The sequence below is a fragment of the Oncorhynchus tshawytscha genome, linkage group LG28, assembly GCF_018296145.1.
Source record: "Oncorhynchus tshawytscha isolate Ot180627B linkage group LG28, Otsh_v2.0, whole genome shotgun sequence".
In the NCBI taxonomy this organism is placed as follows: Eukaryota; Metazoa; Chordata; class Actinopteri; order Salmoniformes; family Salmonidae; genus Oncorhynchus; species Oncorhynchus tshawytscha.
In genome coordinates, this window is record NC_056456.1 from 18,922,179 (window position 1) to 19,055,879 (window position 133,701).

Consider the following 133,701-nt stretch of genomic DNA (forward strand, 5'->3'; position numbering starts at 1 on the left):
CCGATGAGCATCGGAGCCAGTGTAGTACGATTCAATCTTTGCCCTGTATTGATGCTTTGCCTGTTTGATGGTTCGTCGGAGGGCATAGTGGGATTTCTTATAAGCTTCCGGGTTAGAGTCCCGCTGCTTGAAAGCGGCAGCTCTACCATTTAGCTCGGTGCGGATGTTGCCTGTAATCTATGGCTTCTGGTTGGGATATGTACTTACAGTCACTGTGGGGACATCATAGATGCACTTATTGATGAAGCCAGTGACTGTGGTGTACTCCTCAATGCCATCTGAAGAATCTCAGAACATATTCCAGTCTGTTCTAGCAAAACGGCCCTGTAGCTTAGCATCTGCTTCATCTGACCACTTTCTTATTGACCGAGTCACTGGTGCTTCCTGCTTTAGTTTTTGTTTGTAAGCAAGAATCAGGAGGATAGAATTATGGTCAGATTTGCCAAATGGAGGGTGAGGGGGAGCTTTGTATGCATCTCTTTGTTTGGAGTAAAGGTGGTCTTGAGTTTTTTTTCCCCTCTGGTTGCACATTTAACATGCTGGTAGAAATGAGGTAAAACGGATGAGTTTTTCTGCATTAAAGTCCCCGGCCACTAAGAGCACAGCCTCTGGGTGAGCATTTTCCTGTTTACTTATGGCCGTATATAGCTCATTGAGTGTAGTCTTATAGCCAGCATCGGTTTGTGGTGGTATGCAGCTTATCATGAGATGCTCTACCTCAGGTGAGCAAAACATCGAGACTTCCTGAGATTTCGTGCACCAGCTGTTGTTTACAAATACACAGACCGCCACCCCTTGTCTTAGCAGATGCCGCTGTGCTATCCTGCTGAAAAAGCTTCAAACCTGCCAGCTGTATGTTATTCATGTCGTTGTTCAGCCACAACTCGGTGAAACGTAAGATATTACAGTTTGTAACGTCCCGTTGGTAGGATATACATGATCATAGTTTGTATATTTTGTTATCGATTGATTGTATGTTGGCTAATAGGACCGATGGTAAAGGTAGATCACCCTCTCGGCGACGGATCCTAACAAGGCACCCAAATCTTTGTCCACAATACCTCCGTCTCTTTCTCCTGCGAATTACGTGGATGAGGGCCTTGTCGGGCATCTGAAGTAAATCTTTCCCGTCCAACTCGTTGATGAAAAATTATTCCTCCAGTATGGGGTGAGTAATCTCTGTCCTGATATATAATAGAAGCACTTTTTGGTCATTAGACGGTGGCAGAAAAATTGTATACAAAATAATTTACAAACAACGTGAAAAAATACACAATGGCACAATTGTTATAGGATCGTAAAACGGCAGCAATCTCCTTCGGAACCATTGTATTTCTCAATTTATACATTTTCAAGTACATACAGTTGAAGTCGGAAGTTTACATACACCTAGGTTGGAGTCATTAAAACCTGTTTTTTTTTCCAACCACATTTCTTGTTGACATACTATAGTTTTGGCAGTCGGTTAGGACATCTACTTTGTGCATGAATCAAGTCATTTTTCCAACAATTGTTTACAGGCTGATAATTTCACTTATAATTAATTGATTCACAATTCCAGGGGGTCAGAAGTTTACATGCACTAAGTTGACTGTCTTTAAACAGCTTGGAAAATTCCAGAAAATGATGTCATGGCTTCAGAAGCTTCTGATAGGCTAATTGACATCATTTGAGTCAATTGGAGGTGTACCTGTGGATGTATTTCATGGCCTACCTTCAAACTCAGTGCCTCATTGCTTGACATCATGGGAAAAATCAAAAGAAATCCGCCAAGACCTCAGAAAAATAATTGTAGACCTCCACAAGTCTGGTTCATCCTTGGGAGCAATTTCCAAATGTCTGAAGGTACCACGTTCAGCTGTACAAACAATAGTATGAAAGTATAAACACCATGGGACCATGCAGTTGCCATACTGCTCAGGAAGGATATTTGTTCTGTCTCCTAGATATGAACGTACTTAGGTGCGAAAAGTGCAAATCAACCCCAGAACAACAGCAAAGGACCTGGTGAAGATGCTGGAGGAAACGGGTACAAAAGTATCTATATCCACAGTAAAACGAGTCCTATATCGACATAACCTGAGGCCGCTCAGCAAGGAAGAAGCCACTGCCATAAAAAAGCCAGACTACGGTTTGCAACTGCACATGGGGACAAAGATCATACTTTTTGGAGAAATGTCCTCTGGTCTGATGAAACTAAAATAGAACTGTTTGGCATTAATGACCATCGTTATGTTTGGAGGAAAAAGGGGGAGGCTTGCAAGCCAAAGAACACCATCCCAACCGTGAAGCACTGGGTGGCAGCATCATGTTGTGGGGGTGCTTTGCTGCAGGAGGGACTAGTGCACTTCATAAAAAAGATGGCATCATGAGGGAGGAAAATTTATGTGGATCTATTCAAGCAACATTGCAAGACATCAGTCAGGAAGTTGAAGCATGATTGCCAATGAGTCTTACAAATGGACAATGACCCCAAGCATACTTCCAAAATTGTGGCAATATGGCTTAAGGACAGCAAAGTCAAGGTATTGGAGTGGCCATCACAAAGCCCTGATCTCAATCCTATAGCAAATGTGTTGTCAGAACTGAAAAAGTGTGTGCGAGCAATGAGAACTACAAACCTGACTCAGTTACACCAGCTCTGTCAGGAGGAATGGGCCAAAATTCACCCAACTTATTGTGGGAACCTTGTGGAAGGCTACCCAAAACGTTTAACCCAAGTTCAACAATTTAAAGGCAATGCTACCAAATACTAATTGAGTGTATGAAAACTGCTGACCCACTGGGAATGGGATGAAAGAAATAAAAGATGAAAAAAAGCCTTCCCTCTGCTATTATTGACATTTCATTCTTAAAATAAGGTGGTGATCCTAACTGACCAAATACAGGGAATTTGTACTAGGATTAAATGTCAGGAATTGTGAAACTGATTTTTTTAAATGTATTTGGCTAAGGTGTATGTAAACTTCCGACTTCAACTGTACATGTTGAACTTCCATCCTCACAGGCCAGGGACACAATGTATGAATTTATGGTTGGATCAGAATCACCATTATAATCATTGGCCAGTACGGAAAATTAAATAAAACCACAAGTCTAAATCCATGGCTAATTTAGGAAAGGGACAATTTTAGTAAGCTAGCTACTCACTGGAGGACAACTACACAACAAGATGCAACAATTCAAGATCTGTCAATGTTTGGCTTCTAATGTGTTGTGATTGGTGTGAAGCCAAATCCAAACTGGCTTCCCTTGACACTTCTTGTGGTGCACCAGGACCATTCACAGCTGAGCTCACTCAGTTTAGTTCAATACTGATTGGCTATTATTAATTGTTTTATTTTGATCAACGGAGGCCAAATGTTTGCTGGCTTCCCTTGCATTCAATAATATGGTGGCAACAATGTCATACTGTATGTATGAAACACCGAGACAAAATAATGTAACTTTTGTATGTTTATTTTTTTCTTGGTTGTTTTTGGGGGGAATACAGCCACGAATACACATCACTGTAAACTGTGCAAGAGCTGCCAGGTGAGAGCGGAGAAGGGCACACAGCAATGCAGCCAGTTGTTACGCAGAGAAATGCACTAGAGACCTAGCTGACAGACCCACAGGATTTAGGAAAGAAATGGGACTACATAATTTTTTTTTTTAGGCAGGAAACGTGACTATTTATTTGTATTTTTGCAGAGACATCCAAGGACTGCCGCTGAGTTCCCTGGCGCGCAGAAATTCTAATCTTCAACCTGTGAGGACAGATAGGGACACAGGAATCATTCCAAGCAACTCAGGTGAGGTTAAAGCGGCAATCGGCAGTAGAAACAATATCCAAAAGTCAGCGCCGCCCCTGTTCCGGTAAAAATCTGAGGGATGGGGTTAGAGAGATGTAGCTACTGAAATTAAGACAGAGCTATGCGTGCAAGGACTTACTATCCGTGATTTCAAAATTATAGATTTAACCTATGATTTGAGGCTATATATTGTTTGTTTACATTTACTTTGTATGCAAACATTGGCGTAAAACAAGTTTATATGTTTGGTTCTGATGGGATACGACAGTTGAACTAAGTGCATGAGGCATTCATAAGTTATATTAGCCAAGAACCTACAGTGCCTTGCGAAAGTATTCATCCCCTTTGGCATTTTACCCATTTTGTTGCCTTACAACCTGGAATTAAAATATATATTTTTTGAGGGATTGTATCATTTGATTTACACAACATGCCTACCACTTTGAAGATGCAAAATATTGACTGTTTCACAATAAAACATATATTGTAGAGCCAACCTTTTGCAGCAATTACAGCTGCAAGTCTCTTGGAATATGTCTCTGTTTAGCACATCTAGCCAATGGGATTTTTTCCCATTCTTCAAGGCAAAACTTCTCCAGCTCCTTCACGTTGGATGGGTTCCGCTGGTGTACAGCAATCTAAGTCCTACCACAGATTCTCAATTGGATTGAGGTCTGGTCTTTGACTAGGCCATTCCAAAACTTTTAAATGTTTCCCCTTAAACCACTTGAATGTTGCTTTAGCAACAGACTGAAACAGGTTCCCATCAAGAATTTCCCTGTATTTAGCACCATCCATCATTCCTTCAATTCTGACCAGTTTCCCAGTCCCTGCCAATGAAATACATCCCCACAGCATGATGCTGCCACCACCATGCTTCACTGTGGGGATGGTGTTCTCAGGGTGATGCGAGGTGTTGGGTTTGTGCCACACACAGCCTTTTCCTTGATGGCCAAAAAGCTACATTTTAGTCTCATCTGACCAGAGTACCTTCTTCCATATGTTTGGAGAGTCTCCCACATGCCTTTTGGAAAACACCAAACATGTTTGCTTATTTTGTTCTTAATGCAATGTTTTTTTTTATGGCCACACTGTACTTTTGTTTATCCGATGTGTAACTTGTCTTTTTGTCACATTGCTTTGCTTTTATCTTGGCCAGGTCGCAGTTCTAAATGAGAACCTGTTCTCAACTGGCCTACCTGGTTAAATAAATAAAATAAAAAAGCCCAGCTCTGTGGAGTGTATTGCTTAAAGTGGTCCTATGAACAGATACTCCAATCTCTGCTGTGGAGCTTTGCAGCTCCTTCAGGGTTACATTTGGTCTCTTTGTTGCCTCTCTAATGCCCTCCTTGCCTGGTCTGTGAGTTTTGGTGGGTGGCCCTCTCATGGCAGGTTTGTGGTGCCATATTTTTTTCAATTTCTTAATAATGGATTTAATGGTGCTCTGTTGCAGACTCTGGGGCCTTTCAGAACAGGTGTGTGTGCATATACTGGGATCATGTGACACTTAGATTGCACACAGGTGGACTTTATTTAACTAATTATGTGACTTCTGAAGGTAATTGGTTGCCCCAGATCTTATTTAGGCTTCATAGCAAAGGGGGTGAATACATATGCATGCACCACTTTTCCATTACATTTTTTATTTAATTTTTTTACTCCTTTTTCTCCCCAATTTCGTGGTATCCAATTGTTTAGTAGCTACTATCTTGTCTCATCCCTACAACTCCCGTACGGACTCGGGAGAGACGAAGGTTGAAAGTCATGCGTCCTCCAATACACAACCCAGCACAATGAAATCCAAATAAAAATCCATTTAAATTACAGGTTGTAATGCAACAAAATAGGAAAAATGCCAAGGGGGTGAATATTTTTGCAAGGCACTGTACAGATCAATAATTTACAAGTCCAAAAATGGATGTAGCAACTGCTGATAGTCTATAATTTCCTTTAAAGGGGCTATATAACTAGTCCTATGCATGTGTTTGTTGAATCATATCACAGGGTCGTACCAAATTGTCTCCTTTCTATCTGTTATTTTATTATAAAAGCTTAGTCCTGCAACTTCAAAAATGGCACGGTGTGAAAAAGCATCAGTCTTTCTCACGCAAATTATGTAATTCCATAGAGCTGGTCCACATGCTGATTTGGGATTTGCGACATCTTTAAGGAAATATAGTTGGACTGAGGTCAGGGGGATGCGGAAACCACGATAGAGTATTAGAGATCTGTTGAGATTTATGGTGATTAATATACAACGCAGAGAATATTCCCTGTATAAAACGCCTGCTGGATATGTACTTCCCTACTTTTTACATAATATTTTTTTTTGTTTTGTTAATCTTCTCCCCAGCTCGAACAAATGGATTGGAGAGGTAAGTGAACACACCTCTCCTCAATATTTTGACCTCAGTTTTGCCGTCTTAGATTTCTCACCAGGGCTTTAAATATGCATCATCACCTCTGACTAAATGGCATGAACTGTAGTTGATCCCTGTCCTACCACTTCCCTGTTGTGATCTATAGTAAATTTTAAAAAGCACTAGCCTGAGATTAATTTGTTGATTTCCTATTATCATTTCATTTCAACAGCTTTTTTTTAACCAATGTCTGGAGCTGACATGGGTATTGAAAATAACCCACATGCATGAGCTCTTGTTTGCTTTATTTCAGTTCCATTTCTCTGTGCAGTAGCATGTCTTGTGTCACTGGTGTCACAGTCTTATGCCACAGGTGAGCTGTCCTCATACCGCTATGCATGTGTTCACATTGTGTTAACTTATTTAGACAGACTTTTTTTATTGGCATTGAAGTAGCTTTCCCTGACATAATAGCCTGACCAAATAGATTCAATCAGTGTAATATTATTATCAATCTCAGCGCCTGGCTGGAATGTTACTGTAATCTTCTCTACAGGAAGCCCATATAAGGGAGGCCATATTGAATAGCAATAAGTTTGAACCATCAGCCAGACAGTATGCTCTAGCTTGTCAACAATGAGGAAGAATACCGCTTGTCTGAATATTTACAAGGCCTCTGCTATAGGGCACCCAGAGATCTCACCATTTAGTTAAAATTATACAGTTGTATTGTTAATTGTGGTGTACATTTGTATTATACATGTAAAACAAAAACCTCACAATTGACACTTTTTTTGTCTCTTGTTGTAATGATCTGCCTGATGAGTCTAGGCCCAAGCCTCCAAATGCTCTGTTAAAGTAATCCCTCTTCCCCCAGGTGGTGTGAATAAATCTCTCTCTACAGCTCAGAGCAACTTGTCTCTGTGTTTCATCTGCATGACTGAGAGGTGTCAAGATGTGAAAAAGATTTTCAATTCTATGAGCGATGACAAACTTTGGATGCAAAGTACTGAAACGTCTGCCCTTCTTGGCTGTTCCCTGACCTCGTCTCCCTCTTCTGGGAAGTGTGTGCCATGTTTTGAGGACCGCAAGGTCTACATTGTGTGCCTTGACATGCCCAAGGATCTCAAACTGGACCTGGAGTGGGGCAGTGTTAGCATCTCCCTTTCCAGCACTGAAGCTAGTGAGTACAACTTTGAGATGGTTTAGGTTTGACATGGGGGGACAGAACCGTCACCATATTTTGGTGACACTGAATGTCTAACGCATGGTGCCGTTATAATTAAGGAAAGAGGGGGTGTGATATAGGGCCAATATACCATGGCTGGGGCATACCTAAGTGCTGTTCTTGCAGTGCCTTCGGAAAGTATTCAGGCCCCTTGACTTTTTCATATTTTATGTTACAGCCGCGTTCTAAAATTGACTAAATAGTCCCCCCCCCTCAATCTACACACACACTACCCAATAATGACAAAGCAAAAACAGGTTTCTAGAAATGTTTGCAAATGTATGGGGGGAAAAAAAGCTAATATGACATTTACATAAGTATTCAGATTCTTTACTCAGTACTTTGTTGAAGCACCTTTAGCAGCGACTACAGCAGGCCTGGGCAATTATTTTCCATGGAGGGCCACATTAGAATATATTTTTGCCATTGCGGGACAGAATCATATAACAGGATTATGCATCATGTGTATGACTGTTGACAGATATCTGGATGTGATATACAGTAGATATATGATACTTATTTTACTTTTTTAACATGCACAGAAATAAACCACATCCATGTTCTCCTTTTGGTAGGTATATTCCTTATTAAACATGCAATGAACTACAGTGGTAAAATTACACTACATTCAGCACCACGGACAGAACTCTTGTTAACGGGATGCACAAGAAAGAGTTCAACATTACATTTAAACTACTCAATCAGTGTGAGGAGTGAAGTCTGATGGGCATTGACTAGAGCAGTGAAGTCGGGTATAGTTTCTGACATCGCTATGCGCAGGATTGCTGAGAGTCAGAGATGATCGGTGCCTTGACTTGTTATATTTCATCACTGAATGTCTGTTCCCATACATAGTGCCTTGCGAAAGTATTCGGCCCCCTTGAACTTTGCGACCTTTTGCCACATTTCAGGCTTCAAACATAAAGATATAAAACTTTATTTTTTTGTGAAGAATCAACAAGTGGGACACAATCATGAAGTGGAACGACATTTATTGGATATTTCAAACCTTTTTAACAAATCAAAAACTGAAAAATTGGGGGTGCAAAATTATTCAGCCCCTTTACTTTCAGTGCAGCAAACTCTCTCCAGAAGTTCAGTGAGGATCTCTGAATGATCCAATGTTGACCTAAATGACTAATGATGATAAATACAATCCACCTGTGTGTAATCAAGTCTCCGTATAAATGCACCTGCACTGTGATAGTCTCAGAGGTCCGTTAAAAGTGCAGAGGGCATCATGAAGAACAAGGAACACACCAGTCAGGTCCGCGATACTGTTGTGAAGTTTAAAGCTGGATTTGGATACAAAAAGATTTCCCAAGCTTTAAACATCCCAAGGAGCACTGTGCAAGCGATAATATTGAAATGGAAGGAGTATCAGACCACTGCAAATCTACCAAGACCTGGCCGTCCCTCTAAACTTTCAGCTCATACAAGGAGAACACTGATCAGAGATGCAGCCAAGAGGCCCATGATCACTCTGGATGAACTGCAGAGATCTACAGCTGAGGTGGGAGACTCTGTCCATAGGGCAACAATCAGTCGTATATTGCACAAATCTGGCCTTTATGGAAGAGTGGCAAGAAGAAAGCCATTTCTTAAAGATATCCATAAAAAGTGTTTAAAGTTTGCCACAAGCCACCTGGGAGACACAACAAACATGTGGAAGAAGGTGCTCTGGTCAGATGAAACCAAAATTGAACTTTTTGGCAACAATGCAAAATGTTATGTTTGGTGTAAAAGCAACACAGCTCATCACCCTGAACACACCATCCCCACTATCAAACATGGTGGTGGCAGCATCATGGTTTGGGCCTGCTTTTCTTCAGCAGGGACAGGGAAGATGGTTAAAATTGATGGGAAGATGGATGGAGCCAAATACAGGACCATTCTGGAAGAGAACCTGATGGAGTCTGCAAAAGACCTGAGACTGGGACGGAGATTTGTCTTCCAACAAGACAATGATCCAAAACATAAAGCAAAATCTACAATGGAATGGTCCAAAAATAAACATATCCAGGTGTTAGAATGGCCAAGTCAAAGTCCAGACCTGAATCCAATCGAGAATCTGTGGAAAGAACTGAAAACTGCTGTTCAAATGCTCTCCATCCAACCTCACTGAGCTCGAGCTGTTTTGCAAGGAGGAATGGGAAAAAATGTCAGTCTCTCGATGTGCAAAACTGATAGAGACACACCCCAAGCGACTTACAGCTGTAATCGCAGCAAAAGGTGGCGCTACAAAGTATTAACTTAAGGGGGCTGAATAATTTTGCACGCCCAATTTCAGTTTTTGATTTGTTAAAAAGGTTTCAAATATCCAATATATGTCGTTCCACTTCATGATTGTGTCCCACTTGTTGTTGATCCTTCACAAAAAAATACAGTTTTACATCTTTATGTTTGAAGCCTGAAATGTGGCAAAAGGTCGCAAAGTTCAAGGGTGCCGAATACTTTCGCAAGGCACTGTAGGTTGACCCAAACAGTACAAACATCTTCTGAGCATGACATCTAGAGATGCATAGAACCTTGTCAGTGACATTGTTTTGAATAGTTCTCCAATCACTGCATCAGACTGAAGATCGATAAACTCAAGTTGCAGGTCAGTTGGAGCGTTATGCACATTGAAGGTGAAAGGAGAGGAAACCAACAGCATGTCATTTTCCAACACTTTGAAATCCTCTGATAACTCACCGTTCAAAGCACGAAGCAGCGATATTGACTTCTCCCGCTGGTCATCTGATAGGGAACAGACTAGTAGTGTCGGAAGGTGGGTGATTCTTGAGGGACATGAGGTCCATGGTGAAGGCAAAATCAGCCAACCATTCTTTATCTTGCAGTTGAGGGTAATCCACATATTTTCATTTCATTTACAAAAACCACACCTTCTCAACTCCGCTGTCTCACGTTTCTGTGGTAGGGGAGATCTGTATGACCCGACTCGGTCTCTTCCAACAGTGAGACAAACTGCCTGTGGTTTAAAGATTTTGCTCTTATGAAGTTTACCACTTTAGTGACTGTATCCACAACATGGCTCATTTTCAGAACACATTTACAGAGCACCTCCTGATGAATAATGCAATGCAGGAAAATAATTTTCTGGTCTGGGTTCAGCTCAGCTACTTGATCTTGTATCCTTTTGAAAAGGCCTATGTTCTTTTTCCTGTCTAGTTTGGGCATCCATCAGTGGTCAGACTGGATAACTTTTCAGAACTCAGTCCCAGCTTTGCCACACACTTATTAACCTTCAATAAATCTTTCCCTGTGGTTGTGCTCTTCATTGACTGAGCTGAAGCAAGCTCCTCTGTAATTTCAAAGTCTAGTTATGCCTCATAAGAATATCAACAACTGCGCCGTGTCACGTGCATCACTGCTCTCATCAAGGGCCAAGGAAAAATAGATAATCTTTTACCTTGCCTTTCAACCGTCCACATTCTCTGCGATGTTCTCAACAAGCCATGTCACTGTTCGTCTTGACAGGGAAACATTTTCAAACCGCTCTTTCTTGTCGGGGCAAAGTATTGCTGCAGAGTCAATTAAACATTATTTAATGACTTCGTCCTCATCGAATGGCTTGCTATGTTTAGTCATTTTGTGGGACAGTACATAACTAGCTCTCGCAATTCCGTCGTTTGCTGAATGCAGTTTTGTGAAAAATCCTTGCTGCTTTCGAAACTGAGAAAGCAACTCTTTCAATGCCTTTGCCCTCTGCTCAGAAGACATATTCCTATATTTCTCTGCATGCTTCGTTTGGAAGTATCAGGACAAGTTGTGGTCTTTGAAGACAGCGACGTTCTCTTTGCACACTAAGCACACAGCTTTCCCTGATACCTCAAAGACATATTTCGATGTCCACTCTTGTTGGAACACCCTACATTCATCGTCTCCTTTCCTTTTGAAATACTCATTTTTGTGCAATTTCTAGCTAGCTACTATTTGTAACTGATGTGTGTCAGCTTGTCAGTCACTCTGTCCTCGTGCAGTTATTTATACGTGCCTTCAAAATAAATGTCCCACAAGCAGTACGCGTTAAATCATTATACAAAGGCGAGTATTCATTGGGCTTTTAATTTGAAAAATAAATATATTTTTCAAAACTTCACTATCACAAATTCTTTGATCTGAGCATGATTCTGCGGGTCGTATTGAATCAGGTCGCAGGCCGGCCTTTGCCCAGGACTGGATTACATCGTGACATCTTCTTGGATATGACGCTACAAGCTTGGCACACCTGTATTTGGGTACAGCTATTTTCAGGTCCAAATCTGGGCTCTGGCTGGGCCACTCAAGGACATTGAGACTTGTCCTGAGGCTACTCCTGCGTTGTCTTGGCTGTGTACTTAGGGTTGTTGTGCTGTTGGAAGGTGAACCTTCGCCCCAGTCTGAGGTCCTGAGCGCGCTGGAGCAGGTTTTTATCATGGATATCTCTGTACTTTGCTCCATTCATCTTTGCCTTGATCCTGACTAGTCTCCCAGTCCCTGCAGCTGAAAAACATTCCCACAGCATGATGCTGCCACCACCATGCTTCAGCATAGGGATGATGCCAAGTTCAATCTTTCATTTTATCAGACCAGAGAATGTTTCTCATGGTCTGAGACTCTTTAGGTGCCTTTTGGCAAACACCAAGCAGACTGTCATCATGTGCCTTTTTAGTAAGGAGTTGCTACCATCTGGCCACTCTACCATAAAGGCCTGGTTGGTGAATTGCTGCAAAGATGGTTGTCCTTCTGGAAGGTTTTTCCATCTCCACAGAGGAACTCCAGAGCTCTGTCAGTGACCATCGGGTTCTTGGTCACCTCCATGAACAAGTCCCTTCTCCCCCGATTGCTCAGTTTGGCCGGGCTTTGCTCTAGGAAGAGACTTTGTGTTTCCAAACTTCTTCTACCTGACCTCAGCACCCATTCTTCACTAATCCACAGCTCTCCACCCCTATCAGTGACCGCAACCATGGGATTGCCTTTTCCCTTACTAAGTAACTTTCCAAGCCCCTGGCTCATATCCAACCTTTATTGACCCCACCATATACATTCCCCCTTTGAAATTATAACCCAACAACTGAAACCAGACTGTGGCCCTTCTCCTTTCCATAGGATACCTGATGTCTAACAAGAACACGTTCTGACAGAACGTAAATGTTCTGCATTCCCCTCTCTCACTCAGTAACATGAATAAGTATATTTCAAGTTTAGAACCCATCAAAATGTAAGAATGGAGGCCACTGTCTTCTTGGTGACCTTCAATGCTGCAGACATTTTTTTTTGGTACCGATCCCCAGATCTGTGCCTCGACACAATCCTGTCTCGGAGCGCTACGGACAATTCCTTCAACATCATGGCTTGGTTTTTGCTCTGACATGCACTGTCAACTGTGGGACCTTTTTATATAGACAGGTGCTTGCCTTTCCAAATCATGTCCAATCAATGGAATTTACCACAGGTGAACTCCAAGTTGTAGAAACATCAAGGTTGATCAATGGAAACAGGATGCACCTGAGCTCATAGCAAAGAATCTGAATACTTATGAAAATAAGGCATTGTTTTTTTAATCAATTTTAAAATAAGGCTGTAACTTAACAAAATGTGCAAAAAGTCGAGGGGTCTGAATACTCTCTGAAGGAACTGTATATAAAACCCTTAGCCGTGGTATATTGGCCATATCACAAACCCTTGATGTCATACTGTTATTATAAACTTGTTACCAACGTAATTAGAGCAGTAAAAATAAATGTTGTCATACCCGCGGTATACAGTCTGATATACCAGTGCTGTCAGCCAATCAGCATCCAGGGCTCAAACCACCCAGTTCATAATAAGCATGTATGACCCCCTAATGTCTTTGTTCATTTGTACCATCTGCACAACAGGTCACTCACTCTAAGCTTTCTTTACTCTCAGCATGCCCTAGACTGAAGGAAGCTGGACCTGTTGGTCAAGCTGGACACAACAGTAAGTTTAGTGTTTGAGTTTCCTAGATTTGTTTTCTTACTATGTAGTGCACTTTACATTAGTGTACTTGTTAGTTGAATTATTACTTTAATCGTATTGTAATTAACAATTGGTACACTGTACTTATATTGTGCTAAGGTTAGCGCATGGTGTAACCATTTTTATAGCAGTGACTCCAACCAGTCACTCCTGAGCTTTTCCTAGGTGATCTGTTGTATAGTGCCTCACCTATATACACACCGAAAAAGGTTAATGTGTTTATATATTTTTTGCAAATGTAAAAACAAATGACATACAAAAACTTATCATGGCTCCGGAGAAGACCCAGATGCAGACAGTTCAGTTAGCACGGCTCAGGAGAAGACGCAGACAGTTCAGTTAGCACGGCTCAGGAGAAGACGCAGACAGTTCAGTTAGCACGGCTCAGGAGAAGACGCAGACAGTTCAGTTAGCACGGCTCAGGAGAAGACCCAGACGCAGACAGTTCAGTTAGCACGGCTCCGGAGAAGACCCAGACAGTTCAGTTAGCACGGCTCAGGAGAAGACCCAGACGCAGACAGTTCAGTTAGCACGGCTCAGGAGAAGACCCAGACGCAGACAGTTCAGTTAGCACGGCTCAGGAGAAGACCCAGACGCAGACAGTTCAGTTAGCACGGCTCAGAAGACCCAGACGCAGACAGTTAGCACGGCTCAGGAGAAGACCCAGACGCAGACAGTTCAGTTAGCACGGCTCAGGAGAAGACCCAGACGCAGACAGTTCAGTTAGCACGGCTCAGGAGAAGACCCAGACGCAGACAGTTCAGTTAGCACGGCTCAGGAGAAGACCCAGACGCAGACAGTTCAGTTAGCACGGCTCAGGAGAAGACGCAGACAGTTCAGTTAGCACGGCTCAGGAGAAGACGCAGACAGTTCAGTTAGCACGGCTCAGGAGCAGACGCAGACAGTTCAGTTAGCACGGCTCAGGAGCAGACGCAGACAGTTCAGTTAGCACGGCTCAGGAGCAGACGCAGACAGTTCAGTTAGCACGGCTCAGGAGCAGACGCAGACAGTTCAGTTAGCACGGCTCAGGAGCAGACGCAGACAGTTCAGTTAGCACGGCTCAGGAGCAGACGCAGACAGTTCAGTTAGCACGGCTCAGGAGCAGACGCAGACAGTTCAGTTAGCACGGCTCAGGAGCAGACGCAGACAGTTCAGTTAGCACGGCTCAGGAGCAGACGCAGACAGTTCAGTTAGCACGGCTCAGGAGCAGACGCAGACAGTTCAGTTAGCACGGCTCAGGAGCAGACGCAGACAGTTCAGTTAGCACGGCTCAGGAGCAGACGCAGACAGTTCAGTTAGCACGGCTCAGGAGCAGACGCAGACAGTTCAGTTAGCACGGCTCAGGAGCAGACGCAGACAGTTCAGTTAGCACGGCTCAGGAGCAGACGCAGACAGTTCAGTTAGCACGGCTCAGGAGCAGACGCAGACAGTTCAGTTAGCACGGCTCAGGAGCAGACGCAGACAGTTCAGTTAGCACGGCTCAGGAGCAGACGCAGACAGTTCAGTTAGCACGGCTCAGGAGCAGACGCAGACAGTTCAGTTAGCACGGCTCAGGAGCAGACGCAGACAGTTCAGTTAGCACGGCTCAGGAGCAGACGCAGACAGTTCAGTTAGCACGGCTCAGGAGCAGACGCAGACAGTTCAGTTAGCACGGCTCAGGAGCAGACGCAGACAGTTCAGTTAGCACGGCTCAGGAGCAGACGCAGACAGCTCAGTTAGCACGGCTCAGGAGCAGACGCAGACAGCTCAGTTAGCACGGCTCCGGAGCAGACCCAGACGCAGACAGCTCAGTTAGCACGGCTCAGGAGCAGACGCAGACAGTTCAGTTAGCACGGCTCAGGAGCAGACGCAGACAGTTCAGTTAGCACGGCTCAGGAGCAGACGCAGACAGCTCAGTTAGCACGGCTCAGGAGCAGACGCAGACAGCTCAGTTAGCACGGCTCAGGAGCAGACGCAGACAGCTCAGTTAGCACGGCTCAGGAGCAGACGCAGACAGCTCAGTTAGCACGGCTCAGGAGCAGACGCAGACAGCTCAGTTAGCACGGCTCAGGAGCAGACGCAGACAGTTCAGTTAGCACGGCTCAGGAGCAGACGCAGACAGTTCAGTTAGCACGGCTCAGGAGCAGACGCAGACAGCTCAGTTAGCACGGCTCAGGAGCAGACGCAGACAGCTCAGTTAGCACGGCTCCGGAGAAGACCCAGACGCAGACAGTTCAGTTAGCACGGCTCAGGAGCAGACGCAGACGCAGACAGCTCAGTTAGCACGGCTCAGGAGCAGACGCAGACAGCTCAGTTAGCACGGCTCAGGAGCAGACGCAGACAGTTCAGTTAGCACGGCTCAGGAGCAGACGCAGACAGCTCAGTTAGCACGGCCCGGAGAAGACCCAGACGCAGACAGTTCAGTTAGCACGGCTCAGGAGCAGACAGTTCAGTTAGCACGGCTCAGGAGCAGACGCAGACAGCTCAGTTAGCACGGCTCAGGAGCAGACGCAGACAGTTCAGTTAGCACGGCTCAGGAGCAGACGCAGACAGTTCAGTTAGCACGGCTCAGGAGCAGACCCAGACAGTTCAGTTAGCACGGCTCAGGAGCAGACGCAGACAGTTCAGTTAGCACGGCTCAGGAGCAGACGCAGACAGTTCAGTTAGCACGGCTCAGGAGCAGACGCAGACAGTTCAGTTAGCACGGCTCCGGAGAAGACCCAGACGCAGACAGTTCAGTTAGCACGGCTCAGGAGCAGACGCAGACGCAGACAGTTCAGTTAGCACGGCTCAGGAGCAGACGCAGACAGCTCAGTTAGCACGGCTCAGGAGCAGACGCAGACAGTTCAGTTAGCACGGCTCAGGAGCAGACGCAGACAGCTCAGTTAGCACGGCTCCGGAGAAGACCCAGACGCAGACAGTTCAGTTAGCACGGCTCAGGAGCAGACGCAGACGCAGACAGTTCAGTTAGCACGGCTCAGGAGCAGACGCAGACAGCTCAGTTAGCACGGCTCAGGAGCAGACGCAGACAGTTCAGTTAGCACGGCTCAGGAGCAGACGCAGACAGTTCAGTTAGCACGGCTCAGGAGCAGACGCAGACAGCTCAGTTAGCACGGCTCCGGAGAAGACCCAGACGCAGACAGCTCAGTTAGCACGGCTCCGGAGAAGACCCAGACGCAGACAGTTCAGTTAGCACGGCTCAGGAGCAGACGCAGACAGTTCAGTTAGCACGGCCCGGAGAAGACCCAGACGCAGACAGTTCAGTTAGCACGGCTCCGGAGAAGACCCAGACGCAGACAGTTCAGTTAGCACGGCTCAGGAGCAGACGCAGACAGTTCAGTTAGCACGGCTCAGGAGCAGACCCAGACGCAGACAGTTCAGTTAGCACGGCTCAGGAGCAGACGCAGACAGTTCAGTTAGCACGGCTCCGGAGAAGACCCAGACGCAGACAGTTCTGTTAGCATGGCTCAGGAGCAGACGCAGACGCAGACAGTTTAGTTAGCACGGCTCAGGAGCAGACCCAGACAGTTAGCACGGCTCAGGAGCAGACGCAGACAGCTCAGTTAGCACGGCTCCGGAGAAGACGCAGACAGTTCAGTTAGCACGGCTCAGGAGAAGACCCAGACGCAGACAGTTCAGTTAGCACGGCTCAGGAGAAGACCCAGACGCAGACAGTTCAGTTAGCACGGCTCAGGAGACGACCCAGACGCAGACAGCTCAGTTAGCACGGCTCCGGAGAAGACGCAGACAGTTCAGTTAGCACGGCTCAGGAGAAGACCCAGACGCAGACAGTTCAGTTAGCACGGCTCAGGAGAAGACCCAGACGCAGACAGTTCAGTTAGCACGGCTCAGGAGACGACCCAGACGCAGACAGTTCAGTTAGCACGGCTCAGGAGACGACCCAGACGCAGACAGTTCAGTTAGCACGGCTCCGGAGAAGACCCAGACGCAGACAGTTCAGTTAGCACGGCCCGGAGAAGACCCAGACGCAGACAGTTCAGTTAGCACGGCTCCGGAGAAGACCCAGACGCAGACAGTTCAGTTAGCACGGCTCCGGAGAAGACCCAGATGCAGACAGTTCAGTTAGCACGGCTCAGGAGAAGACGCAGACAGTTCAGTTAGCACGGCTCAGGAGAAGACGCAGACAGTTCAGTTAGCACGGCTCAGGAGAAGACGCAGACAGTTCGAAGTAAATGTTTATTACAAAAACGGGGCAGGCAAACGACAGGTCAAGGGGCAGGCAGAGGTCAGTAATCCAGGGCAGTGTCACAAGGTACAAAATGACAGGAAAGCTCAGGGTCAGGGCAGGCAGAATGGTCATAACTGGGATAAAAGGGGACTAGAGAAACAGGAATATGGGAAAAACGCTGATAGGCTTGACAACACAAACTGGCAACAAACAGAAAGCATGGGTATAAATACACTGGGGATAAATGGGGAAGATGGGTGACACCTGGAGAGGGGTGGAGACGAGCACAAAGACCGGTGAAACAGATCAGGGTGTGACAAATTTACATAATTATTCACACCTGAGTCAATACATGTTCGAAGCGATTACAGCTTTGACTTTCTAGGTAAGTCTAAGAGTTTTGCACACCTGGATTGTACAATATTTACACTTTTTTTAAATTCTTCAACGTTTGTCAAGTTGGTTGTTGATTTCTCGACAGCTATTTTGAAGTCTTGCTATAGTTTTTCAAGGTGATTTAAGTCAATTATAACTAGGCGGCCTCCCAGGTGGCGCAGTGGTTAAGGGTGCTGTACTGCAGCACCAGCTGCGCCACCAGAGACCCTGGTGGCCCAGGCTCTGACGTAACCGGCTGCGACGGGGAGGTCCATGGGGCGATGCACCATTGGCCTAGCGTGGCCCGGGTTAGGGAGGGTTTGGCCGGTAGGGAAAATCCTTGTCTCATCGCGCACCAGCAACTCCTGTGGCGGGCTTGGCGCAGTGCGCGCTAACCAAGGTTGCCAGGTGGACGGTGTTTCCTCTGACACATGGGTGCGGCTGGCTTCCGGGTTGGATGGCGCTGTGTTAAGAAGCAGTGCGGCTTGGTTGGGTTGTGTATCGGAGGACTTTCAACCTTCGTCTCTCCCGAGCCCGTACGGGAGTTGTAGCGATGAGACAAGATACCACGAAATTGGGGAGAAAAGGGCAAGTAAAATTTTTAAAACAAATGTTTAAAAAAAACTAGGCCACAAAGGAACATTCAATGTCGTCTTGGTAAGCAACTTCAGTGTATATTTTGCCTTGTGTTTTAGGTTATTGTCCTGCTGAAAGTTATTTGTCTGGAAATCAGGTTTTCCTCTAGGATTTTGCCTTTGTCACACCTTGATCTGTGTCACCTGTCTTTGTGCTTGTCTCCACCCTCTTCAGGAGTCGCCCATCTTCCCCATTATTCCCAGTGTTTTTATACATGTGTTGTCTGTTGCCAGTTCATTTTGATCGTCAAGCCTATCAGCGTGTTCCCCCGTGCTCCTATCTGGTTCTAGTTTTCCCGGTTTTGACCATTCTGCCTGCCCTGACCCTGCCTGCCATTCTGTACCTTTTGGACTCTGATCTGGATTACTGACCTCTGCCTGTCCTTGCTTGACCTGTCGTTTTGCTTGCCCCCTGTTCTAGTAATAACTTTTGTTACATCGACACTGTCTGCATCTGAGTCTTCCCCAAAACGTGATACTGTGCTTAGCTCTATTCTGTTTGTTTTTTATTAAAGAAAAACTCCCCAGTCCATGCCATGATAAGTGTTAACATGACACAACGACTAGGTTCCAGTCTAACAACATTTACTTCACCGTATTTCCACAGTACACAGTTGCCATTGAAATCAGGCCAGGTCCTTCTCCTGTGAGACTACTGTGCAGGCGTACTAATAAGTGATAGCACTGTAATAACAGAAATATAGGGATACTTAACATGAACTTCACAATAAGCATGCCCATGACATGATGCAGCCACCATCATGTTTGAAAATATGAAGAGTGGTACTCGGTGATTAGTGTGTTGGATTTGCCACAAATACAACACTTTGTATTCAGAACATGACGTTTCCTGAATACTACACTTTGCCACATTTTCGCAGTTTTACTTTAGTACCTTTTTGCAAACAGGATGCATATTCTGTACAGGCTCCTTCTTTTAACTCTGTCATTTAGGTTAGTATTGTGGAGTAACGACAATTGTTAATCCATCCTCTGTTTTCTCCTATCTCAGCCATTGAGCTCTAACTGTTTAAGTCACCATTTGCCTCATGGTGAGGTTTCCTTCCTCTCCGGCAACTGAGTTGGGAAGGAAATTCACTGCTCGACTAATGGACCTTACAATTTTCTGTATTTGTTCGGTACAAAGATTAGGTAGTCTGTTTTTAAAAATCATGTTACACTCATTGCACACAGTCCATGCAACTTATGGGACTTGTTAAGCACATCTTTACTACTGAACTTATTTAGGCTTGCCATTACAAAGGGCTTGAATACTTAATGACTCAAGACAATTCAGCTTTATTTGTTATTGATTTGTAACCATTTCTAAAAACATACTTCCACTTTGACATGATGGGGTATTGTGTGTAGGCCAGTGAATGTAACATGACTAAATCTTGAAAAAGTCCAGGGGTGTGAATACTTTCTGAAGGTACTGTATGTAATCATTCCTGTACTGTCATTACAGATTGCTCCAGCAATGTTTTAATTTAATATTCAAACCGTATTTTAATGAAAACATGTCTCATGGTTATTTTCCGTGACATTAGCAAATTCTATAACACAGAGATCAGCAGTCTGGGTGTTCTCAGTGTGTTTGTCTTTTAACAGGTGGAGTCAGAGGTCTTGCTGGGCATCCTGGTGAGTAAAGAAAACCCACAGAACAGCAATGCTCAGCTCGAGCTTCAGCGTGTACACCGAGAATAAAGATACAAACTCTGAATACTTTGTGTGCAAGAGTCTTTGTTGTTCGTTGAGAATATTCTACAAATCAAATCTGAAGATAAGCAATGGGTAGTAGTGTATATCAGTGTTGGATGATTCATTTTCTTTGTGTTTAACTGCTCTCCCTGTCCTCTTCTCCACACAAATCCAAACCCACCACTTCAATCTCTGATGGCACTGGGAGCTTATACAAAGGAGCAATGATCGCTATTGGCATGTTAGCAGCTGCTGTCATTGTCGCTTAATACAGAAGCCAGACCAAATCAAGTGAGTAAGCAGGCATGGGTGATACAGGGTTTACTGGCTCAACAAATGTCCCTTTTATATTGGAGAATAAAGGATTAACACACATTTCTTGCTAACAAACTATAGTTTTGGCAAGTCGGTTAGGACATCTACTTTGTGCATAAGACAAGTAATTTTTTCAACAATTGTTTACAGATGAATTCACTATCACAATTCCAGTGGGTCAGAAATAAACATACACTAAGTTGACTGTGCCTTTTAAACAGCTTGGAAAATTCCAGAAAATGATGTCATGGCTTTAGAAACTTCTGATAGGCTAATTGACATCATTTGAGTCAATTGGAGGTGTACCTGTGGATGTATTTCAAGGCCTACCTTCAACCTCATTGCCTCTTTGCTTGACATCATAGGAAAATCAAAAGAAATCAGCCAAGACCACAGAAAAAAATATTTGTAGACCTCCAAGTCTAGTTCATCGTTGGGAGCAATTTCCAAATGCCTGTAGGTACCACGTTCATCTGTTCAAACAATAGTACGCAAGTATAAACACCATGGGATCACGCAGACGTCATTCCACTCAGGAAGGAGACGCGTTCTGTCTCCTAGAGATGAACGTACTTAGGTGCGAAAAGTGCTCATCAATCCCAGAACAACAGCAAAAGACCTTGTGAAGATGCTGGAGGAAACGGGTACAAAAGTATCTATATCCACAGTACAACGAGTCCTATATTGACATAACCTGAAAGGCAGCTCAGCAAGGAAGAAGACACTGCTCCAAAACCGCCATTAAAAAATGCCAGACTACGGTTTGCAACTGCACATGTGGACAAAGATTGTACTTTTTGGAGAAATGTCCTCTGGTCCGATGAAACAAAAATAGAACTGTTTGGCCATAATGACTATCGTTATGTTTGGAAGAAAAAGGGGGAGGCTTGCAAGCTGAAGAACACCATCCCAACCATGAAGCACGGGGGTGGCAGCAACATGTTGTGGGAGTGCTTTGCTGCAGAAGGGACTGATGTACTTCACAAAATAGATGGCATCATGAGGGTGGAAAATTGTGGATATATTGAGGCGACATCTCAAGACATCGGTCAGGAATTTAAAGCTTGGTCGCAAATGGGTCTTCCAAATGGACAATGACCCCAAGCATACTTCCAAAGTTGTGGCAAAATGGCTTAAGGACAACAAAGTCAAGGTACTGGAGTGGCAATCACAAAGCCCTGACCTCAATCCCATAGAAAATGTGTGGGCAGAACTGAAAAAGCGAGTGCGAGCAAGGAGGCCTACAAACCTGACTCAGTTACACCAGCTCTGTCAGGAGGAATGGGCCAAAATTCACCCAACTTATTGTGGGAAGCTTGTGGAAGGCTACCAAAAACGTTTGACCCAAGTTAAACAATTTAAAGGCAATGCTACCAAATACTAATTGAGTGTATGTAAACTTCTGACCCACTTGGAATGTGGTGAAATAAAAGCTGAAATAAATCACTCTACTATTATTCATTATACATTTCACATTCTTAAAATAAAAAGTGGTGACCCTGACCAAAGACTGACTTTTTACTGGGATTAAATGTCAGGAATTGTGAAACATTTAAACTCAGTTTATTTGGCTAAAGGTGTATGTAAACTTCCGGCAGATGTATTTGAGTGACATCTTTCATGTGGTTGTCTTTACAGGTATTGTCTAGTGTCCACTTCAGAAGTCCACTCAGGAACACCAGACCCAGTTAGTTGTTAAAGACTGTCACATCTGCTTCCGGCGCTAGTCGGAAACATATATATTATGAAGTTATTTGTGTTTTGACTATTGATAGTATTTGAATTACTGCAGTTAACGTTAATTGGCAATGCAAATGGTGGCCATCACAAAGCCCTGACCTCAATCCCATTGAACATTTGTGGGCAGAACTGAAAAAGCATGTTCGAGCAAGGAGGCCTACAAACCTGACTCGGTTACACCAGCTCTGTCAGGTGGAATGGGCCAAAATTCAACCAACTTATTTGTGGAAGGCTACCTGAAACGTTTGACCCAAGTTAAGCAATTTACCAAAAAATACTATGTACATTTCTGACCCACTGGGAATGTGATGAAAGAAAAAAGCTGAAATAAATCACTCTACTATTATTCTGGCATTTCACATTCTTAAAATGAAGTTGTGATCCTGACTGACCTAAGACAGGGTATTTTTATAGGGATTAAATGTCAGGAGTTGTGAAACTGCTTTTAAATGTATTCGGCTAAGGTGTATGTAATCTTCCAACTTCAACTGTATTAGGAAACAAATCCAGTGCCTTCAGTATTCACACCCCTTGACTTTTTCCACATTTTGTTGTGTTACAGCAGGAATTTAAAATGTATTGAATGAAAAGCTGAAATGTCTGTAGTTATGTATTCAACCCTTTTGTTATGGTAAAAGTCTAACTTCAGGAGTAAACATTTGCATAACTAGTCAGATAAGTTGCATTCACTTTGTGTGCAATAATGTTTAACATGATTGCTGAATTACTACCTCATCTCTGTACCCCAACACATACAATTATCTGTAAGGTACCTCAGTCGAGCAGTACATTTCAAGCCCAGATTCAAAGACAAAGCCCAGGGAGGTTTTCCAAAGCCTTGTAAAGAAGGGCACCTATTGCAGATGGGTTAAAAAAACAAAACAAGGAGACATTGAATATCCCTTTGAGCATGGTGAACATTGCTTAAAAATATAAAGTGGTACTCAGTGCTGTTGTTGGATTTGCTCCCAAACATAATGCTTTGTATTCAAGGACAAAACATGTGTTTTTTTTCAGTTTTATTTTAGTGCCTTCTTGCAAACAGGATGCATGTTTTGGAATATTTGTATTCTGTACAGGCTTCCTTCTCGTCACTCTGTCATTTTAGGTTAGTATTGGGGAGTAACTACAATGTTGATCCATCCTCAGTTCTCATCACAGCCATTAAACTCTAACAGGTTCAATATCACCATTGGCCTCATGGTGAAACCCCTGAGCGGTTTCCTTCCTCTCTGTCAACTAAGTTAGGTAATTAATTCACAGGTCCGTATATAAACCCATACGTCTCCTGCAATAGAGCCTTTGGCATTTATACAGTCCTGACCACACAAACACATCACTGAGTACCACTCTTTATGTATTGTCCTCACTGCATGTGTAAGTGCGGTTACACTTTACGTTAGTGCCCTTACTGTTTATTATAATCACAGTATAACAAGTGTAGTAAATTGTCACTGTACCCACATTGCACTTAGCGTTAAGGTTACTGCTGTAAGTACATCTTAACAATGAGTGAATACAATACTTACACTAATTGTAACATGCGAGATATGAACCCGGGTCTACCGTGGGAGAAACCATCATCTTGAACAAGAGAAAGTTCCCTACTGGCCCGAAGGGGCGCAGGCAGGGCTACCCATCACGTGACAATAAGCAACCATTACTGACTCATGTCTGCTACATGGGTACGTGAGTAGTAACACAGTATTAAGGGCACTGTAATGTAAAGTGTTGCTGTAGTATAAACTCCACTGTCCATTCATTCTTGTTTTGTTTTTCTCCATAGACCCAATTTGTCTTGACCATCTTTTTCTGCATCGGAGCTGGCTTCATCACAATGTAGAATTAAGTACCTTACGGTCATTGTTTTGAATTTAAAAAAGGTCAAGAAAGCTAAGACCAATTTCAAAGCAAGAATTTTGCTAGGACAAAAGAAAGGTTTGGAACGCTCTTATTGGTCTATTAACTAATTTACTGCCTGGTGGAAAACTCCATCCCACCAAAACGGGCAGAATTTTCAGGTGTTTTTTTCCCAAACCGCTCTTACACTAAAAGGGCATCATTTTCACAGTATTATTCCAATCTCATACTGTGGAAAAATATAAAACACTGTAAAATCTAGTTTGACTGCGTGATGTGGTGGGGTTGAACCCAGGTGCAGAGAATGGACCAGACGAGGAACTAATGATTTTAAGGATAAACAAACTTTACTGTGAAAAGATAACCGTAACACAGGAGAAAACAAACACTCGGACTAGAAACTCACTCAGGGGACAAACACACCAAAGTAAAGCTTCTGCGAAGAGAACAGAAAACACCACTTTTAAAGGGGGAAAATCATGAGGAAATGGGAAACACCCGAGTGTAATAAGTCTCTGATGCCAGGAGGGACCAGGACAGAGTGCAGTGGGCCTTTAAGTGTTACTGAGATTTTACTAAACTGTGTTTTTGTAGTCACAAAAGCATGACCACAACTTTTATGCAAGAAAACAAATAGATGATGTGTAAAAGCAGCCTTCTGTTTTGCTCGCTCTGTCGCTCTCTGATCATGCCTAGATTATAAATGCCTTAATGACAATGTTGCCTTGTATGTGAATTACATGTAATGAAATCCATTTGCCTTGGACAGACAATTCTCAGACCTTTCTTGATTGTTTATTCCTGTAACTATTTAATAGTCCTTCCGTATTGCTCAATCATTATTACGGAGTCAGATAAGTATTTTAATATACTTTGTTCATATTAATTGCATAGTCGTATCACAGGTCGCATGTGAGGTATAAATAATATTCATATGATAAATGACCTCACTCCACTTCTAAGGGTTATGTGTTTGAAAGATGTCTGTGGGGTAGGGAGCAAAAAAGGCACATTTCTGCTGGCCATCTGTAGAGACATGTGTGGGAAGCTTTGTGTGGTTAAGCACAAAGGTGACATGGTACAGATGGAATAACATGCCAGAAGACAGAATCGCCCAAAAACTTTTCAACTGGGACCAAATTTTATATTTTTGCTAAACTGATTTCCAGTGTATTTACAGGAACAAATGACCATGTACAGTGGCGTCAGGTCAGCTAAACCTACAGTATGTCAAACTGTGTGTGGGGTTTGAAGCCCATTTCTACAGAATTTAAAAACGCTATTTGGAGAACAGCAATAACAAAATAACAAAAAATCAGCCCAGACATGAATTATCAGGTCAATATTTAATGGTCTTTGGAACAGCGTGTACAATACTCAAACATCAAATTGATTGATTTACTTGTGGAATGGCCCATACAGTGCAACATGAAATGCGTAGTACACGCTAACAAGTCACAACAAGGCTGACTTGATGCCGAAATCAATGTGAAAAGTAAGCGGTCCATAAAACAGCTGACCGCTGAAATAAACTGAAACACTGAAACAATAGGCATAGGCCTACAGAGGAGTTAATTAAGCTTATAATCGACAAGGACGCATGAAGACAAACCAATTTAACCGAAGAATGACGAAAATCACAAAATACAAAAGGAAAATCCTTTTGCCTTTTTAAACCTATGGATTTCGAGTAGTCAAATTTTCTCTGATTGTGCCGCATTCAGAGATGTTCCTTATATGTGCGCCCAGCTCATTTTTGCATTTGCCTGTCTGCATTATTTGCCAGGGAAGGGAAACATTCTGCAAATATTGAAGCATTGTATCAAGAAGGTGGCTCTGAGAATATTGAAACATATCAAAAGAACAGTAGAAAAAGTAATAGACAAAGCAGCTCAGAGAATATTGATATTGCAACATACAGTGCATTCGGAAAGTTCAGACCACTTGACTTTTTCCACATTTTACTTTAAAATCCATGTTTGAATTTTGTAATCTACACACAATACCCCATAATGGCAAAGAAAAGTTTTGTTCCATTTTTCCCTCACTAAAAAACACCCCAGAAATGACATTTTACATAAGTATTTACTTTACTCAGTACTTTGTTTGGCGCAGCGATTACAGCCTCGAGTTAGTTAGCCCAACTAAGGGCTAACTCATTAATGACTTGCATTCTCAGCTGTCATTTCGTCACTGCACATTTGTTATAGCCTGCCATTATTTATGGTCTTTGAAGCCAAAAACATGTATTTTGGAGAAACGCTCTAAATAGCAAGTTGTTCAGTTGTGTTTCTTTTCATACTAATACATGAAACCAAAATTGCACTAGCCAACTAGTTGAGTGAATGAAAATATCAATTAGTCCTACAGCTATCACAATCTGTTTTAATCAGTGGTTGGAACCCATATTGGAAATTAAATATTTTGTTCTATACATGTTTTTTTGTTCCGTTCCAATGGTCCAACCAGCAAAATAAAATTCTGAACTGGTTTGAACCCAAAAAAGTACTGTTTTATATTGTTCCTTTTTAAACCTCAAACAGCCGCTTGCTGTGGAGCGGGTAAGCAATTTAATCTGTATAGGAAAGTCCTTAAGTTACATTTTTATTTTGCTGTAATAGCAAAATACATTTTGTGGGTAAGAGAAGATGGAGGAACATAGCCACAGGAAGTAGGGGTGCTGAAACTATTCAGACCCCTTGACTTTTTCCACATTTTGTTATGTTACAGCCTTGTTCTTAAATTGATGAACTTCTTTTGTTATCCATCTACACACAAAACCCCATAATGATGAAGCAAAAACAAGTTTAGAAATTTCTGCAAATTTATTACAAATAAAAAATATTGAATTTACACAAGTATTCAGACCGTTTACTCAGTACTTTGTTGAAGCACCTTTGGCAGAGATTACAGCCTAGAATCTTCTTTGCTATGACGCTACAAACTTGGCACACCTGTATTTAGGTAGTTTCTCCCATTTGTCTCTGCAGATCATCTCAAGCTCTGTCAGGTTGGATGGGGAGCGTTGCTGCACAGTTATTTTCAGGTCTCTCCAGAGATGTTCGATCGGATTCAAGTCCGGGCTCTGGCTGGGCCACTTAAGGACATTCTGAGACTTGTCCCGAACCCACTCCTGCATTGTTTTGGCTATGTGCTTAGGGTCATTGTCCTGTTGGAAGATGAACCTTCACCCCAGTCTGAGGTCCTGAGCGTTCTGGAGCACATTTTCATCAAGGATCTCTCTGTGCTTTGCTCCGTTCTTCTTTCCCTCGATACTGACTAGTGCCAGGTTTCAGTGCCTGCCACTAAAAGAAATACCCACATCACGATGCTGCCACCACCATACATCACCGTAGGGACGGTGCCATCCAAACGTGATGCTTGGTATTCAGGCCAAAGAGTTCATGCTTGGTTTCATCAGACCAGAGAATCTTGTTTCTAACTTGTCTGAAGGTCTTTAGGTGCCTTTTGGAAAACTCCAATCATGCTGTCATGTGCCTCTTACTGAGGAGTGGCTTCCGTTTGGCCACTCTACCTATAAGGCCTGGTTGGTGGAGTCCTGCAGAGTTGGTTGTCCATCTGGAAGGATCTCCCATTTCCAAAGAACAACTCTGGAGCTCTGTCAGAGTGACCATAGGGTCCTTGGTCTCCTCCCTGACCAAGGCCTTTCCCCCCCTATTCCTCAGTTTGGCCAGGTGGCCAGCTCTAGGAAGAGTCTTGGTGTCACACCCTGGCCATAGTTTTACTTTGTATATTTCTATGTTTTGGTTGGTCAGGGTGTGAGCTGAGTGGGCATTCTATGTTTCATGTCTAGTTTGTCTATTTCTATGTCTGGCCTGATATGGTTCTCAATCAGAGGCAGGTGTTAGTCATTGTCTCTGATTGGGAACCATATTTAGGTAGCCTGGCTTTCACTGTGTTTGTGGGTGATTGTTCCTGTCTCTGTGTTTTCACCAGATAGGGCTGTTTCGGTTTTCGTTACGTTTCCACGTTTGTTGTTTTTTGTAGTTTTTGTATTGATTCGTGTTTTACATTTGTTGATTTAAACATGGATCGCAATCTACACGCCGCATTTTGGTCCGACTCTCCTTCACCAAAAGAGAACCGTTACACTTGGTGGTTCCAAACTTCATACATTTAAGAATGATGGAGGCCACTGTGTTCTAGGACATTCAATGCTGCAGAATTTTTTTGGGTATCCTTCCTTAGATCTGTGCGTCGACACAATCCTGTCTCTGAGCTCTACGGACAATTCCTTCGACCTCATGGATTGATTTTTGCTCTCTGTGTGCGTCTTTCAAAATCATGTCCAATCAATTGAATTTACCACAGGAGAACTCCAATCAAGTTGTAGAAACATCAAGGATGACCAATGGAAACAGAATGCACCAGAGCTCAATTTTAAGTCTCATAGCAAGGGGTCTGAATATTTATGTAAATAAGGTATTTCTGTTTTTATTTTTAATAGATTTGCAAAAAATTCATTTTTTTTGTTTGTTATGTGGATATATTGAAGCAACATCTCAATACATCAGTCAGGAAGTTAAAGCTTGGTAGCAAATGGGTCTTCCAAATGGACAATGACCCCAAGCATACTTCCAAAGTTGTGGCAAAATGGCTTAAGGACAACAAAGTCAAGGTATTGGAATGGCCATCACAAAGCCCTGACCTCAATCCTATCGAACATTTGCAAAAACATTTGCAAAACGTGTGAGCAAGTAAGGAGGCCTACAAACCTGACTCAGTTACACCAGCTCTGTATGTAAATATATGTATGGGCTGCTTAGATACAACGGATTTGACTCATCAACTGAATATTAAATGGTCTTCAATCTAGACCATGATTAGTATGAAGCATAAAGCTGCTGAAACAAAAGTGCCCTGCTATAGATAATCAATACGTGCTAAAGATAAGGAGGGTTAGGAGTGTCAGACTAGTTGTAATAAAATAATTCACCTCCAGGGGATGAATAAGCAGCTTTGCAACTGAACTGGTTCCTCCAGTGTAACACAGCAGCAGCTTACAGTATAGAAACATGCCTGCATGGTGTGAATTCGGCTGGTTACCATGGACACAGAGGGCAGAGTCGAGGGGAAATGCTCAGACACACTAACTGGACATTCTCAGCAGTCACGCGCCACTCTCAGCCCTTCCTCAACATGAGCTACTATAAATAGAAGGGAGACGAGAACAGGGTGTAAAGAGGAAGGGGGGGGGGGCATACCTGAAACTATCTGCAATTACTCCACTTGTTTATAAAGCTATTAAACAGAAACCGCACTTAATTGCACCCATATGAAATGTCTCTTACAAAACACAAATTCTGTTGGATCCGATTATTGCCAGTCAGGCTGTCAGACACCACAGCACATGAGGTGCATCTGAGAAAAATAATGAGTAGGAGTACTGGCAACACCCATGTAGATACACTGATCAAGAATATAAAAATCTGTCAATTTTTCTACATTTATTAGGCACTAATCTACAGATTTCGAACGACTGGGAATACGCATATGTATTTGTTGGTCACAGATACCTTGAAAAAAAGGTACGGGTGTGGATCAGAAAACCAGTCAGTATCTGGTGTGACCACCATTTGTCTCATGCAGCACGACACATCTCCTTCACATAGAGTTGATCAGGCTGTTGATTGTGGCCTGTGGAATGTTGTCCGACTCCTCTTCAATGGCTGTGTGAAGTTGCTGGACATTGGTGGGAACTGGAACACGCTGTCGTACATGTCGATCCAGAGCATCCAAACACGCTCAATGAGTGACATGTCTGGTGAGTATGCAGGCCATGGAAGAACTGAATTTTCAGCATCCAGGAATTGTGTACAAATCCGTGCAACATGGGGCCGTGCATTATCATGCTGAAACATGAGGTGATGGTGGCGGATGAATGGCACGACAATGGGCCTCAGGATCTCATCATGATCTCTTTGCATTCAAATGGCCATCGATAAAATACAATTGTGTTCATTGTCTGTAGCTTATGCCTGCCCATACCATAACTCCCCCACAACCATGGGGCACTCTATTCACAACGTTGACATTAGTAAACCGCTCGCCCACACAAACACCATACCGGGATTCAACCATGAAGAGCACACTTCTCCAGTGGCCATCAAAGGTGAGCGTTTGCCCACTTAAGTTGTTTACGACGCCAAACTGCAGTCAGGTCAAGACCCTGGTTAGGACGACGGGCATGCAGATTAGCTTCACTGAGACGGTTTCTGACGATTTGTGCAGACATTATTCAGTTGTGCAAACCCACATTTTCATCAGCAGTCCAGGTGGCTGGTCTCAGACGATCCCGCAGGTGAAGAAGCCGGATGTGGAGGTCCTGGACTGGCGTGGTTACACGTGGTCGGTGGTTGTGAGGTCTCTAAAACAAAGTTGGAGGCGGCTTTTGGTAGAGAAATGAACATTTAATTATCTGGCAACAGCTCTAGTGGACATTCCTGCAGTCAGCATGCCAATTGCATGCTCCCTCAAAACTTGAGACATCTATGGCATTGTGTTGTGTGACAAAACCGCACATTTTAGAGTGGCCTTTTATTGTCCCCAGCACACTGACAGAGAAGAAATGCTCACTGACAGGGAAAGAAATCAGCTTTTCGTGCATACGGAACATTTCTGGGATCTTTTTCAGCTCATAAAACATGGGACCAACAATTTACATGTTGCATTTATATTTTTGACCAGAATAGATGGTAGGGAGTTGGTATTTGAACTGTGCAGTTGAAGGCTACTTTGGAAACCCCCCAAATGGAGTTGTAATCGCAGAATACTTCAATTTTACAGTTTAAACCACACCATCATGTCCACAGTTCGGGAAAGACTGATGAGTTCAAATATTTGTGGACAGGAAGTCTTGTTTGAACAAAATTCAAAAGGTACTCACGCCATCCCTTCACATGGTTTAAGAATAGGTAAAGACACATTCACATATGAAGACAATGTTCCGTCCTGTCCTCTTCCCTTTCTGATATTCTGCATAGCGCCAGAGACATGTAAAAGACAAGCCTGACCTCTCCCGTCTCTGGGTCCCAACTGACTGTGCTCCAGCTGAGGGAAGAAATGCAACTGCCAACACCAGAGTCATTAGAAATACATTATAATAAAAAGTATATCATAAGAAGTATACATAAGAATATTATGCAGATAAGACATCTTAATTACTTGTTACCCAACTAATTCTGATTCATCCACCACACTCTCTTCTTTCAGTCTTGTTTGACCAAAAATGAGTTTGACAATGACTCATCGTCACCTTACATTACCTCAAATGTGTGCATTTCTTTAACTGCACTCCTGTCCAGATTGTTTGGCTCACTGGAGAAGGTCAACTATATATTTAGTAACAAAAGGGCTTGCCTGTTTTCATGTTATTTTGGCATTAATACATGTCACATATCAGTTTCCAAACCATGTAAAAAATATATATCATTGAGTTAATAAAACCGCATGAAAACATAGTTTCTTTTTTGTTTTCTTGAGTAAGGCAGCTCCAAAAAGCAGGTGTTTCAGTCTAGCTCAATGCTTTCTGTGGTGGTGGGACAAGCCAGCAGAAAATACAGAGCGTTGCGCTGTGATTGGCTCAGTGTTCTGTCACTCATGGGGACACTACATCACCGCCAAGTCTAAGGGTGCTGCCATAGAGTTTCATTAGAAGTGCCCATCCAAGAAGACTCAAGGTCATTGGCCACAGATAAAATGATGTCAAATCACGTTATATGTACAGTAGCTTTGATTGGACTGATCTTAGCTAGCAGTCATCATCAAGAATCAAGTAGACAATCTACTGGCAAATCCTTTTTAATCCTTGTCATATGAAGAGAAATTATAGATAAAATGTATCCGTACTCATCGGCCATTGGACATAAACATTACACAAGTTGGATAATCGCAAATTCAACAATGAGTGGTTTGGAAGGAATCAGTGACAGTGGCTGTGCGGTCCCAAATCTGGGATTAAGGGGCTCTTTTCCAAGATTAAAATGATAAACATTCGACATTGGCCATGCTGCCAATGAAACATGATTTGTGCCGCGCTCAAACAACTTAACTCGAAACTGTGACAACTTGACTTCAAGGCAAGATTTCCATTTGAAAATCGCCACTGAGTGTAGTAACACGCTGCCATGGTATGTTGTTTTCTGCTGCACCTACTACTGTGTGAGTAACTGTAGCTGTGGCAGAACATGTGGCTGGGGGTGTGGCTGTAAATATGAAGAAAAAGTGCAAAGTCACTACATGTGTTTCATGCACTGCCAAGTTTACTGGTTAGCTAGCTGAAATGGCCATGGATTTAATTCAGAAAATGTTTTGCATATGTCATTTCTTAAAATGTGAGAAAAGTTGGTTTACACAGTATAATGTATCTACACCCATTAATAGAATTGTGTTGATCACAAATAAGCATGTTTCTTTCATGAATAAAAAGTCATGAAAGTCTAAGTTATTCAACAATTACCCCAATTATTTTAAATGTGTTCATTTCCAGACAGTTTCATATGAATATTTGGCTTGTATGTTTTATTTGGAGTATCTTACTTTAAGTCTGTGTTACAACAGTGCTTCAGGGGATTCCCCCTTAACTCCTCCTCCACCATTTATTTTTCTCCCTTGTGTTTGCCTGGAAGTGGAACATCCGTTCTCCAGCACTGTTCAGTTCTTTGACTCTTTAAGTTAAAGAATGTGATCTTTAGAGACCTCAGCACCACATCACCCTATACCAGCTCAACCAATCACAACTGTGTGAGAATACTCATCATCAAATGTGGGCTGCATGCAGGAATATGATGTAATGGTATTATGTTGAAGCAGTTGTTGTTGGCCTCACCTTGGCCTCAAACCTCAAAAAGATTGGTCAAACCCAATCTAATCTTTTGTTGAAATTACAATCGTAAATTAGGGTAAAATAGCTTAAATAACAGAAAGTTGACACAAACATACCATGGTGTTGTTGCAGTGACAACAAACAAGCAAAGTTATCGGTAGATTAGGAGTCAGGGAGTAAAATTCCAAATAGACAGTAATACACAATAGTAGGTTGCAGTCTATCAGTATGTTAACGATTTCACTGTGCTAAGAGCCAGGAGGTGAGGAGAAAGAGGTTATAGCAGTAAATGTACAGCTCTATCTTGGCCTAACACCCAGCTTCGGCATAAAGTAAACAGATACACATTTTTAGGAGTAATTGATTTTCCTCAAGGTGTGGAAAATCCTGAACCCAAAGATAAGAGCTTAATATAGATATAGAACAACTGCTATATGTAAAGGTTTATTGGACAGAGAGACAGACATATGCATACGGAGAGATGACACTTTCCTCTGAGACTTTCATAGAAATCTGCCCCATTCCACAGACCAGACACTCATTACATCCTTATCTCTGCTAATACTTCATTGAATCCACCAATCACATTACAAAGAACCCAACCATTTCAAGGGTCGTTGACACAAGGACACTCACGGGATCAAAAAAGCACGTTCTCTTCCACAAAACTACTGCTGCCCATAACCTCCGAAACAGAGCAGTACCTAGCCAGCTGCCTTGCTCTGGTCTTAGGCAGACCTGCAATCTGGAGGACACCTACAGTAAGTGCCACCAACCTGTATCTGTATCCCAGGCTGTCTAGGCGTGATATAAGGGGATGATATTTGAGGACCTTGTCTACAAAATTCTACTCCATGTAATAGTCAAATGAGAAGCCCACTTCCACAAGCAGCACCTCCCTCTGGCATCCCCCCCACAACAATATTGGATTTATTCAGAATACAAGAAAGCTCTGTATCAACTACTGTATATCAAACCAGGTTCCCCTGACAAAATAAATGTTTGTGTACGTGTTCTGTTGGTGAGACCACCGGTCTCTTCTCAGTAGCTACCAGGTTGACAAAGCCGTCATGTCTTGCAATGTCCAGGTCTTTGTACGAATGTCAACCTTTAACATGTGCAACAGACTCCATTACATTTAACTCCGTGTGTAAGATACAGAACAGATCATGGTTTCCATGGTACCAGTGGGCTACAACCTGTAGCCACTCCTTAACAGTACCAGTGGGCTACAACCTGTAGCCACTCCTTAACGGTACCAGTGGGCTAGAGTGTGTTTTGTTGGTAGAACCTGTAGCCACTCCTTAATGGTACCAGTGGGCTAGAGTGTGTTTTGTTGGTAGAACCTGTAGCCACTCCTTAACGGTACCAGTGGGCTAGAGTGTGTTTTGTTGGTAGAACCTGTAGCCACTTCTTAACGGTACCAGTGGGCTAGAGTGTGTTTTGTTGGTAGAACCTGTAGCCACTCCTTAACGGTACCAGTGGGCTAGAGTGTATTTTGTTGGTAGAACCTGTAGCCACTCCTTAACGGTACCAGTGGGCTAGAACCTGTAGCCACGCCTTAACGGTAAAGGTGAGTATGTCCTCGCCAATAGCAGCATTCTGGTACATGGGATGGGAGACAGAGTAGTCAACACAGTCCAGAGCAACAAGTTTCCCATGCAGCCTCGGGCCAGTGTTGCCACAGTTTCATCCATCTGATACACGAAGAGGGTTGTCCTGGATGAGATGTTCCATCATGGGTGACAAAAGCCCCTAGCCTCTACACAGCATGACACAGGTCAGAACGCCAGCCGCCGCCACTTGGACCAATACGCAGTGTATGTATGTGTGTGATTATATATATATATGCAAGACAATGCATATATATATATATATATATATATATATATATATATATATACACACATATATATACTGCTAAATAAAGGGAACACTAAATTAACACATCCTAGATCTGAATGAATGAAATATTCTTATTAAATACTTTTTTCTTTACATAGTTGAATGCACTGACAACAAAATCACACAAAAATGATCAATGGAAATCAAATTTATCAACCCAAGGAGGTCTGGATTTGGAGTCACACTCAAAATTAAAGTGGAAAACCACACTACAGGCTGATCCAACTTTGATGTAATGTCCTTAAAACAAGTCAAAATTAGGCTCAGTAGTGTGTGTGGCCTCCATGTGCCTGTATGACCTCCCTACAACGCCTGGGCATGCTCCTGATGAGGTGGCGGATGGTCTCCTGAGGGATCTCCTCCCAGACCTGGACTAAAGCATCTGCCAACTCCTGGACAGTCTGTGGTGCAACGTGGCGTTGGTGGATGGAGCGAGACATGATGTCCCAGATGTGCTCAATTGGATTCAGGTCTGGGGAACGGGCGGGCCTATCCATAGCATCAATGCTTTCCTCTTGCAGGAACTGCTGACACACTCCAGCCACATGAGGTCTAGCATTGTCTTGCATTAGGAGGAACCCCGGGCCAACCGCAACAGCATATGGTCTCACAAGGGGTCTGAGGATCTCATCTCGGTACATAATGGCAGTCAGGCTACCTCTGGCGAGCACATGGAGGGCTGTGTGGCCCCCCAAAGAAATGCCACCCCACACCATGACTGACCCACCGCGAAACCGGTCATGCTGGAGGATGTTGCAGGCAGCAGAACGTTCTCCACGGCGTCTCCAGACTGTCACGTCTGTCACATGTGCTCAGTGTGAAGCTGCTTTCATCTGTGAAGAGCACAGGGCGCCAGTGGCGAATTTGCCAATCTTGGTGTTCTCTGGCAAATGGAAAACGTCCTGCACGGTGTTGGGCTGTAAGCACAACCCCCACCTGTGGACGTCGGGCCCTCATACCACCCTCATGGAGTCTGTTTCTGACCGTTTGAGCAGACACATGCACATTTGTGGCCTGCTGGAGGTCATTTTACAGGGCTCTGGCAGTGCTCCTCCTGCTCCTCCTTGCACAAAGGCGGAGGTAGCGGTCCTGCTGCTGGGTTGTTGTCCTCCTACGGCCTCCTCCGCATCTCCTGATGTACTGGCCTGTCTCCTGGTAGCATCTCCATGCTCTGGACACTACGCTGACAGACACAGCAAACCTTCTTGCCACAGCTCGCATTGATGTTCCATCCTGGATGTGCTGCACTACCTGAGCCACTTGTGTGGGTTCTAGACTCCGTCTCATGCTACCACTAGAGTGAAAGCACCGCCAGCATTCAAAAGTGACCAAAACATCAGCCAGCAAGCATAGGAACTGAGAAGTGGTCTGTGGTCCCCACCTGCAGAACCACTCCTTTATTGGGGGTGTCTTGCTAATTGCCTATAATTTCCACCTGTTGTTGTTTCCATTTGCACAACAGCATGTGAAATTTGTCAATCAGTGTTGCTTCCTAAGTGGACAGTTTGATTTCACAGAAGTGTGATTGACTTGGAGTTACATTGTGTTGTTTAAGTGTTCCCTTTATTTTTTTGAGCAGTATATATATATATATATATATATATATAAATATATATATATATATAAATATATATAATATATATATATATATATTCACACACAGTTGAAGTCGGAAGTTTACATACACTTAGGTTGGAGTCATTAAAACTAGTTTTTCAACCACTCCACAAATTTCTTGTTAACAAACTATAGTTTTGGCAAGTCGGTTAGGACATCTACTTTGTGCATGACACAAGTAATTATTCCAACAATTGTTTACAGACGGATTATGTCACTTATAATTCACTGTATCACAATTCCAGTGGGTCAGAAGTTTACATACACTAAGTTGACTGTGCCTTTAAACAGCTTGGAAAATTCCAGAAAATTATGTCATGGCTTTAGAAGCTTCTGATAGGCTGATTGACATCATTTGAGTCAATTGGAGGTGTACCTGTGGATGTATTTCAAGGCCTATCTTCAAACTCAGTGCCTCTTTGCTTGACATTATGGGAAAATGAAAAGAAGTCAGCCAAGACCTCAGAATTTTTTTTGTAGAGTCTGGTCTGGTTCATCCTTGGGAGCAATTTCCAAACGCCTGAAGGTACCACGTTCATCTGTACAAACAATAGTACGCAAGTATAAACACCATGGGACCACGCAACAGTCATACCGCTCAGGAAGGAGACGCGTTCTGTCTCCTAGAGATGAACGTACTTTGGTGCGAAAAGTGCAAATCAATCCCAGAACAACAGCAAAGGACCTTGTGAAAATGCTGGAGGAAACGGGTACAAGTATTTTTATCCACAGTAAAACGAGTCCTATATCGACATAACGTGAAAGGCCACTAAGCAAGGAAGAAACCACTGCTCCAAAACCGCCATTAAAAAAAAGACTATGGTTTACAACTGCACATGGGGACAAAGATCATACCTTTTGGAGAAATATTCTCTGGTCTGATGAAACAAAAATATAACTGTTTGGTCATAATGACCATCGTTATGTTTGGAGGAAAAAGGGGGAGGCTTGCAAGCCAAAGAACACCATCCCAACCGTGAAGCACGTGGGTGGCAGCATCATGTTGTGGGGTGATTTGCTGCATGAGGGACAAGTGCACTTAACAAAATAGACGGCATCATGAGGACAGAAAATTATGTGGATATATTGAAGCATCATCAAGACATCAGTCAGGAAGTTAAAGCTTGGTCACAAATGGGTCTTCCAAATGGACAATGACCCCAAGCATACTTCCAAAGTTGTGGCAAAATAGCTTAAGGACAACAAAGTCAAGGTATTGGAGTGGCCATCACAAAGCCCTGACCTCAATCCTATAGAAATTTGTGGGCAGAACTGAAAAAAACCAAAAAGGCCTAGAAACCTGACTCAGTTACATCAGCTCTGTCAGGAGGAATGGGCCAAAATTCACCCAATTTACTTGTGGAAGGCTACCCGAAACATTTGACCCAAGTTCAACAATTTAAAGGCAATGCTACCAAATACTAATTGAGAGCATGTAAACTTTTGACCCACTGGGAATGTGATGAAATAAAATCACTAGCTACTATTATTCTGACTTTTCACATTCTTAAAATAAAGTGGTGATCCTAACTGACCTACGACAGGGAATCTTTACTAGGATTAATGTCAGGAATTGTGGAAAAACTGAGTTTAAATGTATTTGGCTAAGGTGTATGTGAACTTCCGACTTCAACTGTATACAATTCCTGACATTAGACGTGTAGTCTCCATCCAGGTGGGGCGCAAATAGACGTTGTGCAGGGATATCTTGGGGTGGTAAATCAGAGTTTACCAATTGATTTCTGAGATTTCTGCCCCGTGAGAATATGACCAAGGGAGGGTCCGAAAACACATTACCGATACTGTCATCGGATCTTAGAATGTGGCAATGTTTGTGATCCGGGATGCTGGCCTTATAGGCAGAGTTGCAAAGAAAAAGCCATATTTCAGATTGGCCAATAAAAATAAAACATTAAGATGGGTAAAAGAACAGACACTGGACAGAGGAACTCTGCCTAGAAGGCCAGCATCCTGGAGTCGCTTCTTCACTGTTGACGTTGAGACTGGTGTTTTGCGGGTACTATTTAATGAAGCTGCCAGTTGAGGACTTGTGAGGCTTCTGTTTCTCAAACTAGACACGAATATACTTGTCCTCTTGCTCAGTTGTGCACCGGGGCCTCCCACTCCTCTTTCTATTCTGGTTAGACAGTTTGCGCTGTTCTGTGAAGGGAGTAGTACACAGCGTTGTATGATATCTTCAGTTTCTTGGAATTTTCACACATGGAATAGCCTTCATTTCACAGAACAAGAATAGACAGTTTCAGAAGAAAGTTATTTGTTTCTGGCAATTTTGAGCCTGTAATCAAACCCACAAATGCTGATGCTCCAGATACTCAACTGTGCTAACATAATTTTAAAAGGGTGTTCTTATGATCAATTAGCCTTTTAAAATGATAAACTTGGATTAGCTAACACAACGTGCCATTGGAACACAGGAGTGATAGTTGCTGATAATGGGCCTCTGTACGCCTATGTAGATACAACATTTAAAAAATCTGCCGTTTCCAGCTACAATAGTAATTTACAACATTGGCTACACTGTATTTCTGATCAATTCGATGTCATTTTAAAAATGGACAAAAAAAAGTGCTTTTCTTTCAAAAACAAGGTCATTTAAGTGACCCCAAACTTTTGAACAGTAGTGTATTTGTTAAGAGAAATACCATGGTGCAACTTAGAAATAGCCCAAAAACCCACAACCAATACATTTTCACCCGCGACATTGTTTTTAAAGTAGCCCAAAATGGCAGCAAAACCGCAAACATGGCAACACTGCACGACACACACAGCTGCCTCTGTTCAAGTTATCATGGCGTTTGCACATTTTGTTTGTGCATGCCGCCACCTACTGTGTGTTCAATCACGTTACATACACAAAGAAAAGGAAAAAAATTCCACCACCAACTAAACCTATATACCACTATTAAAAAATAACCATCCCGTTCCAATACTTTGACTACCTGATCCTACACCAGGCCCATTTTGTTCAACACACCTTGTAGCCTTACTTTTCTGTAGTAAAACATCTATTTTTCTGCCACCACAACATTTATTTTCTGTGATTCACGTTCCATTTCTGCAGTACAGCTGATAACTATAGCAATGAAATCTAAAAAGCCAATCTTACTGAAGCACAAATTCGTATCACTGTATTGGCAAAGGCCTACTTCTCACCCTTGACCCATCATCCTCTACTCTCTTAACTGCCTCAGCATGTGACCCCTTCTGACAATCACAACCTCTCTCACACTGGACGCTTCTGATCCCCAGCAATATGGGCACCCCTACAATTGACAGGTTTTTTCTTCCCACAGATACTGAACATTCCTTTGCCCCATGCACTCCTGCACACATCTGGGAATCTCCCTCCTACCCACTGTTGAAAAATTACCATAAGCTTGGCATCTGAAACACCGTATTGGGTTCTGCAGCTCTCACTGAATACCTGCCATGTTTTAACATGGCTTTATCAGGTAAAGACTGCTTCAAAAAGGACAATGTCTTCCCAGTTTCACCACCAGGTCTGCGTCTCACCAAACGGCAGGCGTCACAGACACAACGTATTGTCAGTTTCAGTTACTCCACCTCAGTAATCCCTCCTTTCAAAAGGAGCCGTGCTCCAGAGAGCAAAGCAAGTCACAGATCTTGTGCCTCTGTTCATCTCCCCCATGCCATCTCACCTATAAGCCAACCTTAGGGACGCTTGACCTTCACACAGCCTGTCCGCACGCTCGGAGGCATCCACATGTTCCTAAAGCACACCAATGCCCCTTTTTGTATCACAGTACAATAATAAATCTGGGGGGGGGATAAAATGCTATTTCAGAATGAGTGTGTGTGTGTGGGGGGGGGGTCATTTTCCCAGTTAAAGTTGCACCCCTGTAGCAGAGGAAGGAGTCTGCTTCTGCTGCAGTGTTCGTAGTAAAATATTACGCGTTGTGGCGATGCTTCACCTATCAGCATATCCGTAACAACTGAAATACCAAACAGATGTCTTTAGCAATATGTTCAAATTCACAATACTGATTTATATAGTCAGTGAAATACACAATGTTTGAGTCACATTGACTAAACTCTTTCTAGCAAATAACAGGATGACTCATCCCAGATGTGTGTGTGAGAGAGAGTGAGAGTAAGAGAGAGAGAGAGAGAGTGTGGGAGCAAGCTAATGATAGACTACTCATCTAAAGCCTAACACATTCTTGTGGCTCACAGATGACCCGGGTACAAACCCAGTCTTCCACATGAGCATACAAATATCGTGCCTTCAGAAAATGTTCCTACCCCTTGACTTAATCCACTTTTATTTTTTATATTTTTTTATTTAACTAGGCAAGTCAGTTAAGAACACATTCCTATTTTCAATGACTGCCTAGGAACAGTGGGTTAACTGCCTTGTTCAGGGGCAGAACGACAGATTTTTACCTTGTCAGCTCGGGGATTCAATCTTGCAACCTTGTTGTTACTAGTCCAACACTCTAACCACTAGGCTACCTGCCGCCCCCAGCCTGATTTCAAAATGCATTCCAAAAAAAATGACCCCACCCATCTACACACAATACAATGACAAAGTGAAAACATGTTTTTAGAAATGTTTTCAAATGTATCAAAAATTAAATACAGAAATAGCTCATTTACATGATTCTTCACACCCCTGAGTCAGTGACACCTTTCCACACCTGGATTGTGCAACATCTTCCCATTATTATTTTGAAAATGTTTTAAGCTCTGTCAACTTTATAGAAGCTCCTTTGGCAGCAATGACAGCTGTGAGTCTTCCTGGGTAAGTCTAAGAGCTGTGAGTCTTCCTGGGTAAGTCTAAGAGCTGCGAGTCTTCCTGGGTAAGTCTAAGAGCTGTGAGTCTTCCTGTGTAAGTCTAAGAACTGTGAGTAAGAGCTGTGAGTCTTCCTGGGTAAGTCTAAGAGCTGTGAGTCTTCCTGGGTAAGTCTAAGAGCTGTGAGTCTTCCTGGGTAAGTCTAAGAGCTGTGAGTCTTCCTGGGTAAGTCTAAGAGCTGTGAGTCTTCCTGGGTAAGTCTAAGAGCTGTGAGTCTTCCTGGGTAAGTCTAAGAGCTGCGAGTCTTCCTGGGTAAGTCTAAGAGCTGTGAGTCTTCCTGGGTAAGTCTAAGAACTGTGAGTAAGAGCTGTGAGTCTTCCTGGGTAAGTCTAAGAGCTTTCCACACCTGGATTGTGCAACATCTTCCCATTATTATTTTGAAAATGTTTTAAGCTCTGTCAAATTATTTATGTCTTGCCATAGATTTAAGTCAAACCTTAACTCGACCAGTCAGGAACATTCACAGTCTTCTTGGTAAGCAACTCCAGTGTAGATTTGGCCTTGTTTTAAGTTATTGTCCTGCTGAAAGGTCAAATAATCTCAGTGTCTGGTGGAAAGCAAAATAATGTGTAATACTGACAATGAATTTGAAAAACAAACCACCACCTTGTGATCGGTTTGCCTCTAAGGGTTGTTTGGATAGTTGTTTCTAAAGTATGTAAGGACAGCTTATTGACTCCTGCTCCTCCTAATTATCAACCCACTGTATTTGTGTCTACTCATTCCCCTATCTCACAGGTGTTCCAAAATGTAGCCTAGATTTGGTGTATTATTTTACTGCAAGAAATTTGCATCCCCTCACCAATCTACACACAATACAATATAATGACAAAGCTAAACATTTTTTTTTTTTTACAAAAATGCACATTTACATAATTATTCAGCCCCTTTAGTCAGTACTTTGTTGAAACACCTTTGGCAGCGATTACAACCTGGAGTCTTCTTGGGTATGATGCTACAAGCGTGTTCTTGGGGACCTTCAATGCCGCAGAAATGTTTTGATCTGTGCCTCGACCCAATCCAGTCTTGGTGCTCTAGGGACAATTCCTTCTACCTCATCGCTTGGTTTTTGCTCTGACGTGTACTGTCAACTGTGGGACCTAGACAGGTGTGTGCCTTTCCAAATCATTTCCAATCAATTGAATTGAACACAGGTGGACTCCAAGTTGTAGAAACAACTCAAGGATGATCAATGGAAACAGGATGCACCTGGGCTCAATTTCAAATCTCGTAGCAAATAGTCCAAAAACTTTTGTAAATAAGGTATGTTTTTTTATATATGGGGTGTTGTGTGTAGATTGATGAGGAAATGTTTTAATTTAATCAATTTTAGAATAAGGCTGTAACGAAATGTGGAAAAAGTCAATGGGTCTGTATACATTACAAATGCACTGTACATATTGCACCATACATAATTTCCTGTACATTGTCGCAGTAATGCAGTACGTGTTACATATTGGACATGCATATTGCAACATACACAATTATCTGTACAAAGCAGATTAGTTAGAACAAAATCTAGGTTATAGGAAGTGTTGCTGGACTTCTACTATGGTCAAATAGCTTAAGGTGGGATGCCTGGACACTGTGTCACGTATACCCCCTCACCGGTGCTCTAGGTCACCAGGCTTCTGATTATTGCGCTCACCTTTCACCATCGTTACGCGCACCAACGCCTCACTCAACTGGACTTCTTCACCTTCTTGATAACCTTCCCTATAATCTGTCACTCCCATTGGTTCCTTCCCCAGGCCTTATTTACTCTGTTTGTGTTTAATGTCTGTACGCTTTTCGTGTTTTCGTTAATGTATTTATTAAATGATTCACTCCCTGTACTTGCTTCCCAATTCCCAGCGTACACGTTACAATATGGCACTGTACAGGAAAAACGAGGGGTCCAGTCTGCACTTTTGTACTGTCGCAATAACCCTGTGGAATGACTAATTCAGGACAATATCTTTATTACGAAACAATAAATGAACTATTTTAGACGGGCATACCTGTAAATGACCTACATTATCCTAATGATGAGAATGCTACAGACTTTATACGTTTAAATATGCCAGACTTACGTGCCAAAACGTGCATCAGGTCAAGTGTTTTGCTAGACTAATAAAATATGAGGCAGTAGCCTAGTATGATTATGTTCCTACAGGCTACTATCACCACAATCACCCAATATATTTTCTTCTTTAAATGACGTGGAAACAATGTTGATTCACAACCTGATTCAACCAGGTTATGCCCAGTAGGTTCACTCAGCCCGTGAGATGAATAGGATAATGCATATCATTTGAAAATGCTGTTTTAATATCGATGATCAATTTCACAAAAGTTATTGATTAATTCACTGATGAATAAAGTTTTTAAAATATTTTTAATTTTAACCAAATTGTATCTTCATTTTTTGAATAAACGTATTGTTTGTTTGTAGAATGAGCAGAGATGCTCCTCAAAGTGTAAACTTTGTGGATTTGGAAACTACAAGTGCTCTCGAGTACAATGGACCCCACTTTTACTGTGACAATGTACAAGAAATTGTGTATGGTGCAATTTGGAGAGAAAAAAACAACTGGATTTAAGCCGATTGACCACTCTTCAAGGGCCGCAAAATGAGCAGTGACGCTCCTCTAGGTGTAAACTGTGGATTTGGGATTTTAGGCAACGCATCTATTCAGAAAGATGCCAGAAGTGGATGATGAAGTGGATTCTAATGGCGGTAGAATCAAGGAGCATTGGAATATTGTCAAAAAGAAAGGAAAACAGAAAAGTAGAGTACAGTGATGATAATGTCACTTCATATCTTGTAGGAGTATGGTTTGTAAATGAGGAGCAGATGATCGAATTACTGATCTTGAGGAATCCATTTGAGATATCCATACTGGTGGACAGAGTGCTGGGTAGAGTGAAGGGTGTTAGGATCAAGAGAGTCGGGCTGGTTTAGATTTGTTTTGCTTCTGAGGATCAGAAGAAACGTGTGTTTCGTCTCACCCGATTTGCTAAGTTTGAAGTGTTGTGTGTGTCACTTAGAAGCAGGGCACTCCTCAGGGGGGTTATATCTGGAGTCTCATGGGAAGTAGATGTTGAAGAGATGAAAAATATTCCTGGAGTGAAGAGTATCTCTCCCTACTCAAATGCAGTTAATAAGGTAGAGCATTTATCTTAAGACCAATGCAGTGTGATATTTGTAAAGCTTTTGGTCATGTTTCAAGTGTTTGCAGAAGGGAGAAGCCGAGATGTCCAACTTGTGGAAAAGATCATATTATGTGTTATGAAAGTGACATGTTGCAATTGTGGTGGGAAAGAAGAAGCCACATTTTTCAAATGCCCCACAAGGGTGAAAGAGAATGAGGTGGCCAAAGTCTATCCAGAGCATATCATATGCAGCAGCTGTTAAAAGGATTGAGGGTGTGAATAGTGCACTTGACCAGTCCATGGTGGTGTAGGCCTTCACCAGCAGGATCCTGACATTTTAAAGGTTAGGGTGGACTTTATAGCTATAGTGATAAATGCTCCTGCCAAGGTGGTGAGAAGGTCCAGGTAGATAGATATCATTGTGAGAGCGGATCCTGGGGCTGAAAGACTTCTCTGCGAAGGAGTTACATGGAATATTATCACAAGCCGCAGAGCCTGAGAAGGGAGATATGGAGAATTGAAAGAAGGAAGAGATTGACAAAACAAAACTCCAATGTACTATTGTAATTTGGGTGGATAAAGTTAGTTTCACTATCACATATGGATATTCTTTTTTCTTTTTTACCTTGTTTTAGTTTAAAACCGTCCAGTCGGTGGCGGCAATACGCCTTTTGGGGTTGTAGTCCAGCATAAAACCCACAGAACTGTGGATTTGGAAACTAGAAGTGACACAAGGTACTGAAAATGGTGTAGGATGGAATATGCATGTCCAACATGAAAAAAAACTACGGGATTTAAACTGATTGGCCACAAAATGCGCAGTGACGGTCCTCTGGGTCTAAACGTTGTGGATTTGGAACCTAGAAATACTGCTGAGTATAATGACTCTCATTTTACGGTGTCACAACATACTGTGCATTTACAACGTACACAGGAAGGAAATCTTGTTTTAAAAATGTTCAAAAAATTTGTGACCGAGAAGTACTTTGTTATTCTTACCTGTTTCACAGCGGTCATTTTGGTTTATGTTGCAGCTCGGCAGGAACAGAGTACAAGATCCACCTTATAACTCAGTGGGTCCACCACAGCGATTGGTTTTTAGGAGAAATGCTTCTGACTCGCTGCCAAACATACTGCTAGAAAACTCCTCCTCTGTCGCCACCCCTTTGACCAGCCCCCACGATTCTCTCCAACTGAGTCCAAAAGCGAACGTTAGCTACTAAGCTAACCAAACTGGCAGTTTCACCCATGTCCTATGAGGAAGGGTTGAGTTCAACGATCACGGATTGGCTTTTCTTCAATTCCTGGTGGCTCCTTTTGCCTTTTATCATGCTTCTAGTCGTTGCTGCATTCATCGTTGCCTTCGTGTTGCTGTTGTATATGATATCCCCTTTGATTAGCCCAAAACCTCTCAAATGAAATGGGGCCCACATCGTGGCAAGTGACCATTACACGGCAGGTGTTGCAGGTGAATACACTTCCTAAGAAACTGCGCGTGCACGCAACAGATGGCTCATCTCGTCTACCCCACACCTACAATGAATTGACAGCTAGTAACACACCAGTTTTCTAGTTAGAAGTGAAAACTAGTATTTTTAATACTAGCATCTGTGGTTTGCATCTGTAAGTAGTCAAAGCTAATCAAAACCAGGACATTTTTGTAAAAGAAACACATGTACTAACTTGCAAAAGTCACATTTATAATTAAGCATTAAGGCACGAGAGGGTATAGTATATTGGCCATATAACACAAACCCCCGAGGTGCCTAATTGCTATTATAAACTGGTTACCAGCGTAACTAGAGCAGTAAAAAATACATGCAATGTCATACCCATTGTAAAAAAGTCTGATATACCACGGGTGTCAGCATTCAGGGTTCAAACCAGCCAGTTTATAATTACCTATATATGTTGGACTTTGACCCCCGGGGCACAGCCCTTGTATTTAACTTCCGAAGGAATGCTCTCTCACCTACCACCTCTCAACCTGCAGGTCACTGGAGGCTCCAGTGGAATAGGGAAAAGCATTGCTATGGAGTGCTACAGACAAGGAGCATTCATCACACTAGTGGCAAGAGACGAGGTTAGCAGAAAAAAAGAAAAAAAAACATCAATGTCCTTGACTCTTTTGCCCTGTTCTTCACCCAGACAGCACATTTATCAAGCCTTCTGTCCTTTTCTTTAGAGTAAATTGGTTCAAGTGAAAAATGAAGTAGAGAAATGTGTGATTAATGATAAGCAGGTATGTATTACGTAGCTACATGTTTTAGTACAACCTGGAAGAAGAAAGACAAGGCTCTTTTTTTGGATGCAAGTAAATGATAAAATATTGACCCTAATGATCACATTAGCAACTTCTTACATGAGCACTGACTGTTTTGGTATTCGCATTCCTCTTCCACCTGGGTTGTGCTCTGCATATCAGTTGATGTGTCCAAGGACTACGGACAGGTGGAAAGTGTGATTAAGCAGGTAAATCACAAGTGACAGGCAATCTTCCCTCCAAGTAGTTCGCAGGAGCACAGCTCTCCCGGGACTGCTTCGCAGAGGAAATATCAGCCCCCGCAGGGAGGCACGTGATTGAACTTCACTCAACTTTCTAGGTTTTACCTTTTAGTTAACACTATCAATGTTTCGCTCTACTGTGAGAATTGGGATCGAATCAACGTAATATCAGACACGTTCAATGCAACATACTGAAACAAAGCTAACTATGCAAGAGATTTTCTTGTAGGCAGAGCGCATTGGAGTAGGATTCTATTGCATTGACAGGCACAACATATACTCTACCAATCCGGTGCGCCTTAACCAGAGATGCAGTATCCCTATATGCAAATAGACCATTGCCATATGTGGATCTGTGCCATTCACTTTGAACAGGACTGTGTTCACAGCATGAGTGTTCGCAAGCTTGTTTTGAGATCAAAGCGAGAGCTGCATGTAGCCACGTGTGCACATATATTCATATTATTTTCTAGTAAGTGAAGTATTAGCCCAGTTATAGCTCATTTTTAGTCAGCAATGGGGGAGTGGTTGCTTCCTACAAGGGCACACAACGTATGCAGGTAAAGTCAGGTAAAGATGTCAGGTAAATCATTATTTTTCTGTCTAAAAGGGTAGTGTTGTATTTTGAGACATATCTTGAATAAGCTAAGTAGCCAATAGGTAGAGGGTAGAATAATTTGTCTTATTCTCTGTAATAAGGGTATGGGAATAATAATGCATTTTATTTTGTAAAGTGGGTTCTTGCATCAAACACCACAACATTTTCAGTCACCTCCTGGGGGGCAAGTGGATAAATGGGTTAATGTCAAGCCCTGCATTATTTTTTCCAAAGGTCTCATGGAATGTAGGCCTACTTTGAACACCACACATTGGCTGCTACTGTAGGCTGAATGATAGAACAGCTATTTCCATGTTAAAATGTTATGGGATGCATTTTCTCCATTGTTTTTGATGGTAGTCCACACTGGTAGTCCTACATTATGATCAAATAGCCACAGTAGCTTACTTGGCCACTGTTATAACTGTAACTTAAAGCAGGTACAGCCTCATTGTTCACAGTAAATGTGTACCAAAAGTTACACAGAATTTTCACAAGGTTCAAGTTTGAGCTCAGCAGACATGAAATTTGCTCAGTTACAGAAAACAAATTTGAGGGAACATTGGTGATTTGAACTTTTGTATAATTATTTGCAAATGACAACATCAATGTAATTTGAATCCATTTAGTGTCAAGAGAAGCTTGGTCCGGTGGACATGCTGGTGAACTGTGCTGGGACGTCCTTCTCTGGGAAGTTTGAGGAGGTGGAGGTGGAGCGCTTCAGAGTAAGTAGGTAACTAGTAGGTTGGGGAGGCTACTGTAACTAACCAGGGGAATAGACAGACAGGGCTGGAAGGATGAACACAGAAACCCAACACCTACAGTATGTGCTTCAGAAAACATTGATGTTGTGCCAAAACTAACTCTGAATAGGCAATGAGAGGAGATTTTAGATTCCCAGACTGAACAGTCAATGGGTTTGATGTGTGTAACGGTTTGATGTGTGTCTGAAGGTGGAATCGAGGGTTCAGCTTTTAGTTTAAAGATGCAGTTAGCAAACCATAAGGCAAGATGAGAATGCAGTTTAGGTCTGCAGCAGATTGGATTGCAGTGGAAGAATGAGAGAGCGGTTTAATTCAAGGCCAAAGAGGTGGCAGGTTTCTTCGCTCTCTCACAGTCAAGGGATTGTCCAGATTCAGAGATAATGACCGAAGGGAAATTATATTGTGTGTGTGTGTGTTCACAAGTGTGTGCATGAAGGGATTGTTCCAATACTAAGAAAATGGCCGAGGGTAAATGTGGCTGTTCACATCCTAATGTATACTGAACAAAAATATAAACGCAACGTGTAAAGTGTTGGTCACATGTTTCATGAGCTGAAATAAAAGTTATCAGAAATGTTCCATACGCACAACAAGCTTATTTCTCTCAAAACATTTTGTGCCCAAATTTGTTTACATCCCTGTTAGTGAGCATGTCTCCTTTGCCAAGATAATCCATCCACCTGACAGGTGGGGCATATCAAGAAGCTGATTATACAGCGTGATCATTACACAGGTGCACCTTGTGCTGGGGACAATAAACGGCCACTCTAAATTGTGCCGTTTTGTCACACAACACAATGTCTCAAGTTTTCAGAGAGCATGCAATTGGCATGCTGACTGCAGGCATGTTCACCAGAGCTGTTGCCAGACAATGTAATGTTAATTTCTCTACCATAAGCCTCCTCCAACGTAATTTTAGAGAATTTGGCAGTACATCCAACCGGCCTCACAACCACAGACCACATGTAACCACTCCAGCCCAGGACCTCCACATCCGGCTTCTTCACCTGCGAGATCGTCTGAGACCAGCCACCCCGACAGCTGATGAAACAGAAGTATTTCTGTCTGTAATAAAGTCCTTTTGCGGCGAATAACTCTTTTTGATTGTCTGAGCCTGGTTCCCCCGTGGGTGGGCCTATGCCCTCCCAGGCGCACCCATGGCTGCACCCTTGCCCAGTCATGTGTAATCCATAGATTAATGACTAATTTATTTATTTAAATTGACTGATTTCCTTACATGAACTGTGACTCAGTAAAATTGTTGCATGTTGCGTTTATATTTTTGTTCTGTATATTTATTTGGCTTCATTACAATTCCTGGAAGGAGCCTGGCTCCTTCTCATCCTGCCATTCCACTGCTGGTCACATGCCTCGTTAAGGGTCTGAATTCATTAGGCCTCCCTCCAGAGAAATGCTATTACTATGGAAACTGCACAGACATATAACACGTAACATATTGCAGGACTATTTTTGCTCCAGTAGTATGGATATTACTCAGTTTTCATTCATAATATTAGTAATACATCATGAATGACTTTTTGTGCTCCTTCCCTTGTCTATAACAGAGTCTGATGGAGGTGAACTACCTGGGCAGTGTGTATCCCACATGGGCCGTAATCGCCCCTATGAAGGAGCGGAGGATGGGACTCATCATGTTTGTCTCCTCCCAGGCTGGCCAGATCGGCCTGTTTGGCTACACTGCCTACTCCCCGTCCAAGTTTGCCCTTCGTGGTCTGGCTGAGTCCCTGCAGATGGAAGTGGGTAGTATTTAGTTCCTCCTCCTACCCAGGTTGGAGGCCAAAAGGCCTCTTTGTGGCTAATTGAATGTACTCTTTCCTCTACTCCTCCATGCAGATGAAGCCATATAACATTTATGTAATGGTGGCCTACCCCCCTGACACAGACACATCAGGACTAGCAGAGGAGAATAGGACGAAGGTAAGTCTCCTCATGAAAAAGTGGAAAGGTCTCTTTTGTCTTTTACTCTGACGCCTCGCGTTATATTTTCTCTCTTTGTCCATTCCATAGCCTTTAGAGGCCAGACTGATCTCCGAGACGTCTGGGGTGACTCAGCCGGAGCAGGTTGCTTAAACCGTGGTCAAAGATGCTGTGGTAAGAGACTGCGTTCTTAACAACTGTCACTATCACATTTACTCTGCCTTAGGCCAACACAAAAAGCGTTATCAGTACAACCCTTCCAGTCAGGACCATAGAGAGAATGGCTCTCTAGAAGTGTGATGAAGCGTTTTTTCGGACGGCCATGTCTTTGTGACCCCTACTGCAGGGGAACTTCAACATCTCTGTGGGGCCTGACGGCTACATGCTCTCGGCTCTCACCTGTGGAATGTCACCTGTCACCTCCATCACAGAGGGCCTCCAGCAGGTAACAACAGTACAGGAATGGTACTGTTACGGTCCCATTACAACACACCCAGGATATTACTCTGGGGTCTTTTGGTAAACATGCGTTAACTGAACCTCAACAATCAACTTACCAAAGCAATTTTGTATCTATTACACATCTATTATAACCATAGAGATATAATTAAGTCATATTTTATATGATTATAACATAATAATAGATTGTCCCAAAACTGTCTGTTCCTGTCTAACTCTGGTGATAGTGACTAGGGCTCATAATGTTAATGTGACTTCTGTGCAGATCGTGACCATGGGGCTGTTCCGGACCGTCGCTCTGTTCTACCTGGGAAGTTTCGACAGCATTGTGCGTCGCTGTATGATCGAGAGGGAGCAGTCCAAAGCAGCGGACAAGCGGGAGTAACACGCCCACCCCAACCTCCTCCCTCATACACCCCCTCCCCCGCCTCTCCATCCTCCCAGAGTCGTAGCCACTGAAGAACCCAACCGAGCCACCACTCCTCTCCCATCCCCTTCTCCCCTAGAGGGCACAACCCTGGGTAGGCTAAATGGCCAGTCATCTCATCCACCAGTGATAATATCTAAGTAAAGAAGATGGCGGATGTCTTTTCCACTTGACCGATGATGTAACACATACCATCCTTGGCAGCCATTTTGTCATTATTCCATTGACATTTACTTTTCTTTCCTTCCATGCAGAGAGGTAAGTAAGGGATAGCCAGTCTGACAGATTATGTCAGCATGTTGACCTGCAATTCCTTTACCAAGAGTCTGACGAAATACCAACGCAAACAATACTGTATGTCATGCAGACCATTCTGAGTAAGCTAGCTTAATCACCTTAAACTCTATCTTCACCAAATGCGTTCTGTTCTGCCTTCCAAAGCTTTTTTCTTTTGCAGGCAGGGCTTCTTTCCTCTATATTCACTCTGTTGTAACCTGTGCCCCTCCATGTGCTGTCTATGTCGTGTGGTGTTTTGGCCCATGCTGTGGATGCATAGACTAAACTTCGGGGTGATTTTAGACGTTTTGGGCTCCCGAGTGGCGCAACGGTCTATGTCACTGCATGTCAGTGCAAGAGGCGACACTACAGTCCCTGGTTCGCATCCAGGCTGAATCACATCCGGCCGTGATTGGGAGTCCCATAGGGCGGCACACAATTGGCCCAGCGTCGTCCAGGTTTGGTTGGGGTATACCGTCATTGTAAAAAATGATTTGTTCTTAACTCACTTGCATAGTTAAATAAAGGTTAAATCAAATAAAAACAGCAATGAAAGAGGGCAATGCAAAAATGTAATTTGCTTCCCGGGAAATAAACATCCAAGGCATTTTCAGGTAGAGAGATTGTATGTGGAAGTACAAAGGAATTTGTGTGTGCTGTGCATGTAGGGGCTTTGTGAAGAAGCCGATGGGAGAGATTTTAATGCAGTGTTATGTTACAGGACTATACACTGACCCAGCCTACTCCAGGGAGAGAGAAAAGCCATTGGACACTGTTGGTGGCTGGGGAAAAAAGAAAAACCTCCTCTGTAATGTATTCCTCTTACTTGCCTGTCATTTTCACGCCATCTTATTTGTGTTTTCTACCTGAGGTAGAAGCGACAGGTTAAAGGTCAGCATGGGACAGTCATACGATGTAGTAGAGGAACAAATCCACTAACAGCTGATGACCGCTCTTTCCTGTTTTCCTGAGGGGGTTGAGGGTCTTTGTATGTGTGATCTGTGTACATATTTTGCCTCCTTAATAAGATTGATGGGGTGGTGTCAGGACAAGGCGTGGGGTGTGACTCGCTGGTTCGAGCAAAGTCCCCTTGGGCCTAGAGAGGGCGCCAGAGCTGTATTTTATATAGAGGCCAAGAGACGAAGAGGGACTGGCAAGCTCATTGAGGAGCTCTGTGTGCTATTGTATTATCTGATTTGACATTTCATGCACAGTCACTGTGGACGTCATCCAATGCGTTCCTATCTGATTGTTATTTGTCTCGGTAAGTATTCACAGATCCCTCCTGAAGTCCTCTAAAGAGGAAAATGCAAGTCTTCCTTCCATGGATCAACTGTGTGGAGAATGTACTTCACTTTAACACAAACAATACGCTACAAATCAGAAAATATACATCATCTTTTGAAAAGCCACCAATATTTGAATATTGGGGAACATTCCACACCACCCCTGCGCGCGTGCACACAAGTACTGCTCATGACACCACTCATGACACCAACTGTTCACACCTCTCCTTTTTGGTTACTACATGATTCCATATGTGTTATTTCATAGTTTTGATGTCTTCACTATTATTCTACAATGTAGAAAATAGTAAAAGTACAGAAAAACTCTTGAATGAGTACTGTAGGTGTTCTAAAACGTTTGACCGGTAGTGTAGCTCCCTCAGATCATCAGGAAGACTGCATGAGGATTTAGGATCTGTGTTGCCCTGTCAGGGAATGTATATATAGATATAGACAGAGAGATTGAGCGAGAGATACACAGACACACTGGAAGAAAGAGCAAAACACAGAACATCCAAATACATGTCCACCAGTGAGATGTGGGTTAGATTAAAACAGTCCCTTTATGAATGAATGGTGTAGTCCTGTCTAACAAGGGTTCAGGAATTATTCATTAGGCAGGGTTTCGAAGAGTATAATTGAAGCTTCTAATTCTTCAAACAAGCAAAGTTCACTGAATTGATACTACTGTCCATAATAGTTTAAATGGCTTTTCACCATGATATTTTGAGCCATGAAATCTCGGGGAAAGGTTAGGGTTATGCCAACCTTTTATGCATTAGATAAGAATTCAAGGTCAAAAGGGGGGTTGCGTTTCAGTCTGATATGAGTGTCCATAACCACACATCACTAGAGCTATGAAGTAACTTTTTACAGATACTTTTTTATGCCAGAAATACACTGAGTGTACATCATGTTGGAATCACATTTGGCAGCGATTACAGCTTCTATTTCTGGATAAGTCTCTAAGAGCTTTGCACACCGGGATTATACAATATTTGCACATTTTTCTTTTAAAGAATTCTCCAAGATGTCAGGACCCGGTTACGAACTCAGGTCTCCGGTGTAAGAAACAGTCACTTAGTAAACTGAGCCACTAATAGTTGGCAGAACCCAGAAGATGAGGCAGACACAGCAGTACTAGAGATGGTGATTTTCCTGACTTGGGGACTGTGAAGAGACCTCTGGTGGCATATCTTGTGGGGTATGTATGGGTGTCTGAGCTGTGTGCTTGACAGACAGCTCAGTGCTTTCAACATGTCCACTTTGAGCCAGGAGAGATTGACATGCATATTATTAATGTTTGCTCGCTGTGTACATCCAAGGGCCAGCCGTGCTGCAGTGTTCTGGGCCAATTGCAATTTGCGAAGTCCCTATTTGTGGCACCTGACCACATGAATGAACAGTAGTCCAGGTAGCGTTTTATTATGGACAGACTTCTCACCATCTTAGCTACTGTTGTATCAATACATTTTGACCATAATCCAGGGTTACTCCAAGCAGTTTAGTCACCACATTTTGGTCAATTTACACACATTATTTATTACATGAATTAGTTGAGGTTTAGGGTTTAGTGAATGATTTGTCCCAAATACAATGCTTTTAGTTTCTGAAATATTTAGGACTTATTCCTTGCCACCCATTCTGAAACTAACTGCACATCTTTGTTAAGTGTTGCAGTCATTTCAGTTGCTGTAGTAGCTGACGTGTATAGTGTTGAGTCATCCGTATACATAGACACGCTGGCTTTACTCAAAGCCAGTGGCATTTTGTTAGTGAAGATTGAAAAAAGTAATGAGCCAAGACAGCTGCCCTGGGGAATTCCTGATTGTACCGTGATTATGTTGGTGAGGCTTTCAATAAAGAACACCCTCTGTGTTCTGATAGACAGGTAACTCTTTATCCACAATATAGCAGGGGGTGTAAAGCTATAACACCATTTTTTTCCAGCAGTAGACTATGATCGATAATGTCAAAAGCTGAAGTGTAACAAAACAGCCTCCACAATCATTTCATCATCAATTTCTCTCAGCAAATCATCAGACAGCACTTGCTGTGCTTGTTGATTGTCCTACCCTATAAGTGTGTTGAAAGTCTGTTGTCAATTTGTTTACTATAAAATAGCATTCAATCTGATCAAACACAGTTTAAAAAAAACAGTTCTATGGGTTGGTAACAGGCTGATTGGTCGGCTATTTGAGCCAGTAAAGGGGGCTTTACTATTCTTAGTAAGCAGGAATGACTTTTGCTTCCCTCCAGCCCTGAGGGCACACACTTTCTTGTAAGCCTAAATTGAAGATATGGCAAATAGGAGCGGCAATATCGTCCGCTATTATCCTCAGTAAGTTGCCATCCAAGTTGTCAGACCCGGTGCATTGTCATTGTTGATAGACAACAATACTTTTTTTTACTTCTTCCACACTCACTTTATGGAATTCAAAATTATAATTATTGTCTTTCATAATTTGGTCAGATATACTTGGATGTGTAGTGTCAGCGTTTGTTGCTGGAATGTCATGCCTAAATGTGCTTATCTTGCGGTTGGCAATATCAATCGGTTTCGTGATGAATGAACCATCTGATTCAATGAATGATGGAGCTGAGTTTTCCTTTTTTTCCCAAAATGTCATTGAAGGTGCTCCAAAGCTTTTTTACCATCATTCTTTATGTAATTTACCTTTGTTTCATAGTGTAGTTTCTTCTTCTTTTTAGTCTCATGATTTCTCAATTTGCAGTACGTTTGTCAATTGGTTGTGCAGCCAGACTTATTTGCCATTCCTTTTGCCTTTACAATATTTAAATTCCTCATCAATCCACAGGGATTTGACAGTTTTTACAGTTATTTTCTTAATGGGTGCATGCTTATTAGTAATTAGGATAAGCAATTACATCTGTCAAGTGCAATGTCTGTTTGCTCCTCATTACACACCACGGACGAACAAATAGTCTTTACATCAACAACATCGAAATCACAACAAAACCTCTTGTATGACCTCTTACACACTATATTAGGCCCAGCCTTTGGAACTTTGATTTTACTCGATATAGCTACTATATTGTGATCACTACATCCAATGGATCTGGACACTGTTGATGATTTCACTCAATACTTATTGACTCAAGATATTTCAGCTTTTCATTTTTAATTAACTTGTCTAGAATTAATTAAAACATAATTCCACATTGACATTATGGGGTATTGTGTGTAGGCCAGTGACACTAAATCTAAATTTAATCAGGCTTTTAAACTTCAATTTTAAACTTCAAAATTTGGAAAAAGTCAGGGGGTGTGAATACTTTCTGAATGTACTGTATGTGTTCCAGAGTAAAGAGTAGAGAGTGTTCTAGTAGAGAGATCCACATAGTTTCTGCAATTAAGTACTGGCAGTGTCTGCTATGGCAGGTGGAAAAGTGCAAGTTACCTGAAAAATATCTAATCTCTCAATGTTCTAATGTCTCAATGTCCATCTCAATGTGCACCAAATTAATGCATTTAGCTCTTGAAATTTCTTATTTTTTACCGGGGTAGGATGCCCCCGGACCCCCCTACTGGCTTTGGGCTAAGCCCCTAATGTCTTCAAATCCTAGAAACGCCCCTGACACAAGAAATACCTCACCAGCAAAGCAGCAAAGAGTGTACAACAGGCAGCAATTGTGGGATACATTCCTCACTCAAAACGTATCTCTGTATGCGTAAAACGCCGCTGGAATAGTTTTCGGTATCATATTCTGGATGCATGCGACGTTGACCTTCATATGTAGATTTTCGGTCATGTATTTGTAGTGTACATTATGTGCATATGGAGAATATTTTTTATCTCTTCCGTATTTCTGGCTGTCTAGATTTTGGAGTCTACAGAGAAGGGAACTGTCGCCACTTTTTGACCAACGCTTCGAATATTTTATTTTGAGAGCACAATTGGGAACATTTGGAAATTCTGCCGTGGTTTATATTTGGACTTTTCACGGTTTCAGCCTAGTTGGGTGAAGGGGCCGTTTTTCAATCCACACATATCGCTCCCTTTCCAGTGTTTCGTTTTGCACCGTTCAATTGTAGGCGGCTATCCTAAAAACTTGAACAGAACATTTTCTCAGAAATACACTTTTCGTTTGATCTGATGTATTGTGCGAAGCAGTGCATATATACAATTATGATGTATTATTCTTAAAAACGAGGATTTTGGAGGTCATCAGTGGCAATCATAATGGCAAACGACGACAACCGCTTTATAGTGGAAAAGTACATTTGTCACAAACTCTTGAAACGAGGATATGCGTGGGATTTCGAGGATGCCGAGGAGGAGGAAGGTGCTGCTAATAATGGGTCGATGATTTCTCCTCGGCCGGGTTTGGCACGGCGGTGCCACGGGGCCAATAACGCCGGACCGGGCAGCGTCCCTCGTCTTTCCAAATGGCTCTCCCAACCGGACCCGCATGCAGCTATTCACAGAGTTTTGCGTGAGGCCGGGGACGAACTCGAAAGACTGTACCAGCCCGACTTCGCAGAGATGTCACACCAGCTGTATCTCACATCCTCCACGGCTGAGAGGAGATTTAGAGAGGTGATAGACGAGCTGTTCAGGGATGGGGTTAACTGGGGACGGATTATCGCCTTCTTCGAGTTCGGGGGCACAATATGCGTGGAATGCGTGAACAAGGAGATGACGTCGCAGGTGGATCACATCGCGGTGTGGATGACAGAGTATCTAAATGGACCACTGCTCAACTGGATTCAGGAGAACGGGGGATGGGTATGTGTAATCTACTGCTTTAGTTTACATTAGCCTACGCATGATGCGGAGGGAACGTCTGGATATGAACGACATCATTTACTAGACTTCCCGATTTGATGTTCTGGCTGTTTGTCTAGCACGTCTGGCCAATGAAATATTACCGTCGCTGTCACACCTCCCTACGCTCAAACCCGCCTCCGTCGACTGTAGCCATCAGTGGCAGATGCCTTGTAGTTCCAGGGTGGGGGATACATTTCAGGGTGGGGGGTAAAACCAAACGTTTCACTGCACGTAACCGGTGTATGTGACAATAAAACATATTAAATATAATTTTGTTTATTTTGTCCTATAGCCCATGCCTGTTATACTGCTGTTATTCACTATACTGCTTTCACACATAGATGTCTGTGACAGGCTATCAGCATAGAGCAGTCTGTACTGCACACAGGGCGGCTGAGGCACTAGTAGGATAGGATCATTATATCTGTGTAGTTCCACATCCATGGCAGCACAGAGCAGGACAGACACACGTCAGGGGAAAGGGTGACATCAAGTTAATAGTGTAGGCTACCAGCCCCGGGCGAGACAGGACAAGAGATGAGGACCACTTATCAGAGATCTACATGACCAAAAAACTATGAGATCCCCATACTAAATCTATACTGTACACACGCGCTCACACATTTTGGATACTTGATTTGGATCCACAGTCACACACGAACACACACACACACACACACAATGCATTTACCACCAAATATCTCAGTATGCACATCCACCACTACTAGCCACACAACATCCTCTGTTCTGTTTTTCTTTTGTTTCAACTATTTCCCCTCTGAAGATGAACAATGTGGCCACCCCTTTACGACTGCTGTCCTCTACAGCTCTACATCTATAAGGCCAAACTGCCAAAAATGTGTCCCTAATTGGCAGAAGTACTATTAATGATAAAATAACATGCGTTTGCACCGTTTCAGCTATCTAGCCAGGAAGCAAGGTGGTAGATGGGGGTGGGTATGGGAGGGGTAAAGGCTAATCAATGATTTATGTGGAGCATTTCATCTCTAAAGGATGGAGCGTTTAACATTCCCCTTGAGTCTCCTCTGCCCCTGAAGGTGTCAGGTTGTGCCACATATCAAAGGGAAGCACAGAGAGGAGAGAGGGGCCCCCAGGAGTACAGAGCCACAGACTAGAGCCAGGTTGTATGTTTAACATGTAACGTGCACCCTCCAGTGCATTTCGGTTCAGTTGGAGTCCTTTGGTCATGGGATGGTGGATCGGGCTGTGGCTGCCATGTCTGTCTGTGTGTGAGAGGTCTCTGGAGCCTGATACTCGACATCCCAGTCTAACTATGTACTTTTGTATGTAGGTCAGCATAAACAGTAATGTTTCAAGACTGAGGTTGAGACGACAGGGTTTCATGTGCCATATCCATGGGAACGGAAGGGAATCTTTTAATCCAATGGATAATTCAGGATTATGGGAAAGTATATGTAAACAATTTTCTGGGTCATTTTGGCAGGGCCTTGTGATCATTGGCGACAATTGCACATCCCAAAAATGTGGTCTCTGATGTGACGTCAGAGGCTATAGAGAAGTGAGTGAGCATCACGTCATGGCAGAAAAATGTCACATAAATTCTGTAAATGTAATATAAATACAAATACTGTTCATGCTAAATTAAGAATGTTGCAGAGATCCAACTGACAATGCAAACAGACACTATCATAATAGTTTTACTTTTCAAGAGGCAAAATTCCCTGATGTTTATAATTCAGCTCATATTATGTGGTGTTCTCAGACATCTTAGGCAACAGTGCGTTCGGAATGTATTCAGACCCCTTGATTTTTTTCAACATTGTGTTACGATAATGCCTTATTCAAAAATTGATTAAATAAAAATGTTCCTCATCAATCTACACAAATACCCCATAATAGTAAAGTGAAAACAGATTTTTAGAAATGTTTGCAAATGTAAAAAAACAAAAACAGAAATACCTTATTTACATCAGTATTCAAACCCTTTGCTATGAGACTCAAAATTGAGCTCAGGTGCATCCTGTTTCTATTGATCATCCTTGAGATGTTTCTACAACTTGATTGGAGTCCACCTGTGGTAAATTCAATTGGTTGGAGATGATATGGAAAGGCACACAGCTGTCTATATAAGGACCCACAGTTGACAGTGCATGTCAGAGCAAAAACCAAGCCATGAGGTCGAAGGAATTGTCCGTAGAGCTCAGAGACAGGATTGTGTCGAGGCACAGATCTGGGGAACGGTACCAAAAAATGTCAGCAGCATTGAAGGTCACCAAGAACATAGTGGCCTCCATCATTCTTAAATAGAAGAAGTTTGGAACCACCAACACTCTTCCTAGAGCTGGCAGCCTGGCCAAATTGAGCAATGGGGGAGAAGGGCCTTGGTCAGGGAGGTGACCAAGAACCCATTGGTCACTCTGACAGGGATTCCAGAAGGACAACCATCTCTGCAGCACTCCACCAATCAGGCCTTTATGGTAGATTGGCCAGACGGAACCACACCTCAGTAAAAGGCACATGACAGCCCGCTTGGAGTTTTCCAAAGGGCAACTAAAGGACTCTCAGGTCTGATGAATCCAAGATTGAACTCTTTAGCCTGAATGCCAAGCATCACGTCTGGAGGAAACCTGGCACCATCCCTACGGTGATGTATGGTGGTGGCAGCATCATGCTGTGGAGATGCTTTTCAGTGGCAGGGTCTGGGAGACTAGTCAGGATCTAGAGAAAGATGAACGGAGCAAAGTACAGTGAGATCCTTAATGAAAACCTGCTCTAGAGTGCTCAGGACCTCAGACTGGGGCGAAGGTTCATCTTCCAACAGGACAGTAGGCCTATACGATCCTAAAATATTTGGTGTTATTACCCTTTTACATTTAAAAAATATATCTCAATATAAAAAATATAAAGGATTATTATTGTTCCGATACACACCGTCAAATGGATTAGGTATTGTCAACATGGTTGTTGTCTCTATTAGTGTGTGGCAGGCTGGTTAACACTGGGATAAACTGATTAAAGTTAATGGTAGAACTAACACAATAACTGGCTTATGGAAGGACTTAGTGGTGTAAAGTACATAAGTAAAAAATACTTTATAGTACTACTTAAGTAGTTTTTTTGGGGTATCTGTACGTTGTTTTACTATTTATATTTTTGACAACTACATTCTTTAAGAAAATATTGTACTTTTTACTCTATACATTTTCCCTGACTTGTTACATTTCAATGCTTAGCAGCCTATTTTGATATCTCTGCTGTCCTGTGCCTGACTCCTCTGCACCAGCTACACCCAGACCCTTACACTTGAGTACATTTTAGCGATTACATTTACTTTTGTTACTTAAGTACAGTTGAAGTCGGAAGTTTACATACACCTTAGCCAAATACATTTAAACTCAGTTTTTCACAATTACTGACATTTAATCCAAGTAAAAATTCCCTGTCTTAGGTTAACCACTCACATGCTTGGGGTCATTGTCCATTTTGAAGACCTATTTACGATCAAGCTTTAACTTCCTGACTGATGTCTTGAGATGTTGCTAAAATATATCCACATAATTTTCTTTCCTCATGATGCCATCTATTTTGTGAAGTGCACCAGTCCCTCCTGCAGCAAAGCACCCCCACAACATGATGCTGCCACCCCCGTGTTTCACGGTTGGGATGGTGTTCTTCGGTTTGCAAGTCTCCCCCTTTTTCCTCCAAACATAATGATGGTTATTATTGACAAACAGTTCTATTTTTGTTTCATCAGACCAGATGACATTTCTCCAAAAATTACGATCTTTTTTTCCATGTGCAGTTGCAAACCATAGTCTTGCTTTTTTATGGCGGTTTCGGAGTAGTGGCTTCTTCCTTGCTGAGCGGCCTTTCAAGTTATGTCGATATAGGACCCATTTTTACTGTGGATATAGATACTTTTGTACCGGTTTCCTCCAGCATCTTCACAAGGTCCTTTGCTGTTGTTCTGGGATTTATCTGCCCTTTTCCCACCAAATTACATGAATCTCTAGGAGACGGAACGCGTCTCCTTCCTGAGCGGTATGACAGCTGTGTGGTCCCATGGTGTTTATACTTGCGTGCTATTGTTTGTACAGATGAACATGGTACCTTCAGGTGTTTGGAAATTGCTCCCAAGGATGAACCCGACTTGTGGAGGTCTACAATATTTTTTCTGAGGTCTTGGCTGATTTCTTTTGATTTTCCCATGATGTCAAGCAAAGAGGCACCGAGTTTGAAGGTAGGCCTTGAAATACATCCACAGTTACACTTCCAATTGACTCAAATTATGTCAATTAGCCTAATAGAAGCTTCTAAAGCCATGACATAATTTTCTGGAATTTCCCAAGCTGTTTAAAGGCACAGTCAACTTAGTGTATGTAAACGTCTGACCCACTGGAATTGTGATACAGTGAATTGTAAGTCAAACAATCTGTCTGTAAACAATTGTTGGAAAAATTACTTGTGTCTTGCACAAAGTAGATATCCTAACCGACTTGCCAAAACTATAGTTAACATGAAATTTGTGGAGTGGTTGAAAAACGAGTTTTATTGACTCCAACCTAAGTGTATGTAAACTTCCGACTTCAACTGTATATTTAAAACCAAATACTTTTAGACTTTTACTCAAGTAGTGTTTTACTGGGTGACTTTCACTTTTACTTGAGTCATTTTCTATTAAGGTATCTTTACTTTGACTCATGTATGACAATTGGGTACATTTTCCACCACTGGTAGTACTTCTCTAAGTGAGAGGTATATTATATATTGCTATATATAAGATATTTACGCTACCTTTTATATATTCTTGATCCCAATGATTTTGGCCTGTAAACAACAGCCAATGTGTTAGAGCAATGACCCTGTAAAAAAATTATAATGTGTATGGGTGGAGAGAGAGTTGGTTTTACAGGTTTACTCGCTCTGGATTGTCAGTACTTTATGTATTCTTGGCTATCGTGCCATGGCTGTGTCAGAGTCAATTGTAAGTTAAACTTGGGTATTCCTTTATGGGCAGTGTGATGCCTAAGACAATGTTTTACTTGCAGCCATTAGCGGGCGTTAGAATCAATGTTCCTTCTTCCTTTTTTCCTAAGAATTAAACAGGATATAATGAGGATGTGATGTGATGGACATTAAGAACTGGTCTTGCGATGTATATAGGTAGTTTTCTCTTCATTTAAAAAAAAACTTTTAGGACAATTGAATCGAATGAACTGAGCAGGCTGGGCTGACATGCTTATAGTCTTGCTAGGACTCTCTAAATATGAGCATGCATTTATAAGATTGTGCTGTTGTTATTTCTATTAATATGATCTATTATTGTTACTATTTCTTGTTTTCTGTCCGTTATCCATGTTATTTGGTTAGTTCTCTTAAAAAGCACCCTCATAGATATTTATGATATTTATGTTATTTCCCTCTGGCCTACACCAATTGGCAGCCAAGGGTTTACCTTAGGATGCAAATGTGCGTCATGAGTCAGGGAGATGGTCTTAGTGACAACAGACCCAGATATGGGGGTAGGTTTTAGTGGGTGGAATATGAGGACAATTGGAATTGCAGCTACAGTATGCTTAACAGTACAAATATTATGGTACAGCTATATGGACACTTAATCATCATGGTCCTTTTTAATGGTAAGTTTACAAACATTGGTTGTGGTAAGTATACTTGAAACTTTGGTATCATTATGGTAAGTGGGGAAATAAGTATAGCCAGGTATAATTGTAATGGCTTGGCAGATCTTAACAAAATAAGATAGATTTTTACTTGTCTAAAAGAGAAACAATATAATATCTATTGTTTACAGGAAACTCATTCTACGAATATAGATGAGGTTGGGTGGGAAAAGGACTCGGAGGGAGAAATATATTTTTGTCATGGGCAAAGAAACTCAAAAGGGGTGATTATACTAATTAATACACATTTTGATCTGATTGTGCAAACTGTGCAAACAGATCCGTGAGGAAAATGGATTATTTTAAATATGCTATTGGATCAAAAACAGATCTGGCTAATGAATTAGACGGGCCAAATAATAATGATCCACACTTCTTCTAAAATATATATAATAATCTATTGAGCTCACAAGCAACGAATTAATCTATTATTATGGTAGGAGATTATCGTCTGGTTTTAAGTAACTCAATGGATCGTAAAGAAAATCACACCACAAACTATCACCCTCAAGCACTTAAGGAGATCACGGATATATTAGAACTAGTGGATATATGGAGGCTGAAAAACCCTGACCTAGTGAGATATACATGGAGGAGGCTTAATCAAACTAGCCATCTGGACTACTTCCTAGTCTCATTCTTGCTGGCATCAAAAGTTTAAATATATATATATTTTAAAGTATTAATAGGAGACCGAATACCATTGGACCACCATCTATTTGGCCTCCATATATACAACTCTTACAGAATGTCCACGTGGACGGGGGATATTGAAAATGTAATCAAATCCTATTGATTAAATAATTGACTATTTTTGCACAACATAGGTACAGCAGATCCCCTTACTTTTAAATGTACTTTTAAAGGCCATTCAATACAATACTCATCATTAAAACAAAAGCAGTTTAGGTCAAAAGAGATTAGACTAATAAAGGAAATTGGGTAAGTAACAGCACAGATAGGTGGTAATGGAAAACTACTATAGAGGCACAAAATAAATTAGAGTAAAAACAAAAAGAAATGGAGGTACTTATTCAAGAATGATCAAGTGTAATGTATTACAAAAATAAAGCAAATTGGATAGAAAATTGTGAAAAATGTAAAAATAAATTATTGAATTTTCAACATAGAATTGCTATCAAAAAGAATTTACAGAAACTCGTTACAAATTATGGAGTCATCCATGATTCACCAGATTACATTTTGAAAGAGGAATCAAAATAGTTTAAGCATGTTTTCTTTTCATTCTCCTCCATTTCCCCGAATGATGTTAACTGTAAGGATTTATTTCCTAATAATAATAATATAAAATTAACTTTTTGAGGCAATAAAATTTTTTCAGTCTGGAAAAACACCGGGGCTTGATGGTATACCAGTAGGGTTAGGGTTATACCGGGGCGGCAGGGTAGCCTAGTGGTTGGGCTAGTAACCGGAAGGTTGCAAGTTCAAATCCCCGTGCTGACAAGGTACAAATCTGTCGTTCTGCCCCTGAACAGGCAGTTAACCCACTGTTCCTAGGCTGTCATTGAAAATAAGAATTTGTTCTTAACTGACTTGCCTAGTTAAATAAAGGTAAAATAAAAAAATCTAATGGTAGATTTCAGGTACTCAACATGAAATTCTGATTTGACTACTAAAACATGACCCAGGTGGTAAGTATAAAGATCCTGTCCATTTAAAAAAAACTGGAGGCCTCTTATTCTGGTGAAATACATAGAATAAAACAGGTTTTACCAGATAGAGTTCATCCAGATCAGACAGGTTTTTTACACGGACGATATATTGGAGATAATATACGACAATTACTTGAAACAATTGACCATTATGAAACATAAAATATACCACCCCTCGTCTTCATAGCAGATTTTGAAAATGCATTTGATAAAGTACGACTAGAATTTATATATAAATGCCTGGTTTACTTTAATTTCGGTGAATCTCTTATACAATGGGTTAAAGTTATGTACAGCAACCCCAGATGTAAAATAGTAAATAATGGTTACTTCTCAGAAAGTATTGAGCTTTTAAGAGGAGTAAAACAAGGCTGTCCGTTGTCTACATATTTATTTATTATGGCCATTGAAATGCTACCTATTAAAATTAGATCGAAGAAGAACATCAAGGGGTTAGAAATCCAGGGGATAAAAACAAATGTGTCAATGTATGCTGATGGCTCCAGTTTTTTCCTAAGTCCGCAATCTGGATCCCTGCACAGTCTCATTGAAGATCTTGATCACTTTTCTAGCCTCTCTGGACTAAAACCTAATTATGACAAGTGTACCATATTATGTATTGGATCGTTAAAAAATACAGTGTTTACACTGTAGTTTACTAATAAAATGGGCGGATGGTGAAGTAGACATGCTTGGTATTCACATCTCAGAAAATATAAACAAACTTATAAATGAACAAAAATAGATAAGATTCTGCAACCATGAAGAGGTAAAAACTTGTCTATTTATGGAAAAATCTGATTGATTAACTATTTGCTTCTATCACAGTTAACTTACTTACTACTTCAGATGACTCGTTTTTAAATCATATGAGCATAAATATTTCATTTTATTTGGAATGTTAAGCCAGACAAAATTAAACGGGCCTATTTATATAATGAATATGAGTTTGGGGGCTAAAATTATGAAATATTAAAGCTTTAAACCTCTCACTAAAAGCTTCACTCATACATAAGTTATACTTAAACCCAAAATGGTTCTCCAGTAGATTATTAAGGCTCATCCTTTGTTCAATAATGGCTTTTTTGCCTTTATACAGATTACAGCTTCTCATTTCCGACTAAATAATTTAAAAAAATAAACGGAGGAGTTATGTCACATGCAGCTATAAATATATGGGAATATCTGCTCAATCCAAATTTACAACCAACTGATTACATTATTAGCACAAAAAGGGAGGAGGCAAGTGGAAAAGGGAGAAGGTAGAGAACTTGTTTGCCTGCCATATATTAAATTGGATTCCAAGAACACAGGATGAGATGTTACTATCCATTGTGCACGCACTTCCAAGAGTTAATGAACAGTGAGCCTGGTGAAATTTGGGGAGCGCATCTTCAGTAGTGTACCTTTGGTTCCTAGGGTGTTTCAGCCTTTCACACTATACACCCTCCCCAAAGGCGGCCAGCGACAGGGTGATCAATCCTACGCCTGCGTCCCATTCCCAATTAGTCATAGGAGTTGCCTTGTTGAGTTGCCTGTTGATGATAGCCAACATCCCATGGGACTATGCATGGCAGGGGCGTCCTCCTCCCTGAGTCAAGCATTGTTGACCGCATACCTCCTGGCCCTCTCACTTCGGGGCCCAGCTGGGGTCTTTCCTCTTTATCCAGAGCCACTGACTGCTGCCTTCTGCCGCCTCCGATACAGCTTTGATTGCCGAACGCTGGCTCTGGCCCTTAATTCCAAGCAGTCTGGTTGTAGATGTTGCCACAAAACCTCTGCAGCCCACCTCCACTGGTCGGACTTCTGTGTTCCAGCCATGATGCCGTGCTTCGGCAGCTAGATCGGCATAGCGCAGATGCTTTCGCTCATAAGCCTCATCTACTGAGTCCTCCCAGGGTACTGTGAGCTCAATGATGAAGACCTTCTTGAGCGAACGGGACCAGAGCACCATGTCAGGTCTCAGGGTGGTGGTTGCGATCTCCGGAGGAAACACAAGTTGCCGGCCAATGTCAGCTAGCATTTTCCAGTCGCGGGCCAAGCGCAGCTGGTCTCGCTCTAATGGTGTCGAGCCGCGCTTCGGTGGTTTAGCCCCTTCGCGGACAAAGTTTGTCCGTAAGGGGTGTGATGCTGCTGGGGGTGGTAGGGAGTTGGTGGCAGCTCGCTTGTCCTACAGGGCAGATGCAAGGTTTTTAAGGACTTGGTTGTGACGCCAAGTGTAGCGTCCTTGGGTGAGGCTTGTTTTACACCCTGTGAGAATGTGCCTGAGGTTGGCTGGCATGGAACAGAGGGCACAGTCCGGATCTTCACCATACCATTGGTGAAGATTAACTGGAGTTGGAAGGACGTCATATGTTGCTCTGATGGAAAAGCTCAACCGCCTCGCTTCCATGGCCCACAGATCCTTCCAGTTGATCTTCCTCTTCTCCACACTGTCCCATCGAGTCCACTGTCCCTGTTTGGAAAGAGAGACTGCCTTGGCCCACCTTGCAGCCTCCTCCTGATGGCGTACTTCCTGCACTACCATCTTCCGCCGCTCTGGTGCAGTGGCCTTACTCCCAGCAGCACAGCTAGTTAGCCCAAGGCCTCCTCTCCCTTGCTGAACATGACCCACAATGTCAGCATGTCTGAGGGCTGCTGTTGCCTCCTGGACTGCTTTTCCTGGCCTCCATTTGCGCCCAGTTGCCAAGGTCGGCGCGTTGTTGCTCACCACTGGGTCTCGAGATTCATTCAGTGTCATCTGGAGCCTGGTTTTTGAACATTTGAATTCCTCTGTTAGACTGGTGAGGGGCAGCTTGAGGACACCATCTCCATAGAGGCCTATGGTGGTAAGGCATCGTGGAACTCCGAGCCACTTCTTTAAGTAGCCTGTGACTCCTCTTTCCATCTTCTCCACTGTTGAGATTGGAACCTCATACACTGCTAAGGGCCACAACACCCGGGGTAGGAGACCAAACTGCAGACACCAGGCCTTTAACTTTCCAGGTAGCTGGGTGTTGTCGATGGACTGTAGGCTACTACTGATGTCTTTGCGAAGCTGTTGCACCTGGTCTTTGTCCTTCAGGCTTGCATCATACCACCTTCCAAGGCTTTTTACCGGCTGCTCAGACACTTGGGATTTGGTCATCTCCAATGAAGAATTTCAGGTCAGAGAGTACTCCCTTCACAATCGAGATGCTGCGTGACTTGGATGGTTTAATCTTCATACGGGCCCAGCTGATGTTCTCCTCAAGTTTTCTGAGCAGTCTCCTGGTGCATGGGACAGTGGTGGTCAATGTTGTAATGTCGTCCATGTAGGTTCTGAGTGGAGGCGGAAACCAGAGTCGACTCGCTGTCCACCAGCAACCCATTTTGAGGATCTGATGATAACCTCCATTGCCATTATGAATGCCAACGGAGAAATGGTACATCCCGCCATTATACCTACATTCAGGCACTGCCATGAGGTGGTGAACTCTGAGGTGGTGAAGCAGAACTGCAGATCCTGGAAGTACGACTTCACCAGGGTTGTGATGGTGTCTGGTATGTGGAAAAATCTGAAGGCAGACCACAGGAGTTCATGGGGCACAGAGCCAAATGCATTGGTGAGGTCGAGAAAGACTACATGGAGGTCCCTTTTCTCCACCTTGGCCATTTGGATCTGGTGCCAGATCATGCTGGAATGTTCCAAGCAGCCAGAGAACCCTGATATTCCTGCCTTCTGTACAGATGTATCGACGTACGCATTCCTTTGCAGGTATTCGGCCATCCTCTGGGCAATGACCCTAAAGAAGATTTTACCCTCGACATTCAGTAAGGAGATTGTGCGGAATTGGCTGATGTTCACTGCATCCTTCTCCTTAGGGATCAGGACCCCGCCTGCCCTACGCCACACTTTGGGTATTATCTTATTTTTCCAAGCTGTTGGGTGGGATATCTGATGGGATGGCCAGATGTTCATGTTGCTTTGAGTCAAAGTTTGTTGTTCTCAGGTGCTCCTCTAGGTCTTTCTTTGTTGTTTTTAGAGCTCCACTTTTTTCCTTCGTGAAGAGACTTTTAAGGAACTTGAAGGGATCTTTATAGAATCGAGTTCTAGTTTGTTCTTTCTTCCTTCTGCGTTTCCGTAGGTTCTCTGCTCTACGGAGGGATGCCAACCGGGTTTTGATGTCAGCCTGAAGTGCCTCTATGCCCTCATTTTCCACTTCCGAGGCCTTCTTCCACTGTTTCTTAAGCTGCCGCCTTTCTTGAACGAGGCACTTGATTTCTTGTTGCCTCCTGGAAACTGGTGGGGTTGGAACCTTTCTCCCGCCTTTTGCCTCTTCCACTCCAAATCTTTCTGTCCCATACTCATAGATAATGTCCCCCATCCTCTCCAACTTCTTCTCCACTGTGCCTCGAAGTTTCTCGACGGTCAAGGTAGGTCAGTATTCACTGTTTCCCACAACTTCTTGTCACTGGCGCCAGGCCACTTCACATATGGTTTGTGCCCTGGTAGTCTCCTCCCGACTGCAGGTCTGGGAGGCTCGGTGAGTTCCACTCCTGTTGTTGGTTCCACCTCAGTTGTTACTTCGGTGCTTGAGTTTACGTCCTCCATGACAGTGGTACTGATGCACTGCAAACTATGGGTTGCGTCCAGTTGCTGTGCTTCATTCGACTGATTTGATCGCTTTCGCAGAAAGTATTCAATGCGAGGCCTCTGTCTCTCTTTACCCAAACACCCCTTCTTCCCCTGGTGGATCCTCAACCCATGGTTTGATGTAACTTTCCTCCAACCACAGACACATACCTGCATCTGTTTGTGGCCCGCTGTTGCAGCAGAACTTGTGACAGTTGCTGTGGTGTTCTCTTGTGCTGTGCTCTCTTTACTTGTAGTCGTTTCCGGTCCAGTCGTTACCATGTTGTCAGCCGATGAGTCATCTTCCGCCCCCGCTCTCGCAGACTCTAGGGGTATTCTCGTATGTTGACTTTCTGTAGCTAAAGCGGGTGTTTCCAACATACTGCGAAGCATGGGAAACTACAGAAATGGGAAGCTACCCCATGACTGTCCCAGTGGGGTCTATTCCCTCCGGTCAGCCGTTTCTCCGTGCCGCCACAAGGACTTTCCCCTGTTGTCAGCTGATCTTTCTCAGCAGTCACTGGACAAGTCCAGATATTCAGATTCCAAGAACACAGGATGAGATGTTACTGTCCTTTGTGCAAGCACTTCCAAGAGTTAATGAACAGTGAGCCTGGTGAAATTTGGGGAGCGCATCGTCAGTAGTGTACCTATACAAAATTGGCTGAAAGGAATTGGCATAAATAGAAACTAATACCAGTTTCGTTTGAGGACAAAAATGTTGACAGCTACGCCAGACAGGTTGCAAAATAAATGGGAAGAGATTTTCGATGTACCGATTCCATGGCACATGGTTTCTTTTATCAGAACAACAGTTTTCAGCTGTGCTAACATAATTGCAAAAGGGTTTCTAATGATCAATTAGCCTTTTAAAATTATAAACTTGGATTAGCTAACACAACATGCCTTTCGAACACAGGAGTGATGGTTGTAATCAATGCCAAGGGTGCTTCAACAAAGAACTGAGTAAAGGGTCAAAATACCAATGTAAATGGGCTATTTCAGTTTCCATTTTTTTTATACATTTGCAAAATTTCCTAAAAACCTGTTTTTGCTTTGTCATTATGGGGTACTGTGTGTAGATAGAAGAGGGGAAAAATATATTTAATCAATTTTACAATAAGGCTGTAATGTAACAAAATGTGGAAAAAGCCAAGGGGTCTGAATACTTTACGAATGCACTGTATATACTGAGCAATAAAGGTGTCTATAAAGATCACCATAATGTATATTCCAAACCGGGTTAGTGTTCCGCTGTAGATCAAAGGTAGATACTGAATGTTCTAAAAGGTATTGGAATGAATGTGGATTATTAACTAGCAGAGGTTGTATAGTGTCACCAGCCATAAGTAGGGAACATTGTGCCATTGTGTGTCTTACTCTGAGGTAATTCAATCTGCATGTTGATGTTTTCCTCTCCTCTAAAAACAGAGAGAAGTGGGAAGTTAATTAACCTAGTGACATTTAGACACATGAGAGTGGTGTGGAAAACATGTCCATCAGCCACTCGCATGCTTCCTGTTATTTTGGACAGTCTCAAAGCTCTAAATAGGTATGGGTCACTGACCGTTGTTGAGTCTGGAATCACCGGTGCATGTGCCGAATATATACCTTCCCCAAAACAAAAACTATAACAAGGTCTCAATTGTTTGTAATCCATCTGGGTTGGGATGGCTCACATTCGGTCGTGATCATTACTCTCCCACATACCCCAACTCCTTCAGATTCACCTTGGTCCCAGCTCTTAAGTTTGTGTTGTGTTGTCCGGTCTTTGTGCCTTTTTTGTCCTCCTTCTTTCACCTGGATAAATGTACTATTTCCTGTCTTTTGTGGTGAGAGTAATTACAGCTGGTTAAAAGGGCCTTTATTTTGATTGGATAATAAGGTCTCTGAGCGAGACAGACAGTGCCACATACAGTAGACATAATGTTTAGGCCCTGTGTCCACCCACGTGTGGATGAGGTACACCTGTGTTTATTTGTGGGACTTTCAGTAAATAATGAGCGATTGGATAGTGGCGCCCTGGATGGCAGACGACTGCCAACTTCCTTCTGAATTGACACACTTAACCGCAGGGAGTAGTCTAGCTGAGGGGGAGGAGGGGAGTCTGGCCAAAATGTACTCTGGTAAAATACAACACAGGTCCCACAGCTTGTCCAGGCCTACAGTTAACACAATTGCAACGATAATGGGTTAAGCTTAACATTGGCCAATGTTTTTTTGGTATTTTTTAAAGTCTGGTTCACAAAAGGTTCAGAGTTTATTTAAAGACACCGAACTCCACTCTCACTTCTTTTTATTTTATTTTTTATTTCACCTTTATTTAACCAGGTAGGCTAGTTGAGAACAATTTCTCATTTACAATTGCGACCTGGCCAAGATAAAGCAAAGCAGTGCGACACAAACAACAACACAGAGTTACACATGGAACAAACAAACATACAGTCAATAATACAATAGAGAAAGTCTATATACAGTGTGTGCAAATGAGGTAGGATAAGGGAGGGTGAGGCAATAAATAGGCCATAGTGGCGAAATTATTACAGTATGGCAAATTAAACACTTGGGTGATAGATGTGCAGAAGATGATATCACTTCTAATTACTACCTTTGTTTTGGGTTTTCATACAGTAGGAGGAGGGGTAGAGGATGGATGAGAGCACCTGGAAGACCCATCATGAGGGAGTTGGAGGCAGGTGATTGGAGGGTGGGGGACAGGAAGAATTCACCCGGGCCAGTCCAAACACCACGGACGGGGTCGTCTAAGGAGTACTGTGAACCAGGTGGTCTTGTCTAAGGGCAGGTGTTTGTTGTAATAATGTAGAACAAATTTGACTGGGTCAGTCCTGGAGAGGGTACTACCAAAATCAGGATAAGGGGGTTGAGCGGGGAGGTGTTGCTAGGATACTGTGCTGCTGTGGGCATATGGTCTGTCTGCTCCCCTTCATCTCTTCCTCTCCCTTTCCCCCTCTGTTCGGGGATGAGGGGAACAGGGACAGTTGGGAAGTCATTAATCTCCATCAGGGTGACATGCCTGCACAGGATGGAAGGGAGAACCTGTTTCTCCTGCGCCGAGCTGACAATGGAGACCTGGGTGCATCCCAAATGGAATACTATTCCATAAATAGTGCACTACTTTTGACCAGGGCTCTCGGGAAATTGGGAAAAATATATATATAAAAAAAACTCTCATCGCTACCCGCAGTCAACCAACTGCAACTCTCATTTCCGAAAAATGTCCATGTTTCCGAGTGTCATTTGGTGCCATCGGCCATTCATCCTGACAGATGGGTTTATAGAGTCCATTCTTGCCCATCCAAGCCCCAGAGGACTGCAGAGGTTGATACGTTTTAGTTTGATGTCATGGCGGAATGGGAACGTGCAGCCATTAGCCAGAGATGATCGGTGGGGTTTCAGAAGCCTGATACAGCTATCAACAGATCCAGATGCTTTCTAAACATAAATCAACCCCAAAACTATTGTTAAATGTTGGGATGATGTGGACTTGTGGACTATAGGACTGGGGTTGTATAAGGGAGATTTAAAAAGCATGTATGAGCTTTGCCGGAGCAGCCAAATTTACCCCCTCTGTTTGTACCCCTCTGCGGAGTGTAGTGCGGAAAGCAGAGTTTGATTGGGCATCAGTTGCTCAACATCTGCCACTCTGTTTCCAGTCATCAGCAGAGAGAAAGAAAGAAAGAAAGAAAGAGAGAGAGTCAGATGCTGTAATCTCAAAAACATTTCGCACTGATAGAGCCAGGTCTCTCTGACATGAATACACACTGTAAAAAACTGTAATGCATCAAGCTGCAATAGGATTGTGAGTTTGTTCAACATTTGGGAATATAGCTGAAACAACATAGAATTTTATGTTGAGTATACAGTTTAATTTGAGAATATATATACAGCTCAATTTGAGAATATATTCTATCTAGGGATGCACCGATATGACATTTTTGGCCGATTCCAATATCCGATATTTTCCCTGACAAAAAAATCCGATACCGATAACTGATCTTGAACATTTTAGCAGCCTTTTAAGCATTCTAGTATAGTTAAATAGTTGAAACGCACACACACACACACACACACACACACACACACGCACACACCGTGTCCATTTCCATTTTGTCCAGCTCAGCTGTGTCTAACATTTCCTTGTACCTAGCATCGAGCATGGTGGCGACACAGTAAAGAGGCTCAGAGAGAATGCCACCGAATCGCTTGTTCACAGCGGGTGTTTCAATGCCATGACGGATGGTATCATGTCTGATGCAGACACAGTTGATGAGCTTATTTCTCCAGTCAGTTGTTTGAATGGAGATAGGTGTGTGTTCATGTTTCCAAGTTTCAAACATGTTCTCGAATGCCATTGAAATGGAAGCAGTGATATGAGAACCAGCACATTCTTGAGCATGCAATACGGCTTTCATCAGTACGAATCCTCATCGACTAACTGTGCTGTCAGACTCAGCATGCTCATGGGGCTGACATCTCTGGTCCAAATGTCAGTCGTGAAGTTAATAGCAGTGATTCCCATAGCAAGTAGCTCATGGATGTGAGTTTCAACAATACTGTGTAACTCCGGTAGGGCAACAACTGAAAAATAGCGCCTACTTGGTAGTGTGTACCAGGGCTCGAGGTGCTCGACCAGTCGGCAAAAGCCAACATAATCCACGACAGAGAATGGTTGATTGTCAAAGGCAATAAATTCCATTATCTTGGCGTTAATGGATTTTGCCTTTGAGTTGTCTCGCTGAAATGTTCTTACTCTTTCAAATAACTGCTCGACTTGTTGACTGCTCGATCCACACAGCACACATTGTGTTCTAGGTTAGGAATGCTGTGTTGCACGTGTAGCGCTATATTTTTACATTCCATTACTTCGTCTACCTATGTTATATAGGTATGCACATCAGCTTTGACATCGGTTTTGCACATCGTCGTTAAACTAGACATCGGGCCGATGTTGGCATGTTTAGCTAATATAGTCCGATTCCGATATGCTTACCGATATATCGTGCATCCCTAATTCTACCTTATTTGCTTTTTTCCCAGAGTGCCTTGCCTTTTAAGTGAACTGTAGTTACCACCCATGACTGTATTTCTTAGCGACAGAGTCATGGTTGTTGTATTCAATGGTTTTACTAAGTGAATATATTATCTTTAAAATACAATTATTTATGGCAATACATTACATCTATCATCAGGCCTTTCTTTAAGGGCCTAGTTACAACCTAACATGGTGGTCTGAAACTACTGGTTTACAGGCCACATCACTTTGCAAGTCACGTTATGTTGCCTTGCAAAGTGATGTGTAATTCCTATTGGAATCTAGGCAGAGTGAGGATAGCAATCAATTGGAACTTTTTAATCACCCACAACCTGCATCCAGAATGACTGCCGGGGTAAGGAAGATTCCTTAATGAAACTACTTAAATCATATCAACTTTAAACAGCCATTTCAGTAACGAGCGCATTAAGTCCAACTACTAACAGATTGGATTAGTAAAGAAAATTGTATGTTATTTATGTTTGTGTAGCATAAGGTTAATCAACCAATCAAATTACATGCAAAAACAGGTATTGAAACAAACAATTCTGAAAAATCTACCTGCAAGAAAGCATGCTGGGAAATATGATAATGATGGGCATGGTTTTCAGTTGTTTTGAGCAAACATTAATTTGTAATTTTAGTCAACAAGCTTGATCAAATTTGGCTGACTCAAGCAGAGTGTGTTGAGCAAACACACTTTAACACATCAGTTCAAGTTCTCGTCCTTTTGAAGTCTACTCAACTCACATAATAATGCTGATTAAATAATTGGCTTAGTTAGGGCTGGCACAATTACAGTATATCCATGTAACTAACGGTTATGGATGAAGACCGTCATGTAAAAAAAAACAACGGTCATTACCGTTAAAAAAACGGAATGTTGTTGTGTGGAACGAACAGCTGACTGTAGATGGGATGGCCGGGCAGTCGTGCTGTCGAGTCTGTTTCGGCCATAACATGGACTCTTAACAAAGTGATTCAACTTTGTTGCTCCTTGCTGAAACAAACAAGTCTTCGGTTGCCTAGGCAAAAAAACACCCCCAACAATGCAGCAGCAGCACACATAGAAATAGAATGAATAGAACTTGGAACCTCTAACCCTGCCAATTTCACTGTTAAAGTCACGGGTACACTCGCAATAGATGTGGTAAAGAGGTCAATCGAACTCGACCAAAACAGTGGAATTGCAATGGAAATCCATATGGGAAAGAGCCATGGGGGAAAGATCCCAAGTCTACTCATTGACCATCCAGCAAAATGCATCTACATTTAGGCTATTGTTTATACAGTTGAACTCAGAAGTTTACATACACTTAGGTTGGAGTCATTAAAACTCATTTTTCAACCACTCCACAAATTTCATGTTAACAAACTATAGTTTTGGCAAGTCGGTTAGGACATCTACTTTGTGCATGACACAAGTAATATTTTAAACAATTGTTTACAGACAGATTATTTAACTTATAATTCATTGTATCACAATTCCAGTGGGTCAGAAGTTTACATACACTAAGTTGACTGTGCCTTTAAACAGCTTGGAAAATTCCAGAAAATTATGTCATGGCTTTAGAAACTTCTGATAAGCTAATTTACATCATTTGAGTCAAATGTATTTCAAGGCCTACCTTCAAACTCAGTGCCTCTTTGCTTGACATCATGGGAAAATCAAAAGAAATCAGCCAAGACCTCAGAAAAAAATTGTAGACCTCCACAAGTCTGGTTTATCCTTGGCAGCAATTTCCAAACGTCTGAAGGTACCATGTTGACCTGTACAAACAACAGTACGCAAGTATAAACACCATGGGACCACTCAGCCGCCATACCGCTCAGGGAAGAGACGTGTTCTGTCTCCTAGAGATGAACGTACTTTGGTGCGAAAAGTGCAAATCAATCCCAGAACAACAGCAAAGGACCTTGAGAAGATGCTGGAGGAAACCGGTACAAAAGTATCTATTTCCACAGTAAAATGGGTCCTATATCGACATAACCTGAAAGTCCGCTCAGCAAGGAAGAAGCCACTGCTCCAAAATCGCCATAAAAATCCAGACTACGGTTTGCAACTGCACATGGGGACAAAGATCGTACGTTTTGGAGAAATGTCCTCTGGTCTGATGAAACAAAAATAGAACTGTTTGGCATTAATGACCATCGTTATGTTTGGAGGAAAAAGGGGGAGGCTTGCAAGCCAAAGAACATCATCCCAACTGTGAAGCATGGGGGTGGCAAAATCATGTTGTGGGGGTGCTTTGCTGCAGGAGGGCCTTGTGCACTTCACAAAATAGATGGCATCATGAGGACAGAAAATTGTGTGGATATATTTTAGCAACATATCAAGACATCAGTCAGGAAGTTAAAGCTTGGTCGCAAATGGGTCTTCCAAATGGTCAATGACCCCAAGCATACTTCCAAAGTTGTGGCAAAACGGCTTAAGGACAACAAAGTCAAGGTATTGGAGTGGCCATCACAAAGCCCTGACCTCAATCCTGTAGCAAGGAGGCCTACAAACCTGACTCAGTTACACCAGCTCTGTCAGGAGGAATGGGCCAAAATTCACCCAACTTATTGTGGGAAGCTTGTGGAAGGCTACCCGAAACATTTGACCTTGTTAAACAATTTAAGGCAATTCTACCATGACATCATTACCAATCAATTACATTACAGGTAAAAAAACACCTTTGAATACCGTCAACGATTTCTGTATGCTGCTATGCCAAGCATATTATACGATCTTAGCATTTAGCAGTCACTTCTTCAAACACTGAAAAGGGATAACTTCTACATGTTATGCAGCAAAAACAGCCAACTATATCCAAATCAGACTTAACCCAGCTAGCAATGAGGAATCGGCCCAGAAGCGGCCCTCTTCCGGGGGACCGGAACTGCTTGAATCGGCCCGGAATCGGGTGTCGGACTCAGCCCAGAATCAAAATGAATGACTGCCCAGAATAATCTCAAGTACACCGGGCTGTTTCCGTCTACCGGAATATATATATACAGTACCAGTCAAAAGTTTGGACACACCTACTTTTTCTTTATTTTCACTATTTTCTATAATAGAATAATAGTGAAGACATCAGAAATATGAAATAACACATATGGAATCATGTAGTAAAGTGTTGAACAAATCAAAATGAGATTCTTCAAAATAGCCACCCTTTTGCCTTGATGACAGCTTTGCACATTCTTGGCATTCTCTCAACCAGCTTCATGAGGAATGCTTTTCCAACAGTTTTGAAGGAGTTCCCACATATGTTGAGCACTTGTTGGCTGCTTTTCCAAACCATCTGTCACGACGTCCGCCGAAGTCGGTCCCTCCCCTTTTCGTGCGGTGTTCGGTGGTTGACGTCACCGACTTTCTAGCCATCGCTGATCCATTTTTCATTTTCCTTTGGTTTTACTTGTCTTCCTTCACATCTCGTTCCAATCCCATCAATTGCATGTTGTGTATTTAATCCTCTGTTTCCCCTCATGTCCTTGTCGGTGATTGTTTGATTGTATGTTATGTGCAAGTTATGTTCTGGTGTGCGACGGGTTTTGTACCCACTTTTATTATTTTGTATATTTTGGTTTTCTGAGTTTTGTGAGCACTTAATAAACGACTCCGTTTATACCAAGTTGGCGCCTGACTTCCCTGCCACCAGCACTCACCCTTTACACCATCTCAATTGGGTTGAGGTTGGATGGTTGTGGAGGCCAGGTCATCTGGTGCAGCACTCCATCACTCTCCTTGGTCAAATAGCCCTTGCACAGCCTGGAGGTGTGTTTGGGTCATTGTCCTGTTGAAAAACAAATGATAGTCCCACTAAGCGCAAACTAGATGGGATAGCGTATCGCTGCAGAATGCTGTGGTAACCATGCTGGTTAAGTGTGCCTTGAAATCTAAATAAAATCACTGACAAGTGTCACCAGCAAAGCACCCCCACACCATCACACCTCCTCCTCCATGCTTCACGGTGGGAACCACACATGCAGAGATCATCCCTTCTTCCACTCTGCATCTCACAATCTTTAACACATTAAGTCAAATGTTTGTCCTTTTGAAGTCTACTCAATTCACAGAATAATGCTGATTAAGCAATTGGTTAAGTAACCTTTTTTACAGTGCACTCTCAGTGTGAGAGGATATGACCTTTGGTCCTTTGCCTCATCTCTTCTCCCCCAGGCCCTCCACACCCCTCCTGTCCTGTGCTTATTTCTGCCTCTTCTCAGGAGAGTCATTGGAATGTCTGCAGCTCAGGAACTGACTACATAAATAATGAGAGAGGTCCTGGGTGTAGCTTTCCTGAGTGACCAGAACAGCCAAGGGTGTGGACGGCGCTGGACGGTTTGTTCATTCGTGGACAATCACTTCAGGCCAGGCCATGAATAGTTCATACACAGACCACCAGAGCAGTAGATTGTGTGTCTGTTTCCATGTGTGTGTGTGTGTCAAGAGCACTATGTATTTAACCTGGTTGTTTATGTGTGCTTGTGTCTATTGACCTATTGTTCCATTATGCTGTGCTGTTCTGCTCTTAGGCACTACCATAGATGAATAATATATGGGCACCATAAACTCTTGACACTAAATGGATGTCCATCAAATAGAGCCCCGGGGCTGCTGATGTAGTGATGGGGAGATATCTTACACACACGCACACACACACGCACACACACACAAACACACACATTCGCTTATTACCTCAAGACCTGGTTTGCAGTGTCAGGTGACCGTAGAGATCCTTGAAAAATGCAGGGCCATGTGAGAGGCCTCTAAATATAGATGTGCTGCTATTACTTCTATTACTGCTCCCCTTAGCACTTTAATTGTATGAATTAAACACTGCACGGTATCGTGGCACCACTACCACTAACAACACAGAAACCCTACCTACTTAAAATAATCTATGTGCCTTTAATGAACTATTTGAAGTTGGAGATAAAAAAGATTGTTCCATATTTCTAGCTACGCTTGGAACTAGATAATGAGAGGGTCTATTGAGACGCAACTTGACTTTGCCACTGGGCAAACTCCAATGTCCCATTATATATCAACGTGGGGAAGGTTGAATGGTTCTGCCCAGTAGCTGGCTACGCAAGATATTTTGGGACCTGTTCCAAAAAGGCTGGCAGGGAAAATGTCATATTTTTCATTATTTCTAGGGCAACAATGGCTATTGGCTACCGCTGTACAATGTACAATCAATAATATGTGCCTTATCATAGCCGTTCCATGATCTCTCAGGGACACAATGGCATGAAGAGTAAGCCAAACCGTTGTTGAGGTTCACTGACCAAATAGTAGCCATTCACACACACATAAAACACACACACAGAAGCGGATGTATTGGTGTGAATCAATAATGTTGTCTTGTCACAGAGTGACATGTGAGCCATGGGGGGGTGGGGAGCAGATGGCCCCATGGCGATACAGCTCCAGCCACGACAGCCCAGTCCAGCCTCCACTGCTGGGGAAATCCCACGATCCACTGCGCAACACTGGCCATTACCAAACAGCATGGCATTATTGACATTTCCTTGAAACACTGAACAGAGTATGCCTCCAAAAGACATTGGGGTGATTGGTAAATAAGCACTGTAGTGTCGTGCAGTACATGGACATCTGAAGAAATCCTTTTCTCCTCTTTCTCCATGTGATTTCTTGTAATAGAGGAAACTTTCCTCCAGAAAATAGATTATTGTTGATGGCCAAAACTAGGTCAATCACTGTGACTTTTTAGGTGATTGACTGATCGATTGCTTAATTGATTGATTTGACAACTTGAGAGATTAGTGTTGGTGTCATTGAGGAGGATGCATCTAACCTTGGTGTCATTAAGGAGGATGCATCTAACCTTGGTGTCATTAAGGAGGATGCATCTAACCTTGGCGTCATTAAGGAGGATGCATCTAACCTTGGTGTCATTAAGGAGGATGCATCTAACCTTGGTGTCATTAAGGAGGATGCATCTAACCTTGGTGTCATTAAGGAGGATGCATCTAACCTTGATGTCATTAAGGAGGATGCATCTAACCTTGGCGTCATTAAGGAGGATGCATCTAACCTTGGTGTCATTAAGGAGGATGCATCTAACCTTGGTGTCACTAAGGAGGATGCATCTAACCTTGATGTCATTAAGGAGGATGCATCTAACCTTGCAAAACATTCACCTTCAAGTTGTGTTACACAGGAATGTTTAAATGGAGGCTAGTACGATCCCTTTTTCTCCTTCGGACTGAAAAAAATACAGAGGAAAGAATGTCAATGCTTGTATGAGAAAGACCTTGGGACGAGTAGATGAGCATTTTAGCACTTTTAAGCTGGCAGCTTTGGCATGATGACAGTAGCAGCTTGTGATTTCTGGTGGGCTTGCCCCCCTCCCCCCTCTGGCAGTAACCTTTGATGGCAGCTGATTGGTTTTGAAGTGTGGGGAAAGTGATGCGCGTGTGATGTCAAAGAGATGAAAGCTCGCTGGGGCAACATTCCTACGTACGGTACAGGTACAGTACGCCAAGTTATAGCACAGAGATCAGGTAAACTCCACTCACGTAAACTTCTCGTGCATGTCTTTGCTCACCCACAGTACAAGTAGATCCTATCAGATTGAAGAAGAGAACATTCCTTTTGTTGGTACCCTCAGGTTCTTAGAAGATGTCTACTGCATTTAGAGCAACTGATGTGAATCTCTCCACTATGCTATTCTGAAGGGTCTACATTATGTTAAATTTGCAATATGTAACTTTTTGGGCAACCCAACCAAATCCACATAGAAATGTGAGTTATAGATATGTCGTCATTCTAATTAAAAGCAAGTCTTAGAAGCTGTAGATCTGTTGTATGTACACTATTTCTATGCTTTCCATTCTTAAGTTTTGTTTTTGCGTCTTTTAATTTCGGGTTTACACCAGCTTCAAACAACTGAAAATACAATGTTTTTGCTTATAGAAAATATATTTGACAGTGGTTTAAATTGTGCAATGAGTTTCTGAACTATACTTGCTTGCTTTGCCACTTAAACTGAAAATCGTCAAACTATTTGATTTTTAGCAACCAGGAAATGGCAGAGCGATGTCTGCATAGTGCATATTTAATCTAGGAATCTTGCCATTGTCAAGAGGAGGAGTGGAGGGGATAGACTCTGCCACTGCAGTATTATGATGATGGCAGCACTAGCTGTCCCCTCTATGTTACGCTGGTCTGTTCAGCATGCGGCATAAGACACAGAGAAACTTCATACAGCCCTGTTATGTCTTGATCCAGTTATGAAGTGCTCCTGTTTGTTTGTTAGGACCAAACAAGAAGAATACGAACAGCCCATAGACATGTCTAGACAGGGTTTACAGCCATGAATATTACCAACACAAGTTCATTAAGTCAGTAATAAGACCCATAACAGGGTTTAATTTGTATTCTCAGCTATTTTATGACACTTAGTGGTGAGCAGCAGTGTTTCAAAGGAAACACAACCAATGTAATGAAAAAAAACAACCCAATATCCTTTCTCTTTTAAATGTTGTTGACTTTCCAGAGGGCCTTGCGTTAGGTCACATGTACAGAACACTCAAGAAACTCACGACACATCTTTTGATTTATATTTTGACTAGAGAAAACACACGGCATCAGTTGGCTACTCATTTGGCTTGTTCTATCATCCTTCTATCTATCCATCCATCCTGACGTTCATAGTGGCTTAATTACAGGATTACAGGACCACAGGCTAAACAGGAGCTCCATCCTCCACAACATCACACAGGCACTGGGGTCCTCTGGCCTAGGGAGGGCTTGGCAGAGGGCTGCCAGCATCCAGACACACAAGCTGCGGGACCAGAAAGAGACATCTTGTGCTATGCCAGGGCAATGGGTGGCATGGCCAGTGAGAGATGGATGGCTTAATACCAGGGTAAAGGCTTTTGGCACAGCCAGAAAGGGACGGCATATAGGTTCAGGGTAAATGGTGGCAGGATATGGTTAACTGATGCCAAACAGAGAATTGGAACACACTTCTCACTGAGCACAGACGTAAATTCATTGTCAATACAATGGTATTCATTTAACCAGTGTGTGCCTAGTGGGTTGTGTAATGTACTGTATGCCCAACTTGTTTTTCAATGTCAAGTCATCTGACAAGAGTCATCTGTTTCCTCTCAGTTTCTTCTGCTGATAACAAACTGGCAATAAGTATGTTAACACATGATGACATATAATCAGAAAATGGATTGTGGTCCCAAAGCAATCTCAATTTCAGTTTTCCAAATTTGTCAAGCAATTTGAATGAACACTTGGTCTGAGAAAAGCAAACATTTTAGTTGAGATGTTTTCAGTTTTAGCGCTCTTTATTTGGCCTCTAAATAGACAGCCAATAGGCAGTTTGTTGCCAATCCATTGACATGTCCCAAGGATTCTTACATGTCTAACAGGAAGCAGGGAGCTGTTGAGAAAACGCTTCGAACCTTACTCGATTGTGAAAGTGACACCCACCTTGTTAGCTAGCTCTCCACACTTCTTCACACTAGACTTATAAGGTCACAATAGACCATTTATTGTCATTCATCAGACGGGCTGGGCCTGTTTCCGTTATGACTCTCTTCACATAGACATTGAAGGTCACTGTCCCGATAGGCTCCTTTAAAGAAATTGAGAAATTGCTAACCAAAGGGAGAAGACTATTCAGGTTTTTAGGGAGAAGACTATTCAGGTTTTTGGTTGCAGCAGAAGAAAGTTGCACCAGGGCTCAAGAAATACAAGTCAAATATGTACTTGGTGTCGTGTATCTTTCTGTCCTTACTGCTTTTTATTCTCTTGATACATCAAACCAGACCATCGAGGAGTGTTGGCCCGCTTGAACTAGGGCCTATCATGTTTTATTGTGTAATTCTGCTGTAGTGGTTAGCCAAGCGATGTTCTTCATGGGCAGCAAGCTAGCTAGCTAACTCATCTGAGGGAGGAAGGCAGCAAGACTTGCTTATCTAAAGGGTGAATAGTTATCATATCAGCCCCCTCAGCTCAGACACACAGTGGAGTTGTTTGTCTCCTCACATCAATGCATTTTTCTCATTCCTTTCCCTTGGCCTGGGATTAAAATCAGCTGGTTGCTGAAGACAGAGTGAGAAGGGTAGAGAGAGAGAGAGGGGTTGGTGAACTTATCCCTTGTTTCCCAGGCGGAAGGCGAGGGGGGGAGGTATTTTGTTTTAGCAGGGAACATAGAATTTGTTTGCTTTGGCATTATGGACGTCGTTTGCACTGATGTTAACAGAGTTTCTGTCAATATTGGACGACTGAATAAGTATTGCTTTGGTCAAGTTTATGTCCTTCCAGATAGCATAGAAAGAGGGCCGAAGGTCATAGCAAACACAAGCTTATGTCCTTCCAGATAGCATAGAAAGAGGGCCGAAGGGCATAGCAAACACAAGCTTATGTCCTTCCAGATAGCATAGAAAGAGGGCCGAAGGGCATAGCAAACACAAGCTTATGTCCTTCCAGATAGCATAGAAAGAGGGCCGAAGGGCATAGCAAACACAAGCTTATGTCCTTCCAGATAGCATAGAAAGAGGGCCGAAGGGCATAGCAAACACAAGTTTATGTCCTTCCAGATAGCATAGAAAGAGGGCCGAAGGTCATAGCAAACACAAGCTTATGTCCTTCCAGATAGCATAGAAAGAGGGCCGAAGGGCATAGCAAACACAAGCTTATGTCCTTCCAGATAGCAATAGAAAGAGGGCCGAAGGGCATAGCAAACACAAGCTTATGTCCTTCCAGATAGCATAGAAAGAGGGCCGAAGGGCATAGCAAACACTGGGAGGTTGAAACTCAGTCTGAAGATTGTTTTATGTGAAACACATTCTTACTCCCCCATCCCCCCATTTGACTATGACCTCATGTTCCGAGAAGGAGAGACAGCTTTGTTACGCATTCCAGAATTCCAGTCTGCGGTAAATCGCCAACTTCTGTGGGCAGACTCTCAGCTTTCCGTAATTCCCTTCCCTTATTCCTAGTGCACTACTTTTGACCAGGGCCCGCACTAATATAAGGAATAGGGTGCCATTTCAGACCCAGGCCTAGTGAATCTTAGCTCGTCTCCTCACCACTTCAAAGCAGTTCCAGAGGGAGAGCCTACTTCATGATGATTATTGTTTTACCTGACAATAACGGGTCATCTGAGATCCTAGAACCTCATCCTAGACGGTGGCCTCTCTCATTTACAGATCCCAAAAGGTGAACCTGAAACCACAGCCTCATGTACACCAGTCACATCAGGTAAACTACTCCCTCTGCTATCTTGTTGCCAAAACTGACGAGAGCTCATTACAGGCTTGCTCTGCATTACAAGACATCGCTGTAATGAAAGGAGACACTCAGTGATACAGCGGCTGTCTATCTTTGATGTTCTAGCTAATACTTTCTCCTACACTGACTTAGAAGTCTCTGTTGGATGATGATCATGTGGGCTACTTACCAAACCTCATAAACGGAGGGGGTATATAAGTAACTCACTTTTGATTTCATTTACTCTGGTAAGCAAACACCGCACTACCTTTTGAGTGTGTATAAAAAACATACAGTACCAGTCAAAAGTTTGGACACACCTACTCATTCAAGGGTTTTTCTTTATTTTGACTATTTTCTACATTGTAGAATAATAGTGAAGACATTAAAACTATGAAATAACACATAAGGAATCATGCAGTAACTAAAAAAGTGCTAAACAAATTTTGATTCTTCAAAGTAGCCACCCTTTGCCTTGATGAAAGCTTTGCACACTCTTGGCATTCTCTCAACCAGCTTCACCTGGAATGCATTTCCAATAGTCTTGAAGGAGTTCCCAAATATGCTGAGCACATGTTGGCTGCTTTTCCTTCACTCTGCGGTCCAACTCATCCCATCTCAATTTGGTTGAGGTCAGGTGATTGTGGAGGCCAGGTCATCTGATGCAGAACTCCATCATTCTCCTGGAGGTGTGTTGGGTCATTGTCCTGTTGAAAAACAAATGATAGTCCCACTAAGCGCAAACCAGATGGCATGGCGTATTGCTGCAGAATGCTGTTGTAGCCATGTTGGTTAAGTGTGCCTTGAATTATAAATAAATCACAAACAGTTTCACCAGCAAAGCACCCCCACACCATCACACCTCTTCCATGTGGCACGGTGGGAACCACACATGCGGAGATCATCCATTCACCTACTCTGCATCTCACAAAGACACGGCGGTTGGAACCAAAAATGTAAAATTTGGACTTCTCATACAAAAGGACAGATTTCCACCAGTCTAATGTCCATTGCTCGTGTTTCTCTGTCCAAGCAAGTCCCTTCTTATTATTGGTGTCCTTTAGTAGTGGTTTCTTTGCAGCAATTTGACCATGAAGGGCTGATTCACACAGTCTCCTCTGAACAGTTGATGTTGAGATGTGTCAGTTACAGTTACTCTGTGAAGCATTTATTTGGCCTGTAATTTCTTAGACTGGTAACCCTAATGAATTGATCCTCTGCAGCAGAGGTAACTCTGGGTCTTCCATTCTTGTGGCAGTCCTCATGAGAACAAGTTTCATTATAGCACTTGATGGTTTTCGCGACTGCACTTGAAGAAACGTTCAAAGTTCTTGACATTTTCCATATTGACAGACCTTCATGTCTTAAAGTAATGACGGACAGTCTTTTCTCTTTGCTTATTTGAACTGTTCATGCCATAATATGGACTTGGTCTTTTACCAAATAAGGCTATCTTCTGTATACCACCCCTACCTTGTCACAACACAACTGATTGGTTCAAACACATTAAGAAGAAAATAAATTCCACAAATTAAGTTTTAACAAGGCACACCTGTTAATTGAAATGCATTCCAGGTGATTACCTCATGACTCTGGTTAAGAGAATGCAAAGGGTGTGCAAAGCTGTTATCAAGGCAAATGGTGGCTACTTTGAAGAATCTCAAATATAAATTATATTTGGAGTTGTTTAACACTTTTTTGGTTACTACGTGATTCCATATGTGTTATTTCATAGTTGTGATGTCTTCACTATTATTCTACAAATAGTAAATAATAAAGAAAAACCCTTGAATTAGAAGGTCTGTCCAAACTTTTGACTGCTCCTGTATATTACAAGCTGTTTGTTTTAAATTGCATAAGCTATCTTTGAATGTGATCTGCATGTGTAGTCTATTTGCTAGCCTAACTGGTTATAGGTAGGCCTACAAACCCTAAACACTCTAGCAGATCATAGCCCACCCTAGCTCGAGCTCACTCCAGCTGTGCCTCCACCCTTTCTCCATGGTATTAGTTTGAGTGTTTAGCTAGCCTGGAGGCCTCCCTTAGTTACAGGAACATATTACAGCCTCTTTGATTTGGCCATGGATCATGGCTGGCTTATTGCAGTAGAGAAACCATACAGCCTCAAACCAGACAGTGATGTCATCCCCACACTCACCCCACAGGAAGTGATCTCACAGCAAATGATATCTGCTGAGGGTTTAGCTAGGGGCACCCTTAACAGAGTTGCTAACAACCGGATGCGTCCGGTTTTCAGGAATACAGCTAATTCAACTTAGCTTCCTTTTCCACTTAAAAACCGGATGTGGGAACTCCGCTCAGGCCTGCTAAGTTAGATTAAGCCAGAGAACACTTATTGTTTCCCGTAAGTCATGGGCCTCGAAATAGTGATTTATTTTAGGTGTCCACATTTAGCACTGTTTCTGCTTATAAGTTGTGTAATAAGCATCAATGACCATACAAGAGAAGCCTACAGGGGCGGTGTGCTGCGTGGTCTGAAGGACGGACCAGGATCAGTGAATAAGTCCTTAAAAGGCATTTATTTTTTTATTTTTTTATTTCACCTTTATTTAACCAGGTAGGCAAGTTGAGAACATGTTCTCATTTACAATTGCGACGTGGCATGAGGATAATGTGGTGGAGCCCCTGTCACAGGAAATTAACTTCTCCCACAGGGCGTACTTGTCACAACGGAAGCCACAGGCCACCTGGGAATCTTCTAGTTCCCGCGGTCTGTGAGGCCGTATCAGGCCCTCCATCTGAACTACACTGGGGCTTGGCCATGGCTCGGGGGGCTCCCACGCTCACTCAGTTGCCACAGTGTTGTGTCAATCGTTTTGGATCCAGCCCCCTTGTTGTGCTATCGTTTCTTAAGAACTGAATTTAGGCTGATAGCGAGTTGGCAAGTGCAGAGTGGAACTGGGAACAAGCAGCTCTAGCTCTAGAACCTTGTTTCTAATCATTTCTTGAACAATTTATGACGTCTAGTGTTTCAGGTACCACACATACCACTTTGGTGTACTAAGTACCTCGTTCCAAGATTGCCTTCACTTGTCCAAGTGAACGGTGAAAAATAAAAAAAGAAGTCAGGCATAATCTTTTCATGCACCTAACCCAGGCAAAGTGACCATAGTTGACTGATTTTAGGTGGTTCCCATGGTTTGATTGTAAAAGCCAACAGATGTTATCGCAAAACAAGCTATCAGTCCATCCACTCTGCTGGGCATAGCAAAATACACAAAAAGTGTCAGTCTTCCTGTACTCATGCCCACACCACCACCCCCAACCTCACTCATCCTCACCCCTCCCCCGGGGGGAAGTACATGGTGACTCAGCTACCCTGTTCTGTTCCATTTTCTCCTTTCCTCCTCACACGTCATCGCTGGCCTTTTAAACAGCCAAAGCTCCAGAGATGGGGAGATGAGAGAGAGCAGCTTTATTAGATTGGGCAGCAACTGCCCTCAGCCTTGACCTGGCCATCCAGCCTGCTGTTATTTATAGCAGCGAGAGAGACTAGCAGTGGCATAGCTGCAGGAAGTAGGGGTGCTGGAGGTGCTGCAGCACCCTCTGATAAATTGAAATAAATTTGTACAGAAATCAATAAAATTATTCAAATACTAGAGAGACACAATTTGGGCAGCAAGCGCCATAGAAATATAATCCATAGAAGGGCGTCGGAACCTCTCACCCTGGCAATTTGTCCGGTAAACTCAAGAGTACACTCGCAATGGCTGCCAGTTCTGACTTGATGGGCACGTCCATTCAATGGATTATGTTTCTATGCTTGTGGATGTCAGTGAACAACAGCTACAATCGGCTTTTCGCAACTTTCTAAATACAGTCGCGGGAAAAACGTTGTTTGGAAAGCAAATGACTGAAAAGAGAAGACTAGTCTAATCTGTCTGTAGAAACTACCAAAACATAGTAGCCTAGCGATATTGGCATGAGCACATCAGCCATCACCAGTGAGAAAACATATGATATTCATGTTATCTTTGTCTTTGGGTGAGTCAGTGTCACTGGAAGGTTTATTTAGTAGCCTATACTGTTAGTAGCCTATTATATTTCCACCTAATATTGTATCATCTGTGTCTCGCCTCTTTTCATTGGCCTGAGCTAATGATTGCATTCACCACAAGGTCATTTTTATGGATCTCAGTTTGTAAATGTCAGAATGTCATTTTGATCATTTGTGTGATATCAGAAACATTCTGCTTATGTTACCAGTCATGTAAAGGAAGTAGAATTGTATGGGGGGAAAAAGGCCACCTTTTTTTTCGGACCCTGCAAAAAATTTTTTAAACGCTTCTGCTCAACTGTATGCCACTATGCAAATGAGATGATAGATGCATGCAATGCTTTATTATAAAGGGGAATCCCCCCCCACTGCACCCCCGACTCAAAACATCTTCCCACGGCAATGAGTAGTGAGTTGTGTTCCTTTCAGTAGCAACGGTCATCAAAATTGTTAAAAGGTTTTAAAAACAATTAAAAGAAATGCAACAGTAAGACAATGTATAAAGATACTCCAAACATTTAGAATGTTTATAATCCATCAGATATTGATGGAATTATGTCACATAAAACATTTTGGTGGCACGGACAAATGAGTTCAGTGATTTTGGTGGGAATTGAGGTATTCAATTTATTGTAAAATGTCCCTTATTTTTTTTATTTGAATGCAGTTATACTGTATACACTACCGTTCAAAAGTTTGGGGTCACTTAGACATTTCCCTGTTTTTGAAAGAAAAACTTTTTTTGTCCATTAAAATAACATCAAATTGATCAGAAATACAGTGTAGACATTGTTAATGTTGTAAATGACTATTGTAGCTGGAAACGGCAGATTTTTTAATGGAATATCTACAGAGGCCCATTATCAGCAACCATCACTCCTGTGTTCCAATGACATGTTGTGTTAGCTAATCCAAGTTTATCATTTTAAAAGGCTAATTGATCATTAGAAAACCCCTTTGCAATTATGTTAGCACAGCTGAAAACTGTTGGCCTGATTAAAGCACAGCTGAAAACTGTTGGCCTGAGTAAAGAAGGAATAAACTGTCTTTCTTTAGACTAGTTGAGTACCTGGAGCATCAGCATTTCGTGGGTTCGATTACAGGCTCAAAATGTCCAGAAACAAAGCATTTTCTTCTGAAACTTGTCAGTTTATTCTTGTTCTGAGAAATGAAGGCTATTCCATGCGAAAAATTGCCAAGAAACTGAAGATCTTGTACAATGCTGTGTACTACTCCCTTCACAGAACAGCACAAACTGGCCCTAACCAGAATAGAAAGAGGAGTGGGAGGCCCCGGTGCACAACGGAGCAAAAGGACAAGTACATTAGAGTGTCTAGTTTGAGAAACAGATGCCTCACAAGTCCTCAACTGACAGCTTCATTAAAATAGTACCCGCAAAACATCAGTCTCAACGTCAACAGTGAAGGTGTGACATCAGGATGCTGGCCCGATACTGAGAGAGATCTTTATAAGGTCAGACAGACTATAAGAGAAAGGTATGGTCTGACTTGCCACGCATGTCTTTTATCTGTACTTGTACTGTATTTTCAGAGACGGTCTCCCACAGTACCTGTAAATTATATGCTCTCTGAGCTCAGCGCGTAGGCTAAGGTGTGCTGCAGAGTGCCTGTAAGTCAATCCACCCACCCTGGACCGGAGAAGGTGGGAAGCAAACCAATCAGAGAGGAGAAGCTGTCCATCTGCATCCACCCACACTCAGTCTCCTGGGCCCACATGGTCACACTGCTCAAAGATGTCTCATACAATGGATTCTATAACAATACAGGTCCCACTATAATAACATTATACTGGAGTTCAGTCAAGGGTAATAAAGGTTATTTGTAGAAATAATAAAAAAATGTTTTTGTATGATTCCAGTGGAATAAATATTGTCGATATAAATGTTTTTCCTCATAATCCTGGACTATCGGACCACCATTTTATTACGTTTGTAATTACAACAAATAATCTACTCAGACGCCAATCAAGAATTATCAAAAGCCACGCTATAAATTCTCAGACAACCCAAAGATTCCTTCCAGACTCCCACCTACCCAAGGACGTTGCAGTACAAAAATCAATTAACCACCTAACCAAAGATCTAAATGTAACCTTGCGTAACACCCTAGACGCAGTAGCACCTCTAAAAACAAAACAAAAATTCTCACAAGAAATTTGCTCCCTGGTATACAGAAAATACCTGTGGTTTGAAGCAAGCTTCCATAAAATTGGAACGGAAATGACTCTCCACCGAACTGTAAGTCTTCCAACCAGCTTTTAAAGACTACTTTTCCAACCTAATTGAGGATAATAAAAACAATCCAAAATGTATTTTTGATACTGTCGCAAAGCTAACTAAAAAGCAGTATTCCCCAAGAGAGGATGGCCTTCTTTTCAGCAGTGATGAATTCATGAACTTCTTCGATGTAAAGATCATGATCATTAGAAAGCAAATTACGGATTATTTTTTGAATCTGCGTATTTCTCCAAAACTCAGTTGTCCTGAGTCTGCACAGACCTGCCAGGACCTAGGATCAAGAGAAACACTTAAGTTTTTACTCCCTTTATCTCTTAACACATTCACGAAAATAGTCATGCCTCTAAACCTTTCAGCTGCCTACTGGACCCTATTCTAACTAAACTACTGAAAGAGCTACTTCCTGTGCTTGACCCTCCTATGTTGAACATAATACATGTCTCCCTATCCTCCTGATGTTTACCAATTTTACCAAAAGTGGCAGTAATAAAGCCTCTCCTGAAAAACCAAAACCTTGACCCGAAAAATGAAACACAAATAATGGATACAAAATGCTCCAGTCTGGTTTTAGACCCCATCATAGTACTGAGATGTCACTCGTGAAGGTGTCTCTCTCTTTGTCTCTGCCTCACCTGCTGTCTTGACCTCTGAATGCTCAGCTATGAAAAGCCAACTGACATTTTACTCCTGAAGTGCTGACCTGTTGCACCCTTTAGTCTACAACCACTGTGATTATTATTTGACCCTGCTGGTCATCTATGAACGTTTGAACGTCTTGAAGAACGATCTGGTCTTAATGGCCATGTACTCTTATAATCTCCACCTGGCACACCCAGAAGAGGACTGGCCACCACTTAGAACCTGGATCCACTCTAGGTTTCTTCCTAGGTTCCTGCCTTTCTAAGGAGTTTTTCCTAGCCACCGTGCTTCTACATCTGCATTGCTTGCTGTTTGGGGTTTTAATCTGGGTTTCTGTACAAGCACTTTGTGACATCTGCTGATGTAAAAAGGGCTTTATAAATACATTTGATTTGATAAGATAATGAAAGAGCCAGCTATGTCTGTCATCCACCTACCTTAATAGGATCTGATTTCACTCTTGTTTTCTGAGCAATGAGCAACATAAATCCAGAATGTGCTTTAGGCCTAGGGTTATTCCCCTCCTGACTCCAGTAAAACAATATGTCACATGCATAAAGTGTAGAAAATAGATTTCTCCTGGCCTGCTGATGGAGTTAAAAGATTATTAATGGAGATGATCAAAATGAGAACTGTCATTGACAGCCTCTGGTGATTTACTGGGCTATCAAGTTACATGTTCCAGGAGAGAAGGAGAAGAGCCGTGGGCGCTCACTGTTTTGTAAACACACCGATGCTGCTGACACATATTTGAATATTTATGAGAATCAGCAGGGCCATTTGCAGGTTATTTGAGGCAGGAGAGAGTTTTATTTTTTAATTTTTTTTTAACCTTTATTTCAACAAGGAACATAGACTGAGACCAAGGTCTCTTTTACAGCTGGGCCCTGCGTATACATGTACATGTTTACACATACAGTTTAGGTACAATGATTAAAAAAATAAACGAGACAAACAAAATGATCACAGATAACACAAAAAATACAGCAACCTATTACATTTACACACAGGTTATTCTACTAACAGCACAAGAAATTGCATTACACAAAACAGTTACAACCAACACAAAAATAAAAATCCTCCAATAAATATTTAAAATGGGCGACAAGAGTCTCAAGTTTAAGTTTAGTCTGCAGGCTATTCCATAGGCAAGGAGCGTAACAGGAAAAGGCAGTCATACCCAACTCTGTGGAAATCGCACGGGCCTCAAGTGTAATCCATGCTTGAGACCTGGTTTTAGGAATTCTAATTCTAATATTGATGAGTGATGATAAATAAGAAGGCAGTTTATTCAGAAGTGCTTTATAGACAAACACGAGAGCATGTTGTTCTCGTCTCACGGACAGCGAAGTCCAACCAACATTTTGATATAAAACACAGCGGTGAGTTCTGTAGCTAGCACCCGTAATAAACCTAAGTGCGCATTGATAAGTAGCATCCAGCGATTTAAGTGTTGATGCCGTAGCATGCATGTAAATAATATCTCCATAATCTATAACAGACATAAAAGTAGCTTGCACAATTTCTCTTCTATTTGTGGAGGACAAACATGTCCTGTTTCTATAGAGGAAGCCACGCTTGATTTTTAGCCATTTACAAAGTTAGTCAATATGCATTTTAAAAGACTGTTTATCATCCAACCATATCACTAAGTATGTATATGCAGAGACCTGATTAATTCGAGAATCATCTAAGCTCGTAAGTGCAAGTGTATTTTCAACCAACTTTTTGAACCTATTAAAAATCATAAAATGTGTTTCTTTGCATTTAAAACAACTTTCAGCTGTATAAAAGACCCTTGTAATACCTTAAAATCTGTCTCCAATAGTGGTAATGCTTGGTCAGCCGTTGAAGCAATAGAGTACATGACAGTGTCATCAGCATATACGTAAATGAATTTGACATTTTCTTATCTCATCACCGATATTGTTTATGTAGAGAGTGAACAGTAATGGACCAAGTATAGAACCTTGTGGGACCCCTTTAACCAACTCCAATGGCACCGACTGGATGCCGTCGACTCTAACAGCCAGACTCCTATTCTTTAGATAGTCATGAAACCAACGACAGGCATCCAATTCCAGTCCTATTGACAACAGCTTACCCAAAAGTATCGTATGGTCTACAGTGTCAAAAGCTTTAGATAATTCTATGAACAAGGCGGCACAGTACTTTCTATTATCTAGGGCATTAGTAATATCATTTACAACACGTACAGTGGCCGTAATAGTACTGTGTTTAGGTCTGAAGCCAGATTGATTACTAGAAAGAGTATTGTTAACAGTTAAAAAAGATTGTAGTTGCCTATTCACCAATGACTCTAGAATTTTAGAACAAGAGAGCTTAGAGATGGGCTGATAATTATCCAATTCACTACCATCACCTCCCTTGAGGATTGCTAAAACAAAAGCTGTTTTCTAAGATTTAGGAATCTTTCCTACGACAAATGTTTGATTGAAGATATGCGTCACTACACCAGCAATAATAGGTGCCGCACACTTGAGTAAATATGGATCCAGATTGTCAGCGCCTAATGATTTCTTAGAATCTATAGCAGATAGTGCAGATAAGACCTCATCTTCCGTGACTTTTTGAAAATGAAAAAAGTGGCTTACTGTTTTCCACATCAGCTGAAGGTCGAGGGACTGAAACAATAGAACGGTCAGGATCATGTTGGCCATTTTTTCTTTCAAAAAGAAAACCAGCAGAAATAAAATGCTTATTAAAAACTTCACACATTTCAGTTCGGTCACTGATGATCCCAGATTCCGATGTAATTTTCTTCGGCAGGGATGTCAAGGAGTTTCCTGGTTTAAGTGAGTTAACAGTTTTCCAGAATTTAGTGGGATCACCAGACTCTGTCAGAGCATCAAGAAAAGACCTAGATGTTGCCTTTTTTATTCCTCCCGTCCAATTATTTCTCAATTGCCTACAAAGTAGCCAATCAGCTGTTTCACCAGTTTTCCTCGCCAAGGCCCATGCTTGATTCTTTTGCAGAAAAAGGATTTTCAAATCACAGGAGAACCAAGGATTAGTTAGATTTTCTTTACCCTAAGTCGCTTTAACGGGGCGTGCTTATCAGCCATGAAGGTACAATTTGATGAAAAGAAAGAGCACGCTAAAACTGGGTCCATTATGCAGTTTACGGATAAAAGCTCTGAGTAATAAAGGTCATGGATAAAGGCTTGCTCTGAGAAGTGTTTATAGTTTCTCTTTAGAATTATACAGGGGTCAGGGTTTTTTAGCCTAGTATCTCTGATACATGCAATAGGGCAGTGGTCACTGATGTCAGTAGCAAATAACCCACTAGCTATATATTTGTGAGGTGTATTTGTTAAGATAAGGTCTATTAATGTAGATTTTTGGTGGGTCTTTTGGATTAGGAGGGGTAGGTATATTTATTAGTTGAGTAAGATTTAGTTCATTACAAATGTCTTTTAATTTAAAGATGCTGGCATCAGCCAGTCCAGATTGAGATCTCCGATAATCAATAATTCAGAGTTTGCATAATTAGACATTAACTCAAACAATTTGCATAGAGCAGATCCCGGAGCTGAGGCTGGACGATAAACTCCCGCTAGCGTTAATATTGCATTACGACCAAGGACCACATTCAGAACTAAACATTCTGTTTCAGAACAGAAGTTGAAATGGACACAGTGACATCTAGGTTGCATTTAACATATATGGCAATACCTCCACCTCTACCCACTCTGTCTGCTTTGTAGACATTATACCCAGCTAACAGAACATCTGAGCCTGGAGCAGAGACACACAGCCAGGATTCAGATATAATCATTATGTCAGCATGTGATTGTGAGACCAGTATTTCAATGAAATCTAGCTTTTGGATCAAGCTTCTAGCATTCAAATGAATAATTCCAAGGCCACTATTTCGAGAGCTCATATCAGATGGAGCATTCAAGGTAATATTAGATGAGTAACGCTTCCTCGTGCAGCTACTGACAGGCCTGAGTTGGATGGAGATGAGATGACTTCTAACAATACCTCTCTGCCTGTGCGAGGAAGTGGCAACACGGTACCTTGATAGTAGTGTAACAATAACATAACAGTCCATCGAAAGGTTCATCCATGTTAGCAGCACCTGTAGAGCTATTTAAAGCTATGGGGGAGCAGTGATTATAGTCTGATGGGGAATCGACCAATTCCGAGTATCAACCCCCATGGCTATACATGGTCAATTCTCACATGCCCTGTATGAGGCTATAGTGAGAGCCAGGTTTGAGGAGAGAACACTTGTACCAAACCTATTCAGATGTAATCCATCCTGGAGAAATACATTTGGTCGATGTAGAAAAGCTGTAAAATTGGCCACGTATTGTATGCTTATTGAACAACAATAACCTTTAAGCCAGATGTGTAGCTGGCGTATACGACTGAAATTATTATCCGTAGAGCGTGGAGACGGGAGTGGACCTGAAATAATGCACTGTTTACCTGATTTAAGTACATTATGAATCAGTGATTTAAAGTCCTTTTTGAGTTGCTCAGATTCCTGTAGTTTAATATCATTTGACCCTACATGGACTGTGATAGCTTAAGCAGTCGGGTGTTCACTAATGAGTAGCGGGATCATACAGTCAATGTCCTGGATCCGGGCACCCGGGCAACAGATGGTCTCTGCTTTCCTAATAGAAACATTTTGGATCCTAGATGAGCCCACAATTAAGGACAGTGGGACTACTGCTTGGTAAACATTTTTTAAAGTTCAAATCAAATCAAATCAAATCAAATTTTATTTGTCACATACACATGGTTAGCAGATGTTAATGCGAGTGTAGCGAAATGCTTGTGCTTCTAGTTCCGACAATGCAGTAATAACGAGCAGGTAATCTAACTAACAATTCCAAAAAAAAAAACTACTGTCATACACAGTGTAAGGGGATAAAGAATATGTACATAAGGATATATGAATGAGTGATGGTACAGAGCAGCATAGGCAAGATACAGTTTTTGATATCCAGTACAGTATATACATATGAGATAAGTATGTAAACCAAGTGGCATAGTTAAAGTGGCTAGTGATACATGTATTACATAAGGATGCAGTCGATGATATAGAGTACAGTATCAACGTATGCATATGAGATGAACAATTTAGGGTAAGTAACATTATATAAGGTAGCATTGTTTAAAGTGGCTAGTGATATATTTACATCATTTCCCATCAATTCCCATGATTAAAGTGGCTGGGTAGAGTCAGTGTCATTGACAGTGTGTTGGCAGTTAGCCACTCAATGTTAGTGGTGGCTGTTTAACAGTCTGATGGCCTTGAGATAGAAGCTGTTTTCAGTCTCTCGGTCCCAGCTTTGATGCACCTGTACTGACCTCGCCATTCTGGATGGCAGCGGGTGAACAGGCAGTGGCACGGGTGGTTGATGTCCTTGATGATCTTTATGGCCTTCCTGTAGCACAGGTGGTTTAAAAAAGGTGTCCTGGAGGGCAGGTAGTTTTTAAATGTGATGCTTTATTTAACCTCACTACCCTCTTAAGAGCCTTATTTGAGGGCGGTGCAGTTGCCATACCAGGCGGTGAACAGCCCGCCAGGATGCTCTCGGCTGATTGCATCTGTAGAAGTAAATGAGTGCTTTTGGTGACAAAACAACTTCAGCCTCCTGAGGTTGAAGAGGCGCTGCATGCGCCTTCCTCACGATGCTGTCTGTGTGAGTGGACCAACAGTTTGTCTGTGATGTGTATGCCGAGGAACTTAAAACTTGCTACCCTCTCCACTACTGTTCCATCGATGTGGATGGGGGTGTTCCCTCTGCTGTTTCCTGAAGTCCACAATCATCTCCTTAGTTTTTTGACGTTGAGTGTGAGGTTATTTTCCTGACACCACACCCGAGGGCCCTCATCTCCCTTAGGCCGTTTCGTTGTTGGTAATCAAGCCTACCACTGTTGTGTCGTCCTCAAACTTGATGATTGAGTTGGAGGCGTGCATGGCCACGCAGTCGTGGGTGAACAGGGAGTACAGGAGAGGGCTCAGAACGCACCCTTGTGGGGCCCCAGTGTTGAGGATCAGCGGGGAGGAGATGTTGTTGCCTACCCTCACCACCTGGGGCGGCCCGTCAAGAAGTCCAGTACCCAGTTGCACAGGGCGGGTCGAGACCCAGGGTCTCGAGCTTGATGACGAGCTTGAGGGTACTATGGTGTTGAATGCCGAGCTGTAGTCGATGAACAGCATTCTCACATAGGTATTCCTCTTGTCCAGATGGGTTAGGGCAGTGTGCAGTGTGGTTGAGATTGCATCGTCTGTGGACCTATTTGGGCGGTAAGCAAATTGGAGTGGGTCAAGGGTGTCAGGTAGGGTGGAGGTGATATGGTGATGACTAGTCTCTCAAAGCACTTCATGATGACGGATTTGAGTGCTCACGGGCGGTAGTCGTTTAGCTCAGTTACCTTAGCTTTCTTGGGAACAGGAACAATGGTGGCTCTTGAAGCATGTGGGAACAGCAGACTGGCAAGGGATTGATTGAATATGTCCGTAAACACACCGGCCAGCTGGTCTGCGCATGCTCTGAGGGCGCGGCTGGGGATGCTAATCTGAAAACAAGACTCTGGGCCTGCAGCCTTGCGAGGGTTAACACGTTTAAATGTCTTACTCACTTCGGCTGCAGTGAAGGAGAGACCGCATTTTGTTGATCCGTTGCAGGCCGTGTCAGTGGCACTGTATTGTCCTCAAAGCGGGCAAAAAGTTATTTAGTCTGCCTGGGAGCAAGACATCCTGGTCCGTGACTGGGCTGGGTTTCTTCCTGTAGTCCGTGATTGACTGTAGACCCTGCCACATACCTCTTGTGTCTGAGCCGTTGAATTGAGATTCTACTTTGTCTCTGTACTGGCGCTTAGCTTGTTTGATAGCCTTGTGGAGGGAATAGCTGCACTGTTTGTATTCAGCCATGTTACCAGACACCTTGCCCTGATTAAAAGCAGTGGTTCGTGCCTTCAGTTTCACACGAATGCTGCCATCAATCCACGGTTTCTGGTTAGGGAATGTTTTAATCGTTGCTATGGGAACGACATCTTCAACGCACGTTCTAATGAACTCGCACACCGTATCAGCGTATTCGTCAATGTTGTTGTCTGACGCAATACGAAACATCTCCCAGTCCACGTGATGGAAGCAGTCTTGGAGTGTGGAGTCAGCTTGGTCGGACCAGCGTTGGACAGACCTCAGCGTGGGAGCTTCTTGTTTTAGTTTCTGTCTGTAGGCAGGGATCAACAAAAACTTTTTGGTCAGCTTTTCCGAAAGGGGGCGGGGCAGGGCCTTATATGGCCTGCGGAAGTTAGAGTAACAATGATCCAGGGTCTTTCCTGCCCCTGGTTGCGCAATCGATATGCTGATAAAATTTAGGGAGTCTTGTTTTCAGATTAGCCTTGTTAAAATCCCCAGCTACAATGAATGCAGCCTCCGGATAAATCGTTTCCAGTTTGCAGAGAGTTAAATAAAGACATATTCAGAGCCATCGATGTGTCTGCTTGGGGGATATATACGGCTGTGATTATAATCGAAGAGAATTCTCTTGGTAGATAATGCGGTCTACATTTGATTGTGAGGAATTCTAAATCAGGTGAACAGAAGGATTTGAGTTCCTGTATGTTTCTTTCATCACACCATGTCACGTTGGCCATAAGACATACGCCCCCGCCCCTCTTCTTACCAGAAAGATGTTTGTTTCAACCACACTGCACACTGCCCTAACGCGATGCGTGGAGAAACCCGTTGGCTGCACCGCTCGGTTGCGTCTCTCCAGTTAGCCATGTTTCCGTGAAGCAGAGAACGTTACAGTCTCTGATGTCCCTCTGGAATGCTACCCTTGCTCGGATTTCATCAACCTTGTTGTCAAGAGACTGGACATTGGCAAGAAGAATGCTAGGGAGTGGTGCACGGTGTGCCCGTCTCCGGAGTCTGACCAGAAGACCGCCTCGTTTCCCTCTTTTTCTGAGTCGTTTTTTTTTTTGGTCGCTGCATGTGATCCACTCGGTTACACTGGTTGTAAGGCAGAACACAGGATCCGCGTCGCGAAAAACATATTCTTGGTCGTACTGATGGTGAGTTGACGCTGATCTTATATTCAGTAGTTCTTGTCGGCTGTATGTAAAGAAACCTAAGATGACCTGGGGTACTAGTGTAAGAAATAACACGTAAAAAAACAAAAAACTGCATAGTTTCCTAGGAACGCGAAGCGAGGCGGCCATCTCTGTCGGCGCCGGAAGTAAAGTTGCGTGTCTCTTGAGTTACCTTCCTCCTAGAAAGTTGTTTGGAGCTAGTTATAGAGCTGTTTCGTTGTAAATGGTTTAGATGGCAGGGGTCCACTTGCTACCGGGAAAAGTTGTTTGTTCCTTTGTGGCCAGCGGCAGAAATCTCCGACTCTTCCAATACCCAGTATCTGTTTCCCAGTTCCAAGGCATCACTTTGCCTTGGCGTTTTCCTGCCAAGGTTTTTTGGTTTCCATACAGTAATCCATGGCTCCTAATGGCCAAGGCTCTTCCAGCGGGACCAAAGCACGTCTCACAGCCGCAGGCTCCTCCAAGGCCGCGTTTACAAGCCATGGACAACATTTTTGCCTGACTCAAGCAAAGAGTCAATCAGCTGTTCATCTTCTTAAATCTGATGAAGAATAGACACTCTACCCTCCAATTCAGCAATTTTCTGGGTCAGTTGTTGACAATTGACACATCCAGGGGTGAGTTTGGTCATTATTCTGAGTTGTTAGCTAGCAACGCTAACTAGCTTTGATGTGGGGGTAGGCCCAAATCGAGCTAACACGCTAACAGCGTTACGGCGCTACTGCGATATGCCATTAATGGAAGCAGGTACGGGTAACTGCCAAAATAATGAAAACACTTGAGTAAATGAGGGATACAAAGTATATTGAAAGCAGGTGCTTCAACACAGGTGTTTAAAAAAAGTATTTACATTTTTTAAATGTAAGCTTTATTTAACTAGGCAAGTCAGTTAAGAACAAATTCTTATTTCCAATGACGGCCTACCAAAAGGCAAAAGGCTTCCTGCAGGAACGGGGGCTGGGATTAAAATAAATAACATATAAATATAGGACAAAACACACATCACGACAAGCAAGACAACACAAAATTGCATAAAGAGAGACCTAAGACAACATAGCAAGGCTGCAACACATGACAACACAGCATGGTAGCAACACAACATGGTAGCAACACAACATAGTAGCAGCACAACATGGTAGCAGCACAAAACATGGTACAAATATTATAGGGCACAGACAACAGCACAAAGGGCAACAATACATCACGTAAAGCAGCCACAACTGTCAGTAAGAGTGTCCATGATTGAGTCTTTGAATGAAGAGATTGAGATAAACTGTCCAGTTTGAGTGTTTGTTGCAGCTCGTTCCAGTCTCTAGATGCAGCGAACTGAAAAGAGGAGCGACCCAGGGATGTGTGTGCTTTGGGGACCTTTAACAGAATGGGTGTTGTATGTGGAGGATGAGGGCTGCAGTAGATATCTCAGATAGGAGGGAGTGAGGCCTAAGAGGGTTTTAAAAATAAGCATCAACCAGTGGATCTTGCAACGGTATACAGAGATGACCAGTTTACAGAGGAGTATGGAGTGCAGTGATGTGTCCTATAAGGAGCATTGGTGGCAAATCTGATGGCAGAATGGTAAAGAACATCTAGCCGCTCGAGAGCACCCTTATCTGCTGATCTATAAATTATGTCTCCGTAATCTAGCATGGGTAGGATGGTCATCTGAAACAGGGTTAGTTTGGTAGCTGGGGTAAAAGAGGAGTGATTACAATAGAGGAAACCAAGTCTAGATTTAACTTTAGCCTGCAGCTTTGATATGTGGAAAGCTTTGATATAAAGACAGTGTACTGTCTAGCCATACTCCCAAGTACTTGTAGGAGGTGACTACCTCAAGCTCTAAACCCTCAGAGGTAGTAATCACACCTGTGGGGAGAGAGGCATTCTTCTAACCAAACCACATGACCTTTGTTTTGGAGGTGTTCAGAACAAGGTAAAGGGAAGAGAAAGCTTGTTGGACACTAAGAAAGCTTTGTTGTAGAGCTTTTCAAATCAAATCAAATCAAATTTTATTTGTCACATACACATGGTTAGCAGATGTTAATGCGAGTGTAGCGAAATGCTTGTGCTTCTAGTTCAGACAATGCAGTAACAACGAACAAGTAATCTAACTAACAATTCCAAAAAACTACTGTCTTATACACAGTGTAAGGGGATAAAGAATATATACATAAGGATATATGAATGAGTGATGGTACAGAGCAGCATAGGCAAGATACAGTAGATGATATCGAGTACAGTATATACATATGAGATGAGTATGTAAACCAAGTGGCATAGTTGAAGTGGCTAGTGATACATGTATTACATAAGGATGCAGTCGATGATATAGAGTACAGTATCTACGTATGCATATGAGATGAATAATGTAGGGTAAGTAACATTATATAAGGTAGCATTGTTTAAAGTGGCTAGTGATATATTTACATCATTCCCCATCAATTCCCATTATTAAAGTGGCTGGAGTAGAGTCAGTGTCATTGACAGTGTGTTGGCAGTAGCCACTCAATGTTAGTGGTGGCTGTTTAACAGTCTGATGGCCTTGAGATAGAAGCTGTTTTTCAGTCTCTCGGTCCCAGCTTTGATGCACCTGTACTGACCTCGCCTTCTGGATGACAGCGGGGTGAACAGGCAGTGGCTCGGGTGGTTGATGTCCTTGATGATCTTTATGGCCTTCCTGTAGCATCGGGTGGTGTAGGTGTCCTGGAGGGCAGGTAGTTTGCCCCCGGTGATGCGTTGTGCAGACCTCACTACCCTCTGGAGAGCCTTACGGTTGAGGGCGGTGCAGTTGCCATACCAGGCGGTGATGCAGCCCGCCAGGATGCTCTCGATTGTGCATCTGTAGAAGTTTGTGAGTGCTTTTGGTGACAAGCCAAATTTCTTCAGCCTCCTGAGGTTGAAGAGGCGCTGCTGCGCCTTCCTCACGATGCTGTCTGTGTGAGTGGACCAATTCAGTTTGTCTGTGATGTGTATGCCGAGGAACTTAAAACTTGCTACCCTCTCCACTACTGTTCCATCGATGTGGATGGGGGTGTTCCCTCTGCTGTTTCCTGAAGTCCACAATCATCTCCTTAGTTTTGTTGACGTTGAGTGTGAGGTTATTTTCCTGACACCACACTCCGAGGGCCCTCACCTCCTCCCTGTAGGCCGTCTCGTCGTTGTTGGTAATCAAGCCTACCACTGTTGTGTCGTCCGCAAACTTGATGATTGAGTTGGAGGCGTGCGTGGCCACGCAGTCGTGGGTGAACAGGGAGTACAGGAGAGGGCTCAGAACGCACCCTTGTGGGGCCCCAGTGTTGAGGATCAGCGGGGAGGAGATGTTGTTGCCTACCCTCACCACCTGGGGGCGGCCCGTCAGGAAGTCCAGTACCCAGTTGCACAGGGCGGGGTCGAGACCCAGGGTCTCGAGCTTGATGACGAGCTTGGAGGGTACTATGGTGTTGAATGCCGAGCTGTAGTCGATGAACAGCATTCTCACATAGGTATTGTGGGCAGTGGGCAGTGTGCAGTGTGGTTGAGATTGCATCGTCTGTGGACCTATTTGGGCGGTAAGCAAATTGGAGTGGGTCTAGGGTGTCAGGTAGGGTGGAGGTGATATGGTCCTTGACTAGTCTCTCAAAGCACTTCATGATGACGGATGTGAGTGCTACGGGGCGGTAGTCGTTTAGCTCAGTTACCTTAGCTTTCTTGGGAACAGGAACAATGGTGGCCCTCTTGAAGCATGTGGGAACAGCAGACTGGTATAGGGATTGATTGAATATGTCCGTAAACACACCGGCCAGCTGGTCTGTGCATGCTCTGAGGGCGCGGCTGGGGATGCCGTCTGGGCCTGCAGCCTTGCGAGGGTTAACACGTTTAAATGTCTTACTCACTTCGGCTGCAGTGAAGGAGAGACCGCATGTTTTCGTTGCAGGCCGTGTCAGTGGCACTGTATTGTCCTCAAAGCGGGCAAAAAAGTTATTTAGTCTGCCAGGGAGCAAGACATCCTGGTCCGTGACTGGGCTGGGTTTCTTCCTGTAGTCCGTGATTGACTGTAGACCCTGCTACATGCCTCTTGTGTCTGAGCTGTTGAATTGAGATTCTACTTTGTCTCTGTACTGGCGCTTAGCTTGTTTGATAGCCTTGCGGAGGGAATAGCTGCACTGTTTGTATTCACTCATGTTACCAGACACCTTGCCCTGATTAAAAGCAGTGGTTCGCGCCTTCAGTTTCACACGAATGCTGCCATCAATCCACGGTTTCTGGTTAGGGAATGTTTTAATCGTTGCTATGGGAACGACATCTTCAACGCACGTTCTAATGAACTCGCACACCGAATCAGCGTATTCGTCAATGTTGTTGTCTGACGCAATACGAAACATCTCCCAGTCCACGTGATGGAAGCAGTCTTGGAGTGTGGAGTCAGCTTGGTCGGACCAGCGTTGGACAGACCTCAGCGTGGGAGCCTCTTGTTTTAGTTTCTGTCTGTAGGCAGGGATCAACAAAATGGAGTCGTGGTCAACTTTTCCGAAAGGGGGGCGGGGCAGGGCCTTATATGAGTCGCGGAAGTTAGAGTAACAATGATCCAGGGTCTTTCCACCCCTGGTTGCGCAATCGATATGCTGATAAAATTTAGGGAGTCTTGTTTTCAGATTAGCCTTGTTAAAATCCCCAGCTACAATGAATGCAGCCTCCGGATAAATCGTTTCCAGTTTGCAGAGAGTTAAATAAAGTTCGTTCAGAGCCATCGATGTGTCTGCTTGGGGGGGGATATATACTGCTGTGATTATAATCGAAGAGAATTCTCTTGGTAGATAATGCGGTCTACATTTGATTGTGAAGAATTCTAAATCAGGTGAACAGAAGGATTTGAGTTCCTGTATGTTTCTTTCATCACACCATGTCACGTTGGCCATGAGGCATACGCCCCGCCCCTCTTCTTACCAGAAAGATGTTTGTTTCTGTCGGCGCGATGCGTGGAGAAAGCCGCTGGCTGCACCGCTTCGGATTGCGTCTCTCCAGTTAGCCATGTTTCCGTGAAGCAGAGAACGTTACAGTCTCTGATGTCCCTCTGGAATGCTACCCTTGCTCGGATTTCATCAACCTTGTTGTCAAGAGACTGGACATTGGCAAGAAGAATGCTAGGGAGTGGTGCACGGTGTGCCCGTCTCCGGAGTCTGACCAGAAGACCGCTTCGTTTCCCTCTTTTTCTGAGTCGTTTTTTTGGGTCGCTGCATGTAATCCACTCCGTTGTCCTGGTTGTAAGGCAGAACACAGGATCCGCGTCGCGAAAAACATATTCTTGGTCGTACTGATGGTGAGTTGATGCTGATCTTATATTCAGTAGTTCTTCTCGGCTGTATGTAATGAAACCTAAGATGACCTGGGGTACTAGTGTAAGAAATAACACGTAAAAAAAACAAAAAACTGCATAGTTTCCTAGGAACGCGAAGCGAGGCGGCCATCTCTGTCGGCGCCGGAACTAACACACAATCCGGGGAGGGGCCAGCTGAGTATAAGGAGATCTGCATATAAATGAACGAGAGAGCTTCCTACTGCCTGAGCCACGTTGTTGATGTAAATTGAAAAGAGCGTGCAGCCTAGGATTGAGCCTTGGGGTACTCCCTTGGTGACAGGCTGTAACGGTTGTCATAGGTGGAAGAAGGTGAAGAGGACCAAGGTGCAGAGCGGTACGTGTTCATGGTAGATTTAATAAAGAAACTGAACACTAGAACAAAAAAACAACAACTGTGGGAGCAAAAAACAACAACAACAACAAAGAAATCAACTGTGGGAGCAATTATTAGGAAATGGAAGACATACAAGAGCACTGATAATCTCCCTCGATCTGGGGCTCCACGCAAGATCTCACCCCGTGGGGTCAAAATTATCACAAGAACGGTGAGCAAAAATCCCAGAACCACATGGGGGGACCTAGTGAATGACCTTCAGAGAGCTGGGACCAAAGAAACCAAGCCTACCATCAGTAACACACTACGCCGCCAGGGACTCAAATCCTGCAGTGCCAGACGTGTCCCCCTGCTTAAGCCAGTACATGTCCAGGCCCGTCTGAAGTTTGTTAGAGAGCATTTGGATGATCCAGAAGAAGATTGGGAGAATGTCATATGGTCAGATGAAACCAAAATAGACCTTTTTGGTAAAAACTCAACTCGTTGTGTTTGAAGGACAAAGAATGCTGAGTTGCATCCAAAGAACACCATCCCTACTGTGAAGCATGGGGGTGGAAACATCATGCTTTGGAGCTGTTTTTCTGCAAAGGGACCAGGACGACTGATCTGTGTAAAGGAAAGAATGGATGGGGCCATGTATCGTGAGATTTTGAGTGAAAACCTCCTTCCATCAGCAAGGGCATTGAAGATGAAACGTGGCTGGGTCTTTCAGCATGACAATGATCCCAAACACACCGCCCGGGCAACGAAGGAGTGGCTTCGTAAGAAGCATTTCAAGGTCCTGGAGTGGCCTAGCCAGTCTCCAGATCTCAACCCCATAGAAAATCTTTAGAGGGAGTTGAAAGTCTGTGTTGCCCAGCAACAGCCCCAAAACATCACTGCTCTAGAGGAGATCTGCATGGAGGAATGGGCCAAAATACCAGCAACAGTGTGTGAAAACCTTGTGAAGACTTACAGAAAACGTTTGACCTCTGTCATTGCCAACAAAGTGTATATAACAAAGTATTGAGTAACTTTTGTTATTGACCAAATACTTATTTTCCACCATAATTTGCAAATAAATTCATTAAAAATCCTACAATGTGATTTTCTGGATTTTTTTTCTAATTTTGTCTGTCATAGTTGAAGTGTACCTATGATGAAAATTACAGGCCTCTCTCATCTTTTTAAGTGGGAGAACTTGCACAATTGGTGGCTGACTAAATACTTTTTTGCCCCACTGTAAGTATGGTTCTCAATCAGAGACAACGACAGACAGCTGTCCCTGATTGAGAACCATACCCGGACAAAAACAAAGAAATACAAAAACATAGAAAGAATAACATAGAACGCCCACCCTAGTCACACCCTGGCCTAACCAAAATAGAGAATAAAAAGCCTCTCTATGGCCAGGGCGTGACACAGGCAGTGACTGAGACAATAGAATTTCTGACATTATACACTGCATTCTTTGAGAGAGGTTGTTAGCAAACCAGGCCAAAGACCCCTCAGGGACACCAATATTCCTTAACCGGCCCACAAGAATGGAATGGTCTACCGTATCAATAAAAATAGCAGCACAACATTGCTTAGAATCAAGGGCAATGGTGACATCATTGAGGACCTTTAAGGTTGCAGTGACACATTATTTGAGCGGAAACTTGAGCGGAAACCAGATTGCATACCAGAGAAAATACTATAGACATCAAGAAAGCCAGTCAGTTGATTATTGACATGTTTTTCCAACACTTGATAAACAGGGCAAATAGAAATAGGCATATAACAGTTAGGATCAGCTTTACCTCCCCCTTTAAATAAAGGATACACCATGGCTGCCTTCCAAGCAATGGGAACCTCCCCAGAGAGGAGAGACAGGTTTGAAAGGTCAGAGATAGGCTTGGCGATGATAGGTGCAGCAACCTTAAAGAAGACTCTAAACCATCTGACCCAGATGTTTTTTGGGGTCAAGTTTCTAGATCTCCTCTAGCACCTAGAACTCAGTGACTGCCTGCAGGGAGAAACTTTGTATCGGGGCAGGGGGAAAAGAGTGAGAAGCTTTGGGTAAGCTTTGGGTCGCATTAGAATGGGTGGGAGATGAGGAAATGTTGGACGGGTAAGGAGGCATGGCTGAGTCAATTAGGAATCCTGACTTAATTAAGTGGTGATTAAAGAGCTCAGCCATGTGCTTCTTGTCAGTAACAACCACATCATCAACATTAAGGGACATGGGCAGCTGTGAGGAGGAGGGTTTATTCTCCAGGTCTTTAACCGTTTTCCAGAACTTCTTGGGGTTAGACCCACAGAGAAAGAACTGCTCCTTAAAGTAACTAACTTTGGCCTTCCAGATAGCCTGAGTGCACATATTTCTCGTTTGCCTGAACAAGAGCCAGTCAGCCTGAGTATGCGTGTGCCGAGCATTTCGCCAAATGCAATTCTTGAGGTGGTGTAACTCTGCAAGATCACGGTCGAACCAGGGGGTGAACCTGTTTTTAATTCTCATTTTCTTTATGGGGGCGTGTTTGTTCACAATACCACTGAAAATATCAAAAAGAAGGTCCAAGCGTCTTCAACAGAGGGGATCAAGCTGATTCTATACCATTTTACAATTCATGAAGGAAGGCTGTGGTTCCTGAGTTAATTAAGCAATTAACATTCAATCATGTTTAGGGTCATGTATCAAAATGCTGGGCAGGCCATTACTTTGGCCATTATTGTGGCTAGCATGGATAAACCCCCATATAATGACAAGGCCCCCATTCACAGGGCACAAGTGGTCACTGAATGGTTTGATGAGCATGACAATTACGTAAACAATATGCCATGGCTGTCTCAGTCACCAGATCTAAACCCAAATGAACACTTATATTCTGGAGCGGAGCCTGAGACAGCGTTTTCCACCACCATCAACAGAACACCAAATGATAGAACTTCTTATGGAAGAATGGTGTTGCATCCCTCCAAACACTTGTAGAATCTATGCCAAGGTGTTGAAGCTGTTCTGGCCCGTGTTGGCCCGACATCCTGTTAAGACACTTAATGCTGGTGTTTCCTTTATTTTGGCAGTTACCTGTGTATCGTCAAATCAAATGTTATTTGTCCCATGCGCCGAATACAACAGGTGTAGACCTTACAGTGAAATGCTTACGTACAAGCCCTTAACCAACAGTGCAGTTTTAAAAATACCAAAAATACCCCCCCAAAAAGAAAATAAATAAAAGTGACAAATAATTAAAGAGCAGCAGTAAAATAAAAATAGCGAGGCTATATACAGCGTCAATGTGTGGGGGCAATTGAGGTAATATGTACATGTAGGTAGAGTTATTAAAGTGACTATGCATAGATAATAAACAGAGAGTAGCAGCAGTGTAAAATAGGGTGGGGGGTGCAAATAGTCTGGGTAGCCATTTGATTAGTTGCTCAGGATTCTTATGGCTTGGGAGTAGAAGCTGTTTTGAAGCCTTTTGGGCCTAGACTTGGCGCGCCGGTACTGCTTGCCATGTGGTAGCAGAGAGAACAGTCTATGACTCGGGTGGCTGGAGTCTTTGACCATTTTTAGGGCCTTCCTCTGACACTGCCTGGTATAGAGGTCCTGCATGGCAGGAAGCTTGGACCCAGTGATGTACTGGGCCGTACGCACTACTCTCTGTAGTGCCTTGCGGTCGGAGGCCGAGCTGTTGCCATACCAGGCAGTGATGCAACCAGTCAGGATGCTCTCGATGGTGCACCTATAGAACCTTCTGGGGGATCTGAGGACCCATGCCAAATCTTTTCAGGCTCCTGAAGGGGAATAGGTTTTGTCGTGCCCTCTTCACGACTGTCTTGGTGTGCTTGGACCATGTTAGTTTGTTGGTGATGTGGACAACCTGCCCAATCTTGAGAATGGGTGCATACTCGGTCCTCATTTTCCTGTAGTCCACAATCATCTCCTTTGTCTTGATCACGTTGAGGGAGAGGTTGTTGTCCTGGCACGACACGGCCAGGTCTCTGACCTCCTCCCTTTTGGCTGTCTCGTCATTGATCAGGCCTACCACTTTTGTGTCATCTGCAAACTTAATGATGGTGTTGGAGTCGTGCCTGGCTATGCAATCATGAGTGAACAGGGAGTACAGGAGGGGACTGAGCACGCACACCTGAGAGGCCCCCATGTTGAGGATCAGCGTGGCGGATGTGTTGTTACCTACCCTTACCACCTGGGGGCGGCCCGTCAGGAAGTCCAGGATCTAGTTGCAGAGGGAGGTGTTTAGTCCCAGGGACCGTAGCTTAGTAATGAGCTTTGAGAGCACTATGGTGTTGAATGCTGAGCTGTAGTCAATGAATAGCATTCTCACATAGGTGTTCCTTTTGTCCAGATGTGAAAAGAAAAACAGTCCTGTAGCTTAGCATCTGCTTCATCAGACCACTTTCTTATTGACCGAGTCACTTGTACTTCCTGCTTTAGTTTTTGCTTGTAAGCAGGAATCAGGAGTATAGAAATATGGTCAGATTTGCCAAATGGAGGGCGAGGGAGAGCTTTTTGTGGAGTAAAGGTGATCTAGAGTGTTTTTCACTCTGGTTGCACATTTAACATGCTGGTAGAGATTAGGTAGAACGGATTTGAGTTTCCCTGCATTAAAGTCCCCAGCCACTAGGAGCGACGCCTCAGGGTGAGCATTTTCCTGTTTGCTTATGGCGGTATACAGCTCATAGAGCGCGGTTTTAGTGCCGGCATCGGTCTGTGGTGGTATGTAGACAGCTACGAAAAATACAGTTGAAAAATCTCTTGGTAAATAGTGTGGTCTACAGCTTATCATGAGATACTCCACCTCAGGTGAGCAAAACCTCGAGACTTCCTTCGATTTTATGCACCAGCTGTTGTTCACAAATATACATAGACCGCCACCCCTTGTCTCAGCAGAGGCTGCTGTTTTATCCTGCCGAAAAAGCTTAAAACCCACCAGTTTTTTGTTATTCATGTCGTCATTCAGGCACGACTTGGTGAAACGTAAGATATTACAGTTTTTAATGTCCCGTTGGAAGGATATTGTCATAATGCAAAACATGTTTTTCAGTATGTCATTGTCCTCAGCAGGCATCTCTACAGTAGCAGTGTACAGTAGTTATTTTCTTACCATTAAATATTCTCTCTATGCCTTGGTAGCTATGCCAAAAAAATGGTCTTAGTTATTTTGTTATTTCCACCCCAACTTAATGTGGATTTCTGACTGACAGATAGCTCACCACTTTTTTTTTGTCACTTTATATAACCAGGCTATCAGTTCGCTTCTGTGTGTAATATCGATGCTATGCAAGGACTCAGACGTTGTCCCTTGTTCCTGGGCCTGTGCAGCTGACGCTAGGGGATTTTCTGGGTAATGAGTGTGTGTCTGAAAAGTCCTCAGTCATCTGTTTCCCAGCAGGCAGCAGGTTGATGGATGACACCAGAGACGCTACACACGCCGAGCGACCTTGTCGCCGCAGACTCAAGGTTGCCATCTTGTCACCTATTGTGTCTGGATTGGACAGGATAGTATAGGGCTGCATCTGTTTAGGTAAACAGAACTAGATAGATACAGGCAGGATTTCCTGCTTGATCAATAAACAAGTGTAGCACAATATTCAATGAGAGATTCTCCCCTATAGGCTTTGCTATGGTTTCTGTATTTCTGTATTTCTACACTCTTTTTCCTTCTCTGCCCCCTTCTTTTAGTAAGAGTTTTGTCTTAGATTAATTAGCTTTGGGGGTAAACAGCCAGATCCTCCATAGAGAAGACACTGTAAGAGCTGAGAGGTGTAGTGTGTCTGAGTGTGTCTGCAGTGTACTAAGCAGTATGTTTATGGTGTGGTGGTGTAGACCCACAGCATTGGGACACGCTTGGTTTAGCGGCTGCTGCTCTGAAGCCACAATACATAGGCACTTTAATTAATGTCTGACCCTTAACCCACATTCCTCCTCCTCCTCTCATCCCTCCTCCTCTTATCCCGCCTTCTCTCATCCCTCCTTTTCTGTGGTCGTAATGAGGAGAGGAGAACTCCCAAGCTGGCCATAATTAGCCAGTGAGCCAAACAACAGAGATAACTTGCCTAATAATTTATCTGTTTTGGCAAAGGCCTTGCTGCCTGGTGGTGTTTTAATCAACTGTCTGTCTGAGAGGGTGGAGACTAGAGGCCAGCCAAGCATACAAGGCTACTCCTTACCTCCCACACACAAGGCAAGTGTAGGCAAATTATCCATTCACAATAACGAACAGGAGAAGCCCAGGATACCCAGGACTGGAGTGGAATTTTGAAGTTTCCTGTTCCCCTCTTGGGGAGAGTAGAGTTAAATTCAGTCTAGAGGGACATTCTCTAAGAGACAATGCTGAAGCTCTGTATCATGAGAAAAGCAAATCAGAGGTCAAGAAAAGACAGCCCTGCTGGTGGGAAAAGTCAATCTCAGGTCGTCAAGCTTATATTGTAGCATCAGGAGATGTGGCATGCTACAGGGGTAACCATGACACTGTGGCTACATGGTGCCGCCCATGCCTGTGGCAGCCAGTGATCCTCTCTTCCCCTCATTTTGTTTCTCTGCTTTTTCCCAGAGAGTGCTGCTGTGGGTCTCCAAGGGATTTGTTACGTGACACTGTGAATGTTGTCATAAATATAAAGCAAAAAAAGATTTACTGGGCCTGATAGAAGGTTGGGCCGGATTTTTGTTTGATTCTTGGCACCCGTGTGTGTTGATCAACAAAGCACTCTAGGTGAACTTCAGCTCTGAAAGACTGTATGTAACATTGGACTGATTCCCCAGTCCCTCACCTCCTTAAGCTAGCAGATGGTCTTGGTGAAGGGCAAACTACTTGTCATGTTTTTGTTCTTGCATGGATAGGAGAATGATATTTCACTATCTGAGTGTTTCCCTGTCTCCTCTGACCTTGCACAGAGAGAGAGAGAGAGAGAGAGAGAGAGAGAGAGAGAGAGAGAGAGAGAGAGAGAGAGAGAGAGAGAGAGAGAGAGAGAGAGAGAGAGAGAGAGAGAGAGAGAGAGAGAGAGAGAGAGAGAGAGAGAGAGAGAGAGAGAGAGAGAGAGAGAGAGAGAGAGAGAGAGAGAGAGAGAGAGACCTCTAGTTGATGTTTTTCAACAGTAGTCACATGTTGTCTGTAATGGTGAGAAACTAACTGGTGTCTGGGAGCTGACCGAGAGAATTAGAGCATGATGTACCACGCCACAGTCTCATGATGTCCACCTGACTGACCCATCAACTCCATTACCCATCAACCCCTGGTGCTCCCTGTCTCAGGTTATTACACAAAGTACCATTCTGGGGTTTTCTAAACGGAGTGTCTAGTCAGTTGTTGCATTTGAATTATCCATTGTTCGGAACCCCACATGTTATATCATTTATTGCTGCTATAGATGCACATTTCCTTTTTGCAAGTTTGTCTAGCTATCCATAATATTATCATGCCATGGTCAGGAAGGTATCATGCAACGGCTAGTAGTGGCAACCGGTGGCAACCAGTCTGTGTTGTCGCAGCAAACAGTTTTTCCTGTGGTGGGAAAAGAAGGGCAACAGGCAGCCAATGTTTTTAGCAGAGGAGCTGTACTACAGTCCTCACAGTAGGAGGTCCGACTGAGGCACCCGTACACTAAATCACACCTGTGCTGAGAAGGATGGAAGGGTGTGTGTGTTGGTGGGTGAAGGGTATAAAGCGGCAGCAGTTTTGCGGGCGCTGGTCTGTGCATATTTGTAAACAACAGCTGGTGCACGAAATCATAGGAAGTCTCTAGGTTTTGCTCGCCTGAAGTAGAGCATCTTATGATAAACTGCAGACCACACTATTTGCCAAGAGAGTTTTCATACTTTTTGTATCTGTTTATTTACCACCACAGACGGATGCTGGCACTAAGACTGCACTCAGTCATCTGTATAAGGAAATAGGCAAACAGGAAACCGCTCACCCAGAGGTGGTGCTCCTAGTGGCCGGAGACTTTAATGCAGGGAAACTTAAATCAGTTCTACCAAATTTCTATCAACATGTTAAATGTGCAACCAGAGGGAAAACAATTCTAGATCACATGTACTCCACACACAGAGATGCGTACAAAGCTCTCCCTCGCCCTCCATTTGGTAAATCTGACCACAATTCTATATCAAAAATTAAAGCAGGAAGCACCAGTGACTCGGTCTATAAAAAAGTGGTCAGATGAAGCAGATGCTAAACTACAGGACTGTTTTGCTAGCACAGACTGGAATATGTTCAGGGATTCCTCCGATGGCATTGAGGAGTACACCACATAAGTCACTGGCTTTATCAATAAGTGCACCGAGGATGTCGTCCCCACAGTGACCGTAAGTACATACCCCAACCAGAAATCATGGATTACAGGCAACATTCGCACTGAGCTAAAGGGTAGAGCTGCCACTTTCAAGGTGCGGGAAAAATCCTGCTATGCCCTGCGACGAACCATCAAACAGGCAAAGCGCCAATACAGGGCTAAGATTGAATCGTACTCCACCGACTCCGACGCTTGTCAGATGTGGCAGGGCTGGCAAACTATTACAGACTACAAGGGAAGCACAGCCACGAGCTGCCCAGTGACATGAGCCTACCAGACGAGCTAAATCAGAGGGAGTTACCTCAATCACCTTGACTGACCGGTGCCTGTATTTAGCCTCGCTACTGTTGTAGTCTCGCTACTGTTGTAGTCTCGCTACTGTTATAGTCTCGCTACTGTTGTAGTCTCGCTACTGTTATAGTCTCGCTACTGTTATAGCCTCGCTACTGTTATAGCCTCTCTACTGTTGTAGTCTCGCTACTGTTGTAGTCTCGCTACTGTTGTAGTCTCGCTACTGTTATAGTCTCGCTACTGTTATAGTCTCGCTACTGTTGTAGTCTCGCTACTGTTGTAGTCTCGCTACTGTTGTAGTCTCGCTACTGTTGTAGTCTCGCTACTGTTGTAGCCTCGCTACTGTTGTAGTCTCGCTACTGTTGTAGTCTCTCTACTGTTGTAGTCTCGCTACTGTTGTAGTCTCGCTACTGTTGTAGTCTCTCTACTGTTGTAGTCTCGCTACTGTTGTAGTCTCGCTACTGTTATAGTCTCTCTACTGTTGTAGTCTCTCTACTGTTGTAGTCTCGCTACTGTTGTAGTCTCGCTACTGTTGTAGTCTCTCTACTGTTGTAGTCTCGCTACTGTTGTAGTCTCGCTACTGTTGTAGTCTCTACTGTTGTAGTCTCGCTACTGTTATAGTCTCTCTACTGTTGTAGTCTCTCTACTGTTGTAGTCTCGCTACTGTTGTAGTCTCTCTACTGTTGTAGTCTCTCTACTGTTGTAGTCTCGCTACTGTTATAGCCTCGCTACTGTTGTAGTCTCGCTACTGTTGTAGTCTCTCTACTGTTGTAGTCTCGCTACTGTTGTAGTCTCGCTACTGTTATAGCCTCGCTACTCTTATAGTCTCGCTACTGTTGTAGCCTCGCTACTGTTATAGTCTCGCTACTGTTATAGTCTCGCTACTGTTATAGCCTCGCTACTGTTGTAGCCTCGCTACTGTTATAGTCTCGCTACTGTTATAGTCTCGCTACTGTTATTTTTCTCTCTTTTTTTACTGTTGTTTTTATTTCTTTACTCTTGTTCACCTAATCTCTTGTTCACCTAATCTCTTGTTCACCTAATATCCTTTTTTTTAAACCTCAAATTTGCACTGTTGGTTAGAGCCTGTAAGTAAGCATTTCACTGTAAGGTCTACTACACCTGTTGTGTTCGGAGAACTTGACAAATAAACTTTGATTTGATTTGATCAATGAGGGTAGGGGCCTTTTCAATTAGCTCCTTTTTCATTCTGTGCTAATTTCAGCAACAACAAAGAAACAAACAATGGCAACAACAGGAGAAATGTCTGTTGGTTTAGTGAATAGTGTCTGACTAGGAACGGTTGTGTGTTTTGATAACAGAGCACCTAAAGTGAAGAAACTGCTGATCTGATCCTGACTCTCAATGGCCCCTGGCCTCAGGAATGTGACAGGAAAGGAAAGGGGGAGAGAAGAGGGAGTCAGGAAATACTTTTGTCTTCCGTAGCCATTTGAAATAGACTGCCTTTTTTAGTCATCCTGTGAGGCTTGGTTTGCTGGAAATATTCTCTTACACTCTCTAACAGTGTGACACTATTCATAGAAGATGGCCCAGTTTATCTTTCTATTTGATCAAGGGCAATTTTGAAACAAACATATATTTGTCTTGCTCTACAAATAGTAAATAACATGATGTGTGTAGGTAAATGGAGCCTTGATCTAATCAAGACAGACTGAAAAGAATTTGGCCCTCAGGGGACTAATAATGTAGAATTGAAGTTAACCTGATTATGGGTGAATTCAAGTGTTATCTGCCATGCTACAGTAGTGCTCCACTATTGAGGTGAAGGGTGTGCGTTTTGTACCTATAATCCACTGTATCTCAAATGAATTGTTTATATGATTATCAATGTTAAAGCAGTCTAGGGTTAGTGCTACTGCTGTAACGACAATGTATTGCCGGTCTAGGTTTAGGGACTTAATATAGGGCAGGGGCATAAACAACATGGCCCCCCTTCAGCTCTGAAGAAAACACTACAATATCATGTGTACTGCACCCCCCAACCCTCAGACCCCTCCTATATCCAATGGTGCACTCCTTCTTGGGTTGACCAGTTTGATACAGGTTCATCAACACCAACCATTTATGGGGTCTTCAAGGGGGATCTCTATACTCTAACTTCCCATCTAGCTGTTCTCACTATCAGGGCCTGAAGGCTTCTAAATGGTATTGATTTCCTCATACAGCACATGGGCCATAAATACATTAAGCCAGGGTGAATATCCTACTGTACACGATACGGACATATGGGATCGTTTATTTTAACAGGCTGTATTCATTGAGATTATGAAGAAGCAGTTGCACCAGTAACAGGCTGTTGTAGGACCATGAAGCATCTACGGAACATCACAGCTGTTATGCAGTGTTTTCCATTAATGACTGACCATGTACAGTATACTGTAGCTTGCATCAAGACATCAATAGGACGCAGTGTATGTTTTCATGTGGAGTGTTTGTCTTGGGTTGTGTCCATGAGTACTCTAGGGTGTGTGTGTGCGTTCATTCGTGTGTGTGTGTTGTGTTTATGAGGGGCCCTCAGAGTTTTGCCGGGGGTGAGCATGAGGGGTGTTACGGGTGTGAGGGGAGCTGGTTTGAAATGGATCTGGCTTCCTGCATGTAATAACACTGGAGTTGGATGGCATCCAAGGGGGTTTGAGATATGCAGGCCCTTCCAAAGGAGACCCCCAGCTAGCTTTGAACACAAGAATACACACACACACACACACACACACACACACACACACACACACACACACACACACACACACACACACACACACACACAGCTTGTATTAACTCTGTCTCTCTCTCTGTCTCTCTCTCTCAGGAGGCTTTTGTTGAGCTCTATGACAGACAGAGGGACTCGGTGTTCTGTTCGTGGCCGTCCATCAAGACCGTCTTCGGCCTGGCTGCACTGGGGGCCGCAAGCCTTACCATCGGAGCTTACCTTACACAGAAGTGAAGGAGTTCTCCTTTTCTCTCCCTCTCTTTTTGTCCTCCCTCCCTCTTGCTACTTTCTCTTTTCAAAGGCAGCCCTGCCCCCTCCGAGACGATCCCGAATCCCCAACCTGCATGTCTTCAAAGCCTCTCTCTCTCTCTCTCTCTCTCTCTCTCCCTTTCTCTCCCTGTTCTCGAAAAAACTCCCTCTTTCTTAACCCTCACTTCATAAAACAAAGGCCCAAATCAAACAACAGCAGGAAACAGAGTCACTGCCCACAGAGAAGAAAACATGTAATGAAACAGTCACTGCCCACAGAGAAGAAAACATGTCATGAAACAGTCACTGCCCACAGAGAAGAAAACATGTCATGAAACAGTCACTGCCCACAGAGAAGAAAACATGTCATGAAACAGTCACTGCCCACAGAGAAGAAAACATGTCATGAAACAGTCACTGCCCACAGAGAAGAAAACATGTCATGAAACAGTCACTGCCCACAGAGAAGAAAACATGTAATGAAACAGTCACTGCCCACAGAGAAGAAAACATGTCATGAAACAGTCACTGCCCACAGAGAAGAAAACATGTCATGAAACAGTCACTGCCCACAGAGAAGAAAACATGTCATGAAACAGTCACTGCCCACAGAGAAGAAAACATGTCATGAAAGCCGTGCCGTTTAACTGTAATCACAGAATGTTTGGAGAGACAACTGAGGGCTTGAGAAGAGAGGAGAGGAGGGACGGGTTGGCATGTGTCCTTTTTGTTCGGCCTGCTTCAGTACTAGTTGTAGCATGAAACCTTTGTGTGCTCGTGTAGATTTGTGTAGCATGTGTCGGTGTGGCAAAAGAAAGCAGATATTGCACCTGAAGCCTCCCTTGATTGATTTACTAATAGGAGTGCAAGGACATTGATGATTCATCCGCTTGCACCAAGGTGATGGCCCCGACCCCGGTTGTTAGGGCGAGGAGCTCTTTTGAACTGTGTGCCCCCTTCAACCCACCTTCAAAGGACTTCCTCCACACAACAGCAGCTCTGAATGTATAATGGAAGGAGTTCGCCACTAACCAGAACGGTGTGTCTGTCCACCCACCGCTTCTATAGTGCAATATACCAGGAGCATCACTCGACTCTGAACACACAGCATCGTTATAAATATATGTATAGATACAAGGTCTCATCAGAACGCCATCTAGGTGTCACAGATGCAGCTTGCCCTGCAGAGATCTGAAAGAGAGCTGTTGGACTGTGCAGTGGAGCCTCTTTCTTTGCATTTGACCCATATGAAATGTAATAAGAGAGGATAGAGGGAGGCATTGTAGAGAGGATAGAGGGAGGCATTGTAGAGAGGATAGAGGGAGGCATTGTAGAGAGGATAGAGGGAGGCATGGAGAGGAGAGGGAGGCATTGTAGAGAGGATAGAGGGAGGCATGGTAGAGAGGATAGAGGGAGGCATTGTAGAGAGGATAGAGGGAGGCATTGTAGAGAGGATAGAGGGAGGCATTGTAGAGAGGATAGAGGGAGGCATTGTAGAGAGGATAGAGGGAGGCATTGTAGAGAGGATAGAGGGAGGCATTGTAGAGAGGATAGAGGAGGCATTGAAGAGAGGATAGAGGGAGGCATTGAAGAGAGGATAGAGGGAGGCATTGTAGAGAGGATAGAGGGAGGCATTGTAGAGAGGATAGAGGGAGGCATGGTAGAGAGGATAGAGGGAGGCATTGTAGAGAGGATAGAGGGAGGCATGGTAGAGAGGATAGAGGGAGGCATGGTAGAGAGGATAGAGGGAGGCATGGTAGAGAGGATAGAGGGAGGCATGGTAGAGAGGATAGAGGGAGGCATTGTAGAGAGGATAGAGGGAGGCATTGTAGAGAGGATAGAGGGAGGCATTGTAGAGAGGATAGAGGGAGGCATTGTAGAGAGGATAGAGGGAGGCATGGTAGAGAGGATAGAGGGAGGCATTGTAGAGAGGATAGAGGGAGGCATGGTAGAGAGGATAGAGGGAGGCATTGAAGAGAGGATAGAGGGAGGCATTGAAGAGAGGATAGAGGGAGGCATGGTAGAGAGGATAGAGGGAGGCATTGAAGAGAGGATAGAGGGAGGCATTGAAGAGAGGATAGAGGGAGGCATTGTAGAGAGGATAGAGGGAGGCATTGTAGAGAGGATAGAGGGAGGCATTGTAGAGAGGATAGAGGGAGGCATTGTAGAGAGGATAGAGGGAGGCATTGTAGAGAGGATAGAGGGAGGCATTGTGGAGAGGATAGAGGGAGGCATTGTAGAGAGGATAGAGGGAGACATTGTAGAGAGGATAGAGGGAGGCATTGAAGAGAGGATAGAGGGAGGCATTGTAGAGAGGATAGAGGGAGGCATTGTAGAGAGGATAGAGGGAGGCATTGTAGAGAGGATAGAGGGAGGCATTGTAGAGAGGATAGAGGGAGGCATTGAAGGAGTGAAAAGCAGGTTAGTTAGAGCTTTTGGCAGCCAAACCTCTGTTTTATCAATCAAATCAATCAATCAAATGTATTTATAAAGCCCTTTTTACATCAGCCGATGTCACAAAGTGCTCTACAGAAACCCAGCCTAAAACCCCAAACAGCAAGCAATGCAGATGTAGAAGCACGGTGGCTGAGATAAACTCCCTAGAAAGGCAGAAACCTAGGAAGAAACCTAGAGAGGACCCAGGCTATGAGGGGTGGCCAGTCCTCTTCTGGCTGTGCCGGGTGGAGATTATAACAGAACATGGCCAAGATGTTCAAATGTTCATAGATGACCAGCATGGTCAGATAATAATAATAATCAGATGTTACTGACAGAAAGTGAAAAAATATTATCCCACCTAGCTGGGTTTCTGGCTTAGTCGAGATCCGAGAGGGATAGAGGGAGAGAGGTAAATAGAGAGAAAGAAAGAGAACGTGTGAGAAATAAAAAAGAGGGAGCAAGAGAAGAGAGAAAGTCAATGTGGGTACAGAGAAAGAGAACAAGGAGTTTTAGGAACATACAATGCTTGGGGACAAACATAAGAGGGACAGTGAGCCTCCCTCTCATCTGCAGGAAGAACTGACACTCCCAGAAAGGCATGGATCAGTTTGGCCTCACTCACTGTATCAGCATTTTGGATGTCTCTGACTGCCTCTCATTGTAGTACTCTTTATATTTCTCTCTATCTCTCTTGGTTTCTCTCTCCCCCTCTTGCCTGTACAGTATGTCTGACCAGAACTCATGGCCTCACCCAAGCCAAGCCACTGCTGTAAGGGGACTGAACCAAACCGCCAATTCTCCTAGAACATGTGTCCTCCAGCTGCTACTGTTGCTGGGCTCTTAGCTAGGGGACAAAGAGACCCTCCCCACAGGCCACGTTAATGGTTGATTCCACATTTAGGACGACCATGTTGGAGACACAGTAAATCCCAGTGTGCACCTCTCACAGTATCTCGAACCGTATCAAACTCTCACGGCAAGAAGAATCCCTGTTGGACTCTGTACTGTGTTGGAGTGAAGTGGTGTCCATTGTATTCCCAGTAAACTGAGATATTTGAGCACCCTTTGCGAGGTTGGCACCGGCTGGCACAGAGAGCAACATCTCTTCAGAGTAAACAATCATTTCCAACAATGTTTTATGTGTTTGTCTAGCGTTTCGGAAAAGCTTAGGGTTCTACTCAAACCGTGCCGCTGAAGCGCTACAGATGGCGTGGCAGAAACGTGAAGGTCATTTCTGATTGAGCCGACATATACAGTGTTTACCGTGAATGCAGTCTCCTCCAACGAGAGAACATTACCTTTACATTTCAGTTGGGCTTTCGCGCTGAACTCTGGAGATCTGGATTGAATATAGCCCTTACTATCCATATGTACTCTCTTGCTCTCTCTTTCACACACACACACACACACACACACACCGTATGTTTATGTAGATAAGTGTAAAGAGCATGTTGTTGAACCATCTAAATTCCGTGTAGACTGTCATGTGTAGACTGTCATGTGTAGACTGTCATGTGTAGACTGTCACTTTTTTTTAAACAAAAAATCAAAAACTAATCTCATTCTTCTTTAATGTCTTCTTACATCAATGCAAAAAAAAAAAAATGAATCTGAAGTTTTCCCAGAATGAATATTCACTATGTATACCCATATCTACTGTATATCAGAATAGGACAAATGATACATATACCAACTTCTGATTTGTATTTATTGAGAGGTACCAGAACACAGATATTTAAATCATAGATGGGACAACAAGTTAAGATCATGGAGACACTCAAGTGTCTAGAGAAATGGTATCTTTAGTTTTATTAATGGAACAATACACTATTTGGGGCTGCTATTGTATCGAACGTAACATTGAATAGTGACTTTCTGTGTAAGACGTGTTAATTTTGGCTTATCGCTGCTATACTGTATAGTCCTGATTTAACTTAACTCACAGCTTCAAACTGCCACACAGATACAGTATCGTTATAGAAAGCTGTAAACCAAAGTGAACCTGTAAGTAACATTGTGTTAATAGGATGTGAAGATGTAGCATGAAGAGATAAACACAGGCCAATTCACTTTCACTCCTTTGAAAGAGTGTCAGAGTCAGATTTTGCAGGATTTCTGTGGAAGGGTTGTTGTAAAGATGTGTCCCAAACGGCAGCCTATCCCCTTTATAGTGCATTACTTTTGACTCGGGCCTGTGGGGCTCCAGTAAATAGTAGTGCCCCATGTAGGAAATAGGATATCATTTGGGGCACAGTAAATATTAGCCTGCTTGGTGTTGTTCATAATGTTTCAGTAGATACTGTGGCACCCAACTGTATATATGGTCACCCGTGCTTTAATGATATGTATGTATGGTGATTGTTAACATAGTTATGAATTCCTTCTCAAGTGTATGTAGTGGCAGAAAACAGTCTCCACATCTTGTGCTTTTTACCTGCTAGATTATATCATCTTAACCACGGGCACTATTATTTTTCTATAATAACATTAGTTGTGAATCCCCCCCCCCTACTCGTGATAAACCCTCAATGGATATGCACATAGACACATATAAAAACATTGTTTTCAGTACTGTAGTCTTGTCCAGACCTTTTAGATAATTAGTCATTAACCTGTTCATAATTGAAAGATGTGTGATGGTTTTCTCAGATCCCCTACTGTAATGCTGTTTAAATGATTGTAGCCTACATGACACCATGGTTGTAGCATTGTAAATAGAATCCTCAGCCTGTGGCACTTAAAAAGGTGAAAGGAAATGCGTTACCATTGTTTACTGCTAAGTATGTATTCACAATAAGCTAGCTGGGATCATGTTGTTCCCAATAAACCACATATTTCCTGCAGTCTGAGATGTGTGTTTTCTGCATGTGGTCGGGTATTGTTTTGGCTTGTGATAGACATACAGCACACTGAGTGTATAAAACATTAGGGACACCTGCTCTTTCCATGACTGACCAAGTTTCAAGTTTTAATGTCCAATGCACAAGTGCAGTGAAATGCCTTTCTTGCCAGCTCTAACCCAACAATGCTGTAATCAATAACAATGGAATACTACAAATAACAAGGTAGGATAAAAACATTCAAGATGTAAAAACAAGAACACAAAGTAAATAAGCATACTATGTACAAGGGTCAGTTCCTATACCATATTTACAATGTGTAAGGATACTGTATCGATAGAGGTAGATATGTATAGGGTTAAGGTGACTAGGCCACAGGATACATGATAAACAGAGTAGCAGCAGCGTATATGATGATTGTATGTGAGTGGGTGTTTGTAGAGTCAGTATAAATGTATGTGCAGATTATGTGTGTGAGTTAATGATAGAGTGTTTGTAGGTGTGTTGGAGTATCTGTGTGGAGTAAAATACAAAGGAGTTGGAGTAAAATACAAAGGTCAACTGAGGTGAATCCAGGTGAAAGCTATGATCCCTTATTGATGTCCCCTGTTAAATCCACTTCAATCAGTGTAGATGGAGGGGAGGAGACAGGTTAAATAAGGATTTTTAAGCCTTGAGACAATTGAGACCTGGATTGTGTATGTGTGCCATTCAGAGGGTGAATGGGCAAGACAAAATATTTAAGTGCCTTTGAACGTTGTATGGTAGTAGGTGCCAGACGCACTGGTTTGAGTGTGTCAAGAACTGCAACGCTGCTGGGTTTTTAACGTCCAGCCAACATGACACAACTCATCCACCATGTCTGTGCACTACTACATATATCAATCGAGAGAGGGGGAGTGGGAGGGAAAGAGAGAGAGAGAGAGGGAGTGGGAGGGAAAGAGAGAGAGAGAGAGGGGAGGGAGGGAAAGAGAGTGGGAGAGAGAGAGGGAAAGAGTGGGAGGGAAAGATGGAGTGGGAGGGAAAGAGAGAGAGAGTGGGAGGGAGGGAAAGAGAGAGAGTGGGAGTGGGAGGGAAAGAGAGAGAGTGGGAGGGAAAGAGAGAGGGAGAGAGGGAGTGGGAGGGAAAGAGAGGGAGAGAGGGAGTGGGAGAGAGGGAGAGAGGGTGGGAGGGAAAGAGAGAGGGAGTGGGGAGGGAGGGAGGGAGGGAAAGAGAGAGAGAGTGGGAGTGGGAGGGAAAGAGAGAGAGAGAGGGAAAGATGGAGTGGGAGGGAAAGAGAGAGAGAGGGGGAGTGGGAGGGAAAGAGAGAGAGAGGGAAGGGAAAGAGAGAGGGAAAGATGGAGTGGGAGGGAAAAGAGAGAGAGTGGGAGTGGGAGGGAAAGAGAGAGAGAGAGAGGGAAAAGAGAGGGAAAGATGGAGTGGGAGGGAAAGAGAGAGAGAGTGGGAGTGGAGGGAAAGAGAGGGGAAAGAGAGGGAAAGATGGAAAGTGGGAGGGAAAAGAGAGAGAGGGGGAGTGGGAGGGAAAGAGAGAGAGAGGGAGGGAGGGAAAGAGAGAGGGAAAGATGGAGTGGGAGGGAAAGAGAGAGAGAGTGGGAGGGAAAGAGAGAGGGAGAGAGGGAGTGGGAGGGAAAGAGAGGGAGAGAGGGAGTGGGGAGAGGGAGTGGGAGGGAAAGAGAGAGGGAGAGAGGGAGTGGGAGGGAAAAGAGAGGGAGTGGGAGGGAGGAAAAGAGAGAGAGGAGTGGGTGTGAAAGAGAGAGAGAGAGGGAGTGGGAGGGAAAAGAGAGAGAGATGGAGTGGGAGGGAAAGAGAGAGAGAGGGGGTGGGATGGAAAGAGAGAGAGAGAGAGGGGGTGGGAGGGAAAGAGAGAGAGAGGGTGGGAGGGAGAGAGAGAGAGGGTGGGAGGGTAAGAGAGGGAGTGGGAGGAAAGAGAGAGGAGAGGGAGGAGGGAAAGAGAGAGAGAGAGGGAGTGGGGGAGGGAAAGAGAGAGAGAGAGAGGGAGTGGGAGGGAAAGAGAGAGAGTGGGAGGGAAAGAGAGAGAGTGGGAGGAAAGAGAGAGAGAGAGGGAGAGGGAGGGAAAGAGAGCGGGAGTGGGAGGGAAAGAGAGGGAGAGAGGGTGGGTGTGAGAGAGAGAGAGAGAGGAGTGGGAGGGAAAGAGAGCAGAGAGGAGTGGGAGGGAAAAGAGAGAGAGAGGGAGTGGGAGGGAAAGAGAGGGAGTGGGAGGGAAGAGAGAGAGAGATGGAGGAGGGAAAGAGAGAGAGAGAGGGAGTGGAGGAAAGAGAGAGTGGGAGGGAAAGAGAGAGAGGGAGGGAAAGAGAGAGAGAGGGAGGGAAAAGAGAGAGAGGGAGAGGGAGGGAAAGAGAGAGAGTGGGAGGGAAAGAGAGAGAGTGGGGAGGGAAAGAGAGAGAGTGGGAGGGAAAGAGAGAGAGAGGGAGTGGAGGGAAAGAGAGAGAGAGAGGGAGTGGGAAAGGGAGAGAGAGCGGGAGTGGAGGGAAAGAGAGAGAGAGGGAGGGAGGGAAAGAGAGAGAGAGAGGGAGTGGGAGGGAAAGAGAGAGAGAGAGGGAGTGGGAGGGAAAGAGAGAGAGAGGGGGGGGAGGGGAGGGAAAGAGAGGGAGTGGGAGGGAAAGAGAGGAGTGGGAGGGAAAGAGAGAGAGAGAGGAGTGGGAGGGAAAGAGAGAGGGGGAGGGAAAGAGAGAGAGAGAGGATGGGAGGAAAGAGAGAGAGGGGAGTGGAGGGAAAGAGAGAGAGCGGGAGGGGAGAGAAAGGGAGAGAGTGAGTGGGAGGAAAGGGAGAGAGAGAAGGAGGGGAGGGAAAGAGAGAGAGAGGGGGTGGGATGGAAAGAGAGAGAGAGAGGGGGGTGGGAGGGAAAGAGAGAGAGAGGGGTGGGGAGGGAAAGAGAGAGAGAGGGGGGTGGGAGGGTAAGAGAGAGGGATGGGAGGGAAAGAGAGACAGAGAAAGGGAGGGAGGGAAAGAGAGCGAGAGGGGAGTGAGGGAGGGAAAGAGAGAGAGAGAGGGAGTGGGAGGAAAGAGAGAGAGAGAGGGATGGGAGGGAGGGAAAGAGAGAGAGAGAGGGAGTGGGAGGGAAAGAGAGAGAGAGGGAGGGAGGAGGGAAAGAGAGAGAGAGTTGGAGGGAAAGAGAGAGAGTTGGAGGAAAGAGAGAGAGAGGGGAGTGGGAGGGAAAGAGAGAGGGAGTGGGAGGGAAAGAGAGAGAGCGGGAGTGGGAGAGAAAGGGAGAGAGGGAGTGGGAGGGAAAGAGAGAGAGAGAGTGGGAGGGAAAGAGAGAGAGAGGGAGGGAGGAAGAGAGAGAGAGTGGGAGGGAAAAAGAGAGAGAGTGGAGGAAAGAGAGAGAGGGAGTGGGAGGGAAAGAGAGAGAGAGAGGGAGTGGGAGGGAAAGAGAGAGAGAGAGGGAGTGGGAGGGAAAGAGAGAGAGTGGGAGGGAAAGAGGGAAAGAGAGAGAGAAAGGGAGGGAGAGAGGGAGTGGGGGAGAGAGGGAGGGAGGGAAAGAGAGAGGGAGGGAGTGGGTGGGAAAGAGAGAGAGAGAGGGAGTGGAGGGAAAGAGAGAGAGAGATGGAGTGGGAGGGAAAGAGAGAGAGGGGGGGTGGGATGGAAAGAGAGAGAGAGAGGGGTGGGAGGGAAAGAGAGAGAGAGGGTGGGAGTGGGAGAGAGGGAGGGAGGGTAAGAGAGGGAGTGGGAGGGAAAGAGAGAGAGAGAGGGAGGGAGGGAAAGAGAGAGAGAGGGAGTGGGAGGGAAAGAGAGAGAGAGAGGGGAGTGGGAGGGGAAGAGAGGGGAGGGGAGAGAGGGAAAGAGAGAGAGAGAGGGTGGGAGGGAAAGAGAGGGAGAGATTTTGGGGGAGGGAAAGAGAGAGAGAGAGGGAGGGGAGGGAAAGAGAGGAGAGGGGAGTGGGAGGGAAAGAGAGAGGGAGGGGAGGGAAGAGAGATGGAGGGGGAGGGAAAGAGAGAGAGAGAGAGGGAGTGGAGGGAAAGAGAGAGAGAGAGAGGGAGGGAAAGAGAGAGAGGGAGGGAAAGAGAGAGAGTGGGAGGGAAAGAGAGAGAGAGAGGGAGGGAAAGAGAGAGAGAGAGGGAGTGGGAGGGAAAGAGAGAGAGGGAGGGAGGGAAAGAGAGAGAGAGGGAGTGGGAGGGAAAGAGAGAGGGGGAGGGAAAGAGAGAGAGAGGGAGTGGGAAAGAGAGAGAGAGAGGGAGGGAGGGAAAAGAGAGAGAGAGGGAGGGAGGGAAAGAGAGAGAGATGGGATGGAAAAGAGAGAGAGGGGGAGTGGAGGGAAAGAGAGGGAGTGGAGGGAAAGAGAGAGGGAGAGGGAAAGAGAGAGAGAGGGAGTGGAGGGAAAGAGAGAGGGAGGAGGGAAAGGGAGAGGGAGAGGGAGGAGAGAGAGGGAGGGGAGGAAGGAGAGAGGGGGTGGGAGGGAAAGAGAGAGAGAGATGGAGGGAGGGAAAGAGAGAGAGAGGGGGGGTGGGAGGGAGGGAAAGAGAGAGAGAGAGAGGGGGTGGGAGGGAAAGAGAGAGAGAGGGGGTGGGAGGGAAAGAGGGAGAGAGGAGGAGGAAAGAAAGAGAGAGGGAGTGGGAGGGAAAGAGAGCGAGAGAGGGAGGGAGGGAAAGAGAGAGAGAGAGGGAGGGAAAGAGAGAGAGAGGGAGTGGAGGGAAAGAGAGAGAGAGGGAGGGGGGGAGGGAAAGAGAGAGAGAGAGGAGTGGAGGGAAAGAGAGAGAGAGAGGGAGGGAGGGAAAGAGAGAGAGAGGGAAAGAGGAGGTGGAGGGAAAGAGAGAGAGAGGGGGTGGAGGGAAAAGAGAGAGAGAGGGGGTGGGAGGAAAGGGAGAGAGAGGGAGTGGAGGGAAAGGAAAGAGATGGAGGAGGGAAAGAGAGAGAGAAAGAGAGGGAAAGAGAGGGAGTGGGAGGGAAAGAGAGAGGGAGGGAGGGAAAGAGAGAGAGAGAGGGGAGGGAGGGAAAGAGAGAGAGGGAGGGAGAGGGAGGGAGGAAGAGAGAGAGAGAGGGGAGGGAGGGAAAGAGAGAGAGAGAGGGAGGGAAAGGGAAAGAGAGGGAGGGAGGGAAAGAGAGAGAGAGGGGTGGGAGGGAAAGAGAGAGAGAGAGAGGGGAGTGGGAGGGAAAGAGAGAGAGAGGGAGGGAGGGAAAGAGAGAGAGAGGGGGGAGGGAAAGAAAGAGAGAGAGGAGTGGAGGGAAAGAAAGAGAGAGAGGGAGAGGGAGGGAAAGAGAGAGAGGAGGGAGGGAAAGAAGAGAGAGAGGGAGGGAGGGAAAGAGAAGAGAGAGGGAGTGGAGGGAAAGAGAGAGAGAGAGGGATGGGAGGGAAAGAGAGAGAGAGAGGGAGTGGGAGGGGAGAAGAGAGAGAGAGAGAGAGGAGTGGGAGGGAAAGAGAGAGAGAGAGGGAGGGAGGGAAAGAGAGAGGGAGAAAGAGGAGGGAGGGAAAGAGAGAGAGATGGGAGGGAGGGAAGAGAGAGAGATGGAGGAGGGAAAGAGAGAGATGAGGGAGGGATGGAGAGAGAGAGGGGTGGGATGGAAAGAGAGAGAGAGAGAGGGAGAGGGAGGGAAAGAGAGAGATGGAGGAGGGAAAGGAAAGAGAGGGAAAGAGAGAGGGAGTGGGAGGAAAGAGAGAGAGAGGGGAGGGGAAGAGAGAGAGAGAGGGAGGGAAAAAAAGAGCGAGGGAGAGGGGGAGGGAGGGAAGAGAGAGGAGGGAGGGAAAGAGGAGAGAGAGGGAGGGGAGGGAAAGAGAGAGAGAGAGGGAGTGGGAGGGAAAGAGAGAGAGAGGGGGGAGGGAAAAGAGACAGAGGGAGGGAAAAGAGACAGAGGGAGTGGGAAGGGAAAGAGAGAGAGAAGGAGTGGGAGGGAAAGAGAGACAGAGGGAGTGGGATGGAAAGAGAGACAGAGGAAGGGAAAGAGAGAGAGAAGGAGGGGAGGAAAGAGAGACAGAGAAAGAGGATTGGAGGGAAAGAGAGAGAGAGGGTGGGAAAGAGAGAGAGAGGGAGGAGGGAAAGAGAGGGGAGTGGGAGGGAAAGAGAGAGGGAGGGAAAGAGAGAGAGAGAGGGAGTGGGAGGGAAAGAGAGAGAGGGAGGGAAAGAGAGAGAAGAGAGGGGTGGGAGGGAAAGAGAGAGAGAGTGGGGGGAGTGGAGGAAAGAGAGAGGGAGGGAGGGAAAGAGAGACAGAGGAGGGAAGGGAAAGAGAGAAGAGGGAGTGGAGGGAAAGAGAGACAGAGTGGAGGGAAGGGAAAGAAGAGAGAGAAGGAGTGGAGGGAAAGAGAGACAGAGGAGAGTGGAGGAAAGAGAGAGAGAGGGAGTGGGAGGGAAAGAGATTGGGAGAGAGAGAGAGGGAGTGGGAGGGAAAGAGAGAGAGAGAAGGAGGGAGGGAAAGAGAGACAGAGAAGGAGTGGGTGGGAAAGAGAGAGAGAAGGAGTGGAGGGAAAGAGAGAGAGGGGGAAAGAGAGAGAGGGAGGGAGGGGGAGGGAGGGAAAGAGAGAGAGGGATGGGAGGGAGGGAAAAGAGAGAGAGAGGGAGGAGGGAGGGAAAGAGAGAGAGGGAGGAGGGAGAGAAAGAGAGAGAGAGAAGGAGTGGAGAGAAAGAGAGAGAGAGAAGGAGAGGGAGAGAAAGAGAGAGAGAGAAGGAGGGGAGGGAAAGAGAGAGAGAGAGGAGTGGGAGGGAAAGAGAGAGAGAGAGGGAGGGAAAGAGAGAGAGGAGGAAAAGAGAGAGATAGGAGTGGGAGGAAAGAGAGAGAGAGGGATTGGGAGGGAAAGAGAGAGAGGGAGTGGGAGGGAAAGAGAGAGGGGAGGGAGGGAAAGGGAGAGAGAGATGGAGTGGGAGGGAAAGAGAGAGAGAGAGGGGAGTGGGAGGAAAGAGAGAGGAGGAAAGAGATATTGGAGGGATTTTTAGAGAGAGAGAGTGGGAGGGAGAGAGGTGGGAGGGAAAGAGAGAGAGGGAGGAGGGAAAGAGAAAGAGCGGGAGTGGGAGGGTAAGGGAGAGAGGGTGGAGGGAAAGGGAGAGAGGGGGAGGGAGGGAAAGAGAGAGAGAGGGGGTAGGATGGGAAGAGAGAGAGAGAGAGGGGGTGGAGGGAAAGAGAGAGAGGGGTGGGAGGGAAAGGGAGAGAGAGGGAGGAAAGAAAGAGAGAGAGGGGTGGGAGGGAAAGAGACATAGAGCGGGGATTGGGAGGAAAGAGAGCGAGAGAGTGGGAGGGAAAGAGAGAGAGAGAGGGAGTGGGAGGGAAAGAGAGAGAGAGAGGGAGTGGGAGGGAAAGAGAGAGAGAGAGGAGGGAGGGAAAGAGAGAGAGAGAGGGAGTGGGAGGGAAAGAGAGAGAGTGGGAGGGAAAGAGAGAGAGCGGGAGTGGGAGGGAAAGAGAGAGAGCGGGAGTGGGAGAGAAAGGGAGAGAGTGAGTGGGAGGGAAAGGGAGAGAGAGATGGAGTGGGAGGGAAAGAGAGAGAGATGGAGTGGGAGGGAAAGAGAGAGAGATGGAGTGGGAGGGAAAGAGAGAGATATGGAGTGGGAGGGAAAGAGAGAGAGAGAGGGGAGTGGGAGGGAAAGAGAGAGAGAGAGGGAGTGGGATGGGAAAGAGAGAGAGGAGAGGGGGTGGGATGGAAAGAGAGAGAGAGAGATGGAGTGAGGGAGGGAAAGAGAGAGAGTGGAGTGGGAGGGAAAGAGAGAGAGAGAGGGGGTGGGATGGGAAAGAGAGAGAGAGATGAGTGGAGGAAAGGAGAGGATGGGAGGGAGGGAAAGAGAGAGGGGTGGGAGGGTAAGAGAGAGGAGTGGAGGGAAAGAAAGAGAGAGAGCGGGAGTGGAGGGAAAGAGAGCGAGAGAGGGAGGAGGAAAGAGAGAGAGAGAGGGAGTGGGAGGAAAGAGAGAGGGGGTGGGAGGGAAAGAGAGACAGAGGGAGTGGGATGGAAAGAGAGACAGAGGGAGTGGAAGGAAAGAGAGAGAGAAGGGAGTGGAGGGAAAGAGAGACAGAGGGGAGTGGGATGGAAAGAGACAGAGGAGGAAGGAAAGAGAGAGAAGGAGGGAGGAAAGAGAGACAGAGAAAGAGTGGAGGAAAGAGAGAGAGTGGGTGGGAAAGAGAGAGAGAGGGAGTGGAGGGAAAGAGAGAGAGAGAGAGGGAGGGAGGGAAAGAGAGAGTGGGAGGAGGAGAGAGAGGGAGTGGGAGGGAAAAGAGAGAGTGGGAGGGAAAGAGAGAGAGAGAGAGGGGAGTGGGAGGGAAAGAGAGAGAGAGGAGGGAGTGGGAGGGAAAGAGAGAGGGAGTGGGAGGGAAAGAGAGACAGAGGGAGTGGGAGGGAAAGAGAGACAGAGGGAGTGGGAGGGAAAGAGAGACAGAGGGAGTGGAAGGGAAAGAGAGAGAGAGGGAGTGGGAGGGAAAGAGAGACAGAGAAAGAGTGGGAGGGAAAGAGAGAGAGGAGTGGGAGGGAAAGAGAGAGAGGGAGTGGGAGGGAAAGAGAGAGAGAGAGGGAGTGGGAGGGAAAGAGAGAGAGAGGAGGGTGGGAGGGAAAGAGAGAGAGAGAAGGAGGGGAGGGAAAGAGAGAGAGAGGGAGTGAGAAGAGAGAGAGGGAGTGGGAGGGAGAGGGAGTGGGAGGGAAAGAGAGAGGGAGGGAGTGGGAGGGAGGGAAAGAGAGAGAGAGGGAGTGGGAGGGAGGGAAAGAGAGAGAGGGAGTGGGAGGGAGAGAGAGAGAGAGAGAGAGGGAGTGGGAGAGAAAGAGAGAGAGAGAAGGAGTGGGAGAGAAAGAGAGAGAGAGAGAGGAGTGGGAGGGAAAGAGAGAGAGAGAAGGAGTGGGAGGGAAAGAGAGAGAGAGAGGGAGGGAAAGAGAGAGTGGGAGGGAAAGAGAGAGAGATAGGGAGTGGGGAGGGAAAAGAGAGAGAGAGGGAGTGGGAGGGAAAGAGAGAGAGAGTGGGAGGGAAAGAGAGAGAGAGTGAGGAGGGAAAGAGAGAGAGGGAGAGTGGGAGGGAAAGAGAGAGAGAGAGGGAGTGGGAGGGAAAGAGAGAGAGGGAGTGAGGGAAAGAGAGAGAGGGAGTGGGAGGAAAGAGAGAGAGAGGGAGGGAGAGAGAGAGAGAGAAGGAGTGGGAGGGAAAGAGAGAGAGAGAAGGAGTGGGAGGGAAAGAGAGAGAGAGAGGAGTGGGAGGGAAAGAGAGAGAGAAGGAGTGGGAGGGAAAGAGAGAGAGAGAGAGTGGGAGGGAAAGAGAGAGAGAGAGTGGGAGGGAAAGAGAGAGAGAGAGGGAGTGGGAGGGAAAGAGAGAGAGAAGGAGTGGGAGGGAAAGAGAGAGAGAGAGGGAGTGGGAGGGAAAGAGAGAGGGGAGAGGGAGAGAGAGAGGGAGGGAGGGAGAGAGAGAGAGAGGGAGTGGGAGGGAAAGAGAGAGAGGGAGTGGGAGGGAAAGGGAGAGAGAGAGAGGGGAGGGAAAGAAAGAGAGAGGGAAAGGGAGAGGGAGAGAGGGGAGTGGGAGGGAAAGAGAGAGGGAGTGGGAGGGAAAGAGAGAGAGAGAGGGGAGTGGGAGGGAAAGAGAGAGAGAGAGGGAGGGAGGGAAAGGGGAGAGAGAGGAGTGGGAGGGAAAGAGAGAGAGAGGGAGTGGGAGGGAAAGAGAGAGAGAGAGAGTGGGAGGGAAAGAGAGAGAGAGGGAGTGGGAGGGAAAGAGAGAGAGAGGGAGTGGGAGGGAAAGAGAGAGAGAGAGGGAGTGGGAGGGAAAGAGAGAGAGAGAGGGAGTGGGAGGGAAAGAGAGAGAGAGAGGGAGTGGGAGGGAAAGAGAGAGAGAGGGAGTGGGAGGGAAAGAGAGAGAGGGAGTGGGAGGGAGAGAGAGAGAGAGGGAGGGAGAGAGAGAGAGGGAGTGGGAGGGAAAGAGAGAGAGAGAGAGGGAGTGGGAGGGAAAGAGAGAGAGAGAGGGAGTGGGAGGGAAAGAGATTGTGAGGGGAAAGAGAGAGAGAGAGAGAGGGAGTGGGAGGGAAAGAGAGAGAGAGAGAGGGAGGGAGGGAAAGAGAGAGGGAGTGGGAGGGAAAGAGAGAGAGAGAGAGAGTGGGAGGGAGAGAGAGAGGGAGAGAGAGAGAGAGAGGGAGTGGGAGGGAAAGAGAGAGAGAGAGGGAGTGGGAGGGAAAGAGAGAGAGAGAGGGAGTGGGAGGGGAAAGAGAGAGAGAGAGGGAGTGGGAGGGAAAGAGAGAGAGAGGGAGGGGAGGGAAAGAGAGAGAGAGGGAGAGGGAGGGAGAGAGAGTGGGAGGGAAAGAGCGAGAGAGAGAGGGAGTGGGAGGGAAAGAGAGAGAGAGAGAGAGGGAGTGGGAGGGAAAGAGAGAGAGAGGGAGGGAGGGAGAGAGAGAGAGTGGGAGGGAAAGAGAGAGAGGAGAGAGGGAGTGGGAGGGGAAAGAGAGAGAGAGAGAGGGAGTGGGAGGGAAAGAGAGAGAGAGAGTGGGAGGGAAAGAGAGAGAGAGAGGGAGTGGGAGGGAAAGAGAGAGGGAGGGAGGGAAAGAGAGAGAGGGAGTGGGAGGGAAAGAGAGAGAGAGAGGGAGAGGGAGGGAGGGAAAGAGAGAGAGGGAGTGGGAGGGAAAGAGAGAGAGAGGGAGTGGGAGGGAAAGAGAGAGAGAGGGAGTGGGAGGGAAAGAGAGAGAGAGGGAGTGGGAGGGAAAGAGAGAGAGAGAGTGGGAGGGAAAGAGAGAGAGAGAGAGGGAGTGGGAGGGAGAGAGAGAGAGAGGGGAGGGGAGGGAAAGGAGAGAGAGAGGGAGTGGGAGGGAAAGAGAGAGAGAGGGAGTGGGAGGGAGAGAGAGAGAGTGAGGGAAAGAGGAGAGAGAGAGGGGGTGGGAGGGAGAGAGAGAGAGAGAGAGGGAGTGGGAGGGAAAGAGAGAGAGAGGGAGGGAGGGAGGGAAAGAGAGTGTGAGGGAAAGAGAGAGAGAGAGGGAGTGGGAGGGAAAGAGAGAGAGAGGGAGTGGGAGGGAAAGAGAGAGGGAGTGGGAGGGAAAGAGAGAGAGAGAGGGAGTGGGAGAGAAAGAGAGAGAGAGGGAGGGAGAGAGAGAGGAGTGGGAGGGAAAGAGAGAGAGAGAGGGGTAGGGAGGGAGAGAGAGAGAGAGAGGGAGGGAGGAGAGAGAGAGAGAGGGAGTGGGAGAGAGAGAGAGAGAGGGAGGGAGGGAAAGAGAGAGAGGGAGTGGGAGGGAAAGAGAGAGAGAGGGAGTGGGAGGGAAAGAGAGAGAGAGAGAGTGGGAGGGAAAGAGAGAGAGAGAGGGAGAGGGAGAGAGAGGGAGTGGGAGGGAAAGAGAGAGAGAGAGGGAGGGGAGAGAGAGAGAGTGGGAGGGAAAGAGAGAGGGAGAGAGAGAGTGGGAGGGAAAGAGAGAGAGAGAGAGGGAGTGGGAGGGAAAGAGAGAGGGAGGGAAAGAGAGAGAGAGGAGTGGGAGGGAAAGAGAGAGAGAGGGAGTGGGAGGGAAGGGAGAGAGAGAGAGGGAGTGGGAGGGAAAGAGAGAGAGAGGGAGTGGGAGGGAAAGAGAG

At 44.1% G+C, this 133,701-nt stretch overlaps 1 protein-coding gene and 1 pseudogene across 1 annotated transcript; both read left to right on the top strand.

The window, feature by feature from the left end:
- Positions 1–45,745: 45,745 nt before the first annotated feature.
- On the top strand, positions 45,746–51,277 carry LOC112226462 (annotated as a pseudogene).
- Positions 51,278–56,351: 5,074 nt separating this feature from the next.
- On the top strand, positions 56,352–117,615 carry LOC112226859 (apoptosis regulator Bcl-2). The gene is made up of 2 exons (XM_042307806.1): positions 56,352–57,501; positions 116,833–117,615. The coding sequence occupies exons 1-2, from the start codon at positions 56,956–56,958 to the stop codon at positions 116,965–116,967; spliced, it is 681 nt and encodes a 226-aa protein (XP_042163740.1). The 5' UTR covers positions 56,352–56,955; the 3' UTR covers positions 116,968–117,615.
- Positions 117,616–133,701: the final 16,086 nt, after the last annotated feature.

Coding starts and splice junctions, on each gene's coding strand:
- LOC112226859 (XM_042307806.1), top strand. CDS start 56,956: ATGGCAAACGACGACAACCGCTTTATAGTGGAAAAGTACATTTGTCAC. Junction 57,502..116,832: donor TTCAGGAGAACGGGGGATGG/GTATGTGTAATC, acceptor TCTCTCTCTCAG/GAGGCTTTTGTTGAGCTCTA.